The following is a 143,851-nucleotide window of genomic DNA, read 5'->3' as shown; positions in this document are numbered from 1 at the left end:
TTCTCTTTTGGAGACATAGCAATCCATAGGTTTTAAGATACTTACTAGTCAGGTACATTCTTAGGCGTTTAATATGCGGTGTTGAGTCCATTTCGTTGAGCAAGGAGTAGCTCTTGTCTATTCCATATTTGGCTTAAGGAACTTTATCTGTGCTCATTTCAATCTCTGGTTTTATGCAGCACCCCAACTCACCTTTCCCCTTAAGCAAGCATAAGTTGGTTTTCTAAATTTGAGACCCTGTTCTGTTCTGGAATTCAGTTCCTGTGTAGCCAAGTTTACATTCCGTGTATTACTGATATCTTATGATGTTTCTTTTTCTGTGTGACTTATTTCAGTGAGAATCATCATACCTGAATCCACTCATTGTGCTGCTAAGGGCCTGATGACATAGATTTCATTGCTGAGTGATATTGCTTTGTAAGTAAATACCACAACTTCTTTATCCATTTTTCACTTTCTGTGATATTGAACTTGTACTGTAAACGAGGTTGTTGTAAACAGAGCCATTCCAAACATTGGGGTGGCTGTGTCTTTTTGATTTTAATTTCCCTAAGCTATAGGACCATAAGTGGAAGTGCCCTAGGCTCTGTTGCTTTGTTTTTTAGATGTTTCAGGAAACACCATACACTTCTCCCGAGTGTCTGTTGGCAATTTCCATCCCGCCCAACAGCATAACAAGGCTCCCAGTTCTCCATGGCCTGTCCTGCCTTTCTGGATTTTACACTTTTTTCAGATGGCCCTTTTGACCAGGGGGAAGTGAGACTTCATTGTTGTGCAGATTTCCTTTGCAAGCTTGCTTGGTTGGCGAAAAACAGCGTATGCGTTTTTTCCTAAATATATTCAGGAAAAAACGCATACGCCCTTTTTGACCAGTGCATCATTGTGGACGTTCTGCCTCTTTTCCTATGCTTGAAATGCAATTCCAGTCTACCTCCTGAAATCGGTTTCCTGCAATTCTGCCCCGCTTTCAAGTCCTCTTGGCAACCTTACTTCAGTATATTTTTGGACGATAGCTGTCATTTATAACTCTGCAGGTTTGTGAATTACAGTGCCCCTGAGCTCCTTTCTTCAACTCGTTTTCTTGTGACCTGGCCGCAACACCGCAGTATGGCTTTAGGTCCTAATCTGGTTCCGGCACGGCACGCTGAGCCTTTGGTTATTTCCTCTTCCTGGTGGGAAATGAGAGTTAAATTTGCCCGTCCAGACACCTCCAGCTACTCTCTCATTGGTTCTCGCTATTCCTGTTCATCTTCCGCAGAAATTGCAAACTGGGCCAAACAGGAGGTTAAAGGGACTGACTCTCCAAGTCGGGAGATGGTTAGTAAAGCGTCTGGAATGTTGCACCCGAGTAACAGGGGAAGAAAACTGAGACATATTTGAACACGTCTCCCGTTCACACGGTTGATCATACTCTGGGTTCCACATGCATGTTTTAGCTGAAGGAAGAATACCTTAAAACTGGAGAGTTGAGACCCGTGGAATGGATACCATGCAATATGACTTCAAAGGGTCTTCATTTGCTCACCGAACCTCTCCAATCCTATCACTGCCTCGTTTATGCCCCTGTACACATGCTTGTTTCTCTTTTGGAGACATAGCAATCCATAGGTTTTAAGATACTTACTAGTCAGGTACATTCTTAGGCGTTTAATATGGGGTGTTGAGTCCATTTCGTTGAGCAAGGAGTAGCTCTTGTCTATTCCATATTTGGCTTAAGGAACTTTATCTGTGCTCATTTCAATCTCTGGTTTTATGCAGCACCCCAACTCACCTTTCCCCTTAAGCAAGCATAAGTTGGTTTTCTAAATTTGAGACCCTGTTCTCTTCTGTAATTCAGTTCCTGTGTAGCCAAGTTTACATTCCGTGTATTACTGATATCTTATGATGTTTCTTTTTCTGTGTGACTTATTTCAGTTAGAATCATCATACCTGAACCCACTTATTGTGCTGCTAAGGGCCTGATGACATAGATTTCATTGCTGAGTGATATTGCTTTGTTAGTAAATACCACAACTTCTTTATCCATTTTTCACTTTCTGCGATGTGAACTTATACTGTAAACGAGGTTCTTGTAAACAGAGGCGTCCCAAACGTTGGGGTGGCTGTGTCTTTTTGATTTTAATTTCCCTAAGCTATAGGACCATAAGTGGAAGTTCCCTAGGCTCTGTTGCTTTGTTTTTTTGGATGTTTCAGGAAACACCATACACTTCTCCCGAGTGTCTGTTGGCAATTTACATCCTGCCCATCAGCATAACAAGGCTCCCAGTTCTCCATGGCCTGTCCTGCCTTTCTGGATTTTACACTTTTTTCAGATGGCCCTTTTGACCGGGGGGAAGTGAGACTTCATTGTAGTGCAGATTTCCTTTGCAAGCTTGCTTGTTTGGCCAAAAAGGGCGTATGCGTTTTTTCCTGAATATATTCAGGAAAAAACGCATACGCCCTTTTTGGCCAAGTGCATCATTGTGGACGTTCTGCCTCTTTTCCTATGCTTTCAATGCAATTCCAGTCTACCTCCTGAAATCGGTTTCCTGCAATTCTGCCCCGCTTTCAAGTCCTCTTGGCAGCCTTACTTCAGTATATTTTTGGACGATAGCTGTCATTTATAACTCTGCAGGTTTGTGAATTACAGTGCCCCTGAGCTCCTTTCTTCAACTCGCTTTCTTGTGACCTGGCCGCAACACCCCAGGATGGCTTCAGGCCCTAATCTTGTTCTGGCACGGCACGCTGAGCCTTTGGTTATTTCCCCTTCCTGGTGGGAAATGAGAGTTAAATTTGCCCGTCCAGACACCTCCAGCTAGTCTCTCATTGGTTCTCGCTATTCCTGTTCATCTTCCGCAGAAATTGCAAACTAGGCCAATCAGGAGGTTAAAAGCGCTGACTCTCCAAGTGGGGAGAGTGTTAGTAAAGCGTCTGGAATGTTGCACCCGAGTACCAGGGGAGGAAAACTGAGACATATTTGAACACGTCTCCCGTTCACACGGTTGATCATACTCTGGGTTCCACATGCATGTTTTAGCTGAAGGAAGAATACCTTAAACCTGGAGAGTTGAGACCCGTGGAATGGGTACCATGCAATATGACTTCAAAGGGTCTTCATTTGCTCACCGAACCTCTCCAATCCTATCACTGCTGCGTTTATGCCCCTGTACACACGCTTGATTCTCTTTCAGAGACATAGCAATCCATAGGTTTTAAGATACTTACTAGTCAGGTACATTCTTAGGCGTTTAATATGGGGTGTTGAGTCCATTTCGTTGAGCAAGGAGTAGCTCTTGTCTATTCCATATTTGGCTTAAGGAACTTTATCTGTGCTCATTTCAATCTCTGGTTTTATGCAGCACCCCATCTCACCTTTCCCCTTAACCAAGAATAAGTTGGTTTTCTAAATTTGAGACCCTGTTCTGTTTTGGAATTCAGTTCCTGTGTAGCCAAGTTTACATTCCGTGTATTACTGATATCTTATGATGTTTCATTTTCTGTGTGACTTATTTCAGTTAGAATCATTGTACCTGAATCCACTCATTAAGCTGTTACGGGCCTGATGACATAGATTTCATTGCTGAGTGATACTGCATTGTACGTAAGTACCACAAGTTCTTTATCCATTTTTCACTTTCTGTGATATTGAACTTGTACGGTAAACGAGGTTCTTGTAAACAGAGGCGTCCCAAACTTTGGGGTGGCTGTGTCTTTTTGATTTTAATTTCCCTAAGCTATAGGACCATAAGTGGAAGTGCCCTAGGCTCTGTTGCTTTGTTTTTTAGATGTTTCAGGAAACACCATACACTTCTCCCGAGTGTCTGTTGGCAATTTACATCCCGCCCATCAGCATAACAAGGCTCCCAGTTCTCCATGGCCTGTCCTGCCTTTCTGGATTTTACACTTTTTTCAGATGGCCCTTTTGACCGGGGGGAAGTGAGATTTCATTGTAGTGCAGATTTCCTTTGCAAGCTTGCTTGGTTGGCCAAAAAGAGCGTATGCGTTTTTTCCTGAATATATTCAGGAAAAAACGTATACGCCCTTTTTGGCCAAGTGCATCATTGTGGACGCTCTGCCTCTTTTCCTATGCTTTCAATGCAATTCCAGTCTACCTCCTGAAATCGGTTTCCTGCAATTCTGCCCCGCTTCCAAGTCCTCTTGGCAGCCTTACTTCAGTATATTTTTGGACGATAGCTGTCATTTATAACTCTGCAAGTTTGTGAATTACAGTGCCCCTGAGCTCCTTTCTTCAACTCGCTTTCTTGTGACCTGGCTGCAACACCGCAGGATGGCTTCAGGCCCTAATCTGGTTCCGGCACGGCACGCTGAGCCTTTGATTATTTCCTCTTCCTGGTGGGAAATGAGAGTTAAATTTGCCCGTCCAGACACCTCCAGCTAGTCTCTCATTCGTTCTCCCTATTCCTGTTCATGTTCTGCAGAATTTGCAAACTGGGCCAAACAGGAGGTTAAAGGGACTGACTCTCCTAGTCGGGAGAGTGTTAGTACAGCGCCTGGAATGTTGCACCTGAGTACCAGGGGAGGAAAACTGAGACATATATGAACACGACTCCCGATCACATGGTTGATCATACTCTAGGTTCCACATGCATATTTTAGCTGAAGGAAAAATACCTTAAACCTGGGTAGTTGAAACCCTTGGAATGGGTACCATGCAATATGACTTCAAAGGGTCTTCATTTGCTCACCGAACCTCTCCAATCCTATCACTGCTGCGTTTATGCCCCTGTACACACGCTTGATTCTCTTTCAGAGACATAGCAATCCATAGGTTTTAAGATACTTACTAGTCAGGTACATTCTTAGGCGTTTAATATGGGGTGTTGAGTCCATTTCGTTGAGCAAGGAGTAGCTCTTGTCTATTCCATATTTGGCTTAAGGAACTTTATCTGTGCTCATTTTAATCTCTGGTTTTATGCAGCACCCCAACTCACCTTTCCCCTTAAGCAAGCATAAGTTGGTTTTCTAAATTTGAGACCCTGTTCTGTTTTGGAATTCAGTTCCTGTGTAGCCAAGTTTACATTCCGTGTATTACTGATATCTTATGATGTTTCATTTTCTGTGTGACTTATTTCAGTTACAATCATTGTACATGAATCCACTCATTAAGCTGTGACGGGCCTGATGACATAGATTTCATTGCTGAGTGATACTGCATTGTACGTAAGTACCACAAGTTCTTTATCTATTTTTCACTTTCTGTGATATTGAACTTGTACTGTAAACGAGGTTCTTGTAAACAGAGGCGTCCCAAACTTTGGGGTGGCTGTGTCTTTTTGATTTTAATTTCCCTAAGCTATAGGACCATAAGTGGAAGTGCCCTAGGCTCTGTTGCTTTGTTTTTTAGATGTTTCAGGAAACACCATACACTTGACCCGAGTGGCTGTTGGCAATTTACATCCCGCCCATCACCATAACAAGGCTCCCAGTTCTCCATGGCCTGTCCTGCCTTTCTGGATTTTACACTTTTTTCAGATGGCCCGTTCGACCGGGGGGAAGTGAGACTTCATTGTAGTGCAGATTTCCTTTGCAAGCTTGCTTGGTTGGCCAAAAAGGGCGTATGCGTTTTTTCCTGAATATATTCAGGAAAAAACGCATACGCCCTTTTTGGCCAAGTGCATCATTGTGGACGCTCTGCCTCTTTTCCTATGCTTTCAATGCAATTCCAGTCTACCTCCTGAAATCGGTTTCCTGCAATTCTGCCCCGCTTCCAAGTCCTCTTGGCAGCCTTACTTCAGTATATTTTTGGACGATAGCTGTCATTTATAACTCTGCAGGTTTGTGAATTACAGTGCCCCTGAGCTTGTTTCTTCAACTCGCTTTCTTGTGACCTGGCCGCAACACCCCCGGATGGCTTCAGGCCCTAATCTGGTTCCATCACGGCACGCTGAGCCTTTGATTATTTCCTCTTCCTGGTGGGAAATGAGAGTTAAATTTGCCCGTCCAGACACCTCCAGCTAGTCTCTCATTGGTTCTCGCTATTCCTGTTCATCTTCCGCAGAAATTGCAAACTGGGCCAAACAGGAGGTTAAAGGGACTGACTCTCTAAGTCGGGAGAGTGTTAGTAAAGCGCCTGGAATGTTGCACCCGAATACCAGGGGAGGAAAACTGAGACATATTTGAACACGACTCCCGATCACATGGTTGATCATACTCTAGGTTCCACATGCGTATTTTAGCTGAAGGAAAAATACCTTAAACCTGGGTAGTTGAAACCCGTGGAATGGGTACCATGCAATATGACTACAAAGGGTCTTCATTTGCTCACCGAACCTCTCCAATCCTATCACTGCTGCGTTTATGCCCCTGTAAACATGCTTGATTCTCTTCTCGAGACATAGCAATCCATAGGATTTAAGATACTTACTAGTCAGGTACATTCTTAGGCGTTTAATATGGAGTGTTGAGTCCATTTCGTTGAGCAAGGAGTAGCTCTTGTCTATTCCATATTTGGCTTAAGGAACTTTATCTGTGCTCATTTCAGTCTCTGGTTTTATGCAGCACCCCAACTCACCTTTACCCTTAAGCAAGCAGAAGTTGGTTTTCTAAATTTGAGACCCTGTTCTGTTTTGGAATTCAGTTCATGTGTAGCCAAGTTTACATTCCGTGTATTAGTGATATCTTATGATGTTTCTTTTTCTGTGTGACTTATTTCAGTTAGAATCATCGTACCTGAATCCACTCATTATGCTGCTAAGGGCCTGATGACATAGATTTCATTGCTGAGTGATACTGCATTGTACGTAAGTACAACATGTTCTTTATCCATTTTTCACTTTCTGTGATATTGAACTTCTATGGTAAATGAGGTTCTTGTAAACAGAGGAGTCCCAAACTTTGGGGTGGCTGTGTCTTTTTGATTTTAATTTCGCTAAGCTATAGGACCATAAGTGGAAGTGCCCTAGGCTCTGTTGCTTTGTTTTTTAGATGTTTCAGGAAACACCATACACTTCTCCCGAGTGTCTGTTGGCAATTTACATCCCGCCCATCAGCATAACAAGGCTCCCAGTTCTCCATGGCCTGTCCTGCCTCTCTGGATTTTACACTTTTTTCAGATGGCCCTTTTGACCGGGGGGAAGTGGGACTTCATTGTAGTGCAGATTTCCTTTGCAAGTTTTCTTGGTTGGCCAAAAAGGGCGTATGCGTTTTTTCCTGAATATATTCAGGAAAAAACGCATACGCCCTTTTTGGCCAAGTGCATCATTGTGGACGTTCTGCCTCTTTTCCTATGCTTTCAATGCAATTCCAGTCTACCTCCTGAAATCGGTTTCCTGCAATTCTGCCCCGCTTTCAAGTCCTCTTGGCAGCCTTACTTCAGTATATTTTTGGACGATAGCTGTCATTTATAACTCTGCAGGTTTGTGAATTACAGTGCCCCTGAGCTCCTTTCTTCAACTCGCTTTCTTTTGAGCTGGCCACAACACCGCAGGATGGTTTCAGGCCCTAATCTGGTTCCGGCACGGCACGCTGAGCCTTTGGTTAATTCCTCTTCCTGGTGGGAAATGAGAGTTAAATTTGTCCGTCCAGACACCTCCAGCTAGTCTCTCATTGGTTCTCCCTATTCCTGTTCATCTTCCGCAGAAATTGCAAACTGGGCCAAACAGGAGGTTAAAGGCGCTGACTCTCCAAGTGGAGAGAGTGTTAGTAAAGCGTCTGGAATGTTGCACCCGAGTACCGGGGGACGAAAACTGAGACATATTTGAACACGTCTCCCGTTCACATGGTTGATCATACTCTGGGTTCCACATGCATGTTTTAGCTGAAGGAAGAATACCTTAAACCTGGAGAGTTGAGACCCATGTAATGGGTACCATGCAATATGACTTCAAAGGGTCTTCATTTGCTCACCGAACCTCTCTAATCCTATCACTGCTGCGTTTATGCCCCTGTACACACGCTTGATTCTCTTTTGGAGACATAGCAATCCATAGGTTTTAAGATACTTACTAGTCAGGTACATTCTTAGGCGTTTAATATGGGGTGTTGAGTCCATTTCGTAGACCAAGGAGTAGCTCTTGTCGATTCCATATTTGGCTTAAGGAACTTTATCTGTGCTCATTTCAATCTCTGGTTTTAGGCAGCACCCCAACTCACCTTTCCCCTTAAGCAAGCATAAGTTGGTTTTCTAAATTTGAGACCCTGTTCTGTTTTGGAATTCAGTTCCTGTGTAGCCAAGTTTACATTCCGTGTATTACTGATATCTTATGATGTTTCTTTTTCTGTGTGACTTATTTCAGTTAGAATCATCGTACCTGAATCCACTCATTATGCTGCTACGTGCCTGATGACATAGATTCCACTGCTGAGTGATACTGCATTGTACGAAAGTACCACAAGATCTTTATCCATTTTTCACTTTCTGTGATATTGAACTTCAATGGTAAACGAGGTTCTTGTAAACAGAGGCGTCCCAAACATTGGGGTGGCTGTATCTTTTTGATTTTAATTTCCCTAAGCTATACGACCATAAGTGGAAGTGCCCTAGGCTCTGTTGCTTTGTTTTTTAGATGTTTCAGGAAATACCATACACTTCTCCCAAGTTTCTGTTGGCAATTTACATCCCGCCCGTCAGCATAACAAGGCTCCCAGTTCTCCATGGCCTGTACTGCCTTTCTGGATTTTACACTTTTTTCAGATGGCCCTTTTGACCGGGGGGAAGTGAGACTTCATTGTAGTGCAGATTTCCTTTGCAAGCTTGCTTGGTTGGCCAAAAAGGGCGTATGCGTTTTTTCCTGAATATATTCAGGAAAAAACGCATACGCCCTTTTTGGCCAAGTGCATCATTGTGGACGGTCTGCCTCTTTTCCTATGCTTTCAATGCAATTCCAGTCTACCTCCTGAAATCGGTTTCCTGCAATTCTGCCCCGCTTTCAAGTCCTCTTGGCAGCCTTACTTCAATATATTTTTGGACGATAGCTGTCATTTATAACTCTGCAGGTTTGTGAATTACAGTGCCCCTGAGCTCCTTTCTTCAACTCGCTTTCTTGTGAGCTGGCCGCAACACCGCAGGATGGCTTCAGGCCCTAATCTGGTTCCGGCCCGGCATGCTGAGCCTTTGGTTATTTCCTCTTCCTGGTGGGGAATGAGAGTTAAATTTGCCCGTCCAGACACCTCCAGCTAGTCTCTCATTGGTTCTCGCTATTCCTTATCATCTTCCGCAGAAATTGCAAACTGGGCCAAACAGGAGGTTAAAGGAGTGACTCTCCAAGTCGGGGGAGTGTTAGTAAAGCGTCTGGAATGTTGCACCCGAGTACCAGGGTACGAAAACTGAGACATATTTGAACACGTCTCCCGATCACATGGTTGATCATACTCTAGGTTCCACATACATGTTTTAGCTGAAGGAAGAATACCTTAAACCTGGGTAGTTGAAACCCGTGGAATGGGTACCATGCAATATGACTTCAAAGGGCCTTCATTTGCTCACCAAACCTCTCCAATCCTATCACTGCTGCGTTTATGCCCCTGTACACATGCTTGATTCTCTTTCGGAGACATAGCAATCCATAGGTTTTCAGATACTTACTAGTCAGGTATATTCTTAGGCGTTTAATATGCGGTGTTGAGTCCATTTCGTTGAGCAAGGAGTAGCTCTTGTCTATTCCATATTTGGCTTAAGGAACTTTATCTGTGCTCATTTCAATCTCTGGTTTTATGCAGCACCCCAACTCACCTTTCTCCTTAAGCAAGCATAAGTTGGTTTTCTAAATTTGAGACCCTGTTCTTTTCTGTAATTCAGTTCCTGTGTAGCCAAGTTTACATTCCGTGTATTACTGATATCTTATGATGTTTCTTTTTCTGTGTGACTCATTTCAGTTAGAATCATCATACCTGAATCCACTCATTGTGCTGCTAAGGGCCTGATGACATAGATTTCATTGTTGAGTGATATTGCTTTGTAAGTAAATACCACAACTTCTTTATCCATTTTTCACTTTCTGCGATGTTGAATTTGTACTGTAAAGGAGGTTCTTGTAAACAGAGCCCTTCCAAACTTTGGGGTGGCTGTGTCTTTTTGATTTTAATTTCCCTAAGCTATAGGACCATAAGTGGAAGTGCCCTAGGCTCTGTTGCTTTGTTTTTTAGATGTTTCAGGAAACACCATACACTTCTCCCGAGTGTCTGTTGGCAATTTACATCCCGCCCATCAGCATAACAAGGCTCCCAGTTCTCCATGGCCTGTCCTGCCTTTCTGGATTTTACACTTTTTTCAGATGGCCCTTTTGACTGGGGGGAAGTGAGACTTCATTGTAGTGCAGATTTCCTTTGCAAGCTTGCTTGGTTGGCCAAAAAGGGCGTATGCGTTTTTTCCTGAATATATTCAGGAAAAAACGCATACGCCCTTTTTGGCCAAGTGCATCATTGTGGACGTTCTGCCTCTTTTCCTATGCTTTCAATGCAATTCCAGTCTACCTCCTGAAATCGGTTTCCTGCAATTCTGCCCTGCTTTCAAGTCCTCTTGGCAGCCTTACTTCAGTATGTCTTTGGACGATAGCTGTCATTTATAACTCTGCAGGTTTGTGAATTACAGTGCCCCTGAGCTCCTTTCTTCAACTCGCTTTCTTGTGAGCTGGCCGCAACACCGCAGGATGGCTTCAGGCCCTAATCTGGTTCCGGCACGGCACGCTGAGCCTTTGGTTAATTCCTCTTCCTGGTGGGAAATGAGAGTTAAATTTGCCCGTCCAGACACCTCCAGCTAGTCTCTCATTGGTTCTCGCTATTCCTTATCATCTTCCGCAGAAATTGCAAACTGGGCCAAACAGGAGGTTAAAGGGACTGACTCTCCAAGTCGGGAAAGTGTTAGTAAAGCGTCTGGAATGTTGCACCCGAGTACCAGGGTACGAAAACTGAGACATATTTGAACACGTCTCCCGATCACATGGTTGATCATACCCTAGGTTCCACATGCATGTTTTAGCTGAAGGAAGAATACCTTAAACCTGGGTAGTTGAAACCCGTGGAATGGGTACCATGCAATATGATTTCAAAGGGCCTTCATTTGCTCACCAAACCTCTCCAATCCTATCACTGCTGCGTTTATGCCCCTGTACACATGCTTGATTCTCTTTCGGAGACATAGCAATCCATAGGTTTTAAGATACTTACTAGTCAGGTACATTCTTAGGCGTTTAATATGGGGTGTTGAGTCCATTTCGTTGAGCAAGGAGTAGCTCTTGTCTATTCCATATTTGGCTTAAGGAACTTTATCTGTGCTCATTTCAATCTCTGGTTTTATGCAGCACCCCAACTCACCTTTCTCCTTAAGCAAGCATAAGTTGGTTTTCTAAATTTGAGACCCTGTTCTTTTCTGTAATTCAGTTCCTGTGTAGCCAAGTTTACATTCCGTGTATTACTGATATCTTATGATGTTTCTTTTTCTGTGTGACTCATTTCAGTTAGAATCATCATACCTGAATCCACTCATTGTGCTGCTAAGGGCCTGATGACATAGATTTCATTGCTGAGTGATATTGCTTTGTAAGTAAATACCACAACTTCTTTATCCATTTTTCACTTTCTGCGATGTTGAATTTGTACTGTAAAGGAGGTTCTTGTAAACAGAGCCCTTCCAAACTTTGGGGTGGCTGTGTCTTTTTGATTTTAATTTCCCTAAGCTATAGGACCATAAGTGGAAGTGCCCTAGGCTCTGTTGCTTTGTTTTTTAGATGTTTCAGGAAACACCATACACTTCTCCCCAGTGGCTGTTGGCAATTTACATCCCGCCCATCAGCATAACAAGGCTCCCAGTTCTCCATGGCCTGTCCTGCCTTTCTGGATTTTACACTTTTTTCAGATGGCCCTTTTGACTGGGGGGAAGTGAGACTTCATTGTAGTGCAGATTTCCTTTGCAAGCTTGCTTGGTTGGCCAAAAAGGGCGTATGCGTTTTTTCCTGAATATATTCAGGAAAAAACGCATACGCCCTTTTTGGCCAAGTGCATCATTGTGGACGTTCTGCCTCTTTTCCTATGCTTTCAATGCAATTCCAGTCTACCTCCTGAAATCGGTTTCCTGCAATTCTGCCCTGCTTTCAAGTCCTCTTGGCAGCCTTACTTCAGTATGTCTTTGGACGATAGCTGTCATTTATAACTCTGCAGGTTTGTGAATTACAGTGCCCCTGAGCTCCTTTCTTCAACTCGCTTTCTTGTGACCTGGCCGCAACACCCCAGGATGGCTTCAGGCCCTAATCTGGTTCCGGCACGGCACGCTGAGCCTTTGGTTAATTCCTCTTCCTGGTGGGAAATGAGAGTTAAATTTGCCCGTCCAAACACCTCCAGCTAGTCTCTCATTGGTTCTCGCTATTCCTTATCATCTTCCGCAGAAATTGCAAACTGGGCCAAACAGGAGGTTAAAGGGACTGACTCTCCAAGTCGGGAAAGTGTTAGTAAAGCGTCTGGAATGTTGCACCCGAGTACCAGGGTACGAAAACTGAGACATATTTGAACACGTCTCCCGATCACATGGTTGATCATACCCTAGGTTCCACATGCATGTTTTAGCTGAAGGAAGAATACCTTAAACCTGGGTAGTTGAAACCCGTGGAATGGGTACCATGCAATATGATTTCAAAGGGCCTTCATTTGCTCACCAAACCTCTCCAATCCTATCACTGCTGCGTTTATGCCCCTGTACACATGCTTGATTCTCTTTCGGAGACATAGCAATCCATAGGTTTTAAGATACTTACTAGTCAGGTACATTCTTAGGCGTTTAATATGCGGTGTTGAGTCCATTTCGTTGAGCAAGGAGTAGCTCTTGTCTATTCCATATTTGGCTTAAGGAACTTTATCTGTGCTCATTTCAATCTCTGGTTTTAGGCAGCACCCCAACTCACCTTTCCCCTTAAGCAAGCATAAGTTGGTTTTCTAAATTTGAGACCCTGTTCTGTTTTGGAATTCAGTTCCTGTGTAGCCAAGTTTACATTCCGTGTATTACTGATATCTTATGATGTTTCTTTTTCTGTGTGACTTATTTCAGTTAGAATCATCGTACCTGAATCCACTCATTATGCTGCTACGGGCCTGATGACATAGATTTCATTGCTGAGTGATACAGCATTGTTCGTAAGTACCACAAGTTCTTTATCCATTTTTCACTTTCTGTGATATAGAACGTGTATGGTAAACGAGGTTCTTGTAAACAGAGGCGTCCCAAACTTTGGGGTGGCTGTGTCTTTTTGATTTTAATTTCCCTAAGCTATAGGACCATAAGTGGAAGTGCCCTAGGCTCTGTTGCATGGTTTTTTAGATGTTTCAGGAAACACCATACACTTCTCCCGAGTGTCTGTTGGCAATTTACATCCCGCCCATCAGCATAACAAGGCTCCCAGTTCTCCATGGCCTGTCCTGCCTTTCTGGATTTTACACTTTTTTCAGATGGCCCGTTTGACCGCGGTGAAGTGAGACTTCATTGTAGTGCAGATTTCCTTTGCAAGTTTGCTTGGTTGGCCAAAAAGGGCGTATGCGTTTTTTCCTGAATATATTCAGGAAAAAACGCATACGCCCTTTTTGGCCAAGTGCATCATTGTGGACGCTCTGCCTCTTTTCGTATGCTTTCAATGCAATTCCAGTCTACCTCCTGAAATCGGTTTCCTGCAATTCTGCCCCGCGTTCAAGTCCTCTTGGCAACCTTACTTTAGTATATTTTTGGAAGATAGCTGTCATTTATAACTCTGCAGGTTTGTGAATTACAGTGCCCCTGAGCTCCTTTCTTCAACTCGCTTTCTTGTGACCTGGCCGCAACACCGCAGGATGGCTTCAGGCCCTAATCTGGTTCCGGCACGGCACGCTGAGCCTTTGGTTAATTCCTCTTCCTGGTGGGAAATGAGAGTTAAATTTGCCCGTCCAGACACCTCCAGCTAGTCTCTCATTGGTTCTCGCTATTCCTGTTCATCTTCCGCAGAAATTGCAAACTGGGCCAAACAGGAGGTTAAAGGCGCTGACTCTCCAAGTGGGGAGAGTGTTAGTAAAGCGTCTGGAATGTTGCACCCGAGTACCACGGTATGAAAACTGAGACATATTTGAACACGTCTCCCGATCACATGGTTGATCTTACTTTGGGTTCCACATGCAAGTTTTAGCTGAAGAAAGAATCCCTTAAACCTGGAGAGTTGAGACCCGTGGAATGGGTACCATGCAATATGACTTCAAAGGGTCTTCATTTGCTCACCGAACCACTCCAATCCTATCACTGCTGCGTTTATGCCCCCGTACACATGCTTGATTCTCTTTCGGAGACATAGCAATCCATAGGTTTTAAGATACTTACTAGTCAGGTACATTCTTAGGTGTTTAATATGGGGTGTTGAGTGCATTTCGTTGAGCAAGGAGTAGCTCTTGTCTATTCCATATTTGGCTTAAGGAACTTTATCTGTGCTCATTTCAATCTCTGGTTTTATGCAGCACCCCAACTCACCTTTACCCTTAAGCAAGCATAAGTTGGTTTTCTAAATTTGAGACCCTGTTCTGTTCTGTAATTCAGTTCCTGTGTAGCCAAGTTTACATTCCGTGTATTAGTGATATCTTATGATGTTTCTTTTTCTGTGTGACTTATTTCAGTTATAATCATCATACCTGAATCCACTGATTATGCTGCTACGGGCCTGATGACATAGATTTCATTTCTGAGTGATACTGCATTGTACGTAAGTACCACAAGTTCTTTATCCATTTTTCACTTTCTGTGATATTGAACTTGTATGGTAAACGAGGCTCTTGTAAACAGAGGCGTCCCAAACTTTGTGGCGGCTGTGTCTTTTTTATTTTAATTTCCCTAAGCTATAGGACCATAAGTGGAAGTGCCCTAGGCTCTGTTGCTTTGTTTTTTAGATGTTTCAGGAAACACCATACACTTCTCCCGAGTGTCTGTTGGCAATTTACATCCCGCCCATCAGCATAACAAGGTTCTCAGTTCTCCATGGCCTGTCCTGCCTTTCTGGATTTTACACTTTTTTCAGATGGCCCTTTTGACCGGGGGGAAGTGAGACTTCATTGTAGTGCAGATTTCCTTTGCAAGCTTGCTTGGTTGACCAAAAAGGGCGTATGCGTTTTTTCCTGAATATATTCAGGAAAAAACCCATATGTCCTTTTTGGCCAAGTGCATCATTGTGGTCGTTCTGCCTCTTTTCCTCTGCTTTAAATGCAATTCCAGTCTACCTCCTGAAATCAGTTTCCTGCAATTCTGCCCCGCTTTCAAGTCCTCTTGGCAGCCTTACCTCAGTATATTTTTGGACGATAGCTGTCATTTATAAGTCTGCAGGTTTGTGAATTACTGTGCCCCTGAGCTCCTTTCTTCAACTCGCTTTCTTGTGAGCTGGCCGCAACACCGCAGGATTGCTTAAGGCTCTAATCTGGTTCCAGCACGGCACGCTGAGCCTTTGGTTAATTCCTCTTCCTGGTGGGAAATGAGAGTTCAATTTGCCCGTCCAGACACCTCCAGCTAGTCTCTCATTGGTTCTCCCTAATCCTGTTCATCTTCCGCAGAAATTGCAAACTGGGCCAAATAGGAGTTTAAAGGCACTGACACTCCAAGTGGGGAGAGTGTTAGTAAAGCGTCTGGAATGTTGCACCCGAGTACCAGGGGACGAAAACTGAGACATATTTGAACACGTCTCCCGATCACATGGTTGATCATACTTTGGGTTCCACATGCAAGTTTTAGCTGAAGAAAGAATCCCTTAAACCTGGAGAGTTGAGACCCGTGGAATGGGTACCATGCAATATGACTTCAAAGGGCCTTCATTTGCTCACCGAACCTCTCCAGAGCTATCACTGCTGCATGTGCCCCTGTACACAAGCTGGATTCACTTTCAGAGACATAGCAATCCATAGGTTTCCATATACTTACTAGTCAGGTACATTCTTATGCGTTTAGTATGGGGAGTTGAGACCATTTCGTTGAGCAAGGAGTAGGTCTTGTCTATTACATATTTGGCTAAGGAACTTTATCTGTGCTCATTTCAATCTCTGGTTTTATGCAGCACCCCAACTCTCCTTTCCCCTTAAGCAAGCATATGTTGGTTTTCTACATATGAGACCCTGTTCTGTTTTTAATTCTGTTCCTGTGTAGCCAAGTTTACATTCCGTGTATTAGTGATATCTTATGATGTTTCTTTTTCTGTGTGATTTATTTCACTTAGAATCATCGTACCTGAATCCCCTCATTATGCTGCTACGGGCCTGATGACATAGATTTCATTGCTGAGTGATATTGCATTGTACGTAAGTATCACAACTTCTTTATCCATTTTTTGCCCTGTGTGATATTGAACTTGTACAGTAAACGAGGTTCTTGTAAACAGAGACGTCCCAAATTTTGGGGTGGCTGTGTCTTTTCGATTTTAATTTCCCTAAGCTATAGGACCGTAAGTGGAACTGCCCTAATCTCTGTTGCTTTGTTTTTTAGATGTTTCAGGAAACACCATACACTTCTCCAGAGTGGCTGTTGGCAATTTTCATCCCCTCCATCAGCATAATAAAGCTCCCAGTTCGCCATGGTCTGCCTGCCTTTCTGGATTTTACACTTTTTTCAGATGGCCCTTTTGACCTCGGGGCAGTGAGACTTCATTGTAGTGCAGATTTCCTTTGCAAGCTTGCTTGGTTGGCCAGAAAGGGTGTATGGGTTTCTTCCTTAATATATTCAGGAAAAAACGCATACGCCCTTTTTGGCCAAGTGCATGATTGTTGATGTTCTGAGTCTTTTCATATGTTTTCGATGCAATTCCAGTCTACCTCCTGAAATCGGTTTCCTGCAATTCTGCCTTGCTGTCAGTGCCTCTTCGTAGCCTTACCTCAATATACTTTTGGAAAATAGTTGTCGTTTATAACTCTGCAGGTTTTTGAATTGCAGTTGCCCGTAGTTCCATTTTTCAGGTCTTATTTTTGTGATCTTGCCTCATATCCACAGGATTTCTTCAGGCCCTATTCTTCTTCTGGGGCACCTTGCTGTGCCTTTGGTTAATTCTTCTTCCTATGTGAAATTAGAGTGACATGTGGCCATTGAAACCGCTACAGCTATTTTCTCACTGGTTCCCCCTATTCCCATTCATCCTCCACACTAACTGCAGACTGTGCGATACCGGAACTTAAAGGCATTCACTCTCCATGTGGGGATGTTGTTAGTAAAGTGGCTGGAATGTTGATCCGGAGCCCCAGGAGAGGAAAATGAGGTGCGTTTTAGAAACCTTTCCCGATCATATTGTATACCATCTGCTGGATTTCCCATGCAAGGTTTAGCTGTAGGAAGATTCCCTTCAACCTGGAGTGTTGGGACCCTTGGAATGAATAGCATGAAGTATTGCATTAAACTTTCGGCAGTTGCTCACCAAAGCTCACCAATCCTCTCAACCCCAAGTGTCCAGTCTTATGTCTTATCCAGCTATGGGTTTATATGTGGTCATTCCAGGTTGCATCACAGCCCCTGAGCGAATTTTGTAAGAATTTTTCTCTCTTTCATTGTTTCTGCGTTTTGGTTTTAAAATTTATTTCTGTAATGGGGTTTAGCTCATTTTCACTGCTGTGTTTGTGCCGTTTTGCACACACTTGATTCCCTTATGGAGATATATCAATACATGGGTTTTAAGATTCTTATTACTCAGATATATTTCTCTGCGGTGTATAGGGTGTGTTGAGGCCAGTTCATTGAGCAAGGTGTAGATCTTGTCTAATACCTATTTGGTTTATTGAACGGTATCTGTGCTAATTTCAAACTCTGGTTTTATGCATCACCCCACCTCTCCTTTCCCCTTAAGCTGACATAAGTGTGTTTTCTAAATGTGAGACACTGTTCTGTTTTGTAATTCATTTTTAGTGCAGCCATATTTATCCTCCCTCTATAAGTGATATCTTATGATATGTTTCTTTTTCTGTTTGACTTATTTCAAGTAGTATTATTGGACCTAATTCCACTCTTTATCCTTCTACTAGCCTTATTACATTGATTTCATGGTGAAGAGATATTCCATTGTACATAAGTACCACATCTTCTTTATCCATTGTTCTCTTTCCTGGGATATTTAAGGTGTACTGAAGTTGAGGTTCTTGTAAACAGAGTAGCCCTAAACTGTGGTGTGCTTGTGTCTTGTTGATTTTTAGACTTCCCTAGATATACTCCCGTGATTGGAAGTGCCCTATGCTCTGTAGCTCTGTTTTTTAGATGATTTAGGAACCACCATACACTTCTCCAGAGTGGCTCCCGGCAGTTCACACACTGTCCATCAGCGTATAAAGGCTCCCTGTTCTCCATGGCCTGTCCTGCATTTCTGGTTTTTACAATTTTTTCAGGTGGCCCTTTTGACCGGTGGGAAATGAGACTTCTTTGTTGTGCACATTTGCATTGCTTGCTTGCTTCGTTGCCCATAAAGTGCGTATGCGTTTTTTCCTGGATATATTCAGGAAAAAACGCATACTCCCTTTTGGGCCAACTGCATCATTGTTGAAATTCTGCCGCTTTTCATGTGCTTTAAAGACGAGTCCAATCTATCTCTTGAAATCTGTTTCTTGCAATTCTGTCTTGCATTCAGATCCTCTTCTTTGCCTTACCTCAACATATTTTTGGACGTTAGTTTTCATTTATAACTCTGCAGGTTTGTGAATTGCAGTGACCCTGAGCTCCATTTTTTAAGTTGCTCTTTTGTGAGCTGACCTCAAAGCCGCAGGATTGCTTCAGGCCCTATTTTGGCTCCGGCGAGGCAGGCTGAGCCTTTTTTTAATTCTTATTCTCAATGGGATATTAGAGTGACATGTGCCCGTCCAAACCCCTACAACTATTCTCTCATTGGTTCCCCCTCTTCCCGTTCATCCTCCTCACAATTTGCAAAATGTGTGAAACAGAAGTTTAAATGTGCTGATTCTCTAAGTGGGGAGATTCTACGTAACGTGGCTGGAATGATGAACAGGAGCACCAGGAGAGGATAAATGAGCTGCATTTTAGACACATCTCCCGATCACATGGTGTACAGTCCTCTGGGTTTTCCATGCATGTTTTAGCTGTAGGAAGATTCCTTGAACCTGCAGATTTGGGACCCATTGAATGGGTACCAGGTAGTATTACTTTAAAGGGTGTGCATTTCCTCACCCAACCTCACATTTCTCTTAGCGTGAACAGTTTCCAACCTTATGTCTGATCCTGCTGTGGGTCTAGATGTGTTCAATCCATGTTGCATCACCGTCCCTGAGGAAAAGTTGTAAGAGGTTTTCTCTGTCTCTCTGTCGTTTATTTTTTTCAATTTATTACTATATTGGTTACAGCTGATTTTCAAAGCTCTGTTTCTTGCTGCTGTACATCCACTTGATTCACGTACAGAGAAACATCAATAAATTCTTTTTCAGATCCTTACCAGTCATAGATATTCTTTTGCGGTGACTTGAGTGTGCTGAGTGCAGTTCTTTTAGCTACCGTGTAGGCCTTGTTGATTATCAGTTTGGTATTTGGAATGGTATCTTTGCTAATTTCAACCTCTTGGATGATGCCTCACCCCTCCCCACCTTTCCGTTTAGCAGCCTTATGCGTGTTTTCTACATATTTGACTATGTTTTTGTTTTGTAATTTATTTCATGTGTAGCCATTTTGGATTCCACCTTTAAGTGATATCTTATGATATGTGTCTTTTTCTTTTTGAATTCTGTCACTTAGAAAGATCATACGTAACTCCTCCGGAGTTGTTACAACTGGCCATATTTCATTGATTTCCAGGCTGAGTAATATTCCACTCTACATAAGTACCACATCTCTATCCATTTTTTCCCTCCAGAGACATTTAAGTTATATCCTAGTCGAGGATCTTTTAAACAGAGAGGCAGTAAACATTGGGGTGCCTGTGTCCTCTCGATTTTTGTTTTTCCCAAGATATACGCCCATGAGTGCAAGTGCCCTATGCTCTGTAGCTCATTTTTTAGATGCTTTAGTAAACACAATACACTTCTCCAGAATGGCTGTTGGCAATATACATTTCCACTATAAGCCTCACAGGGCTCCCTCTTCTCCTTGCCCTGTCCTGCATTTCTGGTGTTTACACTTTATGAGGATGGCTCTTCTGACTGATGCGAAGTGATATCTTTTGTAGTATTGATTTCCAGTGCCCACCTGTTTGGTTGGCTAAAAAAGTGTATGCCCTTTTCTTGAATATATACAGAAAAAAACGCATACAGCCTTTTTGGCCAACTGCAATGTTGGCAATGTTCAGCCCCTTTTCTTGTGCTTAATGGCGAGTCCTTTCTACCTCCTCAAATCCCTTTCCTGCCATTCTCCCTTGCTTACCAATCCTTTTCTCTGACTTTCCTCAAGACATTTTTCAGCGATAGATATTTTCAACTCTGCAGTTTCGTGAATTTTACTGCCCCTGAGTTCCATTGTTCAACTTGTGTTTATGGGAACTGGCCACAAAGCAGTGGGATTTCCTCAAGCCCCATACTGTTTCCATGGGCAACCCTAGCCTTTGGTCAATTCATCTTCCTGATTGGAAATTAGAGTGACATGTGCCTGTCTGAACACCTAGGACTTGTCTCTCATTGTTCCTCATCCTTCCGCTTCATCCTCTGGACAAATTCCAAACTGTACGCAACAGGATGTTGACAGTGCTGACATCTCCAAGTGGGGAGACTGTTAGTAAAGACGCTGGAGGGGTGAACCCGAGCACCAGGAGATGAGGAGATGAGATGCCTTTTCCAAACTCTTCCCGATCAGACGGTATACCATCCTCTGGGTGTGACAGACATGTTTTAGCAGTAAGAAGAGTCCCATTCATGTAAGGAGAACACCAGGGCTTTTTCAAAATCAGTGTCTCCCCGAAACCCAAACTGGGGAATTTTTTAAGCTACGGCTACACATATGTTCATTAAGGGCCTTGGGAAGTAGGCAGAGTCCAAACTTTAGATGATTGAAGTCTTCAGGGTCAGAAGCACTCACCACCGGCTTCCCTTAGGTTACACTTTAACTGTCATTGATAGATGATGTCAATAAAAATATCTATTCTTTTTCCGATTATTTCCCCTTATAGGTTATTGCAAAATATTGAGTGTAGTTCCCTGTGCTATACAGTAGTTCCTTGTTGATGATCTATTTTATACATAGCAGTGTGTATGTGTTAATTCCAAACTGTTAATTTATCCCTCCTCCCACCTTTCCCCTTTGGTAATAATAAATTATAAGATTTTATACTTCTCAGAAATGGGGGAGCTGAAAGAGAGGTATCATTTTCAATGGAAAAGCATTTAAAACAAGATTGAAGCTTTAACCAAGATTATTAGATGTACATCCTTGGAAAGAAATCACTTCATTTCTCTAATATTGACCTGACAAATAAGACAAACCTTTTCACTGAACTTGCTTATAATAAAGTGATGGAAATATCAAATGGAAGTGTTAGAAACATCTTATTTTACCCGAGCCTTATACACTGTTCTATGTTAACTACAGTTTGGCTCACACATCTGTTCATTGAAGTTACAATAGTCTCAATTTCTGTTACTGATCCTCCAGAGTGGACCCCAACAAGTGTCCCCCTGCCCAGTGTCATTGGGGCCAACAGATCGAGACTGAGTTTGTTCACAAGCAAAGGAAACTTTATATTTTGATCAGAGAATGGAGAGGTGAGAGCATGCACTACCCCGTGGGCTGTGGGCTGGGCTGCTGTGTAGAGATCCTGTGAGAGTCAGTGGGAGGGAGGGGGCGGAGCTCTCGAGGGCCGGGTTGGCTGCAGCTCAGGCTCTATATCGTGGAGTCTGCACTGGGCCCCAGGAGCTGAGGTGTCGACCCAGCCATTCTGCACTAGGAAATCTGGTCTGAAGTGCCGGGTGTGGAACCTCTGCATGCGGGACCCTAGGAGCACGTGAAATTAGACAAAGCACAAAGGATAAAAAAGGTCAGACTTGACTTTATTGCCCAGATTCTATTTTTATCTCCCAGGGATTTTTAATGGGCTTTGCTGGGGACAAACCCCTCCTCTGCCTTTTGTCCCGTTCCTCATTCTTGGAGTGCTGAGGGTGCAGACCCTTCTTCTGTAACTGCTGAGTGCTGAGTTGGGAGCCCTCATACCAGGGGACGAGGGTCAGAACTTCTCCCCAGCAGCCTCCAGGTGACGTTGATTGGCCCCAGGACCCCTGCCTCCCTGCTCGTCCGCCTGAGCACCAGCATTGGAAGTGTTAGAGATTCTAATGACCTTTAAGGGTCCAGGAAAGAGATGTGCAGAGACGCTGTGGGGGCCGGTTTCACCCCGCCCCACATTTGTTCGGCCACCTTAGGCTGACCGTTTCTGCCAGCCTAGATGCTCTGGCCAGTAGTCTGCGCTTTCTTCAATTAGGCCCCTGAATTAACGTACAAACAGCACCAGGTGTCAGAGCCCTGCCTGCTCAACTCCCAGACAGTCCAGGGTCAGTGGTGATCAAGGACCATGATGGCCACTGAGTCAACAGCCTTTTGAAGTAAACAGGAGTCCAGCCGGTCTTATTGGCCACCATCATCACGGTGTCTGTAGGCTTTTCTATGGTGACAGTGTGATATACGGTTCCCCCGCCAAGATTATTAGCTCCCCTCTGGGTGCAGTAAGTCCTGCAAGCAGTAGTCTACTCCTTCGGGACACACTATTGTTGTTTTATGAGAGAAACTCCAGGTCAAGTGATGTTCACACGAGTCGTCATGGTGCCCTGTTGCCCCTGGTTATCTCTCTGGATGTTGGAGTTGGAGGGCCTCCTCACTCGAGGTCGGTGTGCCCACGGAGCAAACCCTGCAACTTCAGGGCATGGTTGGTGAGTAGGATCACCACGTGGGGTCCTTTTCCCTTAGGAGGGAGGTGGCCTTTTGGGCTGCTGATTTCCAGGTTTTTAGATACCGCCAGTATCTTGGCCAGATGTGGCAGTGGGCCAAGCCCCTTGGTGACTCTAGTTTATCCTACCTGGATGGCATTCTTGCATTGTTCCATTTCAAGTGGTCCCAGTTTTTTCACTAATTCTCCAATGGCGATTCACCTTTCACCGGGAATGTAAAGGTCAAAGGGTTTAGCTCAATTAGAGAGTTCCAGGGCAAGGGTCTGAATTGACTGCTCTTTCCATTCTTGAAAGGCCACTTCTGGATTCTGTTCAAAAGGATCATCATCTTTTCCTTTCAGTGTTTCATATAGAGGCTCAGCTAGTAGACTGTAGTTAGGGATCCAGAAGCAGCAAACCCTGGCCTCCCCAGGAACCCCTAAGCTGTCTTCTAGTTTTAGAAAGGGGTAAGGCTGAAAATGGTTTCTTCCCTTTCCTGGGATGGGCTTCTCTGACCTTCTGTGAGAATGAAGCCCAGGCAGGTCACTGCAGTCTGTGATATTTGAGCTTTTTCTTGGACAACTTCTATCCTTTATTGGCTTGGTAGTTCAGAGGCCTCCTTAGTAGGGCTGGCGATCAGAATGTCATCTGCATATTGAAGGAGGGTTTCCTTTTCCAGAGGTAGAACTTTTCAGTCTTTAGCTAAGCTTTCCCCAAAGATGGTGTGGGAATTTTTGCACCCTTGGGGCCAGACGGCCCGGAAGTATTGTTTTAGTTGTATGTTGAGTCCTGCCACTCACAAGCCAAAATTTCTTGTGACTCTGGGACTAATGGAATACAAAAGAAGACATCATTGAAGACTAATACAGAATACCATGTCCTGGTGGTTGGTAGAATGACCAGCAGGGTGTAGGAATCAGGAGCAACTGGAGGTATATCCTCGGTGGCTTCACTGACTGTCCTGACATCCTTTACCAGGTCCCCAGCAGCCCATGGGGCTCTCGTGGTCAGGCCAATCCCAGGATATGGAGCTCTCCTCGGCAGGTACCCCACCCCCAACCCAGCCCACGGGGCTCTCATGGTCAGGCCCCTCCCAGGATACAGAGCTACCCTTGCAGGTACCGTGGCAGGGCTGGGCACACAGGAACCGTGCACATAGCCCTCATTGAAGAGCACCCCCAGCTCACCTGTTGCTCAGAGCTGACACAGAGCACCCCAGAGCAGGACTTGAACTAACAAACAGCAGCTCCGACAGGTCTGTGACCCTGGGCATCACTCTGTGTGGCCTCCCTCCACCTGGTCTTCCAGAGACTTCCACTGCACCCAGGGCACCAGGCCTCTGTCTCCAACCACCACCCACCCCTCCTCTCCGTGACTCCTGGGTTCCTCTCATTAGGAGAGGGTTTTCTTGAAGTTGTCTCCCACTCATGGGCCAGATAAAATGATTAGAAAACAAGCCAAAGCTGCAGCCCCTTGTCTATCCTGACTCTCAGGAGCCCACACCTGTTCCTTGGACCTGGCCGGTTCAGCAAGTTCCATTTTCTGCAACTGTGAGCCCCTGAGGGGTGATGATTGGCTGACCTGGGCAGCCTTACCATGCCGGCCAGCCCTCCCCAGGTGTGCCTGGGTTGAGATCAATATAAATACCACTCCAGGCAGCAAGAGCCCCTGCAACTGTGCCTGACGCCATTTTCTCTGCCCTGTCAGCAGTCTCGGGGCTGGGCTGGTGGGAGGGAGTGAGAGGCCACGGCTTTGTGGGTGGCCCAGTGTGAGTGGGGCTCTGCTGGACTTTCTGCTGCAGTTGCCAGGCTGCCACCTGCTAAAGAAGAGGATGTGTCACCCATACCTGCTGCTGGAATTTCTCCCTGGGCAGAAGTGAGGAAGGAAAAAAGCAGTGGGGGCAGGGACAGGACGGGTATCTCAGGCAGGGAAATGGAAATCTTCCAGAAGAGCACCCAGGGCCAGGACCATCCTGGCTGGCCTGCAGGCACCAAGTCAGCTGGCATCCTGTCACTCGTGTGGCTCCATGGCCCTTCCTCTAGGCTTTCAAGTCCTTGTATATATTGAGGTGTTTTACCTGGGAAGGGTGGGAACAGTTCAGCAGCAACTGGCCTGGGGCTCAGCTCACGTTTACTCACAGATGCCTCGGCACGGTGCCCCAGCTTTGCAATGAGGACGCTTGTTGTGTGGGGGCTGCTGGCTGAATGGGAGACGATTCCCCACCACTGACCAACTTCAGAATTGTTTACAACTGGAGTAAGTGCCCTGATACGGTTTTCCTCTGAGTAACTGGTGGGTTCTGTTTTTTTTTTCTCTTTTTCCTTTTTGGTTCAAGGTAGATTTTATTCCTCTTTTTTGTATTTACAGATATAAGCATGGAAATAATTTATTCATATAAATACATGTATGTGAAGGGAATAATTGTTTTTTCTGTTTTATTTTTTAAATTTTATTTCTTTTTAATTTTGAATTTTATTTTATATTTTTATACAGCAGGTTCTTATTGGTTATCTATTTTATACATATAAATGTTTACATGCCAATCCCAATCTCTCAAATCCTCCCACCACCACCCTCCCAAGAGCTTTCCCCCCTTGTTGTCCATACGATTGTTGTCTACATCTGTTGCTCTATTTATGCCTTGCAAAACGGTTAATCTGTACAGTTTTTCTAGGTTCCACATATATGCATGAATATACAAGATTTGTTTTTCTCTTTCTGACTTACTTCACTCTGTATGACAGTCTCTAGATCCATCGACGTCTCTACAAATGACCCAATTTCATTCCTTTCATGGCTTAGTAATATTCCATTTTATATATGTACCACATCTTTATGCATTCGTCTGTCTGTGGGCATTTAGGTTGCTTCCATTACCTCGATATTGTAAATAGTGATGCAATGAACATTGCGGTGAATGTCTCTTTTTGATTTCTGGTTTTGTCTGGGTATATGTCCAGTACTGGGATTGCTGTATCATATGGTAATTCTATTATTAGTTTCTTAAGAAACTCCATATTGTTCTCCATAGTGACTGTATCAATTTATATTCCCAACAATAGTGGAAGAGGCTTCCTTTTCTCCACACCCTTTCCAGCATTTGTTGTTTGTAGATTTTCAGATGATGCCCATTCTAACAGGTGTGAGGTGATACCTCATTGTTGAGTCCATTTCGTTGAGCAAGGGGTAGGTCTTGTCTATTACATATTTGGCTTATGGAACGGTATCTGTGCTAATTTCAAACTCTGGTTTTATGCAGCACCCCAACTCACCTTTCCCCTTAAGCAAGCATAAGTTGGTTTTCTAAACTTGAGACCCTGTTCTGTTTTGTAATTCAGTCCATGTGTAGCCAAGTTTACATTCCGTGCATTAGTGATACCTTATGATGTTTCTTTTTCTGTGTGACTTATTTCACTTAGAATCATCATGCCTCAATCCACTCATTATGCTGGTACAGGCATGGTGACACAGATTTCATTGCTGAGTGATATTCTGTTGTACGTAAGTACCGCAACTTCTTTATCAATTATTTGTTCTCTGGGATATTTAACGTGTATTGTAGAAGAGGTTCCTGTAAACAGATCCGTCCCAAATTTTGGGGTGGCTGTGTTTTTGATTTTAATTTCCCTAAGCTATAGGACCATAAGTGGAAATACCCTAGACTCTGTTGCTTTGTTTTTCAGATGTATCAGGAAACACCATACACTTCTCCAGAGTGGCTGTTGGCAATTTACATCCTGCCCATCAGCATAACAAGGCTCCTTTTTCCCCATGGCTTGTCTTGCCTTTCTGGATTTTACACTTTTTTCAGATGGCTCTTTAGACCGGGGGGAAGTGACACTTCATAGTAGTTCGGATTTCCATTGCAAGCTTGCTTGGTTTGCCAAAACGGGCGTATGCGTTTTTTCCTGAATACATTCAGGAACAAACTCATACGTCCTTTTTTGCCAAGTGCGTCATTGTCGATGTTCTGCCTCTTTTCCTATGCTTTAAATGCAAATCCAGTCTACCTCCTGAAATCGGTTTCCTGAAATTCTGCCCTGCTTTGAAGTCCTCTTCGCAGCCTTACTTCAATATATTTTTGGACGTTATCTGTCATTTATAACTCTGCAGGTTTGTGAATTACAGGGCCCCTGAGCTCCTTTCTTCAACTCGCTTTCTTGTGAGCTGGCCGCAAACCCGCAAGACTGCTTCAGGCCCTAATCTGCTTCTGGCAGGGCATGCTGAGCCTTTGGTTAATTCCTCTTCCTGGTGGGAAATGAGTGTTAAAAATGCCCGTCCAGACACCTACCTCACTCTCAACCCCTTGGTGATGTGGGTCCTCTGGTTTGTGGCCACCTTTGCTGGGTTCCTCACCTTTCGATGATGTGGCCCCACTAGTGTGAGGACACTCCTGCCTGGTTCCTATCCACGTGGTTAGGTGGACCCCCTGGTGAGAGTCTGTTCCTGGCTGTGTTCCTCACCCTTCTGTGAGGGAGACCCTTTGCTGATAGGTCACTCCTGCATGGCTGGCACACATTGCCTTGGTGAAATCAGCCGTGTGGTGGCAGTTGGAGCATGCTGGGAATCTCCTCCCCCCGGTGATGAGGGCCCTCTTGCGTCAGGCCCTAACTGCTGGGCTCACCAACTTTTCTTAGTGAGCCCAGTGATGCTTTGGCACTCCTCTTAGGATCCCATCTCCATGGGGATGTGGGCCTTCTGCTCTGAGGTCCCAACGGCCGGGTTGTTCACATTTTCATGATGTGGGCTCTCTGGTGTTAGTTCACAGAGGCCTGGATCCCATAGCCTCTGTGCTCTTGGCCGCCTGCTGGGAGGTTCCAGCTGCTGGATTCCTCACTTTTTTAATTTTTGGGGCCCTCTGTTGTGAGGATCCTCCTGTCTGCCTCACTCCCAGCCCCTTCGTGATGTGTGTCGTCTGGTTTGAGGCCACATGTGCTGGGTTCCTCACCTTTCGATGATGTGGGACCAATGGTCTTAGGAGACTCCTGCCTGGTTCACATCCCCTTGGTGATGTGGGCCCTCTGTTGAGAGTCTGATCCTGGCTGGGTTCCTCACCCATCTGTGAGGTGGGCCGTCTGCTGTGAGGTCACTCCTGCCTGGCTTGCTCACCTCGCCTTGTGGACATGAGCCCTCTGGTGGCACTTGGAGCCTGCTGGGAGCCTCCTTCCCTCGGTGATGAGGGCCCTCTGGCGTCAGGCCCTAACTGCTGGGCTCCCCACATTTTGTGATGTGCGCCCAGTGGTGCGAGGACACTCCAGCCAGGTTCACATCCCCATTGGGATGTGGGCCTTCTGCTCTGAGGTCCCAACGCCTGGGTTGCTCACAGTTTCATGATGTGGGTTCTCTGCTGTTAGTTCACTCCTGCCTGCATCCCATAGCTTCTGTGCTCTCGGCCGCCTGCTGGGAGGTTCCACCTGCTGGATTCCTCCCCTTTCTTATTCTTTGGGCCCTCTGTTTTTAGGCTACTCCTGCCTGCCTCACTCCCATTCCCTTTGTGATATGTGTCCTCTGATTTGAGGCCACATGTGCTGGGTTCCGCACCTTTCGATGATGTGGCCCCACTGGAGGGAAGACAGTCCTGACTGGTTCCCATCCCCTTGCTGATGTGGGCCCTCAGGTGAGAGTATGATCCTGGCTGGGTTCCTCACCCTTCTGTGAGGTGGGCCCTCTGCTGTGAGGTCAATCATGCCTGTCTGGCACACGTCACCTTGGCGACGTGGGCCCTCTGGTGGCAGTTGGAGTGTGCTGGGATCCTCCTCCCCTCGGTGATGAGGGCCCTCTTGCCTTAGGCCATAACTGCTGGGCTCCCCACATTTTCTGATGTGCGCCAAGTGAGTGAGGACACTCTTGCCAGGTTCCCATCCCCATGGGGATATGGGCCTTCTGCTCTGAGGTCAAAACGGCTGGCTTGCTCACAGTACCATGATGTGGGCCCTCTGCTGTGAGTTCACTCCGGCAAGGATCCCTTATCATCGGTGCTCTGAGCCGCCTGCTGGGAGGTTCCAACTGCTGGATTCCTCAACTTCTTTATTCTATGTGCCCTCTGTTGTGAGGCTCCTCCTGCCTGCCTCACTGCCAGCCCCTTGGTGATGGCTGTCCTATGGCTTGAGGCCACATGTGCTGCATTCCTCACCTTTCGATGATGTGGCCCCACTCGTGTGAGGACACTCCTGCCTGGTTCCCATCCCCTTGGTGAGGTGGGTCCTCTGGCGAGAGTCTAATCCTGGCTGGGTTCCTCAACGTTCTGTGAGGTGGGCCCTCTGCTGTGAGGTCACTCCTGCCTGGCTGGCACACGTCACCTTGGAGACGTGAGCTCTCTGGTGGCAGTTGGAGCGTGCAGGGTGCCTCCTCCTCTCGGTGATGACGGCCCTCTGGCGTCAGGCCCTAAATGGTGGGCTCCCCACATTTTCTGATGTGCGCCCAGTGGTGCGAGGACACTCCAGCCAGGTTCCCATTCCCATGGGGATGTGGGCCTTCTGTGCTGAGGTTCCAACGCCTGGGTTGCTCACAGTTTTATGATGTGGGCCCTCTGCTGTGAGTTCACTGTGGCCTGGATCCCATAGCCTTGGTGTTCTGGGCCGCCTGCTGGAAGGTCTAAATGCTGGAATCCTCACGTTTTTTATATTATGTGCCCTGTGTTGTGAGGCTACTCCTGCCTGCCTCACTCCAAGGCCCTTGGTGATGTGGGTCCTCTGGTTTGAGGACACATGTGCTGGGTTCCTCACCTTAAGATGATGAGGCCCCACTGGTGTGAGGATAATCCTGACTGGTTCCCATCCCCTTTGTGATGTGGGCCCTCTGGTAAGAGTCTGATCCTGGCTGGGTTCCTCACCCATCTGTGAGGTGCGCCCTCTACTATCAGGTAACTCTTGCCTGGCTTGCTCACCTCGCCTTGTTGACATGAGCCCTCTGGTGGCACTTGGACCCTGCTGGGAGCCTCCTCACCTCTGTGATGAGGGCCCTCTGACGTCAGGCCCTAACTGCTGGGCTCCCCAACTTTTCTTAGTGAGCCCAGTGATGCTCGGGCACTCCTCTTAGGTTCCCATCTCCATGGGGATGTGGGCCTTCTGCTCTGAGGTTCCAACGGCTGGGTTGATCACAATTTCATGATGTGGGCTCTCTGGTCTTAGTTCACTGTGGCCTGGATCCCATAGCCTCTGTGCTCTTGGCTGCCTGCTGGGAGGTTCCAACTGCTCGATTCCTCAACTTTTGTATTCTATGGACCCTGTGTTGTGATGCTCCTCTTGCCTGCCTCACTCGCAACCCCTTCGTGATGTGGGACTTCTGGTTTGAGGCCACATGTGCTGGGTTCTGTAACTTTCAATGATGTGGCCCCACTGGTGTGAGGACACTCCTGCCTGGTTCCCATCCCCTTGGTGATGTGGGCCTTCTGGTGACAGTCTTATCCTGGCTGGGTTCCTCACTCTTCTGTGAGGTAGGCCCTCTGCTGTGAGGTCAATCCTGCCTGACTTGCACACATCACCTTGGCAACGTGGGCCCTGTGTTGGCACATGGAACCTGCTGGGAGCCTCCTCCCCTCGGTGATGACGGCCCTCTAGCATCAGGCCCTAACTGCTGGGCTCCCCACGTTTTCTGATGTGAGCCCAGTGTTGCCAGGACACTCCTGTCAGGTTCCCATCCCCATGGGGATGTGGGCTTTCTGCTCTGAGGTCCCAACGCCTGGGTTGCTCACAGTTTCATGATGTGGGCTCTCTGGTGTTAGTTCACTCCTGCCTGCATCCCATAGCTTCTGTGCTCTCGGCCGCCTGCTGGGAGGTTCCAAATGCTGGATTCCTCACCTTTTTTATTCTTTGGGCCCTCTGTTTTTAGGCTACTCCTACCTGCCTCACTCCCATCCCCTTTGTGATGTATGTCCTCTGATATGAGGCCACATGTGCTGGGTTCCTCACCTTTCGATGATGTGGCCCCACTGGTGGGAGGACAGTCCTGACTGGTTCCCATCCCCTTGGTGTTGTGGGCCCTCTGGTGAGAGTCTCATCCTGCCTCGGTTCCTCACCCTTCTGTGAGATAGGCCCTCTGCTGTGAGGTCACTACTGCCTGGCTGGCGCATGCCACCTTGTAGACGTGGGCCCTCTGTTGGCAGTTGAAACCTGCTGGGAGTCTCCTCCCCTCAGTTATGAGGACCCCCTGGCGTCAGGCCCTAACTGCCGGGCTCCTAACATTTTCTGATATGTGCTAAGTGGTGCGAAGCCACTCCTGCCAGGTTCCCATCCCAATGGGGATGTGGGCCTTCTGTTCTGAGGTCCCAACGGCTGGGCTGCTCACAGGTTCATGATGTGGGCCCTCTGCTGTGAGTTCACTGTGGCCTGGATCCCATAGCCTCGGTGCTCTGGGCCACTTGCTGGGAGGTTCCAACTGCTGGATTCCTCAACTTTTATATTCTATGGACCCTGTGTTGTGAGGCCGGTCCTGCCAGCCTCATTCCGAACCCCTTGGTGATGTGGTTCCTCTGGTTTGAGGCTACATGTGCTGGGATCCTCAGCTTTCGATGATGTTGTCCCACTGGTGTGGGGACACTCCTGCCTGGTTCCCATCCCCTTGGTGATGTGGGCCCTCTGGTGAGAGTCTGATCCTGGCTGTGTTCCTCACCCTTCTGTGAGGTGGGCCCTCTGCTGTGAGGTCACTCCTGCCGGGCTGGCACACATCGCCTTGGCGACGTTGGCCCTCTGTTGGCAGCTGGAGCCTGCTGGGAGCCTCCTCCTCTCAGTGATGAGTGCCCTCTAGCGTCAGGCCCTAACTTCTGAGCACCCCACGTTTTCTGATGTGAGCCCAGTGATGCCAGGACACTCCTGTCATGTTCCCATCACCATGGGGATGTGGGCCTTCTGCTCTGAGGTCCCAATGTCTGGGTTGCTCACAGTTTCATGATGTGGGCTGTCTGGTGTTAGTTCACTCCGGCCTGGATCCCATAGCCTCTGAGCTCTGGGCCGCCTGCTGGGAGGTTCCAAATGCTGGATTCCTCACCTTTCTTATTTTTGGGCCCTCTGTTATGAGGCTCCTCCTGCCTGCCTCACTCCCAGCCCCTTGGTGATGGGTGTCCTATGGTTTGAAGCCACATGTTCTGGGTTCCTCACCTTTAGATGATGTGGCCCTACTCATGTGAGGACACTCCTGCCTGGTTCCAATCCATTTGGTGATGTGGGCCCTCTGGTGCGAGTCTGATCCTGACTGGGTTCGTCACACTTCTCTGAGGTGGGCCCTCTGCTGTGAGGTCATTCGTGCCTGGTTGGCACACATCACCTTGGTGACGTCAGCCCTCTGGTGGCAGTTGGAGCCTGCTGGGAGCCTCCTTCCCTTGGTGATGAGGGTCCTCTGGCATCAGGCCCTAACTGCTGGTCTCCCAAAATTTTCTGATACGTTCTCAGTGGTGCGAGGACACTCCTACCAGATTTCCATCCCCATGGGGATGTGGGCCTCCTGCTCTGAGGTCCCAATGGCTGGGTTGCTCAGTTTCATGACATGGGCCCTCTTCTGTGAGTTCACTGTGGCCTGGATCCCATAGCCTCGGTGCTCTGGGCCGCCTGCTGGGAGGTTCCAACTGCTGGATTCCTCACTTTTTTATTCTATGGGCCCAGTGTTGTGAGGCTACTCCTGCCTGCCTCACTCCGAGGCCCTTGGTGATGTGGGTCCTCTGGTTTGAGGACACATGTGCTGAGTACCTCACCTTTAGATGATGCGGCCCCACTGGTGTGAAGACACTCCTGCCTGGTTACCATCCCCTTCGTGATGTGGGCCCTCTGGTGAGAGTCTGATGTTGGCTGGGTTTCTAACCCTTCTATAAGGTGGGACCTCTTCTGTGAGGTAACTCTTGCCTGGCTTGCTCACGTTGCCTTGGCAATGTGAGCCCTCAGGTGGCAGTTAAACCTGCTGGGAATCTCCTCCCCTCAGTTATCAGAGCTCTGGATAAAACACATATGCCCTTTTTTGCCAAGTCCATTATTTTCCAAGTTCTATCTCTTTCCTATGCTTTAAGAGCGACTCCCGTGTACCTTCTGAAATCGGTTTCCAGCAATTCTGCCCCGCATTCAAGTCCTCTTCGCAGCCTTACTTCAGTATAATTTTGGATGATAGCTGTCATTTATAACTCCGCAGGTTTGTGAATTACAGTGTCCCTGAGCTCCTTTCTTCAACTCGATTTCTTGTGAGCTGGCCGCAAAACTGCAGGATCTCTTCAGGCCCTAATCTAGTTCCAGCACGGCATGCGGAGCCTTTGGTTCATTCGTCTTCCTGGTGGGAAATGAGAGTTAAATTTGCCCGTCCAGACACCTCCAGATAGTCTCTCATTGGTTCTCCCTATTCCTGTTCAATTTCCGCAGAAATTGTACACTGGGCCAAACAGGAGGTTAAAGGCACTGACTCTCCAAGTGGGAAGAGTGTTAGTAAAGTGTCTGGAATGTTGCACCCGAGTACCAGGGGACAAAAACTGAGACGCATTTGAACACGTTTCCAGATCACATGTTGGATCATACTCTGGGTTGCACATGCATGGTTTAGCTGAAGGAAGAATCCCTTAAACCTGGAGAGTTGAGACCCATGGAATGGGTACCATGCAATATGACTTCAAAGGGTCTGCATTTGCTCACCGAACCTCACCAATCCTATCACTGCTGCATTTATGCCACTGTACACACGCTTGATTCTCTTTTGGAGACATATAAATCGATAGGTTTTAAGATTCTTACTAGTCAGGTATATACTTAGGTGTTTAATATGGGGTGTTGAGTCCACTTAGTTGAACAAGGATGAGCTCTTGTTATTACATATTTGGCTTATGCAACGTTATCTGTGCTCATTTCAATCTCTCGTTTTATGCAGCACCCCAACTCACCTTTACCCTTAAGCAAGCAAAAGTTGGTTTTCTAAATTTGGGACCCTGTTCTGTTTTGGAATTCAGTTCCTGTGTAGCCAAGTTTACATTCCGTGTATTAGTGATACCTTATGATGTTTCTTTTTCTGTGTGACTTATTTCAGGTAGAATCATCGTACCTGAATCCACTCATTATGCTGCTATGGGCCTGATGACATAGATTTCATTGCTGAGTGATACTGCATTGTACGTAAGTACCACAAGTTCTTTATCCATTTTTCACTTTCTGCGATATTGAACTTGTACGGTAAACGAGGTTCTTGTAAACAGAGGCGTCCCAAACTTTGGGGTGGCTGTGTCTTTTTTATTTTAATTTCCCTAAGCTATAGGACCATAAGTGGAAGTGCCCTAGGCTCTGTTGCTTTGTTTTTTAGATGTTTCAGGAAACACCATACACTTCTCCCCAGTGGCTGTTGGCAATTTACATCCCGCCCATCAGCATAACAAGGCTCCCAGTTCTCCATGGCCTGTCCTGCCTTTCTGGATTTTACACTTTTTTCAGATGGCCCTTTTGACCGGAGGGAAGTGAGACTTCATTGTAGTGCAGATTTCCTTTGCAAGTTTGCTTAGTTGGCCAAAAAGGGCGTATGCGCTTTTTCCTGAATATATTCAGGAAAAAACGCATATGCACTTTTTGGCCAAGTCCATCATTGTGGACGTTCTGCCTCTTTTCCTATGCTTTCAATGCAATTCCAGTCTACCTCCTGAAATCGGTTTCCTGCAATTCTGCCCTGCTTTCAAGTCCTCTTGGCAGCCTTACTTCAGTATATTTTTGGACGATAGCTGTCATTTATAACTCTGCAGGTTTGTGAATTACAGTGCCCCTGAGCTCCTTTCTTCAACTCGCTTTCTTGTGAGCTGGCCGCAACACCGCAGGATGGCTTCAGGCCCTAATCTGGTTCCGGCACAGCACGCTGAGCCTTTGGTTAATTCCTCTTCCTGGTGGGAAATGAGAGTTCAATTTGCCCGTCCAGACACCTCCAGCTAGTCTCTCATTGGTTCTCACTATTCCTGTTCATGTTCCGCAGAAATTGCAAACTGGGCCAAAAAGGAGGTTAAAGGGACTGACTCTCCAAGTGGGGAGAGTGTTAGTAAAGCGTCTGGAATGTTGCACCCGAGTACCAGGGTACGAAACCTGAGACATATTTGAACACGTCTCCAGATCAAATGGTTGATCATACTCTGGGTTCCACATGCATGTTTTAGCTGAAGGAAGAATACCTTAAACCTGGAGAGTTGAGACCCGTGGAATGGGTACCATGCAATATGACTTCAAAGGGTCTTCATTTGCTCACCGATCCTCTCCAATCCTATCACTGCTGCGTTTATGCCCCTGTACACACGCTTGATTCTCTTTTGGAAACATAGCAATCTATAGGTTTTAAGATACTTACTAGTCAGGTACATTCTTAGGCGTTTAATATGGGGTGTTGAGTCCATTTCGCTGAGCAAGGAGTAGCTCTTGTCTATTCCATATTTGGCTTAAGGAACTTTATCTGTGCTCATTTCAATCTCTGGTTTTATGCAGCACCCCAACTCACCTTTCCCCTTAAGCAAGCATAAGTTGGTTTTCTAAATTTGAGACACTGTTCTGTTCTGGAATTCAGTTCCTGTGTAGCCAAGTTTACATTCCGTGTATTACTGATATCTTATGATGTTTCTTTTTCTGTGTGACTTATTTCAGTTAGAATCATCGTACCTGAATCCACTCATTATGCTGCTACGGGCCTGATGACATAGATTTCATTGCTGAGTGATACTGCATTGTACGTAAGTACCACAAGTTCTTTATCCATTTTTCACCTTCTGTGATATTGAACTTGTACGGTAAACGAGGCTCTTGTAAACAGAGGCGTCCCAAACTTTGGGGTGGCTGTGTCTTTTTGATTTTAATTTCCCTAAGCTATAGGACCATAAGTGGAAGTGCCCTAGGCTCTGTTGCTTTGTTTTTTAGATGTTTCAGGAAACACCATACACTTCTCCCGAGTGTCTGTTGGCAATTTACATCCCGCCCATCAGCATAACAAGGCTCCCAGTTCTCCATGGCCTGTCCTGCCTTTCTGGATTTTACACTTTTTTCAGATGGCCCTTTTGACAGGGGGGAAGTGAGACTTCATTGTAGTGCAGATTTCCTTTGCAAGCTTGCTTGGTTGGCCAAAAAGGGCGTATGCGTTTTTTCCTGAATATATTCAGGAAAAAACGCATACGCCCTTTTTGGCCAAGTGCATCATTGTGGACGTTCTGCCTCTTTTCCTATGCTTTCAATGCAATTCCAGTCTACCTCCTGAAATCGGTTTCCTGCAATTCTGCCCCGCTTTCAAGTCCTCTTGGCAGCCTTACTTCAGTATATTTTTGGACGATAGCTGTCATTTATAAGTCTGCAGGTTTGTGAATTACAGTGCCCCTGAGCTCCTTTCTTCAACTCGCTTTCTTGTGAGCTGGCCGCAACACCGCAGGATGGCTTCAGGCCCTAATCTGGTTCCGGCACGGCACGCTGAGCCTTTGGTAATTCCTCTTCCTGGTGGGAAATGAGAGTTAAATTTGCCCGTCCAGACACCTCGAGCTAGTCTCTCATTGGTTCTCGCTATTCCTGTTCATCTTCCGCAGAAATTGCCAACTGCGCCAAACAGGAGGTTAAAGGGACTGACTCTCCAAGTCGGGAGAGTGTTAGTAAAGTGTCTGGAATGTTGCACCCGAGTACCAGGGTACGAAAACTGAGACATATTTGAACACGTCTCCCGATCACATGGTTGATCATACTCTAGGTTCCACATGCATATTTTAGCTGAAGGAAGAATACCTTAAACCTGGGTAGTTGAAACCCGTGGAATGGGTACCATGCAATATGACTTCAAAGGGTCTTCATTTGCTCACCGAACCTCTCCAATCCTATCACTGCTGTGTTTATGCCCCTGTACACATGCTTGATTCTCTTTCGGAGACATAGCAATCCATAGGTTTTAAGATACTTACTAGTCAGGTACATTCTTAGGCGTTTAATATGCGGTGTTGAGTCCATTTCGTTGAGCAAGGAGTAGCTCTTGTCTATTCCATATTTGGTTTAAGGAACTTTATCTGTGCTCATTGCAATCTCTGGTTTTATGCAGCACCCCAACTCACCTTTCCCCTTAAGCAAGCATAAGTTGGTTTTCTAAATTTGAGACCCTGTTCTGTTCTGTAATTCAGTTCCTGTGTAGCCAAGTTTACATTCCGTGTGTTACTGATATCTTATGATGTTTCTTTTTCTGTGTGACTTATTTCAGTTAGAATCATCATACCTGAATCCACTCATTGTGCTGCTAAGGGCCTGATGACATAGATTTCATTGCTGAGTGATAATGCTTTGTAAGTAAATAACACAACTTCTTTATCCATTTTTCACCTTCTGTGATATTGAACTTGTACGGTAAACGAGGTTCTTGTAAACAGAGGCGTCCCAAACTTTGGGGTGGCTGTGTCTTTTTGATTTTAATTTCCCTAAGCTATAGGACCATAAGTGGAAGTGCCCTAGGCTCTGTTGCTTTGTTTTTTAGATGTTTCAGGAAACACCATACACTTCTCCAGAGTGTCTGTTGGCAATTTACATCCCGCCCATCAGCATAACAAGGCTCCCAGTTCTCCATGGCCTGTCCTGCCTTTCTGGATTTTACACTTTTTTCAGATGGCCCTTTTGACCGGGGGGAAGTGAGACTTCATTGTAGTGCAGATTTCCTTTGCAAGCTTGCTTGGTTGGCCAAAAAGGGCGTATGCGTTTTTTCCTGAATATATTCAGGAAAAAACGCATACGCCCTTTTTGGCCAAGTGCATCATTGTGGACGTTCTGCCTCTTTTCCTATGCTTTCAATGCAATTCCAGTCTACCTCCTGAAATCGGTTTCCTGCAATTCTGCCCCGCTTTCAAGTCCTCTTGGCAGCCTTACTTCAGTATATTTTTGGACGATAGCTGTCATTTATAACTCTGCAGGTTTGTGAATTACAGTGCCCCTGAGCTCCTTTCTTCAACTCGCTTTCTTGTGAGCTGGCCGCAACACCGCAGGATGGCTTCAGGCCCTAATCTGGTTCCGGCACGGCACGCTGAGCCTTTGGTTAATTCCTCTTCCTGGTGGGAAATGAGAGTTAAATTTGGCCGTCCAGACACCTCCAGCTAGTCTCTCATTGGTTCTCGCTATTCCTGTTCATCTTCCGCAGAAATTGCAAACTGGGCCAAACAGGAGGTTAAAGGGACTGACTCTCCAAGTCGGGAGAGTGTTAGTAAACTGTCTGGAATGTTGCACCCAAGTACCAGGGTACGAAAACTGAGACATATTTGAACACGTCTCCCGATCACATGGTTGATCATACTCTAGGTTCCACATGCATGTTTTAGCTGAAGGAAGAATACCTTAAACCTGGGTAGTTGAAACCCGTGGAATGGGTACCATGCAATATGACTTCAAAGGGTCTTCATTTGCTCACCGAACCTCTCCAATCCTATCACTGCTGTGTTTATGCCCCTGTACACATGCTTGATTCTCTTTCGGAGACATAGCAATCCATAGGTTTTAAGATACTTACTAGTCAGGTACATTCTTAGGCGTTTAATATGCGGTGTTGAGTCCATTTCGTTGAGCAAGGAGTAGCTCTTGTCTATTCCATATTTGGCTTAAGGAACTTTATCTGTGCTCATTTCAATCTCTGGTTTTATGCAGCACCCCAACTCACCTTTCCCCTTAAGCAAGCATAAGTTGGTTTTCTAAATTTGAGACCCTGTTCTGTTCTGTAATTCAGTTCCTGTGTAGCCAAGTTTACATTCCGTGTGTTACTGATATCTTATGATGTTTCTTTTTCTGTGTGACTTATTTCAGTTAGAATCATCATACCTGAATCCACTCATTGTGCTGCTAAGGGCCTGATGACATAGATTTCATTGCTGAGTGATAATGCTTTGTAAGTAAATAACACAACTTCTTTATCCATTTTTCACCTTCTGTGATATTGAACTTGTACGGTAAACGAGGTTCTTGTAAACAGAGGCGTCCCAAACTTTGGGGTGGCTGTGTCTTTTTGATTTTAATTTCCCTAAGCTATAGGACCATAAGTGGAAGTGCCCTAGGCTCTGTTGCTTTGTTTTTTAGATGTTTCAGGAAACACCATACACTTCTCCAGAGTGTCTGTTGGCAATTTACATCCCGCCCATCAGCATAACAAGGCTCCCAGTTCTCCATGGCCTGTCCTGCCTTTCTGGATTTTACACTTTTTTCAGATGGCCCTTTTGACCGGGGGGAATTGAGACTTCATTGTAGTGCAGATTTCCTTTGCAAGCTTGCTTGGTTGGCCAAAAAGGGCGTATGCGTCTTTTCCTGAATATATTCAGGAAAAAACGCATACGCCCTTTTTGGCCAAGTGCATCATTGTGGACGTTCTGCCTCTTTTCCTATGCTTTCAATGCAATTCCAGTCTACCTCCTGAAATCGGTTTCCTGCAATTCTGCCCCGCTTTCAAGTCCTCTTGGCAGCCTTACTTCAGTATATTTTTGGACGATAGCTGTCATTTATAACTCTGCAGGTTTGTGAATTACAGTGCCCCTGAGCTCCTTTCTTCAACTCGCTTTCTTGTGAGCTGGCCGCAACACCGCAGGATGGCTTCAGGCCCTAATCTGGTTCCGGCACGGCACGCTGAGCCTTTGGTTAATTCCTCTTCCTGGTGGGAAATGAGAGTTAAATTTGCCCGTCCAGACACCTCCAGCTAGTCTCTCATTGGTTCTCGCTATTCCTGTTCATCTTCCGCAGAAATTGCAAACTGGGCCAAACAGGAGGTTAAAGGGACTGACTCTCCAAGTCGGGAGAGTGTTAGTAAAGCGTCTGGAATGTTGCACCCGAGTACAAGGGTACGAAAACTGAGACATATTTGAACACGTCTCCCGATCACATGGTTGATCATACTCTAGGTTCCACATGCATGTTTTAGCTGAAGGAAGAATACCTTAAACCTGGGTAGTTGAAACCCGTGGAATGGGTACCATGCAATATGACTTCAAAGGGTCTTTATTTGCTCACCAAACCTCTCCAATCCTATCACTGCGGCGTTTATGCCCCTGTACACATGCTTGATTCTCTTTCGGAGATATAGCAATCCATAGGTTTTAAGATACTTACTAGTCAGGTACATTCTTAGGCGTTTAATATGGGGTGTTGAGTCCATTTCGTTGAGCAAGGAGTAGCTCTTGTCTATTCCATATTTGGCTTAAGGAACTTTATCTGTGCTCATTTCAATCTCTGGTTTTATGCAGCACCCCAACTCACCTTTACCCTTAAGCAAGCATAAGTTGGTTTTCTAAATTTGAGACCCTGTTCTGTTCTGTAATTCAGTTCCTGTGTAGCCAAGTTTACATTCCGTGTATTACTGATATCTTATGATGTTTCTTTTTCTGTGTGACTTATTTCAGTTAGAATCATCAAACCTGAATCCACTCATTTTCCTGCTAAGGGCCTGATGACATAGATTTCGTTGCTGAGTTATATTGCTTTATAAATAAATAGCACAACTTCTTATCCATTTTTCACTTTCTGCGATTTTGAACTTGTACTGTAAACGAGGTGCTTGTAAACAGAGGCGTCCCAAACTTTGGGGTGGCTGTGTCTTTTTGATTTTAATTTCCCTAAGCTATAGGACCATAAGTGGAAGTGCCCTAGGCTCTGTTGCTTTGTTTTATAGATGTTTCAGGAAACACCATACACTTCTCCGGAGTTTCTGTTGGCAATTTACATCCCGCCCATCAGCATAACAAGGCTCCCAGTTCTCCATGGCCTGTCCTGCCTTTCTGGATTTTACACTTTTTTCAGATGACCCTTTTGACCGGGGGGAATTGAGACTTCATTGTAGTGCAGATTTCCTTTGCAAGCTTGCTTGGTTGCCCAAAAAGGACATATGCGTTTTTTCCTGAATATATTCAGGAAAAAACGCATACGCCCTTTTGGGCCAAGTGCATCATTGTGGACGTTCTGCCTCTTTTCCTATGCTTTCAATGCAATTCCAGTCTACCTCCTGAAATCGGTTTCCTGCAATTCTGCCCCGCTTTCAAGTCCTCTTGGCAGCCTTACTTCAGTATATTTTTGGACGATAGCTGTCATTTATAACTCTGCAGGTTTGTGAATTACAGTGCCCCTGAGCTCCTTTCTTCAACTCGCTTTCTTGTGAGCTGGCCGCAACACCGCAGGATGGCTTCAGGCCCTAATCTGGTTCCGGCACGGCACGCTGAGCCTTTGGTTATTTCCCCTTCCTGGTGGGAAATGAGAGTTAAATTTGGCCGTCCAGACACCTCCAGCTAGTCTCTCATTGGTTCTCGCTATTCCTGTTCATCTTCCGCAGAAATTGCAAACTGGGCCAAACAGGAGGTTAAAGGCGCTGACTCTCCATGTGAGGAGATGGTTAGTAAAGCGTCTGGAATGTTGCACCCGAGTACCAGGGGAGGAAAACTGAGACATATTTGAACACGTCTCCCGTTCACACGGTTGATCATACTCTGGGTTCCACATGCATGTTTTAGCTGAAGAAAGAATACCTTAAACCTGGAGAGTTGAGACTCGTGGAATGGGTGCCATGCAATATGACTACAAAGGGTCTTCATTTGCTCACCGAACCTCTCCAATCCTATCAGTGCTGCGTTTATGCCCCTGTACACACGATAGATTCTCTTTTGGAGACATAGCAATCCATAGGTTTTAAGATACTTTCTAGTCAGGTACATTCTTAGGCGTTTAATATGGGGTGTTGAGTCCATTTCGTTGAGCAAGGAGTAGCTCTTGTCTATTCCATATATGGCTTAAGGAACTTTATCTGTGCTCATTTCAATCTCTGGTTTTATGCAGCACCCCAACTCACCTTTCCCCTTAAGCAAGCATAAGTTGGTTTTCTAAATTTGAGACCCTGTTCTGTTTTGGAATTCAGTTCCTGTGTAGCCAAGTTTACATTCCGTGTATTAGTGATATCTTATGATGCTTCTTTTTCTGTGTGACTTATTTCAGTTAGAATCATCGTACCTGAATCCACTCATTATGCTGCTACGGGCCTGATGACATAGATTTCATTGCTGAGTAATACTGCATTGTACGTAAGTACCACAAGTTCTTTACCCATTTTTCACTTTCTGTGATATTGAACTTGTACTGTAAACGAGGTTCTTGTAAACAGAGGTGTCCCAAACTTTGGGGTGGCTGTGTCTTTTTGATTTTAATTTCCCTAAGCTATAGGACCATAAGTGGAAGTGCCCTAGGCTCTGTTGCTTTGTTTTTTAGATGTTTCAGGAAACACCATACACTACTCCCCAGTGGCTGTTGGCAATTTACATCCCGCCCATCAGCATAACAAGGCTCCCAGTTCTCCATGGCCTGTCCTGCCTTTCTGGATTTTACACTTTTTTCAGATGGCCCTTTTGACTGGGGGGAAGTGAGAGTTCATTGTAGTGCAGATTTCCTTTGCAAGTTTCCTTGGTTGGCCAAAAATTGCGTATGCGTTTTTTCCTGAATATATTCAGGAAAAAACACATACGCCCTTTTTGGCCAAGTGCATCATTGTGGACGTTCTGCCTCTTTTCCTATGCTCTCAATGCAATTCCAATCTACCTCCTGAAATCGGTTCCCTGCAATTCTGCCCCGCTTTCAAGTCCTCTTGGCAGCCTTACTTCAGTATATTTTTGGATGATAGCTGTCATTTATAACTCTGCATGTTTGTGAATTACAGTGCCCCTGAGCTCCTTTCTTCAACTCGCTTTCTTGTGACCTGGCCGCAACACCACAGGATGGCTTCAGGCCCTAATCTGGTTCCGGCACGGCACACTGAGCCTTTGGTTATTTCCTCTTCCTGGTGGGAAATGAGAGTTAAATTTGCCCGTCCAGACACCTCCAGCTAGTCTCTCATTGGTTCTCGCTATTCCTGTTCATCTTCCGCAGAAATTGCAAACTGGGCCAAACAGGAGGTTAAAGGGACTGACTCTCCAAGTCGGGAGAGTGTTAGTAAAGCGACTGGAATGTTGCACCCGAGTACCAGGGTATGAAAACTGAAACATATTTGAACACGTCTCCCGATCACATGGTTGATCATACTCTAGGTTCTATATGCATGTTTTAGCTGAAGGAAGAATACCTTAAACCTGGAGAGTTGAGACCCGTAGAATGGGTACCATGCAATATGACTTCAAAGGGTCTTCATTTGCTCACCGAACCTCTCCACTCCTATCACTGCTGTGTTTATGCCCCTGTACACATGCTTGATTCTCTTTCGGAGACATAGCAATCCATAGGTTTTAAGATACTTACTAGTCAGGTACATTCTTAGGCGTTTAATATGGGGTGTTGAGTCCATTTCGTTGAGCAAGGAGCAGCTCTTGTCTATTCCATATTTGGCTTAAGGAACTTTATCTGTGCTCATTTCAATCTCTGGTTTTATGCAACACCCCAACTCACCTTTCCCCCTAAGCAAGCATAAGTTGGTATTCTAAATTTGAGACCCTGTTCTGTTCTGTAATTCAGTTCCTGTGTAGCCAAGTTTACATTCCGTGTATTACTGATATCTTATGATGTTTCTTTTTCTGTGTGACTTATTTCAGTTAGAATCATCATACCTGAATCCACTCATTGTGCTGCTATGGGCCGGATGACATAGATTTCATTGCTGAGTGATATTGCTTTGTAAGTAAATTCCGCAACTTCTTTATCCATTTTTCACTTTCTGCGATGTTGAACTTGTACTGTAAACGAGGTTCTTGTAAACAGAGGCGTCCCAAACTTTGGGGTGGCTGTGTCTTTTTGATTTTAATTTCCCTAAGCTATAGGACCATAAGTGGAAATGCCCTAGGCTCTGTTGCTTTGTTTTTTAGATGTTTCAGGAAACACCATACACTTCTCCCGAGTGTCTGTTGGCAATTTACATCCCGCCCATCAGCATAACAAGGCTCTCCGTTCTCCATGGCCTGTCCTGCCTTTCTGGATTTTACACTTTTTACAGATGGCCCTTTTGACCGGGGGGAATTGAGACTTCATTGTAGTGCAGATTTCCTTTGCAAGCTTGCTTGGTTGGCCAAAAAGGGCGTATGCGTCTTTTCCTGAATATATTCAGGAAAAAACGCATACGCCCTTTTTGGCCAAGTGCATCATTGTGGACGTTCTGCCTCTTTTCCTATGCTTTCAATGCAATTCCAGTCTACCTCCTGAAATCGGTTTCCTGCAATTCTGCCCCGCTTTCAAGTCCTCTTGTCAGCCTTACTTCAGTATATTTTTGGACGATAGCTGTCATTTATAACTCTGCAGGATTGTGAATTACAGTGCCCCTGAGCTCCTTTCTTCAACTCACTTTCTTTTGAGCTGGCCGCAACACCGCAGGATGGCTTCAGGCCCTAATCTGGTTCCGGCACGGCATGCTGACCCTTTGGTTATTTCCTCTTCCTGGTGGGAAATGAGAGTTAAATTTGGCCGTCCAGACACCTCCAGCTAGTCTCTCATTGGTTCTCGCTATTCCTGTTCATCTTCCACAGAAATTGCAAACTGGGCCAAACAGGAGGTTAAAGGCACTGACTCTCCACGTGGGGAGATGGTTAGTAAAGCGTCTGGAATGTTGCACCCGAGTACCAGGGGAGGAAAACTGAGACATATTTGAACACGTCTCCCGTTCACATGGTTGATCATACTCTGGGTTCCACATGCATGTTTTAGCTGAAGGAAGAATACCTTAAAGCTGGAGAGTTGAGACCCGTGGAATGGGTGCCATGCAATATGACTACAAAGGGTCTTCATTTGCTCACCGAACCTCTCCAATCCTATCACTGCTGCGTTTATGCCCCTGTACACACGCTTGATTCTCTTTTGGAGACATAGCAATCCATAGGTTTTAAGATACTTACTAGTCAGGTACATTCTTAGGCGTTTAATATGGGGTGTTGAGTCCATTTCGTTGAGCAAGGAGTAGCTCTTGTCTATTCCATATTTGGCTTAAGGAACTTTATCTGTGCTCATTTCAATCTCTGGTTTTATGCAGCACCCCAACTCACCTTTCCCCTTAAGCAAGCATAAGTTGGTTTTCTAAATTTGAGACCCTGTTCTGTTTTGGAATTCAGTTCCTGTGTAGCCAAGTTTACATTCCGTGTATTAGTGATATCTTATGATGTTTCTTTTTCTGTGTGACTTATTTCAGTTAGAATCATCGTACCTGAATCCACTCATTATGCTGCTACGGGCCTGATGACATAGTTTTCATTGCTGAGTGATACTGCATTGTACGTAAGTACCACAAGTTCTTTATCCATTTTCCACTTTCTGTGATATTGAACTTGAACGGTAAACGAGGTTCTTGTAAACAGAGGCGTCCCAAACTTTGGGGTGGCTGTGTCTTTTTGATTTTAATTTCCCTAAGCTATAGGACCATAAATGGAAGTGCCCTAGGCTCTGTTGCTTTGTTTTTTAGATGTTTCAGGAAACACCATACACTTCTCCCCAGTGTCTGTTGGCAATTTACATCCCGCCCATCAGCATAACAAGGCTCCCAGTTCTCCATGGCCTGTCCTGCCTTTCTGGATTTTACACTTTTTTCAGATGGCCCTTTTGACCGGGGGGAAGTGAGACTTCATTGTAGTGCAGATTTCCTTTGCAAGCTTGCTTGGTTGGCCAAAAAGGGCGTATGCGTTTTTTCCTGAATATATTCAGGAAAAAACGCATACGCCCTTTTTGGCCAAGTGCATCATTGTGGACGTTCTGCCTCTTTTCCTATGCTTTCAATGCAATTCCAGTCTACCTCCTGAAATCGGTTTCCTGCAATTCTGCCCCGGTTTCAAATCCTCTTGGCAGCCTTACTTTAGTATATTTTTGGACGATAGCTGTCATTTATAACTCTGCAGGTTTGTGAATTTCAGTGCCCCTGAGCTCCTTTCTTCAACTCGCTTTCTTTTGAGCTGGCCGCAACACCGCAGGATGGCTTCAGGCCCTAATCTGGTTCGGGCACGGCACGCTGAGCCTTTGGTTAATTCCTCTTCCTGGTGGGAAATGAGAGTTAAATTTGCCCGTCCAGACACTTCCAGCTAGTCTCTCATTGGTTCTCGCTATTCCTGTTCATCTTCCGCAGAAATTGCAAACTGGGGCAAACAGGAGGTTAAAGGGACTGACTCTCCAAGTCGGGAGAGTGTTAGTAAACTGTCTGGAATGTTGCACCCGAGTACCAGGGTACGAAAACTGAGACATATTTGAACACGTCTCCCGATCACATGGTTGATCATACTCTAGGTTCCACATGCATGTTTTAGCTGAAGGAAGAATATCTTAAACCTGGGTAGTTGAAACCCGTGGAATGGGTACCATGCAATATGACTTCAAAGGGTCTTCATTTGCTCACCGAACCTCTCCAATCCTATCACTGCTGTGTTTATGCCCCTGTACACATGCTTGATTCTCTTTCGGAGACATAGCAATCCATAGGTTTTAAGATACTTACTAGTCAGGTACATTCTTAGGCGTTTAATATGCGGTGTTGAGTCCATTTCGTTGAGCAAGGAGTAGCTCTTGTCTATTCCATATTTGGCTTAAGGAACTTTATCTGTGCTCATTTCAATCTCTGGTTTTATGCAGCACCCCAACTCACCTTTCCCCTTAAGCAAGCATAAGTTGGTTTTCTAAATTTGAGACCCTGTTCTGTTCTGTAATTCAGTTCCTGTGTAGCCAAGTTTACATTCCGTGTGTTACTGATATCTTATGATGTTTCTTTTTCTGTGTGACTTATTTCAGTTAGAATCATCATACCTGAATCCACTCATTGTGCTGCTAAGGGCCTGATGACATAGATTTCATTGCTGAGTGATAATGCTTTGTAAGTAAATAACACAACTTCTTTATCCATTTTTCACCTTCTGTGATATTGAACTTGTACGGTAAACGAGGTTCTTGTAAACAGAGGCGTCCCAAACTTTGGGGTGGCTGTGTCTTTTTGATTTTAATTTCCCTAAGCTATAGGACCATAAGTGGAAGTGCCCTAGGCTCTGTTGCTTTGTTTTTTAGATGTTTCAGGAAACACCATACACTTCTCCAGAGTGTCTGTTGGCAATTTACATCCCGCCCATCAGCATAACAAGGCTCCCAGTTCTCCATGGCCTGTCCTGCCTTTCTGGATTTTACACTTTTTTCAGATGGCCCTTTTGACCGGGGGGAAGTGAGACTTCATTGTAGTGCAGATTTCCTTTGCAAGCTTGCTTGGTTGGCCAAAAAGTGCGTATGCGTTTTTTCCTGAATATATTCAGGAAAAAACGCATACGCCCTTTTTGGCCAAGTGCATCATTGTGGACGTTCTGCCTCTTTTCCTATGCTTTCAATGCAATTCCAGTCTACCTCCTGAAATCGGTTTCCTGCAATTCTGCCCCGCTTTCAAGTTCTCTTGGCAGCCTTACTTCAGTATATTTTTGGACGATAGCTGTCATTTATAACTCTGCAGGTTTGTGAATTACAGTGCCCCTGAGCTCCTTTCTTCAACTCGCTTTCTTGTGAGCTGGCCGCAACACCGCAGGATGGCTTCAGGCCCTAATCTGGTTCCGGCACGGCACGCTGAGCCTTTGGTTAATTCCTCTTCCTGGTGGGAAATGAGAGTTAAATTTGCCCGTCCAGACACCTCCAGCTAGTCTCTCATTGGTTCTCGCTATTCCTGTTCATCTTCCGCAGAAATTGCAAACTGGGCCAAACAGGAGGTTAAAGGGACTGACTCTCCAATTCGGGAGAGTGTTAGTAAAGCGTCTGGAATGTTGCACCCGAGTACCAGGGTACGAAAACTGAGACATATTTGAACACGTCTCCCGATCACATGGTTGATCATACTCTAGGTTCCACATGCATGTTTTAGCTGAAGGAAGAATACCTTAAACCTGGGTAGTTGAAACCCGTGGAATGGGTACCATGCAATATGACTTCAAAGAGTCTTCATTTGCTCACCGAACCTCTCCAATCCTATCACTGCTGCGTTTATGCCGCTGTACAAACGCTTGATTCTCTTTTGGAGACATAGCAATCCATAGGTTTTAAGATAGTTACTACTCAGGTATATTCTTAGGCGTTTAATATGGGGTGTTGAGTCCATTTCGTTGAGCAAGGAGTAGCTCTTGTCTATTCCATATTTGGCTTAAGGAACTTTATCTGTGCTCATTTCAATCTCTGGTTTTATACATTACCCCAACTCACCTTTCCCCTTAAGCAAGCATAAGTTGGTTTACTAAATTTGAGACCCTGTTCTGTTTTGGAATTCAGTTCCTGTGTAGCCAAGTTTACATTCCGTGTATTAGTGATATCTAATGATGTTTCTTTTTCTGTGTGACTTATTTCAGTTAGAATCATCGTACCTGAATCCACTCATTATGCTGCTACGGGCCTGATGACATAGATTTCGTTGCTGAGTGATACTGCATTGTACGTAAGTACCACAAGTTCTTTATCCATTTTTCACTTTCTGTGATATTGAACTTGTACCGTAAACGAGGTTCTTGTAAACAGAGGCGTCCCAAATATTGGGGTGGCTGTGTCTTTTTGATTTTAATTTCCCTAATCTATAGGACCATAAGTGGAAGTGCCCTAGGCTCTGTTGCTTTGTTTTTTAGATGTTTCAGGAAACACCATACACTTCTCCCCAGTGTCTGTTGGCAATTTACATCCCGCTCATCAGCATAACAAGGCTCCCAGTTCTCCATGGCCTGTCCTGCCTTTCTGGATTTTACACTTTTTTCAGATGGCCCTTTTGACCGGGGGGAAGTGAGACTTCATTGTAGTGCAGATTTCCTTTGCAAGCTTGCTTGGTTGGCCAAAAATAGCGTATGCGTTTTTTCCTCAATATATTCAGGAAAAAACGTATACACCCTTTTTGGCCAAGTGCATCATTCTGGACGTTCTGCCTCTTTTCCTATGCGTTCAATGCAATTCCAGTCTACCTCCTGAAATCGGTTTCCTGCAATTCTGCCCCGCTTCCAAGTCCTCTTGGCAGCCTTACTTCAGTATATTTTTGGACGATAGCTGTCATTTATAACTCTGCAGGTTTGTGAATTACAGTGCCCCTGAGCTCCTTTCTTCAACTCGCTTTCTTTTGAGCTGGCCGCAACACCGCAGGATGGCTTCAGGCCCTAATCTGGTTCCGGCACGGCACGCTGAGTCTTTGGTTATTTCCTCTTCCTGGTGGGAAATGAGAGTTAAATTTGCCCGTCCAGACACCTCCAGCTAGTCTCTCATTGGTTCTCCCTATTCCTGTTCATCTTCCGCAGAAATTGTAAACTGGGAAAAACATGAGGTTAAAGGCGCTGACTCTCCAAGTGGGGAGAGTGTTAGTAAAGCGTCTGGAATGTTGCACCCGAGTACCAGGGGAGGTAAACTGAGACATATTTGAACACGTCTCCCGTTCACACGGTTGATGATACTCTGGGTTCCACATGCATGTTTTAGCTGAAGGAAGAATACTTTAACCTGGAGAGTTGAGACCAGTGGAATGGGTACCATGCAATATGACTTCAAAGGGTCTTCATTTGCTCACCGAACCTCTCCAATCCTATCACTGCTGCGTTTATGCCCCTGTACACACGCTTGATTCTCTTTTGGAGACATAGCAATCCATAGGTTTTAAGATACTTACTAGTCAGGTACATTCTTAGGCGTTTAATATGCGGTTTTGAGTCCATTTCGTTGATCAAGGACTGGCTCTTGTCTATTCCACATTTGGCTTAAAGAACTTTATCTGTGCTCATTTCAATCTCTGGTTTTATGCAGCACCCCAACTCACCTTTACCCTTAAGCAAGCATAAGTTGGTTTTCTAAATTTGAGACCCTGTTCTGTTTTGGAATTCAGTTCCTGTGTAGCCAAGTTTACATTCCTTGTATTACTGATATCTTATGATGTTTCTTTTTCTGTGTGACTTATTTCAGTTAGAATCATCATACCTGAATCCACTCATTGTGCTGCTAAGGGCCTGATGACATAGATTTCATTGCTGAGTGATATTGCTTTGTAAGTAAATACCACAACTTCTTTATCCATTTTTCACTTTCTGCGATGTTGAACTTGTACTGTAAACGAGGTTCTTGTAAACAGAGGCGTCCCAAAGTTTGGGGTGGCTGTGCCGTTTTGATTTTAATTTCCCTAAGCTATAGGACCATAAGTGGACTTGCCCTAGGCTCTGTTGCTTTGTTTTTTAGATGTTTCAGGAAACACCATACACTTCTCCCGAGTGTCTGTTGGCAATTTACATCCCGCCCATCAGCATAACAAGGCTCCCAGCTCTCCATGGCCTGTCCTGCCTTTCTGGATTTTACACTATTTTCAGATGGCCCTTTTGACCGGGGGGAAGTGAGACTTCATTGTAGTGCAGATTTCCTTTGCAAGCTTGCTTGGTTGGCCAAAAAGGGCGTATGCGTTTTTTCCTGAATATATTCAGGAAAAAACGCATACGCCCTTTTTGGCCAAGTGCATCATTGTGGACGTTCTGCCTCTTTTCCTATGCTTTCAATGCAATTCCAGTCTACCTCCTGAAATCAGTTTCCTGCAATTCTGCCCCGCTTTCAAGTCCTCTTGGCAGCCTTACTTCAGTATATTTTTGGACGATAGCTGTCATTTATAACTCTGCAGGTTTGTGAATTACAGTGCCCCTGAGCTCCTTTCTTCAACTCGCTTTCTTTTGAGCTGGCCGCAACACCGCAGGATGGCTTCAGGCCCTAATCTGGTTCTGGCAAGGCACGCTGAGCCTTTGGTTATTTCCTCTTCCTGGTGGGAAATGAGAGTTAAATTTGCCCATCCAGACACCTCCAGCTAGTCTCTCATTGGTTCTCCCTATTCCTGTTCATCTTCCGCAGAAATTGCAAACTGGGCCAAACAGGAAGTTAAAGGCGCTGACTCTCCAAGTGGAGAGAGTGTTAGTAAAGCGTCTGGAGTGTTGCACCCGAGTACCAGGGGAGGAAAACTGAGACATATTTGAACACGTCTCCCGTTCACACGATTGATCATACTCTGGGTTCCACATGCATGTTTTAGCTGAAGGAAGAATACCTTAAACCTTGGTAGTTGAAACCCGTGGAATGGGTACCATGCAATATGACTTCAAAGGGTCTTCATTTGCTCACCGAACCTCTCCAATCCTATCACTGCTGCGTTTATGCCCCTGTACACATGCTTGATTCTCTTTTGGAGACATAGCAATCCATAGGTTTTAAGATACTTACTAGTCAGGTACATTCTTAGGTGTTTAATATGGGGTGTTGAGTCCATTTCGTTGAGCAAGGGGTAGCTCTTGTCTATTCCATATTTGGCTTAAGGAACTTTATCTGTGCTCATTTCAATCTCTGGTTTTATGCAGCACCCCAACTCACCTTTCCCCTTAAGCAAGCATAAGTTGGTTTTCTAAATTTGAGACCCTGTTCTGTTCTGTAATTCAGTTCCTGTGTAGCCAAGTTTACATTCCGTGTGTTACTGATATCTTATGATGTTTCTTTTTCTGTGTGACTTATTTCAGTTAGAATCATCATACCTGAATCCACTCATTGTGCTGCTAAGGGCCTGATGACATAGATTTCATTGCTGAGTGATATTGCTTTGTAAGTAAATAACACAACTTCTTTATCCATTTTTCACCTTCTGTGATATTGAACTTGTACGGTAAACGAGGTTCTTGTAAACAGAGGCGTCCCAAACATTGGGGTGGCTGTGTCTTTTTGATTTTAATTTCCCTAATCTATAGGACCATAAGTGGAAGTGCCCTAGGCTCTGTTGCTTTGTGTTTTAGATGTTTCAGGAAACACCATACACTTCTCCCGAGTGTCTGTTGGCAATTTACATCCCGCTCATCAGCATAACAAGGCTCCCAGTTCTCCATGGCCTGTCCTGCCTTTCTGGATTTTACACTTTTTTCAGATGGCCCTTTTGACCGGGGGGAAGTGAGACTTCATTGTAGTGCAGATTTCCTTTGCAAGCTTGCTTGGTTGGCCAAAAAGGGCGTATGCGTTTTTTCCTGAATATATTCAGGAAAAAACGCATACGCCCTTTTTGGCCAAGTGCATCATTGTGGACGTTCTGCCTCTTTTCCTATGCTTTCAATGCAATTCCAGTCTACCTCCTGAAATGGGTTTCCTGCAATTCTGCCCCGCTTTCAAGTCCTCTTGTCAGCCTTACTTCAGTATATTTTTGGACGATAGCTGTCATTTATAACTCTGCAGGTTTGTGAATTACAGTGCCCCTGAGCTCCTTTCTTCAACTCGCTTTCTTTTGAGCTGGCCGCAACACTGCATGATGGCTTCAGGCCCTAATCTGGTTCTGGCACGGCACGCTGTGCCTTTGGTTATTTCCTCTTCCTGGTGGGAAATGAGAGTTAAATTTGCCCATCCAGACACCTCCAGCTAGTCTCTCATTGGTTCTCCCTATTCCTGTTCATCTTCCGCAGAAATTGCAAACTGGGCCAAACAGGAGGTTAAAGGCGCTGACTCTCCAAGTGGGGAGAGTGTTAGTAAAGCATCTGGAATGTTGCACCCGAGTACCAGGGGAGGAAAACTGAGACATATTTGAACACGTCTCCCGTTCACACGGTTGATCATACTCTGGGTTCCACATGCATGTTTTAGCTGAAGGAAGAATACCTTAAACCCGGGTAGTTGAAACCCGTGGAATGGGTACCATGCAATATGACTTCAAAGGGTCTTCATTTGCTCACCGAACCTCTCCACTCCTATCACTGCTGCGTTTATGCCCCTGTACACATGCTTGATTCTCTTTCGGAGACATAGCAATCCATAGGTTTTAAGATACTTACTAGTCAGGTACATTCTTAGGCGTTTAATATGGGGTGTTGAGTCCATTTCGTTGAGCAAGGGGTAGCTCTTGTCTATTCCATATTTGGCTTAAGGAACTTTATCTGTGCTCATTTCAATCTCTGGTTTTATGCAGCACCCCAACTCACCTTTCCCCTTAAGAAAGCATAAGTTGGTTTTCTAAATTTGAGACCCTGTTCTGTTCTGTAATTCAGTTCCTGTGTAGCCAAGTTTACATTCCGTGTGTTACTGATATCTTATGATGTTTCTTTTTCTGTGTGACTTATTTCAGTTAGAATCATCATACCTGAATCCACTCATTGTGCTGCTAAGGGCCTGATGACATAGATTTCATTGCTGAGTGATATTGCTTTGTAAGTAAATAGCACAACTTCTTTATCCATTTTTCACTTTCTGCGATGTTGAACTTGTACTGTAAACGAGGTTCTTGTAAACAGAGGCGTCCCAAACTTTGGGGTGGCTGTGTCTTTTTGATTTTAATTTCCCTAAGCTATAGGACCATAAGTGGAAGTGCCCTAGGCTCTGTTGCTTTGTTTTTTAGATGTTTCAGGAAACACCATACACTTGTCCAGAGTGTCTCTTGGCAATTTACATCCCGCCCATCAGCATAACAAGGCTCCCAGTTCTCCATGGCCTGTCCTGCCTTTCTGGATTTTACACTTTTTTCAGATGGCCCTTTTGACCGGGGGGAAGTGAGACTTCATTGTAGTGCAGATTTCCTTTGCAAGTTTGCTTGGTTGGCCAAAAAGTGCGTATGCGTTTTTTCCTGAATATATTCAGGAAAAAACGCAAACGCCCTTTTTGGCCAAGTGCATCATTGTGGACGTTCTGCCTCTTTTCCTATGCTTTCAATGCAATTCCAGTCTACCTCCTGAAATCGGTTTCCTGCAATTCTGCCCCGCTTTCAAGTCCTCTTGTCAGCCTTACTTCAGTATATTTTTGGACGATAGCTGTCATTTATAACTCTGCAGGTTTGTGAATTACAGTGCCCCTGAGCTCCTTTCTTCAACTCGCTTTCTTGTGACCTGGCCGCAACACCGCAGGATGGCTTCAGGCCCTAATCTGGTTCTGGCATGGCACACTGTGCCTTTGGTTATTTCCTCTTCCTGGTGGGAAATGAGAGTTAAATTTGCCCATCCAGACACCTCCTGCTAGTCTCTCATTGGTTCTCCCTATTCCTGTTCATCTTCCGCAGAAATTGCAAACTGGGCCAAACAGGAGGTTAAAGGCGCTGACTCTCCAAGTGGGGAGAGTGTTAGTAAAGCATCTGGAATGTTGCACCCCAATACCAGGGGAGGAAAACTGAAACATATTTGAACACGTCTCCCATTCACATGGTTGATCATACTCTGGGTTCCACATGCATGTTTTAGCTGAAGGAAGAATACCTTAAACCTGGGTAGTTGAAACCCGTGGAATGGGTACCATGCAATATGACTTCAAAGGGTCTTCATTTGCTCCCCGAACCTCTCCAATCCTATCACTGCTGCGTTTATGCCCCTGTACACATGCTTGATTCTCTTTCGGAGACATAGCAATCCATAGGTTTTAAGATACTTACTAGTCAGGTACATTCTTAGGCGTTTAATATGGGGTGTTGAGTCCATTTCGTTGAGCAAGGGGTAGCTCTTGTCTATTCCATATTTGGCTTAAGGAACTTTATCTGTGCTCATTTCAATCTCTGGTTTTATGCAGCACCCCAACTCACCTTTCCCCTTAAGCAAGCATAAGATGGTTTTCTAAATTTGAGACCCTGTTCTGTTCTGTAATTCAGTTCCTGTGTAGCCAAGTTTACATTCTGTGTGTTACTGATATCTTATGATGTTTCTTTTTCTGTGTGACTTATTTCAGTTAGAATCATCATACCTGAATCCACTCATTGTGCTGCTAAGGGCTTGATGACATAGATTTCATTGCTGAGTGATATTGCTTTGTAAGTAAATAGCACAACTTCTTTATCCATTTTTCACTTTCTGCGATGTTGAACTTGTACTGTAAACGAGGTTCTTGTAAACAGAGGCGTCCCAAACTTTGGGGTGGCTGTGTCTTTTTGATTTTAATTTCCCTAAACTATAGAACCATAAGTGGAAGTGCCCTAGGCTCTGTTGCTTTGTTTTTTAGATGTTTCAGGAAACACCATACACTTGTCCAGAGTGTCTGTTGGCAATTTACATCCCGCCCATCAGCATAACAAGGTTCCCAGTTCTCCATGGCCTGTCCTGCCTTTCTGGATTTTACACTTTTTTCAGATGGCCCTTTTGACCGGGGGGAAGTGAGACTTCATTGTAGTGCAGATTTCCTTTGCAAGCTTGCTTGGTTGGCCAAAAAGGGCGTATGCGTTTTTTCCTGAATATATTCAGGAAAAAACGCAAACGCCCTTTTTGGCCAAGTGCATCATTGTGGACGTTCTGCCTCTTTTCCTATGCTTTCAATGCAATTCCAGTCTACCTCCTGAAATCGGTTTCCTGCAATTCTGCCCCGCTTTCAAGTCCTCTTGTCAGCCTTACTTCAGTATATTTTTGGACGATAGCTGTCATTTATAACTCTGCAGGTTTGTGAATTACAGTGCCCCTGAGCTCCTTTCTTCAACTCGCTTTCTTGTGACCTGGCCGCAACACCGCAGGATGGCTTCAGGCCCTAATCTGGTTCTGGCATGGCACACTGTGCCTTTGGTTATTTCCTCTTCCTGGTGGGAAATGAGAGTTAAATTTGCCCATCCAGACACCTCCTGCTAGTCTCTCATTGTTTCTCCCTATTCCTGTTCATCTTCCGCAGAAATTGCAAACTGGGCCAAACAGGAGGTTAAAGGCGCTGACTCTCCAATTGGGGAGAGTGTTAGTAAAGCATCTGGAATGTTTCACCCGAATACCAGGGGAGGAAAACTGAAACATATTTGAACACGTCTCCCATTCACATGGTTGATCATACTCTGGGTTCCACATGCATGTTTTAGCTGAAGGAAGAATACCTTAAACCGGGGTAGTTGAAACCCGTGGAATGGGTACCATGCAATATGACTTCAAAGGGTCTTCATTTGCTCACCGAACCTCTCCAATCCTATCACTGCTGCGTTTATGCCCCTGTACACATGCTTGATTCTCTTTCGGAGACATAGCAATCCATAGGTTTTAAGATACTTACTAGTCAGGTACATTCTTAGGCGTTTAATATGGGGTGTTGAGTCCATTTCGTTGAGCAAGGGGTAGCTCTTGTCTATTCCATATTTGGCTTAAGGAACTTTATCTGTGCTCATTTCAATCTCTGGTTTTATGCAGCACCCCAACTCACCTTTCCCCTTAAGCAAGCATAAGTTGGTTTTCTAAATTTGAGACCCTGTTCTGTTCTGTAATTCAGTTCCTGTGTAGCCAAGTTTACATTCCGTGTGTTACTGATATCTTATGATGTTTCTTTTTCTGTGTGACTTATTTCAGTTAGAATCATCATACCTGAATCCACTCATTGTGCTGCTAAGGGCCTGATGACATAGATTTCATTGCTGAGTGATATTGCTTTGTAAGTAAATAGCACAACTTCTTTATCCATTTTTCACTTTCTGCGATGTTGAACTTGTACTGTAAACGAGGTTCTTGTAAACAGAGGCGTCCCAAACTTTGGGGTGGCTGTGTCTTTTTGATTTTAATTTCCCTAAGCTATAGGACCATAAGTGGAAGTGCCCTAGGCTCTGTTGCTTTGTTTTTTAGATGTTTCAGGAAACACCATACACTTGTCCAGAGTGTCTGTGGGCAATTTACATCCCGCCCATCAGCATAACAAGGCTCCCAGTTCTCCATGGCCTGTCCTGCCTTTCTGGATTTTACACTTTTTTCAGATGGCCCTTTTGACCGGGGGGAAGTGAGACTTCATTGTAGTGCAGATTTCCTTTGCAAGCTTGCTTGGTTGGCCAAAAAGGGCGTATGCGTTTTTTCCTGAATATATTCAGGAAAAAACGCAAACGCCCTTTTTGGCCAAGTGCATCATTGTGGACGTTCTGCCTCTTTTCCTATTCTTTCAATGCAATTCCAGTCTACCTCCTGAAATCGGTTTCTTGCAATTCTGCCCCGCTTTCAAGTCCTCTTGGCAGCCTTACTTCAGTATATTTTTGGACGATAGCTGTCATTTATAACTCTGCAGGTTTGTGAATTACAGTGCCCCTGAGCTCCTTTCTTCAACTCGCTTTCTTGTGAGCTGGCCGCAACACCGCAGGATGGCTTCAGGCCCTAATCTGGTTCCGGCACGGCACGCTGAGCCTTTGGTTAATTCCTCTTCCTGGTGGGAAATGAGAGTTAAATTTGCCCGTCCAGACACCTCCAGCTAGTCTCTCTTTGGTTCTCGCTATTCCTGTTCATCTTCTGCAGAAATTGCAAACTGAGCCAAACAGGAGGTTAAAGGGACTGACTCTCCAAGTTGGGAGAGTGTTAGGAAAGCGTCTGGAATGTTGCACCCGAGTACCAGGGTACGAAAACTGAGACATATTTGAACACGTCTACCGATCACATGGTTGATCATACTCTAGGTTCCACATGCATGTTTTAACTGAAGGAAGAATACCTTAAACCTGAGTAGTTGAAACCCGTGGAATGGGTACCATGAAATATGACTTCAAAGGGTCTTCATTTGCTCACCGAACCTCTCCAATCCCTGTACACATGCTTGATTCTCTTTCAGAGACATAGCAATACATAGGTTTTAAGATACTTACTAGTCAGGTACATTCTTAGGCGTTTAATATGCGGTGTTGAGTCCATTTCGTTGAGCAAGGAGTAGCTCTTGTCTATTCCATATTTGGCTTAAGGAAGTTTATCTGTGCTCAATTCAATCTCTGGTTTTATGCAGCTCCCCAACTCACCTTTACCCTTAAGCAAACATAAGTTTGTTTTCTAAATTTGAGACCCTGTTCTGTTCTGTAATTCAGTTCCTGTGTAGCCAAGTTTACATTCCGTGTATTACTGATATCTTATGATGTTTCTTTTTCTGTGTGACTTATTTCAGTTAGAATCATCATACCTGAATCCACTCATTGTGCTGCTAAGGGCCTGATGACATAGATTTCATTGCTGAGTGATATTGCTTTGTAAGTAAATACCACAAGTTCTTTATCCATTTTTCACTTTCTGCGATGTTGAACTTGTACTGTAAACGAGGTTCTTGTAAACAGAGCCGTCCCAAACTTTGGGGTGGCTGTGTCTTTTTGATTTTAATTTCCCTAAGCTATAGGACCATACGTGGAAGTGCCCTAGGCTCTGTTGCTTTGTTTTTTAGATGTTTCAGGAAACACCATACACTTCTCCCGAGTGTCTGTTGGCAATTTATATCCCGCCCATCAGCATAACAAGGCTCCCAGTTCTCCATGGCCTGTCCTGCCTTTCTGGATTTTACACTTTTTTCAGATGGCCCTTTTGACCGGGGGGAAGTGAGACTTCATTGTAGTGCAGATTTCCTTTGCAAGCTTGTTTGGTTGGCCAAAAAGGGCGTATGCGTTCTTTCCTGAATATATTCAGGAAAAAACACATACGCCCTTTTTGGCCAAGTGCATCATTGTGGACGTTCTGCCTCTTTTCCTATGCTTTCAATGCAATTCCAGTCTACCTCCTGAAATCGGTTTCCTGCAATTCTGCCCCACTTTCCAGTCCTCTTGGCAGCCTTCCTTCAGTATATTTTTGGACGATAGCTGTCATTTATAACTCTGCAGGTTTGTGAATTACAGTGCCCCTTAGCTCCTTTCTTCAACTCGCTTTCTTTTGAGCTGGCCGCAACACTGCAGGATGGCTTCAGGCCCTAATCTGGTTCCGGCACGGCACGCTGAGCCTTTGGTTATTTCCTATTCCTGGTGGGAAATGAGAGTTAAATTTGCCCATCCAGACACCTCCAGCTAGTCTCTCATTGGTTCTCGCTATTCCTGTTCATCTTCCGCAGAAATTGCAAACTGAGCCAAACAGGAGGTTAAAGGGACTGACTCTCCAAGTCGGGAGAGTGTTAGTAATGTGTCTGGAATGTTGCACCCGAGTACCGGGGTACGAAAACTGAGACATATTTGAACATGTCTCCCGATCACATGGTTGATCATACTCTAGGTTCCACATGCATGTTTTAGCTGAAGGAAGAATACCTTAAACCTTGGTAGTTGAAACCCGTGGAATGGGTACCATGCAATATGACTTCAAAGGGTCTTCATTTGCTCACCGAACCTCTCCAATCCTATCACTGCTGCGTTTATGCCCCTGTACACATGCTTGATTCTCTTTCGGAGACATAGCAATCCATAGGTTTTAAGATACTTACCAGTCAGGTACATTCTTAGGCGTTTAATATGCGGTGTTGAGTCCATTTCATTGAGCAAGGAGTAGCTCTTGTCTATTCCATATTTGGCTTAAGGAACTTTATCTGTGCTCATTTCAATCTCTGGTTTCATGCAGCACCCCAACTCACCTTTCCCCTTAAGCAAGCATAAGTTGGTTTTCTAAATTTGAGACCCTGTTCTGTTTTGGAATTCAGTTCCTGTGTAGCCAAGTTTACATTCCGTGTATTAGTGATATCTTATGATGTTTCTTTTTCTGTGACTTATTTCAGTTAGAATCATCGTACCTGAATCCACTCATTATGTTGCTACGGGCCTGATGACATAGATTTCATTGCTGAGTGATACTGCATTGTACGTAAGTACCACAAGTTCTTTATCCATTTTTCACTTTCTGCGATGTTGAACTTGTACTGTAAACGAGGTTCTTGTAAACAGAGCCGTTCCAAACATTGGGGTGGCTGTGTCTTTTTGATTTTAATTTCCCTAAGCTATAGGACCATAAGTGGAAGTGCCCTAGGCTCTGTTGCTTTGTTTCTTAGATGTTTCAGGAAACACCATACACTTCTCCCGAGTGTCTGTTGGCAATTTACATCCCGCCCATCAGCATAACAAGGCTCCCAGTTCTCCATGGCCTGTCCTGCCTGTCTGAATTTTACACTTTTTTCAGATGGCCCTTTTGACCGGTGGGAAGTGAGACTTCATTGTAGTGCAGATTTCCTTTAAAACTTGCTTGGTTGGCCAAAAAGGGCGTATGCGTTTTTTCCTGAATATATTCAGGAAAAAACGCATACGCCCTTTTTGGCCAAGTGCATCATTGTGGACGTTCTGCCTCTTTTCCTATGCTTTCAATGCAATTCCAGTCTACCTCCTGAAATCGGTTTCCTGCAATTCTGCCCCGCTTTCAAGTCCTCTTGGCAGCCTTACTTCAGTATATTTTTGGACGGTAGCTGTCATTTATAACTCTGCAGGTTTGTGAATTACAGTGCCCCTGAGCTCCTTTCTTCAACTCGCTTTCTTGTGACCTGGCCGCAACACTGCAGGATGGCTTCAGGCCCTAATCTGGTTCAGGCACGGCACACTGAGACTTTGGTTAATTCCTCTTCCTGGTGGGAAATGAGAGTTAAATTTGCCCGTCCAGACACCTCCAGCTAGTCTCTCATTGGTTCTCGCTATTCCTGTTCATCTTCCGCAGAAATTGCAAACTGGGCCAAACAGGAGGTTAAAGGGACTGACTCTCCAAGTCGGGAGAGTGTTAGTAAAGCGTCTGGAATGTTGCACCCGAGTACCAGGGTACGAAAACTGAGACATATTTGAACACGTCTCCCGATCACATGGTTGATCATACTCTAGGTTCCACATGCATGTTTTAGCTGAAGGAAGAATACCTTAAACCTGGGTAGTTGAAACCCGTGGAATGGGTACCATGCAATATGACTTCAAAGGTCTTCATTTGCTCACCGAACCTCTTCAATCCTATCACTGCTGCATTTATGCCCCTGTACACATGCTTGATTCTCTTTCGGAGACATAGCAATCCATAGGTTTTAAGATACTTACTAGTCAGGTACATTCTTAGGCGTTTAATATGCGGTGTTCAGTCCATTTCATTGAGCAAGGAGTAGCTCTTGTCTATTCCATATTTGGCTTAAGGAACTTTATCTGTGCTCATTTCAATCTCTGGTTTTATGCATCACCCCAACTTACCTTTACCCTTAAGAAAGCATAAGTTGGTTTTCTAAATTTGAGACCCTGTTCTGTTCTGTAATTCAGTTCCTGTGTAGCCAAGTTTAAATTCCGTGTATTACTGATATCTTATGATGTTTCTTTTTCTATGTGACTTATTTCAGTTAGAATCATCATACCTGAATCCACTCATTGTGCTGCTAAGGGCCTGATGACATAGATTTCATTGCTGAGTGATATTGCTTTGTAAGTAAATACCACAACTTCTTTATCCATTTTTCACTTTCTGCGATGTTGAACTTGTACTGTAAACGAGGTTCTTGTAAACAGAGCCGTTCCATACTTTGGGGTGGCTGTTTCTTTTTGATTGTAATTTCCCTAAGCTATAGGACCATAAGTGGAAGTGCCCTAGGCTATGTTGCTTTGTTTTTTAGATGTTTCAGGAAACACCATACACTTCTCCAGAGTGTCTGTTGGCAATTTACATCCCGCCCATCAGCATAACAAGGCTCCCAGTTCTCCATGGCCTGTCCTGCCTTTCTGGATTTTACACTTTTTTCAGATGGCCCTTTTGACCGGGGGGAAGTGAGACTTCATTGTAGTGCAGATTTCCTTTGCAAGCTTGCTTGGTTGGCCAAAAAGGGCGTATGCGTTTTTTCCTGAATATATTCAGGAAAAAACGCATACACCCTTTTTGGCCAAGTGCATCATTGTGGACGTTCTGCCTCTTTTCCTATGCTTTCAATGCAATTCCAGTCTACCTCCTGAAATCGGTTTCCTGCAATTCTGCCCCGCTTTCAAGTCCTCTTGGCAGCCTTACTTCAGTATATTTTTGGACGATAGCTGTCATTTATAACTCTGCAGGTTTGTGAATTACAGTGCCCCTGAGCTCCTTTCTTCAACTCGCTTTCTTTTGAGCTGGCCGCAACACCGCAGGATGGCTTCAGGCCCTAATCTGTTTCCGGCATGGCACGCTGAGCCTTTGGTTATTTCCTCTTCCTGGTGGGAAATGAGAGTTAAATTTGCCCGTCCAGACACCTCCAGCTAGTCTCTCATTGGTTCTCCCTATTCCTGTTCATCTTCCGCAGAAATTGCAAACTGGGCCAAACAGGAGGTTAAAGACGCTGACTCTCCAAGTGGGGAGAGTGTTAGTAAAGTGTCCGGAATGTTGCACCCGAGTACCAGGTACGAAAACTGAGACATATTTGAACACGTCTCCCGTTCACACGGTTGATCATACTCTGGGTTCCACATGCATGTTTTAGCTGAAGGAAGAATACTTTAACCTGGAGAGTTGAGACGAGTGGAATGGGTACCATGCAATATGACTTCAAAGGGTCTTCATTTGCTCACCGAACCTCTCCAATCCTATCACTGCTGCGTTTATGCCCCTGTACACACGCTTGATTCTCTTTTGGAGACATAGCAATCCATAGGTTTTAAGATACTTACTAGTCAGGTACATTCTTAGGCGTTTAATATGGGGTTTTGAGTCCATTTCGTTGATCAAGGACTGGCTCTTGTCTATTCCACATTTGGCTTAAAGAACTTTATCTGTGCTCATTTCAATCTCTGGTTTTATGCAGCACCCCAACTCACCTTTACCCTTAAGCAAGCATAAATTGGTTTTCTAAATTTGAGACCCTGTTCTGTTTTGGAATTCAGTTCCTGTGTAGCCAAGTTTACATTCCGTGTATTACTGATATCTTATGATGTTTCTTTTTCTGTGTGACTTATTTCAGTTAGAATCATCGTACCTGAATCCACTCATTGTGCTGCTAAGGGCCTGATGACATAGATTTCATTGCTGAGTGATATTGCTTTGTAAGTAAATACCACAAGTTCTTTATCCATTTTTCACTTTCTGCCATGTTGAACTTGTACTGTAAACGAGGTTCTTGTAAACAGAGGCGTCCCAAACTTTGGGGTGGCTGTGCCGTTTTGATTTTAATTTCCCTAAGCTATAGGACCATAAGTGGACTTGCCCTAGGCTCTGTTGCTTTGTTTTTTAGATGTTTCAGGAAACACCATACACTTCTCCCGAGTGTCTGTTGGCAATTTACATCCCGCCCATCAGCATAGCAAGGCTCCCAGTTCTCCATGGCCTGTCCTGCCTTTCTGGATTTTACACTATTTTCAGATGGCCCTTTTGACCGGGGGGAAGTGAGACTTCATTGTAGTGCAGATTTCCTTTGCAAGCTTGCTTGGTTGGCCAAAAAGGGCATATGCGTTTTTTCCTGAATATATTCAGGAAAAAACGCATACGCCCTTTTTGCCCAAGTGCATCATTGTGGACGTTCTGCCTCTTTTCCTATGCTTTCAATGCAATTCCAGTCTACCTCCTGAAATCAGTTTCCTGCAATTCTGCCCCGCTTTCAAGTCCTCTTGGCAGCCTTACTTCAGTATATTTTTGGACGATAGCTGTCATTTATAACTCTGCAGGTTTGTGAATTACAGTGCCCCTGAGCTCCTTTCTTCAACTTGCTTTCTTTTGAGCTGGCCGCAACACCGCAGGATGGCTTCAGGCCCTAATCTGGTTCTGGCATGGCACGCTGAGCCTTTGGTTATTTCCTCTTCCTGGTGGGAAATGAGAGTTAAATTTGCCCGTCCAGACACCTCCAGCTAGTCTCTCATTGGTTCTCCCTATTCCTGTTCATCTTCCGCAGAAATTGCAAACTGGGCCAAACAGGAAGTTTAAAGGCGCTGACTCTCCAAGTGGGGAGAGTGTTAGTAAAGCGTCTGGAATGTTGCACCCGAGTACCAGGGGAGGAAAACTGTGACATATTTGAACACGTCTCCCGCTCACACGATTGATCATACTCTGGGTTCCACATGCATGTTTTAGCTGAAGGAAGAATACCTTAAACCTGGAGAGTTGAGACCCGTGGAATGGGTACCATGCAATATGACTTCAAAGGGTCTTCATTTGCTCACCGAACCTCTCCAATCCTATCACTGCTGCGTTTATGCCGCTGTACACACGCTTGATTCTCTTTTGGAGACACAGCAATCCATAGGTTTTAAGATACTTACTACTCAGGTATATTCTTAGGCGTTTAATATGGGGTGTTGAGTCCATTTCGTTGAGCAAGGAGTAGCTCTTGTCTATTCCATATTTGGCTTAAGGAACTTTATCTGTGCTCATTTCAATCTCTGGTTTTATGCAGCACCCCAACTCACCTTTACCCTTAAGCAAGCATAAGTTGGTTTTCTAAATTTGAGACCCTGTTCTGTTTTGGAATTCAGTTCCTGTGTAGCCAAGTTTACATTCCGTGTATTAGTGATATCTTATGATGTTTCTTTTTCTGTGTGACTTATTTCAGTTAGAATCATCGTACCTGAATCCACTCATTATGCTGCTACGGGCCTGATGACATAGATTTCATTGCTGAGTGATACTGCATTGTACGTAAGTACCACAAGTTCTTTATCCATTTTTCACTTTCTGTGATATTGAACTTGTATGGTAAACGAGGTTCTTGTAAACAGAGGCGTCCCAAACATTGGGGTGGCTGTGTCTTTTTGATTTTAATTTCCCTAATCTATAGGACCATAAGTGGAAGTGCCCTAGGCTCTGTTGCTTTGTTTTTTAGATGTTTCAGGAAACACCATACACTTGTCCAGAGTGTCTGTTGGCAATTTACATCCCGCCCATCAGCATAACAAGTCTCCCAGTTCTCCATGGCCTGTCCTGCCTTTCTGGATTTTACACTTTTTTCAGATGGCCCTTTTGACCGGGGGGAAGTGAGACTTCATTGTAGTGCAGATTTCCTTTGCAAGCTTGCTTGGTTGGCCAAAAAGGGCGTATGCGTTTTTTCCTGAATATATTCAGGAAAAAACGCAAATGCCCTTTTTGGCCAAGTGCATCATTGTGGACGTTCTGCCTCTTTTCCTATTCTTTCAATGCAATTCCAGTCTACCTCCTGAAATCGGTTTCCTGCAATTCTGCCCCGCTTTCAAGTCCTCTTGGCAGCCTTACTTCAGTATATTTTTGGACGATAGCTGTCATTTATAACTCTGCAGGTTTGTGAATTACAGTGCCCCTGAGCTCCTTTCTTCAACTCGCTTTCTTGTGACCTGGGCGCAACACCGCAGGATGGCTTCAGGCCCTAATCTGGTTCTGGCATGGCACGCTGTGCCTTTGGTTATTTCCTCTTCCTGGTGGGAAATGAGAGTTAAATTTGCCCATCCAGACACCTCCAGCTAGTCTCTCATTGGTTCTCCCTATTCCTGTTCATCTTCCGCAGAAATTGCAAACTGGGCCAAACAGGAGGTTAAAGGCGCTGACTCTCCAAGTGGGGAGAGTGTTAGTAAAGCATCTGGAATGTTGCACCCGAGTACCAGGGGATTAAAACTGAGACATATTTGAACACGTCTCCCCTTCACATGGTTGATCATACTCTGGGTTCCACATGCATGTTTTAGCTGAAGGAAGAATACCTTAAACCTGGGTAGTTGAAACCCGTGGAATGGGTACCATGCAATATGACTTCAAAGGGTCTTCATTTGCTCACCGAACCTCTCCAATCCTATCACTGCTGCGTTTATGCCCCTGTACACATGCTTGATTCTCTTTCGGAGACATAGCAATCCATAGGTTTTAAGATACTTACTAGTCAGGTACATTCTTAGGCGTTTAATATGGGGTGTTGAGTCCATTTCGTTGAGCAAGGGGTAGCTCTTGTCTATTCCATATTTGGCTTAAGGAACTTTATCTGTGCTCATTTCAATCTCTGGTTTTATGCAGCACCCCAACTCACCTTTCCCCTTAAGCAAGCATAAGTTGGTTTTCTAAATTTGAGACCCTGTTCTGTTCTGTAATTCAGTTCCTGTGTAGCCAAGTTTACGTTCCGTGTGTTACTGATATCTTATGATGTTTCTTTTTCTGTGTGACTTATTTCAGTTAGAATCATCATACCTGAATCCACTCATTGTGCTGCTAAAGGCCTGATGACATAGATTACATTGCTGAGTGATATTGCTTTGTAAGTAAAGAGCACAACTTCTTTATCCATTTTTCACTTTCTGCGATGTTGAACTTGTACTGTAAACGAGGTTCTTGTAAACAGAGGCGTCCCAAACTTTGGGGTGGCTGTGTCTTTTTGATTTTAATTTCCCTAAGCTATAGGACCATAAGTGGAAGTGCCCTAGGCTCTGTTGCTTTGTTTTTTAGATGTTTCAGGAAACACCATACACTTGTCCAGAGTGTCTGTTGGCAATTTACATCCCGCCCATCAGCATAACAAGGCTCCCAGTTCTCCATGGCCTGTCCTGCCTTTCTGGATTTTACACTTTTTTCAGATGGCCCTTTTGACCGGGGGGAAGTGAGACTTCATTGTAGTGCAGATTTCCTTTGCAAGCTTGCTTGGTTGGCCAAAAAGGGCGTATGCGTTTTTTCCTGAATATATTCAGGAAAAAACGCAAACGCCCTTTTTGGCCAAGTGCATCATTGTGGACGTTCTGCCTCTTTTCCTATTCTTTCAATGCAATTCCAGTCTACCTCCTGAAATCGGTTTCCTGCAATTCTGCCCCGCTTTCAAGTCCTCTTGGCAGCCTTACTTCAGTATATTTTTGGACGATAGCTGTCATTTATAACTCTGCAGGTTTGTGAATTACAGTGCCCCTGAGCTCCTTTCTTCAACTCGCTTTCTTGTGAGCTGGCCGCAACACCGCAGGATGGCTTCAGGCCCTAATCTGGTTCCGGCACGGCACGCTGAGCCTTTGGTTAATTCCTTTTCCTGGTGGGAAATGAGAGTTAAATTTGCCCGTCCAGACACCTCCAGCTAGTCTCTCATTGGTTCTCGCTATTCCTGTTCATCTTCTGCAGAAATTGCAAACTGAGCCAAACAGGAGGTTAAAGGGACTGACTCTCCAAGTTGGGAGAGTGTTAGGAAAGCGTCTGGAATGTTGCACCCGAGTACCAGGGTACGAAAACTGAGATATATTTGAACACGTCTCCCGATCACATGGTTGATCATACTCTAGGTTCCACATGCATGTTTTAGCTGAAGGAAGAATACCTTAAACCTGGGTAGTTGAAACCCGTGGAATGGGTACCATGCAATATGACTTCAAAGGGTCTTCATTTGCTCACCGAACCTCTCCAATCCTATCACTGCTGCGTTTATGCCCCTGTACACATGCTTGATTCTCTTTCGGAGACATAGCAATCCATAGGTTTTAAGATAATTACTAGTCAGGTACATTCTTAGGCGTTTAATATGCGGTGTTGAGTCCATTTCGTTGAGCAAGGAGTAGCTCTTGTCTATTCCATATTTGGCTTAAGGAACTTTATCTGTGCTCATTTCAATCTCTGGTTTTATGCAGCACCCCAACTCACCTTTCCCCTTAAGCAAGCATAAATTGGTTTTCTAAATTTGAGACCCTGTTCTGTTCTGTAATTCAGTTCCTGTGTAGCCAAGTTTACATTCTTTGTATTACTGATACCTTATGATGTTTCTTTTTCTGTGTGACTTATTTCAGTTAGAATCATCATACCTGAATCCACTCATTGTGCTGCTAAGTGCCTGATGACATAGATTTCATTGCTGAGTGATATTGCTTTGTAAGTAAATACCACAACTTCTTTATCCATTTTTCACTTTCTGCGATGTTGAACTTGTACTGTAAACGAGGTTCTTGTAAACAGAGGCGTCCCAAACTTTGGGGTGGCTGTGTCTTTTTGATTTTAATTTCCCTAAGCTATAGGACCATAAGTTGAAGTGCCCTAGGCTCTGTTGCTTTGTTTTTTAGATGTTTCAGGAAACACCATACACTTGTCCAGAGTGTCTGTTGGCAATTTACATCCCGCCCATCAGCATAACAAGGCTCCCAGTTCTCCATGGCCTGTCCTGCCTTTCTGGATTTTACACTTTTTTCAGATGGCCCTTTTGACCGGGGGGAAGTGAGACTTCATTGTAGTGCAGATTTCCTTTGCAAGCTTGCTTGGTTGGCCAAAAAGGGCGTATGCGTTTTTTCCTGAATATATTCAGGAAAAAACGCAAACGCCCTTTTTGGCCAAGTGCATCATTGTGGACGTTCTGCCTCTTTTCCTATGCTTTCAATGCAATTCCAGTCTACCTCCTGAAATCGGTTTCCTGCAATTCTGCCCCGCTTACAAGTCCTCTTGGCAGGCTTACTTCAGTATATTTTTGGACGATAGCTGTCATTTATAACTCTGCAGGTTTGTGAATTACAGTGCCCCTGAGCTCCTTTCTTCAACTCGCTTTCTTGTGACCTGGCCGCAACACCGCACGATGGTTTCAGGCCCTAATCTGGTTCTGGCATGGCACGCTGTGCCTTTGGTTATTTCCTCTTCCTGGTGGGAAATGAGAGTTAAATTTGCCCATCCAGACACCTCCAGCTAGTCTCTCATTGGTTCTCCCTATTCCTGTTCATCTTCCGCAGAAATTGCAAACTGGGCCAAACAGGAGGTTAAAGGCGCTGACTCTCCAAGTAGGGAGAGTGTTAGGAAAGCATCTGGAATGTTGCACCCGAGTACCAGGGGAGGAAAACTGAGACATATTTGAACACGTCTCCCGTTCACATGGTTGATCATACTCTGGGTTCCACATGCATGTTTTAGCTGAAGGAAGAATACCTTAAACCTGGGGAGTTGAAACCCGTGGAATGGGTACCATGCAATATGACTTCAAAGGGTCTTCATTTGCTCACCGAACCTCTCCAATCCTATCACTGCTGCGTTTATGCCCCTGTACATATGCTTGATTCTCTTTCAGAGACATAGCAATCCATAGGTTTTAAGATACTTACTAGTCAGGTACATTCTTAGGCGTTTAATATGGGGTGTTGAGTCCATTTCGTTGAGCAAGGGGTAGCTCTTGTCTATTCCATATTTGGCTTAAGGAACTTTATCTGTGCTCATTTCAATCTCTGGTTTTATGCAGCACCCCAACTCACCTTTCCCCTTAAGCAAACATAAGTTGGTTTTCTAAATTTGAGACCCTGTTCTGTTCTGTAATTCAGTTCCTGTGTAGCCAAGTTTACATTCCGTGTGTTACTGATATCTTATGATGTTTCTTTTTCTGTGTGACTTATTTCAGTTAGAATCATCATACCTGAATCCACTCATTGTGCTGCTAAGGGCCTGATGACATAGATTTCATTGCTGAGTGATATTGCTTTGTAAGTAAATAGCACAACTTCTTTATCCATTTTTCACTTTCTGCGATGTTGAACTTGTACTGTAAACGAGGTTCTTGTAAACAGAGGCGTCCCAAACTTTGGGGTGGCTGTGTCTTTTTGATTTTAATTTCCCTAAGCTATAGGACCATAAGTGGAAGTGCCCTAGGCTCTGTTGCTTTGTTTTTTAGATGTTTCAGGAAACACCATACACTTGTCCAGAGTGTCTGTTGGCAATTTACATCCCGCCCATCAGCATAACAAGGCTCCCAGTTCTCCATGGCCTGTCCTGCCTTTCTGGATTTTACACTTTTTTCAGATGGCCCTTTTGACCGGGGGGAAGTGAGACTTCATTGTAGTGCAGATTTCCTTTGCAAGCTTGCTTGGTTGGCCAAAAAGGGCGTATGCGTTTTTTCCTGAATATATTCAGGAAAAAACGCAAACGCCCTTTTTGGCCAAGTGCATCATTGTGGACGTTCTGCCTCTTTTCCTATGCTTTCAATGCAATTCCAGTCTACCTCCTGAAATCGGTTTCCTGCAATTCTGCCCCGCTTACAAGTCCTCTTGGCAGGCTTACTTCAGTATATTTTTGGACGATAGCTGTCATTTATAACTCTGCAGGTTTGTGAATTACAGTGCCCCTGAGCTCCTTTCTTCAACTCTCTTTCTTGTGACCTGGCCGCAACACCGCAGGATGGCTTCAGGCCCTAATCTGGTTCTGTCACGGCACACTGTGCCTTTGGTTATTTCCTCTTCCTGGTGGGAAATGAGAGTTAAATTTGCCCATCCAGACACCTCCAGCTAGTCTCTCATTGGTTCTCCCTATTCCTGTTCATCTTCCGCAGAAATTGCAAACTGGGCCAAACAGGAGGTTAAAGGCGCTGACTCTCCAAGTAGGGAGAGTGTTAGGAAAGCATCTGGAATGTTGCACCCGAGTACCAGGGGAGGAAAACTGAGACATATTTGAACACGTCTCCCGTTCACATGGTTGATCATACTCTGGGTTCCACATGCATCTTTTAGCTGAAGGAAGAATACCTTAAACCTGGGGAGTTGAAACCCGTGGAATGGGTACCATGCAATATGACTTCAAAGGGTCTTCATTTGCTCACCGAACCTCTCCAATCCTATCACTGCTGCGTTTATGCCCCTGTACATATGCTTGATTCTCTTTCGGAGACATAGCAATCCATAGGTTTTAAGATACTTACTAGTCAGGTACATTCTTAGGCGTTTAATATGGGGTGTTGAGTCCATTTCGTTGAGCAAGGGGTAGCTCTTGTCTATTCCATATTTGGCTTAAGGAACTTTATCTGTGCTCATTTCAATCTCTGGTTTTATGCAGCACCCCAACTCACCTTTCCCCTTAAGCAAACATAAGTTGGTTTTCTAAATTTGAGACCCTGTTCTGTTCTGTAATTCAGTTCCTGTGTAGCCAAGTTTACATTCCGTGTGTTACTGATATCTTATGATGTTTCTTTTTCTGTGTGACTTATTTCAGTTAGAATCATCATACCTGAATCCACTCATTGTGCTGCTAAGGGCCTGATGACATAGATTTCATTGCTGAGTGATATTGCTTTGTAAGTAAATAGCACAACTTCTTTATCCATTTTTCACTTTCTGCGATGTTGAACTTGTACTGTAAACGAGGTTCTTGTAAACAGAGGCGTCCCAAACTTTGGGGTGGCTGTGTCTTTTTGATTTTAATTTCCCTAAGCTATAGGACCATAAGTGGAAGTGCCCTAGGCTCTGTTGCTTTGTTTTTTAGATGTTTCAGGAAACACCATACACTTGTCCAGAGTGTCTGTTGGCAATTTACATCCCGCCCATCAGCATAACAAGGCTCCCAGTTCTCCATGGCCTGTCCTGCCTTTCTGGATTTTACACTTTTTTCAGATGGCCCTTTTGACCGGGGGGAAGTGAGACTTCATTGTAGTGCAGATTTCCTTTGCAAGCTTGCTTGGTTGGCCAAAAAGGGCGTATGCGTTTTTTCCTGAATATATTCAGGAAAAAACGCAAACGCCCTTTTTGGCCAAGTGCATCATTGTGGACGTTCTGCCTCTTTTCCTATGCTTTCAATGCAATTCCAGTCTACCTCCTGAAATCGGTTTCCTTCAATTCTGCCCCGCTTACAAGTCCTCTTGGCAGGCTTACTTCAGTATATTTTTGGACGATAGCTGTCATTTATAACTCTGCAGGTTTGTGAATTACAGTGCCCCTGAGCTCCTTTCTTCAACTCTCTTTCTTGTGACCTGGCCGCAACACCGCAGGATGGCTTCAGGCCCTAATCTGGTTCTGTCACGGCACGCTGTGCCTTTGGTTATTTCCTCTTCCTGGTGGGAAATGAGAGTTAAATTTGCCCATCCAGACACCTCCAGCTAGTCTCTCATTGGTTCTCCCTATTCCTGTTCATCTTCCGCAGAAATTGCAAACTGGGCCAAACAGGAGGTTAAAGGCGCTGACTCTCCAAGTGGGGAGAGTGTTAGTAAAGCATCTGGAATGTTGCACCCGAGTACCAGGGGAGGAAAACTGAGACATATTTGAACACGTCTCCCGTTCACATGGTTGACCATACTCTGGGTTCCACATGCATCTTTTAGCTGAAGGAAGAATACCTTAAACCTGGGTAGTTGAAAACCGTGGAATGGGTACCATGCAATATGACTTCAAAGGGTCTTCATTTGCTCACCGAACCTCTCCAATCCTATCACTGCTGCGTTTATGCCCCTGTACACATGCTTGATTCTCTTTCGGAGACATAGCAATCCATAGGTTTTAAGATACTTACTAGTCAGGTACATTCTTAGGCGTTTAATATGGGGTGTTGAGTCCATTTCGTTGAGCAAGGAGTAGCTCTTGTCTATTCCATATTTGGCTTAAGGAACTTTATCTGTGCTCATTTCAATCTCTGGTTTTATGCAGCACCCCAACTCACCTTTACCCTTAAGCAAGCAGAAGTTGGTTTTCTAAATTTGAGACCCTGTTCTGTTCTGTAATTCAGTTCCTGTGTAGCCAAGTTTACATTCCGTGTATTACTGATATCTTATGATGTTTCATTTTCTGTGTGACTTATTTCAGTTAGAATCATCGTACCTGAATCCACTCATTATGCTGCTAGGGGCCTGATGACATAGATTTCATTGCTGAGTGATACTGCATTGTACGTAAGTACAACAAGTTCTTTATCCGTTTTTCACTTTCTGTGATATTGAACTTGTACGGTAAATGAGGTTCTTGTAAACAGAGGCGTCCCAAACTTTGGGGTGGCTGTGTCTTTTTGATTTTAATTTCCCTAAGCTATAGGACCATAAGTGGAAGTGCCCTAGGCTCTGTTGCTTTGTTTTTTAGATGTTTCAGGAAACACCATACACTTCTCCCGAGTGTCTGTTGGCAATTTACATCCCGCCCATCAGCATAACAAGGCTCCCAGTTCTCCATGTCCTGTCCTGCCTTTCTGGATTTTACACTTTTTTCAGATGACCCTTTTGACCAGGAGGAAGTGAGACTTCATTGTAGTGCAGATTTCCTTTGCAAGTTTGCTTGGTTGGCCAAAAAGGGCGTATGCGTTTTTTCCTGAATATATTCAGGAAAAAACGTATACGCACTTTTTAGCAAAGTGCATCATTGTGGACGTTCTGCCTCTTTTCCTATGCTTTCAATGCAATTCCAGTCTACCTCCTGAAATCGGTTTCCTGCAATTCTGCCCCGCTTTCAAGTCCTCTTGGCAGCCTTACTTCAGTATATTTTTGGACGATAGCTGTCATTTATAACTGTGCAGGTTTGTGATTTACAGTGCCCCTGAGCTCCTTTCTTCAACTCGCTTTCTTTTGGGCTGGCCGAAACAATGCAGGATGGCTTCAGGCACTAATCTGGTTCCAGCACGGCACGCTGAGCCTTTGGTTATTTCCTCTTCCTGGTGGGAAATGAGAGTTAAATTTGCCCGTCCAGACACCTCCAGCTAGTCTCTCATTGGTTCTCCCTATTCCTGTTCATCTTCCGCAGAAATTGCAAACTGGGCCAAACAGGAGGTTAAAGGTGCTGACTCTCCAAGTGGGGAGAGTGTTAGTAAAGCGTCTGGAATGTTGCACCCGAGTACCAGGGGAGGAAAACTGAGACATATTTGAACACGTCTCCCGTTCACACGGATAATCATACTCTGGGTTCCACATGCATGTTTTAGCTGAAGGAAGAATACCTTAAACCTTGAGAGTTGAGACCCGTGTAATGGGTACCATGCAATATGACTTCAAAGGGTCTTCATTTGCTCACCGAACCTCTCCAATCCTATCACTGCTGCATTTATGCCCCTGTACACACGCTTGATTCTCTTTCGGAGACATAGCAATCCATAGGATTTAAGATACTTACTAGTCAGGTACATTCTTAGGCGTTTAATATGGGGTGTTGAGTCCATTTCATTGAGCAAGGAGTAGCTCTTGTCTATTCCATATTCGGCTTAAGGAACTTTATCTGTGCTCATTTCAATCTCTGGTTTTATGCAGCACCCCAACTCACCTTTCCCCTTAAGCAAGCATAAGTTGGTTTTCTAAATTTGAGACCCTGTTCTGTTTTGGAATTCAGTTCCTGTGTAGCCAAGTTTACATTCCATGTATTACTGATATCTTATGATGTTTCTTTTTCTGTGCGACTTATTTCAGTTAGAATCATCATACATGAATCCACTCATTATGCTGCTACGGGCCTGATGACATAGATTTCATTGCTGAGTGATACTGCATTGTACGTAAGTACCACAAGTTCTTTATCCATTTTTCACTTTCTGCGATGTTGAACTTGTACTGTAAACGAGGTTCTTGTAAACAGAGGCGTTCCAAACTTTGGGGTGGCTGTGTCTTTTTGATTTTAATTTCCCTAAGCTATAGGACCATAAGTGGAAGTGCCCTAGGCTCTGTTGCTTTGTTTTTTTTGATGTTTCAGGAAACACCATACACTTCTCCTGAGTGTCTGTTGGCAATTTACATCCTGCCCATCAGCATAACAAGGCTCCCAGTTCTCCATGGCCTGTCCTGCCTTTCTGGATTTTACACTTTTTTCAGATGGCCCTTTTGACCGGGGGGAAGTGAGACTTCATTGTAGTGCAGATTTCCTTTGCAAGCTTGCTTGGTTGGCCAAAAAGGGCGTATGCGTTTTTTCCTGAATATATTCAGGAAAAAACGCATATGCCCTTTTTGGCCAAGTGCATCATTGTGGACGTTCTGCCTCTTTTCCTATGCTTTCAATGCAATTCCAGTCTACCTCCTGAAATCGGTTTCCTGCAATTCTGCCCCGCTTTCAAGTCCGCTTGGTAGCCTTACTTCAGTCTATTTTTGGACGATAGCTGTCATTTATAACTCTGCAGGTTTGTGAATTACAGTGCCCCTGAGCTCCTTTCTTCAACTCGCTTTCTTGTGTCCTGGCCGCAACACCGCAGCATGGCTTCAGGCCCTAATCTGGTTCCGGCACGGCACGCTGAGCCTTTGGTTAATTCCTCTTCATTGTGGGAAATGAGAGATAAATTTGCCCGTCCAGACACCTCCAGCTAGTCTCTCATTGGTTCTCCCTATTCCTGTTCATCTTCCGCAGAAATTGCAAACTGGGCCAAACAGGAGGTTAAAGGCGCTGACTCTCCAAGTGGGGAGAGTGTTAGTAAAGCGTCTGGAATGTTGCACCCGAGTACCAGGGGAGGAAAACTGAGACATATTTGAACACGTCTCCCATTCACACGGTTGATCATACTCTGGGTTCCACATGCATGTTTTAGCTGAAGGAAGAATACCTTAAACCTGGGTAGTTGTAAACCGTGGAATGGGTACCATGCAATATGACTTCAAAGGGTCTTCATTTGCTCACCGAACCTCTCCAATCCTATCACTGCTGCGTTTATGCCCCTGTACACATGCTTGATTCTCTTTCAGAGACATAGAAATCCATAGGTTTTAAGATACTTACTAGTCAGGTACATTCTTAGGCGTTTAATATGCGGTGTTGTGTCCATTTCGTTGAGCAAGGAGTAGCTCTTTTCTATTCCATATTTGGCTTAAGGAACTTTATCTGTGCTCATTTCAATCTCTGGTTTTATGCAGCACCCCAACTCACCTTGCCCCTTAAGCAAGCATAAGTTGGTTTTCTAAATTTGAGACCCTGTTCTGTTCTGTAATTCAGTTCCTGTGTAGCCAAGGTTACATTCCGTGTATTACTGATATCTTATGATGTTTCTTTTTCTGTGTGACTTATTTCAGTTAGAATCATCATACCTGAATCCACTCATTGTGCTGCTAAGGACCTGATGACATAGATTTCATTGCTGATTGATATTGCTTTGTAAGTAAATACCACAACTTCTTTATCCATTTTTCACTTTCTGTGATATTGAACTTGTACGGTAAACGAGGTTCTTGTATACAGAGGCGTCCCAAACTTTGGGGTGGCTGTGTCTTTTTGATTTTCATTTCCCTAAGCTATAGGACCATAAGTGGAAGTGCCCTAGGCTCTGTTGCTTGGTTTTTTAGATGTTTCAGGAAACACCATACACTTGTCCCAGTGTCTGTTGGCAATTTACATCCAGCCCATCAGCATAACAAGGCTCCCAGTTCTCCATGGCCTGTCCTGCCTTTCCGGATTTTACACTTTTTGCAGATGGCCCTTTTGACCGGGGGGAAGTGAGACTTCATTGTAGTGCAGATTTCCTTTGCAAGCTTGCTTGGTTGGCCAAAAAGGGCGTATGCGTTTTTTTCCTGAATATATTCAGGAAAAAATGCATACGCCCTTTTTGGCCAAGTGCATCATTGTGGACGTTCTGCCTCTTTTCCTATGCTTTCAATGCAATTCCAGTCTACCTCCTGAAATCGGTTTCCTGCCATTCTGCCCCGCTTTCAAGTCCTCTTGGCAGCCTTACTTCAGTATATTTTTGGACGATAGCTGTCATTTATAACTCTGCAGGTTTGTGAATTACAGTGCCCCTGAGCTCCTTTCTTCAACTCGCTTTCTTGTGACCTGGCCGCAACACTGCAGGATGGCTTCAGGACCTAATCTGGTTCCGGCACGGCACGCTGAGCGTTTCGATATTTCTTCTTCCTGGTGGGAAATGAGAGTTAAATTTGCCCGTCCAGACAGCCCCAGCTAGTCTCTCATTGGTTCTCCCTATTCCTGTTCATCTTCCGCAGAAATTGCAATCTGGGCCAAACAGGAGGTTACAGGCGCTGACTCTCCAAGTGGGGAGAGTGTTAGTAAAGCATCTGAAATGTTGCACCCGAGTACCAGGGGAGGAAAACTGAGACATATTTGAACACGTCTCCCGTTCACACGGTTGATCATACTCTGGGTTTCACATGCATGTTTTAGCTGAAGGAAGAATACCTTAAATCTGGGGAGTTGAGACCCGTGTAATGGGTACCATGCAATATGACTTCAAAGGGTCTTCATTTGCTCACCGAACCTCTCCAATCCTATCACTGCTGCGTTTATGCCCCTGTACACACGCTTGATTCTCTTTTGGAGACATAGCAATCCATAGGTTTTAAGATACTTACTAGTCAGGTACAATCTTAGGCGTTTAATATGGGGTGTTGAGTCCATTTCGTTGAGCAAGGAGTAGCTCTTGTCTATTCCATATTTGGCTTAAGGAACTTTATCTGTGCTCATTTCAATCTCTGGTTTTATGCAGCACCCCAACTCACCTTTACCCTTAAGCAAGCATAAGTTGGTCTTCTAAATTTGAGACCCTGTTCTGTTTTGGAATTCAGTTCCTGTGTAGCCAAGTTTACATTCCGTATATTAGTGATATCTTATGATATTTCTCTTTCTGTGTGAGTTATTCCAGTTAGAATCATCGTACCTGAATCCACTCATTATGCTGCTACGGGCCTGATGACATAGATTTCATTGCTGAGTGATACTACATTGTGCGTAAGTACCACAAGTTCTTTATCCATTTTTCACTTTCTGTGATATTGAACTTGTACTGTAAACGAGGTTGTTGTAAACAGAGGCGTCCCAGACATTGGGGTGGCTGTATCTTTTTGATTTTAATTTCCCTAAGCTATAGGACCATAAGTGGAAGTGCCCTAGGCTCTGTTGCTTTGTTTTTTAGATGTTTCAGGAAACACCATACACTTCTCCCAAGTGTCTGTTGGCAATTTACATCCCGCCCATCAGCGTAACAACGCTCCCAGTTCTCCATGGCCTGTCCTGCCTTTCTGGATTTTACACTTTTTTCAGATGGCCCGTTTGACCGGGGGGAAGTGAGACTTCATTGTAGTGCAGATTTCCTTTGCAAGCTTGCTTGGTTGGCCAAAAAGGGCGTATGCGTTTTTTCCTGAATATATTCAGGAAAAAACGCATACGCCCTTTTTGGCCAAGTGCATCATTGTGGACGTTCTGCCTCTTTTCCTATGCTTTCAATGCAATTCCAGTCTACCTCCTGAAATCGGTTTCCTGCAATTCTGCCCCGCTTTCAAGTCCTCTTGGCACCCTTACTTCAATATATTTTTGGACGATAGCTGTCATTTATAACTCTGCAGGTTTGTGAATTATAGTGCCCCTGAGCTCCTTTCTTCAACTCGCTTTCTTGTGAGCTGGCCGCAACACCGCAGGATGGCTTCAGGCCCAATCTGGTTCCGGCACGGCACGCTGAGCCTTTGGTTATTTCCTCTTCCTGGTAGGAAATGAGAGTTAAATTTTCCCGCCAGACACCTCCAGCTAGTCTCTCATTGGTTCTCCCTATTCCTGTTCATCTTCCGCAGAAATTGCAAACTGGGCCAAACAGGAGGTTAAAGGCGCTGACTCTCCAAGTGGGGAGAGTGTTAGTAAAGCGTCTGGAATGTTGCACCGCAGTACCAGGGGAGGAAAACTGAGACATATTTGAACACGTCTCCCGTTCACACGGTTGATCATACTCTGGGTTCCACATGCATGTTTTAGCTGAAGGAAGAATACCTTAAACCTTGGTAGTTGAAACCCGTGGAATGGGTACCATACAATATGACTTTAAAGGGTCTTCATTTCTCACCGAACCTCTCCAATCCTATCACTGCTGCGTTCATGCCCCTGTACACACGCTTGATTCTCTTTCGGAGACATAGCAATCCATAGGTTTTAAGATACTTACTAGTCAGGTACATTCTTAGGCGTTTAATATGCGGTGTTGAGTCCATTTCGTTGAGCAAGGAGTAGCTCTTGTCTATTCCATATTTGGCTTAAGGAACTTATCTGTGCTCATTTCAATCTCTGGTTTTATGCAGCACCCAAACTCACCTTTACCCTTAAGCAAGCAGAAGTTGGTTTTCTAAATTTGAGACACTGTTCTGTTCTGTAATTCAGTTCCTGTGTAGCCAAGTTTACATTCCGTGTATTACTGATATCTTATGATGTTTCTTTTTCTGTGTGACTTATTTCAGTTAGAATCATCATACCTGAATCCACTCATTGTGCTGCTAAGGACCTGATGACATAGATTTCATTGCTGAGTGATATTGCTTTGTAAGTAAATACCACAACTTCTTTATCCATTTTTCACTTTCTGCGATGTTGAACTTGTACTGTAAACGAGGTTTTGATAAACAGAGCCGTTCCAAACTCTGGGGTGGCTGTGTCTTTTTGATTTTAATTTCCCTAAGCTATAGGACCATAAGTGGAAGTGCCCTAGGCTCTGTTGCTTTGTTTTTTTGGATGTTTCAGGAAACACCATACACTTCTCCCGAGTGTCTGTTGGCAATTTACATCCCGCCCATCAGCATAACAAGGCTCCCAGTTCTCCATGGCCTGTCCTGCCTTTCTGGATTTTACACTTTTTTCAGATGGCCCTTTTGACCGGGGGGAAGTGAGACTTCATTGTAGTGCAGATTTCCTTTGCAAGCTTGCTTGGTTGGCCAAAAAGGGCGTATGCGTTTTTTCCTGAATATATTCAGGAAAAAACGCATACGCCCTTTTTGGCCAAGTGCATCATTGTGGACGTTCTGCCTCTTTTCCTATGCTTTCAATGCAATTACAGTCTACCTCCTGAAATCGGTTTCCTGCAATTCTGCCCCGCTTTCAAGTCCTCTTGGCAGCCTGACTTCAGTATATTTTTGGACGATAGCTGTCATTTATAGCTCTGCAGGTTTGTGAATTACAGTGCCCCTGAGCTCCTTTCTTCAACTCGCTTTCTTGTGACCTGGCCGCAACACCGCAGGATGGCTTCAGACCCTAATCTCGTTCCGGCACGGCACGCTGAGCCTTTGGTTATTTCCTCTTCCTGGTGGGAAATGAGAGTTAAATTTGCCCGTCCAGACACCTCCAGCTAGTCTCTCATTGGTTCTCGCTATTCCTGTTCATCTTCCGCAGAAATTGCAAACTGGGCCAAACAGGAGGTTAAAGGCGCTGACTCTCCAAGTGGGGAAAGTGTTAGTAAAGCATCTGGAATGTTGCACCCGAGTACCAGGGGAGGAAAACTGAGACATATTTGAACACGTCTCCCATTCACACGGTTGATCATACTCTGGGTTTCACATGCATGTTTTAGCTGAAGGAAGAATACCTTAAATCTGGGGAGTTGAGACCCGTGTAATGGGTACCATGCAATATGACTTCAAAGGGTCTTCATTTGCTCACCGAACCTCTCCAATCCTATCACTGCTGCGTTTATGCCCCTGTACACACGCTTGATTCTCTTTTGGAGACATAGTAATCCATAGGTTTTAAGATACTTACTAGTCAGGTACATTCTTAGGCGTTTAATATGCGGTGTTGAGTCCATTTCGTTGAGCAAGGAGTAGCTCTTGTCTATTCCATATTTGGCTTAAGGAACTTTATCTGTGCTCATTTCAATCTCTGGTTTTATGCAGCACCCCAACTCACCTTTACCCTTAAGCAAGCATAAGTTAGTCTTCTAAATTTGAGACCCTGTTCTGTTTTGGAATTCAGTTCCTGTGTAGCCAAGTTTACATTCCGTGTATTAGTGATATCTTATGATGTTTCTTTTTCTGTGTGACTTATTCCAGTTAGAATCATCGTACCTGAATCCACTCATTATGCTGCTACAGGCCTGATGACATAGATTTCATTGCTGAGTGATACTGCATTGTATGTAAGTACCACAAGTTCTTTATCCATTTTTCACTTTCTGTGATATTGAACTTGTACGGTAAATGAGGTTCTTGTAAACAGAGGCGTCCCAAACTTTGGGGTGGCTGTGTCTTTTTTATTTTAATTTCCCTAAGCTATAGGACCATAAGTGGAAGTGCCCTAGGCTCTGTTGCTTTGTTTTTTAGAAGTTTCAGGAAACACCATACACTTGTCCCAGTGTCTGTTGGCAATTTACATCCCGCCCATCAGCATAACAAGGCTCCCAGTTCTCCATGGCCTGTCCTGCCTTTCTGGATTTTACACTTTTTTCAGATGGCCCTTTTGACCGGGGGGAAGTGAGACTTCATTGTAGTGCAGATTTCCTTTGCAAGCATGCTTGGTTGGCCAAAAAGGGCGTATGCGTTTTTTCCTGAATATATTCAGGAAAAAACGCATACGCCCTTTTTGGCCAAGTGCATCATTGTGGACGTTCTGCCTCTTTTCCTATGCTTTCAATGCAATTCCAGTCTACCTCCTGAAATCGGTTTCCTGCAATTCTGCCCCGCTTTCAAGTCCTCTTGGCAGCCTTACTTCAGTATATTTTTGGACGATAGCTGTCATTTATAACTCTGCAGGTTTGTGAATTACAGTGCCCCTGAGCTCCTTTCTTCAACTCGCTTTCTTGTGACCTGGCCGCAACACCGCAGGATGGCTTCAGGCCCTAATCTGGTTCTGGAACGGCACACTGATCCTTTGGTTAATTCGTCTTCCTGTTGGGAAATGAGAGTTAAATTTGCCCGTCCAGAGACCTCCAGCTAGTCTCTCATTGGTTCTCCCTATTCCTGTTCATCTTCCGCAGAAATTGCAAACTGGGCCAAACAGGAGGTTAAAGGGACTGACTCTCCAAGTCGGGAGAGTGTTAGTAAAGCGTCTGGAATGTTGCACCCGAGTACCAGGGTACGAAAACTGAGACATATTTGAACACGTCTCCCGGTCACATGGTTGATCATACTCTAGGTTCCACATGCATGTTTTAGCTGAAGGAAGAATACCTTAAATCTGGGTAGTTGAAACCCGTGGAATGGGTACCATGCAATATGACTTCAAAGGGTCTTCATTTGCTCACCGAACCTCTCCAATCCTATCACTGCTGCGTTTATGCCCCTGTACACATGCTTGATTCTCTTTCGGAGACATAGCAATCCATAGGTTTTGAGATACTTACTAGCCAGGTACATTCTTAGGCGTTTAATATGGGGTGTTGAGTCCATTTCGTTGAGCAAGGAGTAGCTCTTGTCTATTCCATATTTGGCTTAAGGAACTTTATCTGTGCTCATTTCAATATCTGGTTTTATGCAGCACCCCAACTCACCTTTCCCCTTAAGCAAGCATAAGTTGGTTTTCTAAATTTGAGACCCTGTTCTGTTTTGGCATTCAGTTCCTGTTAGCCAAGTTTACATTCCGTGTATTACTGATATCTTATGATGTTTCTTTTTCTGTGTGACTTATTTCAGTTAGAATCGTCGTACCTGAATCCACTCATTATGCTGCTACGGGCCTGATGACATAGATTTCATTGCTGAGTGATACTGCATTGTACGTAAGTACCACAAGTTCTTTATCCATTTTTCACTTTCTGTGATATTGAACTTGTACGGTAAACGAGGTTCTTGTAAACAGAGGCGTCCCAAACTTTGGGGTGGTTGTGTCTTTTTGATTTTAATTTCCCTAAGCTATCGGACCATAAGTGGAACTGCCCTAGGCTCTGTTGCTTTGTTTTTTAGATGTTTCAGGAAACACCATACACTTCTCCCGAGTGTCTGTTGCCAATTTACATCCCGCCCATCAGCATAACAAGGCTCCCAGTTCTCCATGGCCTGTCCTGCCTTTCCGGATTTTACACTTTTTGCAGATGGCCCTTTTGACCGGGGGGCAGTGAGACTTCATTGTAGTGCAGATTTCCTTTGCAAGCTTGCTTGGTTGGCCAAATAGGGCGTATGCGTTTTTTCCTGAATATATTCAGGAAAAAACGCATACGCCCTTTTTGGCCAAGTGCATCATTGTGGACGTTCTGCCTCTTTTCCTATGCTTTCAATGCAATTCCAGTCTACCTCCTGAAATCGGTTTCCTGCAATTCTGCCCCGCTTTAAGTCCTCTTGGCAGCCTTACTTCAGTATATTTTTGGACGATAGCTGTCATTTATAACTCTGCAGGTTTGTGAATTACAGTGACCCTGAGCTCCTTTCTTCAACTCGCTTTCTTTTCACCTGGCCGCAACACCGCAGGATGGCTTCAGGCCCTAATCTGGTTCCAGCACGGCACGCTGAGCCTTTGGTTATTTCCTCTTCCTGGTGGGAAATGAGAGTTAAATTTGCCCGTCCAGACACCTCCAGCTAGTCTCTCATTGCTTCTCGCTATTCCTGTTCATCTTCCGCAGAAATTGCAAACTGGGCCAAACAGAAGGTTAAAGGGGCTGACTCTCCAAGTTGGGAGAGTGTTAGTAAAGCGTCTGGAATGTTGCACCCGAGTACCAGGGTACGAAAACTGAGACATATTTGAGCATGTCTCCCGTTCACACGGTTGGTCATACTCTGGGTTCCACATGCATGTTTTAGCTGAAGGAAGAATACCTTAAACATGGAGATTGGAGACCCGTGGATGGATACCATGCAATATGACTTCAAAGGGTCTTCATTTGCTCACCGAACCTCTCCAATCCTATCACTGCTGTGTTTATGCCCCTGTACACACGCTTGATTCTCTTTCGGAGACATAGCAATCCATAGGTTTTAAGATACTTACTAGTCAGGTACATTCTTAGGCGTTTAATATGCGGTGTTGAGTCCATTTCGTTGAGCAAGGAGTAGCTCTTGTCTATTCCATATTTGGCTTAAGGAACTTTATCTGTGCTCATTTCAATCTCTGGTTTTATGCAGCACCCCAACTCACCTTTCCCCTTAAGCAAGCATAAGTTGATTTTCTAAATTTGAGACCCTGTTCTGTTTTGGAATTCAGTTCCTGTGTAGCCAAGTTTATATTCCGTGTATTACTGATATCTTATGATGTTTCTTTTTCTGTGTGACTTATTTCAGTTAGAATCATCGTACCTGAATCCACTCATTGTGCTGCTACGGGCCTGATGACATAGATTTCATTGCTGAGTGATACTGAATTGTACGTAAGTACCACAAGTTCTTTATCCATTTTTCACTTTCTGTGATATTGAACTTGTACTGTAAATGAGGTTCTTGTAAACAGAGGTGTCCCAAACTTTGGGGTGGCTCTGTCTTTTTGATTTTAATTTGCCTAAGCTATAGGACCATAAGTGGAAATGCCCTAGGCTCTGTTGCTTTGTTTTTTAGATGTTTCAGGAAACACCATACACTTCTCCCGAGTGTCTGTTGGCAATTTCCATCCCGCCCATCAGCATAACAAGGCTCCCAGTTCTCCATGGCCTGTCCTGCCTTTCCGGATTTTACACTTTATTCAGATGGCCCTTTTGACCGGGGGGAAGTGAGACTTCATTGTAGTGCAGATTTCCTTTGCAAGCTTGCTTGGTTGGCCAAAAAGTGTGTATGCGTTTTTTCCTGAATATATTCAGGAAAAAACGCATACGCCCTTTTTGGCCAAGTGCATCATTGTGGACGTTCTGCCTCTTTTCCTATGCTTTCAATGCAATTCCAGTCTACCTCCTGAAATCGGTTTCCTGCAATTCTGCCCCGCTTTCAAGTCCTCTTGGCAGCCTTACTTCAGTATATTTTTGGACGATAGCTGTCATTTATAACTCTGCAGGTTTGTGAATTACAGTGCCCCTGAGCTCCTTTCTTCAACTCCCTTTCTTTTGAGCTGGCCGCAACACCACAGGGTGGCTTCAGGCCCTAATCTGGTTCCGGCACGGCACGCTGAGCCTTTGGTTATTTCCTCTTCCTGGTGAGAAATGAGAGTTAAATTTGCCCGTCCAGACACCTCCAGCTAGTCTCTCATTGGTTCTCCCTATTCCTGTTCATCTTCCGCAGAAATTGCAAACTGGGCCAAACAGGAGGTTAAAGGGACTGACTCTCCAAGTCGGGAGAGTGTTAGTAAAGCGTCTGGAATGTTGCACCCGCGTACCAGGGTACGAAAACTGAGACATATTTGAACACGTCTCCCAATCACAGGGTTGATCATACTCTAGGTTCCACATGCATGTTTTAGCTGAAGGAAGAATACCTTAAACCTGGAGAGTTGAGATTAGTGTTAGCGTACGGGATAGGATTAGGGGATGGGTGAGGGTCAGGCTTCGGGGAAGGGTTAGGGTTAGGATTCGGGCTAGGTTTAGGGTTAGGGGACGGGGACGGTTTAGGGTCCAGGGGAGGGTACGACAACGCTTTAGGGGGAGCGTACATGTGAGGGCGCGGGTTAGTGTTAGCGTACGAGTTAGGATTAGGGGACGGGTGAGGGTCAGGCTTCGGGGAAGTATTAGGTTTAGGGTTCGGGCTAGGGTTAGAGTTAGGGGACGGGGACGGTTTAGGGTCCAGGGGAGGGTACGACAACGCTTTAGGGGTTGCGTACGTGTGAGGGCGCGTGTTAGTGTTAGCGTACGGGTTAGGATTAGGGGATGCGTGAGGGTCAGGCTTCGGGGAAGTGTTAGGGTTAGGGTTCGAGCTAGGGTTAGGGTTAGGGGACGGGGACGGTTTAGGGTCCAGGGGAGGGTACGACAACGCTTTAGGGGGAGCGTAGGTGTGAGGGCGCGGGTTAGTGTCAGCGTACCGGTTAGGATTAGGGGACGGGTGAGGGTCAGGCTTCGGGGAAGGGTTAGGGTTAGGATTCGGGCTAGGGTTAGGGTTAGGGGACGGGGACGGTTCATGGTCCAGGTGAGGGTACGACAACGCTTTAGGGGGAGCGTAGGTGTGAGGGCGCGGGTTAATGTTAGCGTACGGGTTAGGATTAGGGGACGGGTGAGGGTCAGGCTTCGGGGAAGGGTAAGGGTTAGGGTTCGGCTAGGGTTAAGGTTAGGGGACGGGGACGGTTCAGGGTCCAGGTGAGGGTACGACAACGCTTTAGGGGGAGCGTACGTGTGAGAGCACGGGTTAGTGTTAGCGTACGGGTTAGGATTAGGGGACGGGTGAGGGTCAGGCTTCGGGGAAGATTTAGGGTTAGGGTTCGGGCTAGGGTTAGGGTTAGGGGACGGGGACCATTTAGGGTCCAGGTGAGGGTACGACAACGCTTTAGGGGGAGCGTACGTGTGAGGGCGCGGGTTAGTGTTAGCGTACGGGTTAGGATTACGGGACGGGTGAGGGTCAGGCTTCGAGGAAGGGTTAGGGTTAGGGTTCGGGCTAGGGTTAGGGTTAGGGGACGGGGACGGTTTAGGGTCCAGGAGAGGGTACGACAACGCTTTAGGGGGAGCGTATGTGTGAGGGTGCGGGTTAGTGTTAGCGTTCGGGTTAGGAATAGGGGACGGGTGAGGGCCAGGCTTCGGGGGAGGGTTAGGTTTAGGGTTCGGGCTAGGGTTAGGGTTAGGTGACGGGGACGGTTTAGGGTCCAGGGGAGGGTACGACAACGCTTTAGGGGGAGCGTACATGTGAGGGCGCGGGTTAGTGTTAGCGTACGGGTTAGGATTAGGGGACGGGTGAGTGTCAGGCTTCGTGGCAGTATTAGGTTTAGAGTTCTGGCTAGGGTTAGGGTTAGGGGACGGGGACGGTTTAGGGTCCAGGGGAGGGTATGACAACGCTTTAGGGGGTGCGTACATGTGAGGGCGCGTGTTAGTGTTAGCGTACGGGTTAGGATTAGGGGATGCGTGAGGGTCAGGCTTCGGGGAAGGGTTAAGGTTAGGGTTCGAGCTAGTGTTAGGGTTAGGGGACGGGGAAGGTTTAGAGTCTAGGGGAGGGTACGACAATGCTTTAGGGGGAGCGTAGGTGTGAGGGCGTGGGTTAGTGTTAGCGTACGGGTTAGGATTAGGGGACGGGTGAGGGTCAGGCTTCGGGGAAGGGTTAGGGTTAGGGTTCGGGCTAGGGTTAGGGTTAGGGGACGGGGACGGTTTAGGGTCCAGGAGAGGGTACGACAACGCTTTAGGGGGAGCGTAGGTGTGAGGGCGCGGGTTAGTGTTAGCGTACGGGTTAGGATTACGGGACGGATGAGGGTCAGGCTTCGAGGAAGGGTTAGGGTTAGGGTTCGGGCTAGGGTTAGGGTTAGGGGACGGGGACGGTTTAGGGTCCAGGTGAGGGTACGACAACGCTTTAGGGGGATCGTATGTGTGAGGGTGTGGGTTAGTGTTAGCGTTCGGGTTAGGATTAGGGGACGGGTGAGGGTCAGGCTTCGGGGAAGTGTTAGGGTTAGGGTTCGGGCTAGGATTAGGGTTAGGGGACGGGGACGGTTTAGGGTCCAGGTGAGGGTACGACAACGCTTTAGGGGGAGCGTATGTGTGAGGGTGCGGGTTAGTGTTAGCGTTCGGGTTAGGATTAGGGGACGGGTGAGGGTCAGGCTTCGGGGAAGGGTTAGGGTTAGGGTTCGGGCTAGGGTTATGGTTAGTGGACGGCGACGGTTTAGGGACCAGGGGAGGGTACGACAACGCTTTAGGGGGAGCGTACGTGTGAGGGCAGGGGTTAGTGTTAGCGTACGGGTTAGGATTAGGGGACGGGTGAGAGTCAGGCTTTGTGGAAGGTTTAGGGTTAGGGTTCGGGCTAGGGTTAGGGTTAGGGGACGGGGACCATTTAGGGTCCAGGTGAGGGTATGACAACACTTTAGGGGGAGCGTACGTGTGAGGGCGTGGGTTAGTGTTAGCGTACGGGTTAAAATTAGGGGCCGGGTGAGGGTCAGGCTTCGGGGAAGGGTTAGGGTTAGGGTTCGGGCTAGGGTTAGGGTTAGGGGACGGGGACGGTTTAGGGTCCAGGTGAGGGTACGACAACGCTTTAGGGAGAGCGTACGTGTGAGGGCGTGGGATAGTGTTAGCGTACCGGTTAGGATTGGGGGACGGGTGAGGTTCAGGCTTCGGGGAAGGGTAAGGGTTAGGGTTAGGGCTAGGGTTAGGGTTAGGAGACGGGGCCGGTTTTGGGTCCAGGGGAGCGTACGACAATGCTTTTGGGGGAGCGTATGTGTGAGGGCGCGGGTTAGTGTTAGCGTACGGCTTAGGATTATGGGACGGGTGAGGGTCAGGCTTCGGGGAATTGTTAGGGTTAGGGTTCGGTCTAGGGTTAGTGTTAGGGGACGGGGATGGTTTAGGGTCCAGGGGAGGGTACGACAACGCTTTAGGGGTATCGTACGTGTGAGGGCGCGGGTTAGTGTTAGCGTAAGGGTTAGGATTAGGGGACGGTTGAGGGTCAGGCTTCGGGTAGGGTAAGGGTTAGGGTTCGGGCTAGGGTTAGGGTTAGGGGACGGGGACGGTTTAGGGTCCAGGGGAGGGTAGGACAACTCTTTAGGGGGAGTGTACGTGTGAGGGGGCGGGTTAGTGTTAGCGTACGGGTTAGGATTAGGGGACGGGTGAGTGTCAGGCTTCGGGGAAGGGTTAGGGTTAGGGTTCGGCCTAGGGTTAGGGTTAGGGGACGGGGACGGTTTAGGGTCCAGGTGAGGGTACGACAAAGCTTTAGGGGGAGCGTACGTGTGAGGGCGCGGGTTAGTGTTAGCGTACGGGTTAGGATTAGGGGACGGGTTAGGGTCAGGCTTCGGGGAAGGGATACGGTTAGGGTTCGGGCTAAGGTTAGGGTTAGGGGACGGGGACGGTTTAGGGTCCAGGGGAGGGTACGACAAAGGTTTAGGGGGAGCGTAAGTGTAAGGGCGCGGGTTAGTGTTAGCGTACGGGTTAGGATTAGGGGACGGGTGAGGGTCAGGCTTCGGGGAAGGCTTAGGGTTAGGGTTCGGGCTAGGGTTAGGGTTAGGGGACGGGGACGGTTTAGGGTGCAAGGGAGGGTACGACAACGCTTTAGGGGGAGCGTACATCTGAGGACGCGCGTTAGTGTTAGCGTACGGGTTAGGATTAGGGGACGGGTGAGGGTCAGGCTTCGGGGAAGTGTTAGGGTTAGGGTTCGGGCTAGGGTTAGGGTTAGGGGACGGGGACGGTTTATTGTCCAGGGGAGGGTACGACAACGCTTTAGGGGGAGCGTAAGTGTAAGTGCGCGGGTTAGTGTTAGCGTACGTGTTAGGTTTAGGGGACGGGTGAGGGTCAGGCTTCGGGGAAGGGTTAGGGTTAGGGTTCGGGTTAGGGTTAGGGTTATGGGACGGGGACGGTTTAGGGTCCAGGGGAGGGTACGACAACGCTTCAGGGGGAGCGTACGTGAGAGGGCGCGGGTTAGTGTTAGCGTACGGGTTAGGATTAGGGGACGGGTGAGGGTCAGGCTTCGGGGAAGTGTTTGGGTTAGGGTTCGGGGACGGGGACGGTTTATTGTCCAGGGGAGGGTACGCCAACGCTTTAGGGGGAGCGTACGTGTGAGGGCGCGGGTTAGTGTTAGCGTACGGGTTAGGATTAGGGGACGGGTGAGGGTCAGGCTTCGGGGAAGGCTTAGGGTTAGGGTTCGGCCTAGGGTTAGGGTTAGGGGACGGGGATGGTTTAGGGTCCAGGGGAGGGTACGACAACGCTTTAGGGGGAGCGTAGGTGTGAGGGCGCGGGTTAGTGTCAGCGTACCGGTTAGGATTAGGGGACGGGTGAGGGTCAGGCTTCGGGGAAGGGTTAGGGTTAGGATTCGGGCTAGGGTTAGGGTTAGGGGACGGGGACGGTTCATGGTCCAGGTGAGGGTACGACAACGCTTTAGGGGGAGCGTAGGTGTGAGGGCGCGGGTTAATGTTAGCGTACGGGTTAGGATTAGGGGACGGGTGAGGGTCAGGCTTCGGGGAAGGGTAAGGGTTAGGGTTCGGCTAGGGTTATGGTTAGGGGACGGGGACGGTTTAGGGTCCAGGAGAGGGTACGACAACACTTTAGGGGGAGCGTAGGTGTGAGGGCGCGGGTTAGTGTTAGCGTACGGGTTAGGATTAGGGGACGGGTGAGGGTCAGGCTTCGGGGAAGGGTTAGGGTTAGGGTTCGGGCTAGGGTTAGGGTTAGGGGACGGGGACGGTTTAGGGTCCAGGAGAGGGTACGACAACGCTTTAGGGGGAGCGTAGGTGTGAGGGCGCGGGTTAGTGTTAGCGTACGGGTTAGGATTACGGGACGGATGAGGGTCAGGCTTCGAGGAAGGGTTAGGGTTAGGGTTCGGGCTAGGGTTAGGGTTAGGGGACGGGGACGGTTTAGGGTCCAGGTGAGGGTACGACAACGCTTTAGGGGGATCGTATGTGTGAGGGTGCGGGTTAGTGTTAGCGTTCGGGTTAGGATTAGGGGACGGGTGAGGGTCAGGCTTCGGGGAAGGGTTAGGGTTAGGGTTCGGGCTAGGATTAGGGTTAGGGGACGGGGACGGTTTAGGGTCCAGGTGAGGGTACGACAACGCTTTAGGGGGAGCGTATGTGTGAGGGTGCGGGTTAGTGTTAGCGTTCGGGTTAGGATTAGGGGACGGGTGAGGGTCAGGCTTCGGGGAAGGGTTAGGGTTAGGGTTCGGGCTAGGGTTAGGGTTAGTGGACGGCGACGGTTTAGGGACCAGGGGAGGGTACGACAACGCTTTAGGGGGAGCGTACGTGTGAGGGCAGGGGTTAGTGTTAGCGTACGGGTTAGGATTAGGGGACGGGTGAGAGTCAGGCTTTGTGGAAGGTTTAGGGTTGGGGTTCGGGCTAGGGTTAGGGTTAGGGGACGGGGACCATTTAGGGTCCAGGTGAGGGTATGACAACACTTTAGGGGGAGCGTACGTGTGAGGGCGCGGGTTAGTGTTAGCGTACGGGTTAAGATTAGGGGCCGGGTGAGGGTCAGGCTTCGGGGAAGGGTTAGGGTTAGGGTTCGGGCTAGGGTTAGGGTTAGGGGACGGGGACGGTTTAGGGTCCAGGTGAGGGTACGACAACGCTTTAGGGAGAGCGTACGTGTGAGGGCGTGGGATAGTGTTAGCGTACCGGTTAGGATTGGGGGACGGGTGAGGTTCAGGCTTCGGGGAAGGGTAAGGGTTAGGGTTAGGGCTAGGGTTAGGGTTAGGAGACGGGGCCGGTTTTGGGTCCAGGGGAGCGTACGACAATGCTTTTGGGGGAGCGTAGGTGTGAGGGCGCGGGTTAGTGTTAGCGTACGGGTTAGGATTAGGGGACGGGTGAGGGTCAGGCTTCGGGGAATTGTTAGGGTTAGGGTTCGGTCTAGGGTTAGTGTTAGGGGACGGGGATGGTTTAGGGTCCAGGGGAGGGTACGACAACGCTTTAGGGGTATCGTACGTGTGAGGGCGCGGGTTAGTGTTAGCGTAAGGGTTAGGATTAGGGGACGGGTGAGGGTCAGGCTTCGGGTAGGGTAAGGGTTAGGGTTCGGGCTAGGGTTAGGGTTAGGGGACGGGGACGGTTTAGGGTCCAGGGGAGGGTAGGACAACTCTTTAGGGGGAGTGTACGTGTGAGGGGGCGGGTTAGTGTTAGCGTACGGGTTAGGATTAGGGGACGGGTGAGTGTCAGGCTTCGGGGAAGGGTTAGGGTTAGGGTTCGGCCTAGGGTTAGGGTTAGGGTACGGGGACGGTTTAGGGTCCAGGTGAGGGTACGACAAAGCTTTAGGGGGAGCGTACGTGTGAGGGCGCGGGTTAGTGTTAGCGTACGGGTTAGGATTAGGGGACGGGTTAGGGTCAGGCTTCGGGGAAGGGATACGGTTAGGGTTCGGGCTAAGGTTAGGGTTAGGGGACGGGGACGGTTTAGGGTCCAGGGGAGGGTACGACAAAGGTTTAGGGGGAGCGTAAGTGTAAGGGCGCGGGTTAGTGTTAGCGTACGGGTTAGGATTAGGGGACGGGTGAGGGTCAGGCTTCGGGGAAGGCTTAGGGTTAGGGTTCGGGCTAGGGTTAGGGTTAGGGGACGGGGACGGTTTAGGGTGCAAGGGAGGGTACGACAACGCTTTAGGGGGAGCGTACATCTGAGGACGCGCGTTAGTGTTAGCGTACGGGTTAGGATTAGGGGACGGGTGAGGGTCAGGCTTCGGGGAAGTGTTAGGGTTAGGGTTCGGGCTAGGGTTAGGGTTAGGGGACGGGGACGGTTTATTGTCCAGGGGAGGGTACGACAACGCTTTAGGGGGAGCGTAAGTGTAAGTGCGCGGGTTAGTGTTAGCGTACGTGTTAGGTTTAGGGGACGGGTGAGGGTCAGGCTTCGGGGAAGGGTTAGGGTTAGGGTTCGGGTTAGGGTTAGGGTTATGGGACGGGGACGGTTTAGGGTCCAGGGGAGGGTACGACAACGCTTCAGGGGGAGCGTACGTGAGAGGGCGCGGGTTAGTGTTAGCGTACGGGTTAGGATTAGGGGACGGGTGAGGGTCAGGCTTCGGGGAAGTGTTTGGGTTAGGGTTCGGGGACGGGGACGGTTTATTGTCCAGGGGAGGGTACGCCAACGCTTTAGGGGGAGCGTACGTGTGAGGGCGCGGGTTAGTGTTAGCGTACGGGTTAGGATTAGGGGACGGGTGAGGGTCAGGCTTCGGGGAAGGCTTAGGGTTAGGGTTCGGCCTAGGGTTAGGGTTAGGGGACGGGGATGGTTTAGGGTCCAGGGGAGGGTACGACAACGCTTTACGGGGAGCTTACGTGTGAGGGCGTGGTTTAGTGTTAGAATACGGGTTAGGATTAGGGGACGGGTGAGGGTCAGGCTTCGGGGAAGTGTTAGGGTTAGGGTTCGGGCTAGGATTAGGGTTAGGGGACGGGGACGGTTTAGGGTCCAGGGGAGTGTAGGACAACGCTTTAGGGGGAGCGTACGTGTGAGGGCGTGGGTTAGTGTTAGCGTACGGGTTAGGATTAGGGGACGGGTGAGTGTCAGGCTTCGGGGAAGGGATACTGTTAGGGTTCGGGCTAGGGTTAGGTTTAGGGGACAAGGACGGTTTAAGGTCCAGGGGATGGTACGACAACGCTTTAGGGGGATCGTACGTGTGAGGGCGCGGGTTAGTGTTAGCGTACGGGTTAGGATTAGGGGACGGGTGAGGGTCAGGCTTCGGGGAAGGCTTAGGGTTAGGGTTCGGGCTAGGGTTAGGATTAGGGGACTGGGAAGGTTTAGGGTCCAGGGGAGGGTACGACAACGCTTTAGGGGGAGTGTACATGTGAGGGCGTGGGTTAGTGTTAGTGTACGGGTTAGGATTAGGGGACGGGTGAGGGTCAGGCTTCGGGGAAGTGTTAGGGTTAGGGTTCGGGCTAGGGTTAGGGTTAGGGGACGGGGACGGTTTAGGGTCCAGGGGAGGGTACGACAATGCTTTAGGAGGATTGCAGGTGTGAGGGCGCCAGTTATTGTTAGCGTACGGGATAGGATTAGGGGAAGCGTGAGGGTCAGGCTTCGGGGAAGTGTTAGGGTTAGGGTTCGGTCTAGGGTTAGGGTTAGGGGACGGGGAAGGTTTAGGGTCCAGGGGAGGGTACGACAACGCTTTAGGGGGAGCGTACGTGTGAGGGCGCGGGTTAGTGTTAGCGTACGGGTTAGGATTAGGGGACGGGTGAGGGTCAGACTTCGGGGAAGGGTTAGGGTTAGGGTTCGGGCTAGGGTTAGGGTTAGGGGACAGGGATGGTTTAGGGTCCAGGTGAGGGTACGACAACGCTTTAGGGGGAGCGTACGTGTGAGGGCGCGGGTTAGTGTTAGCGTACGGGTTAGGATTAGGGGACGGGTGAGCGTCAGGCTTCGGGAAAGGGTTAGGGTTAGGGTTCGGGCTAGGGTTAGGGGACGGGGACGGTTTAGGGTCCAGGGGAGGGTACGACAACGCTTTAGGGCGAGCGTACGTGTGAGGGCGCGGGTTAGTGTTAGCGTACGTGTTAGGATTAGGGGACGGGTGAGGGTCAGGCTTCGGGGAAGGGTTAGGGTTAGGGTTCGGGCTAGGGTTAGGGTTAGGGGACGGGAACGGTTTAGGGTCCAGGGGAGGGTACGACAACGCTTTAGGGGGAGCTTACGTGTGAGGGCGCGGGTTAGTGTTAGCGTACGGGTTAGGATTAGGGGACGGGTGAGGGTCAGGCTTCGGGGAAGGGTTAGGGTTAGGGTTCAGGCTAGGATTAGGGTTAGGGAACGGGGACGGTTTAGGGTCCAGGGGAGGGTACGACAACGCTTTTGGGGGAGCGTACGTGTGAGGGCGTGGGTTAGTGTTAGCGTACGGGTTTGGATTAGGGGACGGGTGTGGGTCAGGCTTCGGGGAAGGGTTAGGGTTAGGGTTCGGGCTAGGGTTAGGGTTAGGGGACGAGGACGGTTTAGGGTCCAGGTGAGGGTACGACAACGCTTTAGGGGGATTGCAGGTGTGAGGGCGTCGGTTAGTGTTAGCGTACGGGTTAGGATTAGGGGATGGGTGAGGGTCAGGCTTCGGGGAAGGGTTAGGGTTAGGGTTCGGGCTAGGGTTAGGGTTAGGGGACGGGGACGGTTTAGGGTCCAGGGGAGGGTACGACAACGCTTTAGGTGGAGCGTACGTGTTAGGGCGCGGGTTAGTGTTAGCGTACGGGTTAGGATTAGGGGACGGGTGAGGGTCAGGCGTCGGGGAAGGGTTAGGTTTATGGTTCGGGTTAGGGTTAGGGTTAGGGTACGGGGACGGTTTAGGGTCCAGGGGAGGGTACGACAACGCTTTAGAGGTAACGTACGTGTGAGGGTGCGGGTTAGTGTTAGCGTACGGGTTACGATTAGGGGACGGGTGAGGGTCAGGCTTCGGGGAAGGCTTAGGGTTAGGGTTCGGGCTAGGGATAGGGTTAGGAGTCGGTGACGGTTTAGGGTCCAGGGGAGGGTACGACAACGCTTTAGGGGGAGCGTAAGTGTGAGGGCGCTGGTTAGTGTTAGCGTACGTATCAGGATTAGGGGATGGGTGAGGGGCAGGCATCGGGGAAGGGTTAGGGTTAGGGTTCGGGCTAGGGTTAGGGTTAGGAGACGGGGACGGTTTAGGGTCCAGGTGAGGGTACGACAACGCTTTAGGGGGAGCGTAGGTGTGAGGGTGCGGGTTACTGTTAGCGTACGGGTTAGGATTAGGGGACGGGTGAGGGTCAGGCTTCGGGGAAGGGTAAGGGTTAGGTTTCGGCTAGGGTTAAGGTTAGGGGACGGGGACGGTTTAGGGTCCAGTTGAGGGTACCACAACGCTTTAGGGGGAGCGTACGTGTGAGGGCACGGGTTAGTGTTAGCGTACGGGTTTGGATTAGGGGACGGGTGAGGGTCAGGCTTCGGGGAAGGTTTAGGGTTAGGGTTCGGGCTAGGGTTAGGGTTAGGGGACGGGGACCATTTAGGGTCCATGTGAGTGTACGACAACGCTTTAGGGGGAGCCTACGTGTGAGGGCGCGGGTTAGTGTTAGAGTACGGGTTAGGATTAGGGGACGGGTGAGGGTCAGGCTTCGGGGAAGGGTTAGGGTTAGGGTTCGGGCTAGGGTTAGGGTTAGGGGACGGGGACGGTTTAGGGTCCAGGAGAGGGTACGACAACGCTTTAGGGGGAGCGTACATGTGAGGGCGCGGGTTAGTGTTAGCGTACGGGTTAGGATTAGGGGACGGGTGAGGGTCAGGCTTCGGGGAAGGGTTAGGGTTAGGGTTCGGGCTAGGGTTAGGGTTAGGGGACGGGGACGGTTTAGGGTCCAGGGGAGGGTACGACAACGCTTTAGGGGTAGCGTACGTGTGAGGGCGCGGGTTAGTGTTAGCGTACGGGTTAGGATTAGGGGACACGTGAGGGTCAGGCTTCGGGGAAGGGTAAGGGTTAGGGTTCGGCTAGGGTTAGGGTTAGGGGACGGGGACGGTTTAGGGTCCAGGTGAGGGTACGACAACGCTTTAGGGGGAGCTTACTTGTGAGGGCGCGGGTTAGTGTTAGCGTACGGGTTAGGATTAGGGGACGGGTGAGTGTCAGGCTTCGGGGAAGGTTTAGGGTTAGGGTTCGGGCTAGGGTTAGGATTCGGGGACGGGGACCATTTAGGGTCCAGGTGAGGGTACGACAAGGCTTTAGGGGGAGCGTACGTGTGAGGGCGCGGGTTAGTGTTAGCGTACGGGTTAGGATTAGGGGAAGGGTGAGGGTCAGGCTTCGGAGAAGGGTTAGGGTTAGGGTTCGGGCTAGGGTTTGGGTTAGGGGACGGGGACGGTTTAGAGTCCAGGGGAGGGTACGACAATGCTTTAGGGGGAGCGTAGGTGTGAGGGATCGGGATAGTGTTAGCGTACGGGTTAGGATTAGGGGACGGGTGAGGGTCAGGCTTCGGGGAAGGGTTAGGTTTAGGGTTCGGGCTAGGGTTAGGGTTAGGTGACGGGGACGGTTTAGGGTCCAGGGGAGGGTACGACAACGCTTTAGGGGGAGCGTACATGTGAGGGCGCGGGTTAGTGTTAGCGTACGGGTTAGGATTAGGGGACGGGTGAGGGTCAGGCTTCGGGGAAGGGTTAGGGTTAGGGTTCGGGCTAGGGTTAGGGTTAGTGGACGGCGAAGGTTTAGGGACCAGGGGAGGGTACGACAACACTTTAGGGGGAGCGTACGTGTGAGAGCATGGGTTAGCGTTAGCGTACGGGTTAGGATTAGGGGACGGGTGAGGGTCAGGCTTCGAGGAAGGGTTAGGTTTAGGGTTCCGGCTAGGGTTAGGGTTATGGGACGAGGACGGTTTAGGGTCCAGGGGAGGGTACGACAACGCTTTAGGGGGAGCGTACGTGTGAGGGCGCGGGTTAGTGTTATCATATGGGTTAGGATTAGGGGACGGGTGAGGGTCAGGCTAAGGGGAAGGGGTAGGGTTAGGGTTCGGGCTAGGGTTAGGGTTAGGGGACGGGGACGGTTTAGGGTCCAGGGGAGGGTACGACAACGCTTTAGGGGGAGCGTACGTGTGAGGGCGCGTGTTAGTGTTAACGTACGGGTTAGGATTAGGGGAATGGTGAGGGTCAGGCTTCGGGGAAGGGTTAGGGTTAGGGTTCGGGCTAGGGTTAGGGTTAGGGGACGGGGACGGTTTATGGTCCAGGGGAGGGTACGACAACGCTTTAGGGGGAGCGTACGTGTGAGGGCGCGGGTTAGAGTTAGCGTACGGGTTAGGATTAGGAGACGGGTGAGGGTCAGGCTTCGGGGAAGGGTTAGGGTTAGGGTTCGGGCTAGGGTTAGGGTTAGGGGACGGGGACGGTTTAGGGTCCAGGGGAGGGTACGACAACGCTTTAGGGGTATCGTACGTGTGAGGGCGCGGGTTAGTGTTAGCGTAAGGGTTAGGATTAGGGGACAGGTGAGGGTCAGGCTTCGGGTAGGGTAAGGGTTAGTGTTCGGGCTAGGGTTAAGGTTAGGGGACGGGGACGGTTTAGGGTTCAGGGGAGGGTAGGACAACTCTTTAGGGGGAGCGTACGTGTGAGGGCGCGGGTTAGTGTTAGCGTACGGGTTAGGATTAGGGGACGGGTGAGGGTCAGGCTTCGAGGAAGGGTAAGGGGTAGGGTTCGGCTAAGGTTAGGGTTAGGGGACGGGGACGGTTTAGGGTCCAGGTGAGGGTACGACAACGCTTTAGGGGGAGCGTACGTGTGAGGGCACGGGTTAGTGTTAGCGTACGGGTTAGGATTAGGGGACGGGTGAGAGTCAGGCTTCGGGGAAGGTTTAGGGTTAGGGTTCGGGCTAGGGTTAGGGTTAGGGGACGGGGACGGTTTAGGGTCCAGGAGAGCGTACGACAACGCTTTAGGGGGAGCGTACGTGTGAGGGCGTGGGTTAGTGTTAGCGTACGGGTTAGGATTAGGGGACGGGTGAGGGTCAGTCTTCGGGGAAGGGTTAGGGTTAGGGTTCGGGCTAGGGTTAGGGTTAGGGGACGGGGACGGTTTAGGGTCCAGGGGAGGGTACGACAACGCTTTAGGGGTAGCGTACCTGTGAGGGCGTGGGTTAGTGTTAGCGTACGGGTTAGGATTAGGGGACAGGTGAGGGTCAGGCTTCGGGGAAGGGTAAGGGTTAGGGTTCGGGCTAGGGTTAGGGTTAGGGGCCGGGGACGGTTTAGGGTCCAGGGGAGGGTACGACAACTCTTTAGGGGGAGCGTACGTGTGAGGGCGCGGGTTAGTGTTAGCGTATGGGTTAGGATTAGGGGACGGGTGAGGGTCAGGCTTCGGGGAAGGGTTAGGGTTAGGGTTCATTCTAGGGTTTGGGTTAGGGGACGGGGATGGTTTAGAGTCCAGGGGAGGATACGACAACGCTTTAGGGGGAGTGTAGGTGTGAGGGCGTGGGTTAGTGTTAGCGTACGGGTTAGGATTAGGGGCCGGGTGACGGTCAGGCTTCGGGGAAGGGTTAGGGTTAGGGTTTGGGCTGGGGTTAGGGTTAGGGGACGGGGACGGTTTAGGGTCCAGGTGAGGGTACGACAACGCTTTAGGGAGAGCGTACGTGTGAGGGCGCAGGTTAGTGTTAGCGTACGGGTTAGGATTAGGGGACGGGTGAGGGTCAGGTTTCGGGGAAGGGTTACGGTTAGGGTTCGGGCTAGGGTTAGGGTTAGGGGACGGGGACGGTTTAGGGTCCAGGTGAGGTTACGACAACGCTTTAGGGGGAGCGTACATGTGAGGGCGCTGGTTAGTGTTAGCGTACGGGTTAGGATTAGGGGACGGGTGAGGGTCAGGCTTCAGGGAAGGGTTAGGGTTAGGGTTCGGGCTAGGGTTAAGGTTAGGGGTCGGGGACGGTTTAGGGTCCAGGGGAGGGTACGACAACGCTTTAGGGGAAGCGTACGTGTGAGCGCGCGGGTTAATGTTAGCGTACGTGTTAGGATTAGGGGACGGGTGAGGGTCAGGCTTCGGGGAAGGGTTAGGGTAACGGTTCTGGGTAGGGTTAGCGTTAGGGGACAGGGACGGTATAGGGTCCAGGGGAGGGTACGACAACGCTTTAGGGGGAGCGTACGTGTGAGGGCGCGGGTTAGTGTTAGCGTACGGGTTAGTATTAGGGGATGGGTGAGGGTCAGGCTTCGGAGAAGGTTTAGGGTTAGGGTTCGGGCTAGGGTTAGGGTTAGGGGACGGGGACGGTTTAGGGTCCAGGTGAGGGTACGACAATGCTTTAGGGGGAGCGTACGTGTGAGGGCGCGGGTTAGTGTTAGCGTACGGGTTAGGATTAGGGGACGGGTGAGGGTCTGGCTTCGGGGAAGGGTTAGGGTTACGGTTCGGGCTAGGGTTAGGGTTAGGGGACGGGGACGGTTTAGGGTCCAGGGGAGGGTACGACAACGCTTTAGGGGGAGCGTACGTGTGAGGGTGCGCGTTAGTGTTAGCGTTCGGGTTAGGATTAGGGGACGGGTGAGGGTCAGGCTTCGGGGAAGGGTTAGGGTTAGGGTTCGGGCTAGGGTTAGGGTTAGGGGACGGGGACGGTTTAGCGTCCAGGGGAGGGTACGACAACGCTTTAGGGGTATCGTACGTGTGAGGGCGTGGGTTAGTGTTAGCGTATGGGTTAGGATTAGTGGACGGTTGAGGTTCAGGCTTCGGGGAAGGGTTATGGTTAGGGTTCGGGCTAGGGTTAGGGTTAGGGGGCGGGGACGGTTTAGGGTCCAGGGGAGGGTACGACAACGCTTTAGGGGGAGGGTACGTGTGAGGGCGCGGGTTAGTGTTAGCGTACGGGTTAGGATTAGGGGACGGGTGAGGGTCAGGCTTCGGGGAAGTGTTAGGGTTAGGGTTCGGGCTGGGGTTAGGGTTAGGGGACGGGGACGGTTTAGGGTCCATGGGAGGGTACGACAACGCTTTAGGGGGAGCGTACGTGTGAGGGCGCGGGTTAGTGTTAGCGTACGGGTTAGGATTAGGGGACAGGTGAGGTTCAGGCTTCGGGGAAGGGTTAGGGTTAGGGTTCGGGCTAGGTTTAGCGTTAGGGGACGAGGACGGTTTAGGGTCCAGTGGAGGGTACGACAACGCTTTACGGGGAGCGTACATGTGAGGGCGTGGGTTAGTGTTAGCGTACGGGTTAGGATTAGGGGACGGGTGAGGGTCAGGCTTCGGGGAAGCGTTAGGGTTAGGGATCGGGCTAGGGTTAGGGTTAGGGGACGGGGACGGTTTAGGGTCCAGGGGAGGGTACGACAACGCTTTAGGGGGAGCGTATGTGTGAGGGCCCTGGTTAGTGTTAGCGTACGGGTTAGGATTAGGGGACGTGTGAGGGTGAGGTTCTGGGGAAGTGTTAGGGTTAGGGTTCGGGCTAGGGTTAGGGTTAGGGGACAGGGACGGTTTAGGGTCCAGGGGAGAGTACGACAACGCTTTAGGGGGAGCGTATGTGTGAGGGCGCGAGTTAGTGTTAGCGTACGGGTTAGGATTAGGGGACGGGTGAGGGTTAGGCTTCGGGGAAGGGTTAGGGTTAGGGTTCGGGCTAGGGTTAGGGTCTGGGGACGGGGACGGTTTAGGGTCCAGTGGAGGGTACGACAACGCTTTAGGGGGAGCGTAGGTGTGAGGGCGCGGGTTAGTGTTAGCGTACGGGTTAGGATTAGGGGACGGGTAAGGGTCAGGCTTCGGGGAAGGGTTAGGGTTAGGGTTCGGGCTACGGTTAGGGATAGGGGACGGGGACGGTTTAGGGTCCAGTGGAGGGTACGACAACGCTTTACGGGGAGCGTACGTGTGAGGGCGCGGGTTAGTGTTAGCGTACGGTTTAGGATTAGGGGACGGGTGAGGGTCAGGCTTCGGGGAAGGGTTAGGGTTACGGTTCGTGCTAGGGTTAGCGTTAGGGGACGGGGACGGTTTAGGGTCCAGGGGAGGTTACGACAACGCTTTAGTGGGTGCGTACGTGTGAGGGTGCGGGTTAGTGTTAGCGTACAGGTTAGGATTAGGGGACGGGTGAGGGTCAGGCTTCGGGGAAGTGTTAGGGTTCGGGCTAGGGTTAGGGTTAGGGGACGGGGACGGTTTAGGGTCCAGGGGAGGGTACGACAACGCTTTAGAGGGAGCGTACGTGTGAGGGCGCGGGTTAGTGTTAGCGTAGGGGTTAGGATTAGGGGACGGGTGAGTGTCAGACTTCGGGGAAGTGTTAGGGTTAGGGTTCGGGCTAGGTTTAGGGTTAGGGGACGGGGACGGTTTAGGGTCCAGGGGAGTATACTACAACGCTTTAGAGGGAGCGTACGTGTGAGGGCGCGGGTTAGTGTTAGCGTACGGATTAGGATTACGGGACGGGTGAGGGTCAGGCTTCGGGGAAGGGTTAGGGTTAGGGTTCGGGCTAGGGTTAGGGTTAGGGGACGGGGACGGTTTAGGGTCCAGGGTAGGGTAGGACAACGCTTTAGGGGGTCTGCAGGTGTAAGGCCGCCGGTTAGTGTTAGCGTACTTGTTAGGATTAGGGGACGGGTGAGGGTCAGGATTCGGGGAAGGGTTAGGGTTAGGGTTCGGGCTAGGGTTAGGGTTAGGGGACGGGGACGGTTTAGGGTCCATGGGAGGGTACGACAACGCTTTAGGCGGAGCGTAGGTGTGAGGGCGCGGGTTAGTGTTAGCGTACGGGTTAGGATTAGGGGACGGGTGAGTGTCAGACTTGGGGAAGGGTTAGGGTTAGGGTTCGGGCTAGGTTTAGGGTTAGGGGATGGGGACGGTTTAGGGTCTATGGGAGGGTATGACAACGCTTTAGGGGGAGCGTACGTGTGAGGGCGCGGGTTAGTGTTAGCGTACGGGTTAGGATTAGGGGACGGGTGAGGGTCAGGCTTCGGGGAACGGTTAGGGTTAGAGTTCGGGCTAGTGTTAGGGTTAGGGGACGGGGACGGTTTAGGGTCCAGGGGAGGGTACTACAACGCTTTAGGGGGAGCGTACGTGTGAGGACACGGGTTAGTGTTAGCGTATGGATTAGGATTAGGGGACGGGTGAGGGTCAGGCTTCGGGGAAGGGTTAGGGTTAGGGTTCGGGCTAGGGTTAGGGTTAGGTAACGGGGACGGTTTAAGGTCCAGGGTAGGGTAGGACAACGCTTTAGGGGGTTTGCAGGTGTGAGGCCGCCGGTTAGTGTTAGCGTACGGGTTAGGAGTAGGGGACGTGTGAGGGTCAGGCTTCGGGGAAGGGTTAGGGTTAGGGTTCAGGCTACGGTTAGGATTAGGGGACGGGGACGGTTTAGGGTCCAGGGGAGGGTACGACAATGCTTTAGGGGGAGCGTACGTGTGAGGGCGCGGGTTAGAGTTAGCGTACGGGTTAGGATTAGGGGACGGGTGAGGGTCAGGCTTCGGGGAAGGGTTAGGGTTAGGGTTCTGGCTAGGTTTAGCGTTAGGGGACAGGGACGGTTTAGGGTACAGTGGAGGGTACGACAACGCTTTACGGGGAGCATACATGGGAGGGCGCGGGTTAGTGTTAGCGTACGGGTTAGGATTAGGGGACGGGTGAGGGTCAGGCTCGGGGAAGGGTTAGGGTTAGGGTTCGGGCTAGGGTTAGGGTTAGGGGACGGGGACGGTTTAGGGTCCAGGGGAGGGTAGGACAACGCTTTAGGGGGTTTGCAGGTGTGAGGCCGCCGGTTAGTGTTAGCGTACGGGTTAGGATTAGGGGACGGGTGAGGGTCAGGCTTCGGGGAAGGGTTAGGGTTAGGGTTCGGTCTAGGGTTAGGGTTAGGGGACGGGGACGGTTTAGGGTCCAGGGGAGGGTACGACAACGCTTTAGGGGGAGCGTACGTGTGAGGGCGCGGGTTAGTGTTAGCGTACGGGTTAGGATTAGCGGACGGGTGAGGGTCAGGCTTCGGGGAAGGGTTAGGGTTAGGGTTCGGGCTAGGGTTAGGGTTAGGGGACGGGGACGGTTTAGGGTCCATGGGAGGGTACTACAACGCTTTAGAGGGAGCGTACGTGTTAGGGCGTGGGTTAGTGTTAGCGTACGGGTTAGGATTAGGGGACGGGTGAGGGTCAGGCTTCGGGGAAGGGTTAGGGTTAGGGTTCGGGTTAGGGTTAGGGTTAGGGGACGGGGGCGGTTTAGGGTCCAGGGGAGGGTACGACAACGTTTTAGGGGGAGCGTACGTGTGAGGGCGCGGGTTAGTGTTAGCGTACGGATTAGGATTACGGGACGGGTGAGGGTCAGGCTTCGGGGAAGGGTTAGGGTTAGGTTTCGGGCTAGGGTTAGGGTTAGGGGACGGGGACGGTTTAGGGTCCAGGGTAGGGTAGGACAACGCTTTAGGGGGAGCGTACGTGTGAGGGCGCGGGTTAGTGTTAGCGTACGGGTTAGGATTAAGGGACGGGTGAGGGTCAGGCTTCGGGGAAGTGTTAGGGTTAGGGTTCTGGCTAGGGTTAGGGTTAGGGGATGGGGACGGTTTAGGGTCCAGGGGAGGGTACTACAACACTTTAGGGGGAGCGTACGTGTGAGGGGGCGGGTTAGTGTTAGCGTACGGATTAGGATTAGTTGACGGGTGAGGGTCAGCCTTCGGGGAAGGGTTAGGGTTAGGGTTCGGGCTAGGGTTAGGGTTAGGGGACGGGGACGGTTTAGGGTCCAGGGTAGGGTAGGACAACGCTTTAGGGGGTTTGCAGGTGTGAGGCCGCCGGATAGTGTTAGCATACGGGTTAGGATTAGGGGACGGGTGAGGGTCAGGCTTCGGGGAAGGGTTAGGGTTAGGGTTCAGGCTAGGGTTAGGGTTAGGGGACGGGGACGGTTTAGGGTCCATGGGAGGGTACGACAACGCTTTAGGGGGAGCGTACGTGTGAGGGCGCGGGTTAGTGTTAGCGTACGGATTAGGATTAGGGGACGGGTGAGGGTCAGCCTTCGGGGAAGGGTTAGGGTTAGGGTTCGGGCTAGGGTTAGGGTTAGGGGACGGGGACGGTTTAGGGTCCAGGGGAGGGTACGACAACGCTTTAGGGGGAGCGTACGTGTGAGGGCGCGGGTTAGTGTTAGCATACGGGTTAGGATTAGGGGATGGGTGAGGGTCAGGCATCGGGGAAGGGTTAGGGTTAGGGTTCGGGCTAGGGTTAGGGTTAGGAGACGGGGACGGTTTAGAGTCCAGGTGAGGGTACGACAACGCTTTAGGGGGAGCGTACGTGTGAGGGCGCGAGTTAGTGTTAGCGTACGGGTTAGGATTAGGGGACGGGTGAGTGTCAGACTTCGGGGAAGGGTTAGGGTAAGGGTTCGGGCTAGGTTTAGGGTTAGAGGACGGGGACGGTTTAGGGTCCATGGGAGGGTATGACAACGCTTTAGGGGGAGCGTACGTGTGAGGGCGCGGGTTAGTGTTAGCGTACGGGTTAGGATTAAGGGACGGGTGAGGGTCAGGCTTCGGGGAAGTGTTAGGGTTAGGGTTCTGGCTAGGGTTAGGGTTAGGGGATGGGGACGGTTTAGGGTCCAGGGGAGGGTACTACAACACTTTAGGGGGAGCGTACGTGTGAGGGGGCGGGTTAGTGTTAGCGTACGGATTAGGATTAGTTGACGGGTGAGGGTCAGCCTTCGGGGAAGGGTTAGGGTTAGGGTTCGGGCTAGGGTTAGGGTTAGGGGACGGGGACGGTTTAGGGTCCAGGGTAGGGTAGGACAACGCTTTAGGGGGTTTGCAGGTGTGAGGCCGCCGGATAGTGTTAGCATACGGGTTAGGATTAGGGGACGGGTGAGGGTCAGGCTTCGGGGAAGGGTTAGGGTTAGGGTTCAGGCTAGGGTTAGGGTTAGGGGACGGGGACGGTTTAGGGTCCAGGGGAGGGTACGACAACACTTTAGGGGGAGCGTACGTGTGAGGGCGCGGGTTAGTGTTAGCGTACGGGTTAGGATTAGGGGATGGGTGAGGGTCAGGCTTCGGGGAAGGGTTAGGGTTAGGGTTCGGGGTAGGGTTAGTGTTAGGGGACAGGGACGGTTTAGGGTCCAGGGGAGGGGACGACAACGTTTTAGGGGGAGCGTACATGTGAGGGCACGAGTTAGTGTTAGCGTACGGGTTAGGATTAGGGGACGGGTGAGGGTCAGGCTTCAGGGAAGGGTTAGGGTTAGGGTTCGGGCTAGGGTTAGGGTTAGGGGATGGGGACGGTTTAGGGTCCAGGGGAGGGTACGACAACGCTTTAGGTTGTTTGCAGGTGTGAGGCCGCCGGTTAGTGTTAGCGTACGGGTTAGGATTAGGGGACGGGTGAGGGTCAGGCTTCGGGGAAGGGTTAGGGTTAGAGTTCGGGCTAGGGTTAGGGTTAGGGGACGGGGACGGTTTAGGGTCCAGGGGAGGGTACGACAACGCTTTAGGGGGAGCGTACGTGTGAGGGCGCGGGTGAGTGTTAGCGTACGGGTTAGGATTAGGGGACGGGTGAGGGTCAGGCTTCGGGGAAGGGTTAGGGTTAGGGTTCGGGCTAGGGTTAGTGTTAGGGGACGGGGACGGTTTAGGGTCTAGGGGAGGGTCCGACAACGCTTTAGGGGGAGCGTACGTGTGAGGGCGCGGGTTAGAGTTAGCGTACGGGTTAGGATTAGGGGATGGGTGAGGGTCAGGCTTCGGGGAAGTGTTAAGGTTAGGGTTCGGGCTAGGGTTAGGGTTAGGGGACGGGGACGGTTTAGGGTCCAGGGGAGTGTACTACAACGCTTTAGGGGGAGCGTACATGTGAGGGCGCGGGTTAGTGTTAGCATACGGGTTAGGATTAGGGGACGGGTGAGGGTCAGGCTTCGGGGAAGGGGAAGGGTTAGGGTTCGGGCTAGGGTTAGGGTTAGTTGACGGGGACAGTTTAGGGTCCAGGGGAGGGTACGACAACTCTTTAGGGGGAGCGTACGTGTGAGGGCGCAGGTTAGTGTTAGTGTACGGGTTAGGATTAGGGGACGGGTGAGGGTCAGGCTTCGGGGAAGGGTTAGGGTTAGGGTTCGGGCTAGGGTTAGGTTTAGGGGACGGGGACGGTTTAGGGTCCAGGAGAGGGTACGACAATGCTTTAGGGGGAGCGTACGTGTGAGGGCGTGGGTTAGTGTTAGCGTACGGGTTAGGATTAGGGGACGGGTGAGGGTCAGGCTTCGGGTAAGTGTTAGGGTTAGGGTTCGGGCTAGGGTTAGGGTTAGGGGACGGGGACGGTTTAGGGTCCAGGGGAGGGTACGACAACGCTTTAGGGGGAGTGTACGTGTGAGGGCGCGCGTTAGTGTTAGCGTACGGGTTAGGATTAGGGGACGGGTGAGGGTCAGGCTTCGGGGAAGTGTTAGGTTTAGGGTTCGGGCTAGGGTTAGGGTTAGGGGACGGGGACGATTTAGGGTCCAGGTGAGGGTACGACAACGCTTTAGGGGGAGCGTAGGTTTGAGGGCGCACTTTATTGTTAGCGTACGGGTTAGGATTAGTGGACGTGTGAGGGTCAGGCTTCGGGGAAGGGTTAGGGTTAGGGTTCAGGCTAGGGTTAGGGTTAGGGGACGGGGACGGTTTAGGGTCCAGGGGAGGGTACAACAACGCTTTAGGGGGAGCGTACGTGTGAGGGCGCGGAATAGTGTTAGCGTACGAGTTAGGATTAGGGGATGGGTGAGGGTCAGGCTTCGGGGAAGGGTTAGATTTAGGGTTCGGGCTAGGGTTAGGGTTAGTGGACGGGGACGTTTTAGGGTCCAGGGGAGGGTACGACAACGCTTTAGGTGGATTGCAGGTGTGAGGGCGCCGGTTAGTGTTAGCGTACGGGTTAGGATTGGGGGACGGGTGAGGGTCAGGCTTCGGGGAAGGGTTAGGGTTAGGGTTCGGGCTAGGGTTAGGGTTAGGGGACGGGGACGGTTTAGGGTCCAGGGGAGGGTACGACAACGCTTTAGGGGGAGCGTACGTGTGAGGGCGCGGGTTAGTGTTAGCGTACGGGTTAGGATTAGGGGATGGGTGTGGGTCAGGCTTCGGGGAAGGGTTAAGGTTAGGGTTTGGGCTAGGGTTAGGGTTAGGGACGGGGACGGTTTAGGGTCCAGGGGAGGGTACTACAACGCTTTAGGGGGAGAGTACGTGTGAGGGCGCGGGTTAGTGTTAGCATACGGGTTAGGATTAGGGGACGGGTGAGGGTCAGGCTTCGGGGAAGGGTTAGGGTTAGGGTTCGGGCTAGGGTTAGGGTTAGGGGACGGGGACGTTTTAGGGTCCAGGGGAGGGTACGACAACGTTTTAGGTGGATTGTAGGTGTGAGGGCGCCGGTTAGAGTTAGCGTACGTTTTAGGATTAGGGGACGGGTGAGGGTCAGGCTTCGGGGAAGGGTTAGGGTTACGATTCGGGCTAGGGTTAGCGTTAGGGGACGGGGACGGTTTAGGGTCCAGGGTAGGGTAGGACAACGCTTTAGGGGTCTGCAGGTGTGAGGCCGCCGGTTAGTGTTAGCGTACTTGTTAGGATTAGGGGACGGGTGAGGGTCAGGATTCGGGGAAGGGTTAGGGTTAGGGTTCTGGCTAGGGTTAGGGTTAGGGGACGGGGACGGTTTAGGGTCCATGGGAGGGTACGACAACGCTTTAGGGGGAGCGTACGTGTGAGGGCGCGGGTTAGTGTTAGCGTACGGATTAGGATTAGGGGACGGGTGAGGGTCAGCCTTCGGGGAAGGGTTAGGGTTAGGGTTCGGGCTAGGGTTAGGGTTAGGGGACGGGGACGGTTTAGGGTCCAGGGGAGGGTACGACAACGCTTTAGGGGGAGCGTACGTGTGAGGGCGCGGGTTAGTGTTAGCATACGGGTTAGGATTAGGGGACGGGTGAGGGTCAGGCTTCGGGGAAGGGGAAGGGTTAGGGTTCGGGCTAGGGTTAGGGTTAGTTGACGGGGACAGTTTAGGGTCCAGGGGAGGGTACGACAACTCTTTAGGGGGAGCGTACGTGTGAGGGCGCAGGTTAGTGTTAGTGTACGGGTTAGGATTAGGGGACGGGTGAGGGTCAGGCTTCGGGGAAGGGTTAGGGTTAGGGTTCGGGCTAGGGTTAGGTTTAGGGGACGGGGACGGTTTAGGGTCCAGGAGAGGGTACGACAATGCTTTAGGGGGAGCGTACGTGTGAGGGCGTGGGTTAGTGTTAGCGTACGGGTTAGGATTAGGGGACGGGTGAGGGTCAGGCTTCGGGGAAGTGTTAGGGTTAGGGTTCGGGCTAGGGTTAGGGTTAGGGGACGGGGACGGTTTAGGGTCCAGGGGAGGGTACAACAACGCTTTAGGGGGAGCGTACGTGTGAGGGCGCGAAATAGTGTTAGCGTACGAGTTAGGATTAGGGGATGGGTGAGGGTCAGGCTTCGGGGAAGGGTTAGATTTAGGGTTCGGGCTAGAGTTAGGGTTAGTGGACGGGGACGTTTTAGGGTCCAGGGGAGGGTACAACAACGCTTTAGGTGGATTGCAGGTGTGAGGGCGCCGGTTAGTGTTAGCGTACGGGTTAGGATTGGGGGACGGGTGAGGGTCAGGCTTCGGGGAAGGGTTAGGGTTAGGGTTCGGGCTAGGGTTAGGGTTAGGGGACGGGGACGGTTTAGGGTCCAGGGGAGGGTACGACAACGCTTTGGGGGAGCGTACGTGTGAGGGCGCGGGTTAGTGTTAGCGTACGGGTTAGGATTAGGGGATGGGTGTGGGTCAGGCTTCGGGGAAGGGTTAAGGTTAGGGTTTGGGCTAGGGTTAGGGTTAGGGACGGGGACGGTTTAGGGTCCAGGGGAGGGTACTACAACGCTTTAGGGGGAGAGTACGTGTGAGGGCGCGGGTTAGTGTTAGCATACGGGTTAGGATTAGGGGACGGGTGAGGGTCAGGCTTCGGGGAAGGGTTAGGGTTAGGGTTCGGGCTAGGGTTAGGGTTAGGGGACGGGGACGTTTTAGGGTCCAGGGGAGGGTACGACAACGTTTTAGGTGGATTGTAGGTGTGAGGGCGCCGGTTAGAGTTAGCGTACGTTTTAGGATTAGGGGACGGGTGAGGGTCAGGCTTCGGGGAAGGGTTAGGGTTACGATTCGGGCTAGGGTTAGCGTTAGGGGACGGGGACGGTTTAGGGTCCAGGGGAGGGTACGACAACGCTTTAGGGGGAGCGTACGTGTGAGGGCGCGGGTTAATGTTAGCGTACGGGTTAGGATTAGTGGACGGGTGAGGGTCAGGCTTCGGAGAAGGGTTAGGGTTAGGGTTCGGGCTAGGGATAGGGTTAGGGGACGGGGACGGTTTAGGGTCCAGGGGAGGGTACGACAACGCTTTAGGGGGAGCTTACGTGTGAGAGGGCTGGGTAGTGTTAGCGTATGGGTTAGGATTAGGGGACGGGTGAGGGTCAGGCTTCGGAGAAGTGTTAGGGTTAGGGTTCGGGCTAGGGTTAGGGTTAGGGGACGGGGACGGTTTAGGGTCCAGGTGAGGGTACGACAATGCTTTAGGGGGAGCGTAGGTGTGAGAGCGCGGGTTAGTGTTAGCGTACGGGTTAGGATTATGGGACCGGTGAGGGTCAGGCTTCGAGGAAGGGTTAGGGTTATGGTTCGGGCTAGGGTTATGGTTAGGGGACGGGGACAGTTTAGGGTACAGGTAAGGGTACGACAACGCTTTAGGGGGAGCGTACATGTGAGAGCATGGGTTAGTGTTAGCGTACGGGTTAGGATTAGGGGACGGGTGAGGGTCAGGCTTCGGGGAAGGGTTAGGGTTAGTGTTCGGGCTAGGGTTAGGGTTAGGGGACGGGGACGGTTTAGTGTCCAGAGGAGGGTACGACAACGCTTTAGGGGGAGCTTATGTGTGACGGCGCGGGTTAGTGTTAGCGTACGGGTTAGGATTAGGGGACGGGTGACAGTCAGGCTTCGGAGAAGTGTTAGGGTTAGGGTTCGGGCTAGGGTTAGGGTTAGGGGACGGGGACGGTTTAGGGTCCAGGAGAGGGTACGTCAATGCTTTAGGGGGAGCGTAGGTGTGAGAGCACTGGTTAGTGTTAGCGTACGGGTTAGGATTAGGGGACTGGTGAGGGTCAGGCTTCGGGGAATTGTCAGGGTTCGGGCTAGGGTTAGGGTTAGGGGACGGGGACGGTTTATTGTCCAGGGGAGTGTACGACAACTCTTTAGGGGGAGCGTACGTGTGAGGGTGCGGGTTAGTGTTAGCGTACGGGTTAGGATTAGGGGACGGGTGAGGGTCAGACTTCGGGGAAGGGTTAGGTTTAGGGTTCGGGCTAGGGTTAGGGTTAGGTGACGGGGACGGTTTAGGGTCCAGGTGAGGGTACGACAACGCTTTAGGGGGAGCGTACGTGTGAGGGCGCGGGTTAGTGTTAGCGTACGAGTTAGGATTAGGGGACGGGTGAGGGTCAGGCTTCGGGGAAGTGTTAGTGTTCGGGCTAGGGTTAGGGTTAGGGGACGGGGACGGTTTAGGGTCCAGGGGAGGGTACGACAACGCTTTAGGGGGAGCTTACGTGTGAGGGCGCGGGTTAGTGTTAGCGTACGGGTTAGGATTACGGGACGGGTGAGGGTCAGGCTTCGGGGAAGGTTTAGGGTTAGGGTTCGGGCTAGGGTTAGGGTTAGGTGACGGGGACGGTTTAGGGTCCAGGTGAGGGTACGACAACGCTTTAGGGGGAGCGTACGTGTGAGGGCGCGGGTTAGTGTTAGCGTACGGGTTAGGATTAGGGGACGGGTGAGGGTCAGGCTTCGGGGAAGGGTAAGGGTTAGTGTTTGGCTAGGGTTAGGGTTAGGGGACGGGGACGGTTTAGGGTCCAGGTGAGGGTACGACAATGCTTTAGGGGGAGCGTAGGTGTGAGGGCGCGGGTTAGTGTTAGCGTACGGGTTAGGATTAGGGGACGGGTGAGGGTCAGGCTTCGGGGAAGGGTCAGGGTTCGGGCTAGGGTTAGTGTTAGGGGACGGGGACGGTTTAGGGTCCAGGGGAGGGTACGACAACTCTTTAGGAGGAGCGTACGTGTGAGGGCGCGGGTTAGTGTTAGCGTACGGGTTAGGATTAGGGGACGGGTGAGGGTCAGACTTCGGGGAAGGGTTAGGTTTAGGGTTCGGGCTAGGGTTAGGGTTAGGTGACGGGGACGGTTTAGGGTCCAGGTGAGGGTACGACAACGCCTTAGGGGGAGCGTACGTGTGGGGGCGCTGGTTAGTGGTAGCGTACGGGTTAGGATTAGGGGACGGGTGAGGGTCAGGCTTCGGGGAAGGGTAAGGGTTAGGGTTCGGCTAGGGTTAGGGTTAGGGGACGGGGACGGTTTAGGGTCCAGGTGAGGGTACAACAACGCTTTAGGGGGAGCGTACGTGTGAGGGCAAGGGTTAGTGTTAGCGTACGGGTTAGGATTAGGGGACGGGTGAGGGTCAGGCTTCGGGGAAGTGTTAGGGTTCGGGCTAGGGTTAGGGTTAGGGGACGGGGACGGTTTAGGGTCCAGGTGAGGGTACGACAACGCTTTAGGGGGAGCGTACGTGTGAGGGCACGGGTTAGTGTTAGCGTACGGGTAGGATTAGGGGACGGGTGAGGGTCAGGCTTCGGCGAAGGGTTAGGGTTAGGGTTCGGGCTAGGGTTAGGGTTAGGGGACGGGGACTGTTTAGGGTCCAGGGGAGGGTACGACAACGCTTTAGGGGGAGCGTACGTGTGAGGGCGCGGAATAGTGTTAGCGTACGGGTTAGGATTAGGGGACGGGTGAGGGTCAGGCTTCGGGGAAGGGTTAGGGTTAGTGTTCGGGCTAGGGTTAGGGTTAGGGGATGGGGACGGTTTAGGGTCCAGAGGAGGGTACGACATCGCTTTAGGGGGAGCTTACGTGTGAGGGCGCGGGTTAGTGTTAGCGTACGGGTTAGGATTAGGGGACGGGTGAGGGTCAGGCTTCGGGGAAGTGTTAGGGTTAGGGTTCGGGCTAGGGTTAGGGTTAGGTGACGGGGACTGTTTAGGGTCCAGGGGAGGGTACGACAACGCTTTAGGGGGAGCGTACATGTGAGGGCGCCGAATAGTGTTAGCGTACGGGTTAGGATTAGGGGACGGGTGAGGGTCAGGCTTCGGGGAAGGGTTAGGGTTAGGGTTCGGGCTAGGGTTAGGGTTAGGGGACGGGGACGGTTTAGGGTCCAGGGGAGGGTACGACAACGCTTTAGGGGGAGCGTACGTGTGAGGGCGCGGGTTAGTGTTAGCGTACGGGTTAGGATTAGGGGACGGGTGAGGGTCAGGCTTAGGGGACGGTTTAGGGTTAGGGTTCGGGCTAGGGTTAGGGTTAGGGGACAGGCACGGTTTAGGGTCCAGGTGAGGGTACGACAACGCTTTAGTGGGAGCGTACATGTGAGGGCGCGGGTTAGTGTTAGCGTACGGGTTAGGATTAGGGGATGGGTGCGGGTCAGGCTTCGGGGAAGGGTTAGGGTTAGGGTTCTGGCTAGGGTTAGGGTTATGGGATGGGGACAGTTTATGGTCCAGGGAAGTGTACGACAACGCTTTAGGGGGAGCGTACGTGTGAGGGCGCGGGTTAGTGTTAGCGTATGGGTTAGGATTAGGGGACGGGTGAGGGTCAGGCTTCGGGGATGTGTTAGGGTTCGGGCTAGGGTTAGGGTTAGGGGACGGGGACGGTTTAGGGTCCAGGGGAGGGTACGATAACGCTTTAGGGGGAGCGTAGGTGTGAGGGCGGGGGTTAGTGTTAGCGTACGGGTTAGGATTAGGGGACGGGTGAGGGTCAGGCTTTGGGGAAGGGTTAGGGGTAGGGTTCGGGCTAGGGTTAGGGTTACGGGACGGGGACGGTTTAGGGTCCACGTGAGGGTACGACAACGCTTTAGGGGAAGCGTACGTGTGAGGGCGCGGGTTAGTGTTAGCGTACGGGTTAGGATTAGGGGACGGGTGAGGGTCAGGCTTCGGGGAAGGGTTAGGGTTAGGGTTCGGGCTAGGGTTACGGTTAGGGTTAGGGGTCGGTATAGGGTCCAGGAGAGGGTACGACAACGGTTTAGGGGGAGCGTACTTTTGAGGGCCCAGTTTAATGTTAGCGTACGGCTTAAGAGTAGGGGAAGTGTGAGGGGAAGGCTTCGGGGAGGAGTTAGGGTTAGGGATCGGGCTAGAGTTAGGGTTAGGGGCCGGGGACGGTTTAAGGTCCAGGTGAGGGTACGACAACGATTTAGGGGGAGCGTACGTGTGAGGGCACGGGTTAGTGTTACCATACGGGTTAGGATTAGGGGAAGGGTGAGGGGAAGGTTGAGGGGAAGTGTTAGGGTTAGGGTTCAGGCTAGGGTTAGGGTTAGGGGACGGGGACGGTTTAGTGTCCAGGTGAGGGTACGAAAACGGTTTAGGGTGAGCGTACGTGTGAGGGCATGGGTTAGTGTTAGCGTACGGTTTAGGACTTGGGAATGGTTTAGGGTAAGGCTTCGGGGAAGGGTTAGGGTGGATCATACTCTGGGTTCCACATGCATGTTTTAGCTGAAGGAAGAATACCTTAAACCTGGAGAGTTGAGACCCTTGGAATGGGTACCATGCAATATGACTTCAAAGGGTCTTCATTTGCTCACCGAACCTCTCCAATCCTATCACTGCTGCGTTTATGCCCCTGTACACACGCTTGATTCTCTTTCAGAGACATAGCAATCCATAGGTTTTAAGATACTTACTAGTCAGGTACATTCTTAGGCGTTTAATATGGGGTGTTGAGTCCATTTCGTGTAGCAAGGAGTAGCTCTTGTCTATTCCATATTTGGCTTAAGGAACTTTATCTGTGCTCATTTCAATCTCTGGTTTTATGCAGCACCCCAACTCACCTTTCCCCTTAAGCAAGCATAAGTTGGTTTTCTAAATTTGAGACCCTGTTCTCTTTTGTAATCCAGTTCCTGTGTAGCCAAGTTTACATTCCGTGTATTAGTGATATCTTATGATGTTTCTTTTTCTGTGGGACTTATTTCAGTTAGAATCATCATACCTGAATCCACTCATTATCCTGCTCCGGGCCTGATGACATAGATTTCATTGCTGAGTGATATTGCATTGTACGTAAGTACCACAACTTCTTTATCCATTTTTTGCTTACTGCGATATTGAACTTGTACCGTAAACGAGGTTCTTGTAAACAGAGGCGTCCCAAACTTTGGGGTGGCTGTGTCTTTTTGATTTTAATTTCCCTAAGCTATAGGACCATAAGTGGAAGTGCCCTATGCTCTGTTGCTTTGTTTTTTAGATGTTTCAGGAAACACCATACACTTCTCCCGAGTGTCTGTTGGCAATTTACACCCCGCCCATCAGCATAAGAAGGCTCCCAGTTCTCCATGGCCTCTTGTGCCTTTATGGATTTTACACTCTTTTCAGATGGCCCTTTTGACCGGGGGGAAGTGAGACTTCATTGTAGTGCAGATTTCCTTTGCAATCTTGCTTGGTTGGACTAAAAGGGCGTATGCGTTTTTCCCTGAATATATTCAGGAAAAAACGCATACGCCCTTTTTGGCCAATTGCATCATTGTCGAGGTTCTGACTTTCTTCATATGTTTTCAGTGCAATTCCAGTCTACCTCCTGAAATTGGTTTCCTGCAATTCTGCCTTGATTTTATTGCTGCTTCATAGCCTTACCTCAATATATTTTTTGAAAATAGTTGGCCTTTATAACTTTGCAGGTTTTTGACTTGCAGTGGCCCTTAGCTCCATTTTTCAGCTCTTATTTTTGTGATCTTGCCTCATAACCACAGGATTCCTTCAGGCTCTATTCTTCTTCTGGGGCACCTTGCTGTGCCTTCTGGTTAATTCTTCTTACTGATGTGAAATTAGAGTGACATGTGCCCATTGAAACCGCTACAGATACTTTCTCACTGGTTCCCCCTATTCCCATTCATTCTCCGCACTAACTGCAGACTGTGCGATACCAGAACTTAAAGGCATTGACTCTCCATGTGGGGATGTTGTTAGTAAAGCGGCTGGAATGTCGATCCGGAGCCCCAGGAGAGGAAAAATGAGGTGTGTTTTAGAAACCTTTCCCGATCATATGGTATACCAGTCGCTGGGTTTCCCAAGCATGGTTTAGCTGTAGGAAGATTCCCTTCAACCTGGAGTGTTGGGACCCTTGGAATGAGTAGCATGAAGTATTGCATTAAACTTTCGGCAGTTGCTCACCAAAGCTCACCAATCCTCTCAGCCCCAAGTGTCCAGCCTTATGTCTTATCCAGCTGTGGGTTTATATGTGGTCAATCCAGGTTGCATCACAGCCCCTGAGCGAATTTTGTAAGAATTTTTCTCTCTTTCATTGTTTCAGCGTTTTGTTTTTAAAATTTACTTCTATAATGGGGTTTAGCTCATTTTCACTGCTGTGTTTGTGCCGCTCTGCACACACTTGATTCCCTTATGGAGATATATCAATACATGGGTTTTAAGATTCTTATTACTCAGATATATTTCTCTGCGGTGTATAGGGTGTGTTGAGGCCAGTTCATTGAGCAAGGTGTAGATCTTGTCTAATACCTATTTGGTTTATTGAACGGTATCTGTGCTAATTTCAAACTCTGGTTTTATGCATCACCCCACCTCTCCTTTCCCCTTAAGCTGACATAAGTGGGTTTTCTAAATGTGAGACACTGTTCTGTTCTGTAATTCATTTCTTGTGCAGCCATATTTACCCTCCCTCTATAAGTGATATCTTATGATATGTTTCTTTTTCTGTTTGACTTATTTCAAGTAGTATTATCGGACCTAAATCCACTCTTTATCCTTCTACTAGCCTTATTACATTGATTTCATGGTGAAGAGATATTCCATTGTACATAAGTACCACATCTTCTTTATCCATTGTTCTCTTTCCTGGGATATTTAAGGTGTACTGAAGTTGAGGTTCTTGTAAACAGAGTAGCCCTAAACTGTGGTGTGCTTGTGTCTTGTTGATTTTTAGACTTCCCTAGATATACTCCCATGATTGGAAGTGTCCTATGCTCTGTAGCTCTGTTTTTTAGATGATTTAGGAACCACCATACACTTCTCCAGAGTGGCTCTCGGCAGTTCACACACTGCCCATCAGCGTATAAAGGCTCCCTGTTCTCCATGGCCTGTCCTGCATTTCTGGTTTTTACAATTTTTTAGGATGGCCCTTTTGACCGGTGGGAAGTGAGACTTCTTTGTTGTGCACATTTGCATTGCTTGCTTGCTTCGTTGCCCATAAAGTGCGTATGCGTTTTTTCCTGGATATAATCAGGAAAAAACGCATACGCCCTTTTGGGCCAACTGCATCATTGTCGAAGTTCTGCCGCTTTTCATGTGCGTTAAAGACGAGTCCAATCTATCTCTTGAAATCTGTTTCTTGCAATTCTGTCTTGCATTCAGATCCTCTTCTTTGCCTTACCTCAACATATTTTTGGACGGTAGTTTTCATTTATAACTCTGCAGGTTTGTGAATTGCAGTGACCCTGAGCTCCATTTTTTAAGTTGTTCTTTTGTGAGCTGGCCTCAAACCCGCAGGATTGCTTCAGGCCCTATTTTGGCTCCGGCGAGGCAGGCTGAGCCTTTCTTTAATTCTTATTCTTAATGGGAAATTAGAGTGATATGTGCCCGTCCAAACCCCTACAACTATTCTCTCATTGGTTCCCCCTCTTCCCGTTCATCCTCCTCACAATTTGCAAAATGTGTGAAACAGAAGTTGAAATGTGTTGATTCTCCAAGTGGGGAGATTCTAAGTAGCGTGGCTGGAATGGTGAACAGGAGCACCAGGAGAGGATAAATGAGGTGCATTTTAGACACATCTCCCGATCACATGGTGTACAGTCCTCTGGGTTTTCCATGCATGTTTTAGCTATAGGAAGATCCCTTGAACCTGCAGATTTGGGACCCATTGAATGGGTACCAGGTAGTATTACTTTAAAGGGTGTGCATTTCCTCACCCAACCTCACATTTCTCTTAGCGCAAACAGTTTCCAGCCTTATGTCTCATCCTGCTGTGGGTCTAGATGTGTTCAATCCATGTTGCATCACCGTCCCTGAGGAAAAGTTGTAAGAGGTTTTCTCTGTCTCTCTGTCGTTTATTTTTTTCAATTTATTACTATATTGGTTACAGCTGATTTTCAAAGCTCTGTTTCTTGCTGCTGTACATCCACTTGATTCACGTACAGAGAGACATCAATAAATTCTTTTTCAGATTCTTACCAGTCGTATATATTCTTTTCCGGTGACTTGAGTGTGCTGAGTGCAGTTCTTTTAGCTACCGTGTAGGCCTTGTTGATTATCAGTTTGGTATTTGGAATGGTATCTTTGCTAATTTCAACCTCCTGGATGATGCCTCACCCCTCCCCACCTTTCCCGTTTAGCAGCCTTATGCGTGTTTTCTACATATTTGACTATGTTTTTGTTTTGTAATTTATTTCATGTGTAGCCATTTTGGATTCCACCTTTAAGTGATATCTTATGATATGTGTCTTTTTCTTTTTGAATTCTGTCACTTAGAATGATCATACGTAACTCCTCCGGAGTTGTTACAACTGGCCATATTTCATTGATTTCCAGGCTGAATAATATTCCACTCTACCTAAGTACCACATCTCTATCCATTTTTTCCCTCCAGAGACATTTAAGTTATATCCTAGTCGAGGATCTTTTAAACAGAGAGGGGGTAAACATTGGGGTGCCTGTGTCCTCTCGATTTTTGTTTTTCCCAAGATATACGCCCATGAGTGCAAGTGCCCTATGCTCTGTAGCTCATTTTTTAGATGCTTTAGTAAACACAATACACTTCTCCAGAATGGCCGTTGGCAATATACATTTCCACTATAAGTCTCACAGGGCTCCCTCTTCTCATTGCCCTGTCCTGCATTTCTGTTGTTTACGCTTTATGAGGATGGCTCTTCTGACTGATGCGAAGTGATATCTTTTGTAGTATTGACTTCCAGTGCCCACCTGTTTGGTTGGCTAAAAAAGTGTATGCCCTTTTCTTGAATATATACAGAAAAAAACGCATACACCCTTTTTGGCCAACTGCAATGTTGGCAATGTTCAGCTCCTTTTCTTGTGCTTAATGGCGAGTCCTTTCTACCTCCTCAAATCCCTTTCCTGCCATTCTCCCTTGCTTACAAGTCCTTTTCTCTGACTTTCCTCAAGACATTTTTCAGTGATGGATATTTTCAACTCTGCAGTTTTGTGAATTTTACTGCCCCTGAGTTCCATTGTTCAACTTGTGTTTATGGGAACTGGCCACAAAGCAGCGGGATTTCCTCAAGCCCTATACTGTTTCCATGGGCAACCCTGGCCTTTGGTCAATTCGTCTTCCTGATTGGAAATTAGAGTGACATGTGCCTGTCTGAACACCTAGGACTTGTCTCTCATTGTTCCTCATCCTTCCGCTTCATCCTCTGGACAAATTCCAAACTGTACGCAACAGGATGTTGACAGTGCTGACATCTCCAAGTGGGGAGACTGTTAGTAAAGACGCTGGAGGGGTGAACCCGAGCACCAGGAGATGAGGAGATGAGATGCCTTTTCCAAACTCTTCCCGATCAGACGGTATACCATCCTCTGGGTGTGACAGACATGTTTTAGCAGTAGGAAGAGTCCCATTCATGTAAGGAGAACACCAGGGCTTTTTCAAAATCAGTGTCTCCCCGAAACCCAAACTGGGGAAGTTTTTAAGCTACGGCTACACATATGTTCATTAAGGGCCTTGGGAAGTAGGCAGAGTCCAAACTTTAGATGATTGAAGTCTTCAGGGTCAGAAGCACTCACCACCAGCTTCCCTTAGGCTACACTTTAACTGTCATTGATAGATGATGTCAATAAAAATATCTATTCTTTTTCAGATTATTTCCCCTTATAGGTTATTGCAAAATGTTGAGTGTAGTTCCCTGTGCTATACAGTAGTTCCTTGTTGATGATCTATTTTATACATAGCAGTGTGTATGTGTTAATCCCAAACTGTTAATTTATCCCTCCTCCCACCTTTCCCCTTTGGTAATAATAAATTATAAGATTTTATACTTCTCAGAAATGGGGGAGCTGAAAGAGTGGTATCATTTTCAATGGAAAAGCATTTAAAACAAGATTGAAGCTTTAACCAAGATTATTAGATGTACATCCTTGGAAAGAAATCACTTCATTTCTCTAATATTGACCTGACAAATAAGACAAACCTTTTCACTGAACTTGCTTATAAAAAGTGATGGAAATATCAAATGGAAGTGTTAGAAACATCTTATTTTACACGAGCCTTATACACTGTTCTATGTTAACTACAGTTTGGCTCACACATCTGTTCATTGAGGTTACAATAGTCTCAATTTCTGTTACTGATCCTCCAGAGTGGACCCCAACAAGTGTCCCCCTGCCCAGTGTCATTGGGGCCAACAGATCGAGACTGAGTTTGGTTCACAAGCAAAGGAAACTTTATATTTTGATCAGAGAATGGAGAGGTGAGAGCATGCACTACCCCGTGGGCTGTGGGCTGGGCTGCTGTGTAGAGATCCTGTGAGAGTCAGTGGGAGGGAGGGGGCGGAGCTCTCGAGGGCCGGGTTGGCTGTAGCTCAGGCTCTATATCGTGGAGTCTGCACTGGGCCCCAGGAGCTGAGGTGTCGACCCAGCCATTCTGCACTAGGAAATCTGGTCTGAAGTGCCGGGTGTGGAACCTCTGCATGCGGGACCCTAGGAGCACGTGAAATTAGACAAAGCACAAAGGATAAAAAAGGTTAGACTTGACTTTATTGCCCAGATTCTATTTTTATCTCCCAGGGATTTTTAATGGGCTTTGCTGGGGACAAACCCCTCCTCTGCCTTTTGTCCCGTTCCTCATTCTTGGAGTGCTGAGGGTGCAGACCCTTCTTCTGTAACTGCTGAGTGCTGAGTTGGGAGCCCTCATACCCTGGGGTGAGGGTCAGAGCTTCTCCCCAGCAGCCTCCCGGTGACGTTGATTGTCCCCAGGACCCCTGCCTCCCTGCTCGTCCACCTGAGCACCAGCATTGGAAGTGTTATAGATTCTAATGACCTTTAAGGGTCCAGGAAAGAGATGTGCAGAGACGCTGTGGGGGCCGGTTTCACCCCGCCCCACATTTGTTCGGCCACCTTAGGCTGACCGTTTCTGCCAGCCTAGATGCTCTGACCAGTAGTCTGCACTTTCTTCAATTAGGCCCCTGAATTAACGTACAAACAGCACCAGGTGTCAGAGCCCTGCCCGCTCAACTCCCAGACAGTCCAGGGTCAGTGGTGATCAAGGACCATGATGGCCACTGAGTCAACAGCCTTTTGAAGTAAACAGGAGTCCAGCCGGTCTTATTGGCCACCATCATCACGGTGTCTGTAGGCTTTTCTATGGTGACAGTGTGATATACGGTTCCCCCGCCAAGATTATTAGCTCCCCTCTGGGTGCAGTAAGTCCTGCAAGCAGTAGTCTACTCTTTTGGGACACACTCTTGTTGTTTTATGAGAGAAACTCCAGGTCAAGTGATGTTCACACGAGTCGTCATGGTGCCCTGTTGCCCCCGGTTATCTCTCTGGATGTTGGAGTTGGAGGGCCTCCTCACTCGAGGTCGGTGTGCCCATGGAGCGAACCCTGCAACTTCAGGGCATGGTTGGTGGTTAGGATCACCACGTGGGGTCCTTTTCCCTTAGGAGTGAGGTGGCCTTTTGGGCTGCTGATTTCCAGGTTTTTAGATACCGCCAGTATATTGGCCAGATGTGGCAGTGGGCCAAGCCCCTTGGTGACCGTAGTTTATCCTACCTGGATGGCATTCTTGCATTGTTCCATTTCAAGTGGTCCCAGTTTTTGCACTAATTCTCCAATGGCGATTCACCTTTCACCGGGAATGTAAAGGTCAAAGGGTTTAGCTAAATTAGGGAGTTCCAGGGCAAGGGTCTGAATTGACTGCTCTTTCCATTCTTGAAAGGCCACTTCTGGATTCTATTCAAAAGGATCATCATCTTTTCCTTTCAGTGTTTCATATAGAGGCCCAGCTAGTAGACTGTAGTTAGGGATCCAGAAGCAGCAAACCCTGGCCTCCCCAGGAACCCCTAAGCTGTCTTCTAGTTTTAGAAAGGGGTAAGGCTGAAAATGGTTTCTTCCCTTTCCTGGGATGGGCTTCTCTGACCTTCTGTGAGAATGAAGCCCAGGCAGGTCACTGCAGTCTGTGATATTTGAGCTTTTTCTTGGACAACTTCTATCCTTTATTGGCTTGGTAGTTCAGAGGCCTCCTTAGTAGGGCTGGCGATCAGAATGTCGTCTGCATATTGAAGGAGGGTTTCCTTTTCCAGAGGTAGAACTTTTAGGTCTTTAGATAAGCTTTCCCCAAAGATGGTGTGGGAATTTTTGCACCCTTGGGGCCGAACGGCCCGGAAGTATTGTTTTAGTTGTATGTTGAGTCCTGCCACTCACAAGCCAAAATTTCTTGTGACTCTGGGACTAATGGAATACAAAAGAAGGCATCATTGAAGACTAATACAGAATACCATGTCCTGGTGGTTGGTAGAATGACCAGCAGGGTGTAGGAATTAGGAGCAACTGGAGGTATATCCTCGGTGGCTTCACTGACTGTCCTGACATCCTTTACCAGGTCCCCAGCAGCCCATGGGGCTCTCGTGGTCAGACCAATCGCAGAATATGGAGCTCACCTGGGCAGGTACCCCACCCCCACCCCAGCCCACGGGGCTCTCGTGGTCAGGCCCCTCCCAGGATACAGAGCTACCCTTGCAGGTACCGTGGCAGGGCTGGGCACACAGGAACCGTGCACATAGCCCTCATTGCAGAGCACCCCCAGCTCACCTGTCGCTCAGAGCTGACACAGAGCACCTCAGAGCAGGACTTGAACTAAAAAACAGCAGCTGCGACAGATCTGTGACCCTGGACATCACTCCGTGAGGCCTCCCTCCACCTGGTCTTCCAGAGACTTCCACTGCACCCGGGGCACCAGGCCTCTGTCTCCAACCACCACCCACCCCTCCTCTTCCTGACTCCTGGGTTCCTCTCATTAGGAGAGGGTTTTCTTGAAGTTGTCTCCCACTCATGGGCCAGATAAAATGATTAGAAAACAAGCCAAAGCTGCAGCCCCTTGTCTATCCTGACTCTCAGGAGCCCACACCTGTTCCTTGGACCTGGCCGGTTCAGCAAGTTCCAATTTCTGCAACTGTGAGCCCCTGAGGGGTGATGATTGGCTGACCTGGGCAGCCTTACCGTGCCGGCCAGCCCTCCCCAGGTGTGCCTGGGTTGAGATCAATATAAATACCACTCCAGGCAGCAAGAGCCCCTGCAGCCGTGCCTGACGCCATTTTCTCTGCCCTGTCAGCAGTCTCGGGGCTGGGCTGGTGGGAGGGAGTGAGAGGCCACGGCTTTGTGGGTGGCCCAGTGTGAGTGGGGCTCTGCTGGACTTTCTGCTGCAGTTGCCAGGCTGCCACCTGCTAAAGAAGAGGATGCGTCACCCATACCTGCTGCTGGAATTTCTCCCTGGGCAGAGGTGAGGAAGGAAAAAAGCAGTGGGGGCAGGGACAGGACGGGTATCTCAGGCAGGGAAATGGAAATCTTCCAGAAGAGCACCCAGGGCCAGGACCATCCTGGCTGGCCTGCAGGCACCAAGTCGGCCGGCATGCTGTCACTCGTGTGGCTCTATGGCCCTTCCTCTAGGCTTTCAAGTCCTTGTATATATTCAGGTGTTTTACCTGGGACGGGTGGGAATAGTTCAGCAGCAACTGGCCTGGGGCTCAGCTCACGTTTACACACAGATGCCTCGGCACGGTGCCCCAGCTTTGCAATGAGGACGCTTGTTGCGTGGGGGCTGCTGGCTGAATGGGAGACGATTCCCCACCACTGACCAACTTCAGAATTGTTTACAACTGGAGCAAGTGCCCTGATACGGTTTTCCTCTGTGTAACTGGTGGGTTCTGTGTTTTTTTTCTCTTTTTCGTTTTTGGTTCAAGGTAGATTTTATTCCTCTTTTTTGTATTTACAGATATAAGCATGGAAATAATTTATTCATATAAATACATGTATGTGCAGGGAATAATTGTTTTTTCTGTTTTATTTTTTAAATTTTATTTCTTTTTAATTTTGAATTTTATTTTATATTTTTATACAGCAGGTTCTTATTGGTTATCTATTTTATACATATAAATGTATACATGCCAATCCCAGTCTCTCAACTCCTCCCACCACCACCCCCCCAACAGCTTTCCCCCCTTGTTGTCCATACGTTTGTTGTCTACATCTGTTGCTCTATTTATGCCTTGCAAAATGGTTAATCTGTACAGTTTTTCTAGGTTCCACATATATGCATGAATATACAAGGTTTGTTTTTCTCTTTCTGACTTACTTCACTCTGTATGACAGTCTCTAGATCCATCGACGTCTCTACAAATGACCCAATTTCATTCCTTTTCATGGCTTAGTAATATTCCATTTTATATATGTACCACAGCTTTATGCATTCGTCTGTCTGTGGGCATTTAGGTTGCTTCCATTACCTCGATATTGTAAATAGTGATGCAATGAACATTGCGGTGAATGACTCTTTTTGATTTATGGTTTTGTCTGGGTATATGTCCAGTACTGGGATTGCTGTATCATATGGTAATTCTATTCTTAGTTTCTTAAGAAATTCCATATTGTTCTCCATAATGACTGTATCAATTTATATTCCCAACACTAGTGGAAGAGGGTTCCTTTTCTCCACACCCTTTCAAGCATTTTTTGTTTGTAGATTTTCTATGATGCCTATTCTACCAGGGGTGAGGTGATACCTCATTGTTGAATCCATTTCGTTGAGCAAGGGGTAGGTCTTGTCTATTACATATTTGGCTTATGGAACGGTATCTGTGCTAATTTCAAACTCTGCTTTTATGCAGCACCCCAACTCACCTTCCCCCTTAAGCAGGCATAAGTTGGTTTTCTAAACATGAGACCCCGTTCTGTTTTGTAATTCAGTTCATGTGTAGCCAAGTTCACATTCCGTGTATTAGTGATACCTTATGATGTTTCTTTTTCTGTGTGACTTATTTCACTTAGAATCATCGTGCCTCAATCCACTCATTATGCTGGTACGGGCCTGGTGACATAGATTTCATTGCTGAGTGGTATTCTGTTGTACATAAGTACCGCAACTTCTTTATCCATTATTTGCTCTCGGGGTATTTAACTTGTGCCTTAGAAGAGATTTCTGTAAAAACAGCCGTCCCAAATTTTGGGGTGGCTGTGTCTTTTTGATTTTAATTTCCCTAAGCTATAGGACCATAAGTGGAAGTGCCCTTGGCTCTGTTGCTTTGTTTTTTAGATGTTTCAGGAAACACCATACACTTCTGCCGAGTGTCTGTTTGCAATGTACATCCCGCCCATCAGCATAAAAAGGCTCCCAGTTCTCCATGGCCTGTCCTGCCTTTCTGGATTTTACACTTTTTCAGGTGGCCCTTTTGACCAGAGGGAAGTGAGACTTCATTGTAGTGCAGATTTCCTTTGTAAGCTTGCTTGGTTGGCCAAAAAGGGCGTATGCGTTTTTTCCTGAATATATTCAGGAAAAAACGCATACGCCCTATTTGGCCAAGTGCATCATTGTGGACGTTCTGCCTCTTTTCCTATGCTTTCAATGCAATTCCAGTCTACCTCCTGAAATCGGTTTCCTGCAATTCTGCCCCGCTTTCAAGTCCTCTTGGCAGCCTTACTTCAGTCTATTTTTGGACGATAGCTGTCATTTATAACTCTGCAGGTTTGTGAATTACAGTGCCCCTGAGCTCCTTTCTTCAACTCGCTTTCTTGTGAGCTGGCCGCAACACCGCAGGATGTCTTCAGGCCCTAATCTGGTTCCGGCACGGCACGCTGAGCCTTTGGTTAATTCCTCTTCCTGGTGGAAAATTAAAGTTAAATTTGCCCGTCCAGACACCTCCAGCTAGTCTCTCATTGGTTCTCCCTATTCCTGTTCATCTTCGGCAGAAATTGCAAACTGGGCCAAACAGGAGGTTAAAGGCACTGACTCTCCAAGTCGGGAGAGTGTTAGTATAGCATCTGGAATGTTGCACCCGAGTACCAGGGGACCGAAACTGAGACATATTTGAACATGTCTCCCGATCACACGGTTGATCATACTCTGGGTTCCACATGCATGTTTTAGCTGAAGGAAGAATACCTTAAACCTGGGTAGTTGAAACCCGTGGAATGGGTACCATGCAATATAACTTAAAAGGGTCTTCATTTGCTCACCGAACCTCTCCAATCCTATCACTGCTGCGTTTATGACCCTGTACACACGATTGATTCTCTTTCGGAGACTTAGCAATCCATAGGTTTTAAGATACTTACTAGTCAGGTACATTCTTAGGTGTTTAATATGCATTGTTGACTCCATTTCGTTGAGCAAGGAGTAGCTCTTGTCTATTCCATATTTGGCTTAAGGAACTTTATCTGTGCTCATTTCAATCTCTGGTTTTATGTAGCACCCCAACTCACCTTTACCCTTAAGCAAGCATAAGTTGGTTTTCTAAATTTGAGACCCTGTTCTGTTGTGTAATTCAGTTCCTGTGTAGCCAAGTTTACATTCCATGTATTACTGATATCTTATGATGTTTCTTTTTCTGTGTGACTTATTTCAGTTAGAATCACCATACCTGAATCCACTCATTGTGCTGCTAAGGGCCTGATGACATAGATTTCATTGCTGAGTGATATTACTTTGTAAGTAAATACCACAACTTCTTTATCCATTTTTCACATTCTGCGATGTTGAACTTGTACTGTAAACGAGGTTCTTGTAAACAGAGGCGTCCCAAACTTTGGGGTGGCTGTGTCTTTTTGATTTTAATTTCCCTAAGCGATAGGACCATAAGTGGAAGTGCCCTAGGCTCTGTTGCTTTGTTTTTTAGATGTTTCAGGAAACACCATACACTTGTCCCGAGTGTCTGTTGGCAATTTACATCCCGCCCATCAGCATAACAAGGCTCCCAGTTCTCCATGGCCTGTCCTGCCTTTCTGGATTTTACACTTTTTTCAGATGGCCCTTTTGACCGGGGGGAAGTGAGACTTCATTGTAGTGCAGATTTCCTTTGCAAGCTTGCTTGGTTGGCCAAAAAGGGCGTATGCGTTTTTTCCTGAATATATTCTTGAAAAAACGCATACGCTCTTTTTGGCCAAGTGCATCATTGTGGACGTTCTGCCTCTTTTCCTATGCTTTCAATGCAATTCCAGTCTACCTCCTGAAATCGGTTTCCTGCAATTCTGCCCCGCTTTCAAGTCCTCTTGGCAGCCTTACTTCAGTATATTTTTGGACGATAGCTGTCATTTATAACTCTGCAGGTTTGTGAATTACAGTGCCCCTGAGCTCCTTTCTTCAACTCGCTTTCTTGTGACCGGGCCGCAACACCGCAGGATGGCTTCAGGCCCTAATCTGGTTCCGGCACGGCACGCTGAGCCTTTGGTTAATTCCTCTTCCTGGTGGGAAATGAGAGTTAAATTTGCCCGTCCATACACCTACAGCTAGTCTCTCATTGGTTCTCGCTATTCCTGTTCATCTTCCGCAGAAATTGCCAACTGGGCCAAACAGGAGGTTAAAGGGACTGACTCTCCAAGTCGGGAGAGTGTTAGTAAAGCGTCTGGAATGTTGCACCCGAGTACCAGGGTACGAAAACTGAGACATATTTGAACACGTCTCCCGATCACATGGTTGATCATACTCTAGGTTCCACATGCATGTTTTAGCTGAAGGAAGAATACCTTAAACCTGGGTAGTTGAAACCCGTGGAATGGGTACCATGCAATATGACTTCAAAGGGTCTTCATTTGCTCACCGAACCTCTCCAATCCTATCACTGCTGCGTTTATGCCCCTGTACACATGCTTGATTCTGTTTCGGAGACATAGCAATCCATAGGTTTTAAGATACTTACTAGTCAGGTACATTCTTAGGCATTTAATATTGGGTGTTGAGTCCATTTCGTTGAGCAAGGAGTAGCTCTTTTCTATTCCATATTTGGCTAAAGGAACTTTATCTGTGCTCATTTCAATCTCTGGTTTCATGCAGCACCCCAACTCACCTTTACCCTTAAGCAAGCATAAGTTGGTTTTCTAAATTTGAGACCCTGTTCTGTTCTGTAATTCAGTTCCTGTGTAGCCAAGTTTACATTCCGTGTATTACTGATATCTTATGATGTTTCTTTTTCTGTGTGACTTATTTCAGTTAGAATCATCATACCTGAATCCACTCATTATGCTGCTACGGGCCTGATGACATAGATTTCATTGCTGAGTGATACTGCATTGTACGTGAGTACCACAAGTTCTTTATCCATTTTTCACTTTCTGTGATATTGAACTTGTACGGTAAACGAGGTTCTTGTAAACAGAGGCGTCCCAAACTTTGGGGTGGCTTTGTCTTTTTGATTTTAATTTCCCTAAGCTATAGGACCATAAGAGGAAGTGCCCTAGGCTCTGTTGCTTTGTTTTTTAGATGTTTCAGGAAACACCATACATTTCTCCGGAGTGTCTGTTGACAATTTACATCCCGCCCATCAGCATAACAAGGCTCCCAGTTCTCCATGGCCTGTCCTGCCTTTCTGGATTTTACACTTTTTTCAGATGGCCCTTTTGACCGGGGGGAAGTGAGACTTCATTGTAGTGCAGATTTCCTTTGCAAGCTTGCTTGGTTGGCCAAAAAGGGCGTATGCGTTTTTTCCTGAATATATTCAGGAAAAAACGCATACGCCCTTTTTGGCCAAGTGCATCATTGTGGACGTTTTGCCTCTTTTCCTATATTTTCAATGCAATTCCAGTCTACCTCCTGAAATCGGTTTCCGGCAATTCTGCCCCGCTTTCAAGTCCTCTTGGCAGCCTGACTTCAGTATATTTTTGGACGATAGCTGTCATTTATAACTCTGCATGTTTGTGAATTACAGTGCCCCTGAGCTCCTTTCTTCAACTCGCTTTCTTGTGACCCGGCCGCAACACCGCAGGATGGCTTCAGGCCCTAATCTGGTTCCGGCACGGCACGCTGAGCCTTTGGTTAATTCCTCTTCCTGGTGGGAAATGAGAGTTAAATTTGCCCGTCCAGACACCTCCAGCTAGTCTCTCATTGGTTCTCACTATTCCTGTTCATCTTCCGCAGAAATTTCAAACTGGGCCAAACAGGAGGTTAAAGGGACTGACCCTCCAAGTCGGGAGAGTGTTAGTAAAGCGTCTGGAATGTTGCACCCGAGTACCAGGGTACGAAAACTGAGACATATTTGAACACGTCTCCCGATCACATGGTTGATCATACTCTGGGTTCCACATGCATGTTTTCGCTGAAGGAAGAATACCTTAAACCTGAGTAGTTGAAACCCGTGGAATGGGTACCATGCAATATGACTTCAAAGGGTCTTCATTTGCTAACCGAACCTCTCCAATCCTATCACTGCTGCGTTTATGTCCCTGTACACATGCTTGATTCTCTTTCGGAGACATAGCAATCCATAGGTTTTAAGATACTTACTAGTCAGGTACATTCTTAGGCGTTTAATATGCGGTGTTGAGTCCATTTTGTTGAGCAAGGAGTAGCTCTTGTCTATTCCATATTTCGCTAAAGGAACTTTATCTGTGCTCATTTCAATCTCTAGTTTCATGCAGCACCCCAACTCACCTTTACCCTTAAGCAAGCATAAGTTGGTTTTCTAAATTTGAGACCCTGTTCTGTTCTGTAAATCAGTTCCTGTGTAGCCAAGTTTACATTCCGTGTATTACTGATATCTTATGATGTTTCTTTTTCTGTGTGACTTATTTCAGTTAGAATCATCGTACATGAATCCACTCATTATGCTGCTACGGGCCTGATGACATAGATTTCATTGCTGAGTGATACTGCATTGTACATAAGTACCACAAGTTCTTTATCCATTTTTCAATTTCTGTGATATTGAACTTGTATGGTAAACGAGGTTCTTGTAAACAGAGGCGTCCCAAACTTTGGGGTGGCTTTGTCTTTTTGATTTTAATTTCCCTAAGCTATAGGACCATAAGTGGAAGTGCCCTAGGCTCTGTTGCTTTGTTTTTTAGATGTTTCAGGAAACACCATACACTTCTCCAGAGTGTCTGTTGGCAATTTACATCCCACCCATCAGCATAACAAGGCTCCCAGTTCTTCATGGCCTGTCCTGCCTTTCTGGAATTTACACTTTTTTCAGATGGCCCTTTTGACCGGGGGGAAGTGAGACTTCATTGTAGTGCAGATTTCCTTTGTAAGCTTGCTTGGTTGGCCAAAAAGGGCATATGCGTTTTTTCCTGAATATATTCAGGAAAAAACGCATACGCCCTTTTTGGCCAAGAGCAGCATTGTGGACGTTCTGCCTCTTTTCCTATGCTTTCAATGCAATTCCAGTCTACCTCCTGAAATCGGTTTCCTGCAATTCTGCCCCGCTTTCAAGTCCTCTTGGCAGCCTTACTTCAGTATATTTTTGGACGATAGCTGTCATTTATAACTCTGCAGGTTTGTGAATTACAGTGCCCCTGAGCTCCTTTCTTCAACTCGCTTTCTTGTGAGCTGGCCGCAACACGGCAGTATGGCTTCAGGCCCTAATCTGGTTCCGGCACGGCACGCTGAGCCTTTGGTTAATTCCTCTTCCTGGTGGGAAATGAGAGTTAAATTTGCCCGTCCAGACACCTCCAGCTAGTCTCTCATTGGTTCTCGCTATTCCTGTTCGTCTTCCGCAGAAATTGCAATCTGGGCCAAACAGGAGGTTAAAGGCGCTGACTCTCCAAGTCGGGAGAGTGTTAGTAAAGCGTCTGGAATGTTGCACCCGAGTACCAGGGGAGGAAAACTGAGACATATTTGAACACGTCTCCCGTTCACACGGTTGATCATACTCTGGCTTCCACATGCATGTTTTAGCTGAAGGAAGAATACCTTAATCCTGGGTAGTTGAAACCCGTGGAATGGGTACCATGCAATATGACTTCAAAGGGTCTTCATTTGCTCACCGAACCTCTCCAATCCTATCACTGCTGCGTTTATGCCCCTGTACACACGCTTGATTCTCTTTTGGAGACATAGCAATCCATAGGTTTTAAGATACTTACTAGTCAGGTACATTCTTAGGCGTTTAATATGGGGTGTTTAGTCCATTTCACTGAGCAAGGAGTAGCTCTTGTCTATTCCATATTTGGCTTAAGGAACATTATCTGTGCTCATTTCAATCTCTGGTTTTATGCAGCACCCCAACTCACCTTTCCCCTTAAGCAAGCATAAGTTGGTTTTCTAAATTTGAGACCCTGTTCTGTTCTGTAATTCAGTTCTTGTGTAGCCAAGTTTACATTCCGTGTATTACTGATACCTTATGATGTTTCTTTTTCTGTGTGACTTATTTCAGTTAGAATCATCATACCTGAATCCACTCATTGTGCTGCTAAGGGCCTGATGACATAGATTTCATTGCTGAGTGATATTGCTTTGTTAGTAAATACCACAACTTCTTTATCCATTTTTCACTTTCTGTGATGTTGAACTTGTATGGTAAACGAGGTTCTTGTAAACAGAGGCGTCCCAAACTTTGGGGTGGCTGTGTCTTTTTGATTTTAATTTCCCTAAGCTATAGGACCATAAGTGGAAGTGCCCTAGGCTCTGTTGCTTTGTTTTTTAGATGTTTCAGGAAACACCATACACTTCTCCCGAGTGGCTGTTGGCAATTTACATCCCGCCCATCAGCATAACAAGGCTCCCATTTCTCCATGGCCTGTCCGGGATTTCTGGATTTTACACTTTTTTCAGATGGCCGTTTTGACCGGGGGGAAGTGAGACTTCATTGTAGTGCAGATTTCCTTTGTAAGCTTGCTTGGTTGGCCAAAAAGGGCGTATGCGTTTTTTCCTGAATATATTCAGGAAAAAACGCATACGCCCTTTTTGGCCAAGTGCATCATTGTGGACGTTTTGCCTCTTTTCCTATATTTTCAATGCAATTCCAGTCTACCTCCTGAAATCGGTTTCCGGCAATTCTGCCCCGCTTTCAAGTCCTCTTGGCAGCCTGACTTCAGTATATTTTTGGACGATAGCTGTCATTTATAACTCTGCATGTTTGTGAATTACAGTGCCCCTGAGCTCCTTTCTTCAACTCGCTTTCTTGTGACCCGGCCGCAACACCGCAGGATGGCTTCAGGCCCTAATCTGGTTCCGGCACGGCACGCTGAGCCTTTGGTTAATTCCTCTTCCTGGTGGGAAATGAGAGTTAAATTTGCCCGTCCAGACACCTCCAGCTAGTCTCTCATTGGTTCTCACTATTCCTGTTCATCTTCCGCAGAAATTTCAAACTGGGCCAAACAGGAGGTTAAAGGGACTGACTCTCCAAGTCGGGAGAGTGTTAGTAAAGCGTCTGGAATGTTGCACCCGAGTACCAGGGTACGAAAACTGAGACATATTTGAACACGTCTCCCGATCACATGGTTGATCATACTCTGGGTTCCACATGCATGTTTTCGCTGAAGGAAGAATACCTTAAACCTGAGTAGTTGAAACCCGTGGAATGGGTACCATGCAATATGACTTCAAAGGGTCTCCATTTGCTAACCGAACCTCTCCAATCCTATCACTGCTGCGTTTATGTCCCTGTACACATGCTTGATTCTCTTTCGGAGACATAGCAATCCATAGGTTTTAAGATACTTACTAGTCAGGTACATTCTTAGGCGTTTAATATGCGGTGTTGAGTCCATTTTGTTGAGCAAGGAGTAGCTCTTGTCTATTCCATATTTCGCTAAAGGAACTTTATCTGTGCTCATTTCAATCTCTAGTTTCATGCAGCATCCCAACTCACCTTTACCCTTAAGCAAGCATAAGTTGGTTTTCTAAATTTGAGACCCTGTTCTGTTCTGTAAATCAGTTCCTGTGTAGCCAAGTTTACATTCCGTGTATTACTGATATCTTATGATGTTTCTTTTTCTGTGTGACTTATTTCAGTTAGAATCATCGTACATGAATCCACTCATTATGCTGCTACGGGCCTGATGACATAGATTTCATTGCTGAGTGATACTGCATTGTACATAAGTACCACAAGTTCTTTATCCATTTTTCAATTTCTGTGATATTGAACTTGTATGGTAAACGAGGTTCTTGTAAACAGAGGCGTCCCAAACTTTGGGGTGGCTTTGTCTTTTTGATTTTAATTTCCCTAAGCTATAGGACCATAAGTGGAAGTGCCCTAGGCTCTGTTGCTTTGTTTTTTAGATGTTTCAGGAAACACCATACACTTCTCCCGAGTGTCTGTTGGCAATTTACATCCCACCCATCAGCATAACAAGGCTCCCAGTTCTTCATGGCCTGTCCTGCCTTTCTGGATTTTACACTTTTTTCAGATGGCCCTTTTGACCGGGGGGAAGTGAGACTTCATTGTAGTGCAGATTTCCTTTGTAAGCTTGCTTGGTTGGCCAAAAAGGGCATATGCGTTTTTTCCTGAATATATTCAGGAAAAAACGCATACGCCCTTTTTGGCCAAGAGCAGCATTGTGGACGTTCTGCCTCTTTTCCTATGCTTTCAATGCAATTCCAGTCTACCTCCTGAAATCGGTTTCCTGCAATTCTGCCCCGCTTTCAAGTCCTCTTGGCAGCCTTACTTCAGTATATTTTTGGACGATAGCTGTCATTTATAACTCTGCAGGTTTGTGAATTACAGTGCCCCTGAGCTCCTTTCTTCAACTCGCTTTCTTGTGAGCTGGCCGCAACACGGCAGTATGGCTTCAGGCCCTAATCTGGTTCCGGCACGGCACGCTGAGCCTTTGGTTAATTCCTCTTCCTGGTGGGAAATGAGAGTTAAATTTGCCCGTCCAGACACCTCCAGCTAGTCTCTCATTGGTTCTCGCTATTCCTGTTCGTCTTCCGCAGAAATTGCAATCTGGGCCAAACAGGAGGTTAAAGGCGCTGACTCTCCAAGTCGGGAGAGTGTTAGTAAAGCGTCTGGAATGTTGCACCCGAGTACCAGGGGAGGAAAACTGAGACATATTTGAACACGTCTCCCGTTCACACGGTTGGTCATACTCTGGATTCCACATGCATGTTTTAGCTGAAGGAAGAATACCTTAATCCTGGGTAGTTGAAACCCGTGGAATGGGTACCATGCAATATGACTTCAAAGGGTCTTCATTTGCTCACCGAACCTCTCCAATCCTATCACTGCTGCGTTTATGCCCCTGTACACACGCTTGATTCTCTTTTGGAGACATAGCAATCCATAGGTTTTAAGATACTTACTAGTCAGGTACATTCTTAGGCGTTTAATATGGGGTGTTTAGTCCATTTCACTGAGCAAGGAGTAGCTCTTGTCTATTCCATATTTGGCTTAAGGAACATTATCTGTGCTCATTTCAATCTCTGGTTTTATGCAGCACCCCAACTCACCTTTCCCCTTAAGCAAGCATAAGTTGGTTTTCTAAATTTGAGACCCTGTTCTGTTCTGTAATTCAGTTCTTGTGTAGCCAAGTTTACATTCCGTGTATTACTGATACCTTATGATGTTTCTTTTTCTGTGTGACTTATTTCAGTTAGAATCATCATACCTGAATCCACTCATTGTGCTGCTAAGGGCCTGATGACATAGATTTCATTGCTGAGTGATATTGCTTTGTTAGTAAATACCACAACTTCTTTATCCATTTTTCACTTTCTGTGATGTTGAACTTGTACGGTAAACGAGGTTCTTGTAAACAGAGGCGTCCCAAACTTTGGGGTGGCTGTGTCTTTTTGATTTTAATTTCCCTAAGCTATAGGACCATAAGTGGAAGTGCCCTAGGCTCTGTTGCTTTGTTTTTTAGATGTTTCAGGAAACACCATACACTTCTCCCAAGTGGCTGTTGGCAATTTACATCCCGCCCATCAGCATAACAAGGCTACCATTTCTCCATGGCCTGTCCGGGATTTCTGGATTTTACACTTTTTTCAGATGGCCCTTTTGACCGGGGGGAAGTGAGACTTCATTGTAGTGCAGATTTCCTTTGTAAGCTTGCTTGGTTGGCCAAAAAGGGCGTATGCGTTTTTTCCTGAATATATTCAGGAAAAAACGCATACGCCCTTTTTGGCCAAGTGCATCATTGTGGACGTTCTGCCTCTTTTCCTATGCTTTCAATGCAATTCCAGTCTACCTCCTGAAATCGGTTTCCTGCAATTCTGCCCCGCTTTCAAGTCCTCTTGGCAGCCTTACTTCAGTATATTTTTGGACGATAGCTGTCATTTATAACTCTGCAGGTTTGTAAATTACAGTGCCCCTGAGCTCCTTTCTTCAACTCGCTTTCTTTTGACCTGGCCGCAACACCACAGGATGGCTTCAGGCCCTAATCTGGTTCCGGCACGGCACGCTGAGCCTTTGGTTATTTCCTCTTCCTGGTGGGAAATGAGAGTTAAATTTGCCCGTCCAGACACCTCCAGCTAGTCTCTCATTGGTTCTCGCTATTCCTGTTCATCTTCCGCAGAAATTGCAAACTGGGCCAAACAGGAGGTTAAAGGGACTGACTCTCCAAGTCGGGAGAGTGTTAGTAAAGCGTCTGGAATGTTGCACCCGAGTACCAGGGTACGAAAACTGAGACATATTTGAACACGTCTCCCGATCACATGGTTGATCATACTCTAGGTTCCACATGCATGTTTTAGCTGAAGGAAGAATACCTTAAACCTAGGTAGTAGAAACCCGTGGAATGGGTACCATGCAATATGACTTCAAAGGGTCTTCATTTGCTCACCGAACCTCTCCAATCCTATCACTGCTGCGTTTATGCCCCTGTACACAAGCTTGATTCTCTTTCGGAGACATAGCAATCCATAGGTTTTAAGATACTTACTAGTCAGGTACATTCTTAGGCGTTTAATATGCGGTGTTGAGTCCATTTTGTTGAGCAAGGAGTAGCTCTTGTCTATTCCATATTTGGCTAAAGGAACTTTATCTGTGCTCATTTCAATCTCTGGTTTTATGCAGCACCCCAACTCACCTTTCCCCTTAAGCAAGCATAAGTTGGTTTTCTAAATTTGAGACCCTGTTCTGTTCTGTAATTCAGTTCCTGTGTAGCCAATTTTCCATTCCGTGTATTACTGATATCTTATGATGTTTCTTTTTCTGTGTGACTTATTTCAGATAGAATCATCATACCTGAATCCACTCACTGTGCTGCTAAGGGCCTGATGACATAGATTTCATTGCTGAGTGATATTGCTTTGTTAGTAAATACCACAACTTCTTTATCCATTTTTCACTTTCTACGATGTTGAACTTGTACTGTAAACGAGGTTCTTGTAAACAGAGGCGTCCCAAACGCTGGGGTGGCTGTGTCTTTTTGATTTTAATTTCCCTAAGCTATAGGACCATAAGTGGAAGTGCCCTAGGCTCTGTTGCTTTGCTTTTTAGATGTTTCAGGAAACACCATACACTTCTCCCGAGTGGCTGTTGGCTATTTACATCCCGCCCATCAGCATAAAAAGGCTCCCAGTTCTCCATGGCCTGTCCTGCCTTTCTGGATTTTACACTTTTTTCAGATGGCCCTTTTGACCAGGGGGAAGTGAGACTTCATTGTAGTGCAGATTTCCTTTGCAAGCTTGCTTGGTTGGCCAAAAAGTGCGTATGCGTTTTTTCCTGAATATACTCAGGAAAACACTCATACGCCCTTTTTGGCCAAGTGCATCATTGTGGACGTTCTGCCTCTTTTCCTATGCTTTCAATGCAATTCCAGTCTACCTCCTGAAACGGTTTCCTGCAATTCTGCCCTGCTTTCAAGTCCTCTTGGCACCCTTACTTCAGTATATTTTTGGACGATAGCTGTCATTTATAACTCTGCAGGTTTGTGAATTACAGTGCCCTTGAGCTCCTTTCTTCAACTCGCTTTCATGTGACCTGGCCGCAACACCCCAGGATGGCTTCAGGCCCTAATCTGGTTCCGGCACGGCACGCTGAGCCTTTGGTTATTTCCTCTTCCTGGTGGGAAATGAGAGTTAAATTTGCCCGTCCAGACACCTCCAGCTAGTCTCTCATTGGTTCTCGCTATTCCTGTTCATCTTCCGCAGAAATTGCAAACTGGGCCAAACAGGAGGTTAAAGGGACTGACTCTCCAAGTCGGGAGAGTGTTAGTAAAGCGTCTGGAATGTTGCACCCGAGTACCAGGGTACGAAAACTGAGACATATTTGAACATGTCTCCCGGTCACATGGTTGATCATACTCTAGGTTCCACATGCATGTTTTAGCTGAAGGAAGAATACCTTAAACCTAGGTAGTAGAAACCCGTGGAATGGGTACCATGCAATATGACTTCAAAGGGTCTTCATTTGCTCACCGAACCTCTCCAATCCTATCACTGCTGCGTTTATGCCCCTGTACACACGCTTGATTCTCTTTTGGAGACATAGCAATCCATAGGTTTTAAGATACTTACTAGTCAGGTACATTCTTATGCGTTTAATATGGGGTGTTTAGTCCATTTCACTGAGCAAGGAGTAGCTCTTGTCTATTCCATATTTGGCTTAAGGAACATTATCTGTGCTCATTTCAATCTCTGGTTTTATGCAGCACCCCAACTCACCTTTCCCCTTAAGCAAGCATAAGTTGGTTTTCTAAATTTGAGACCCTGTTCTGTTCTGTAATTCAGTTCTTGTGTAGCCAAGTTTACATTCCGTGTATTACTGATACCTTATGATGTTTCTTTTTCTGTGTGACTTATTTCAGTTAGAATCATCATACCTGAATCCACTCATTGTGCTGCTAAGGGCCTGATGACATAGATTTCATTGCTGAGTGATATTGCTTTGTTAGTAAATACCACAACTTCTTTATCCATTTTTCACTTTCTGTGATGTTGAACTTGTACGGTAAACGAGGTTCTTGTAAACAGAGGCGTCCCAAACTTTGGGGTGGCTGTGTCTTTTTGATTTTAATTTCCCTAAGCTATAGGACCATAAGTGGAAGTGCCCTAGGCTCTGTTGCTTTGTTTTTTAGATGTTTCAGGAAACACCATACACTTCTCCCGAGTGTCTGTTGGCAATTTACATCCCGCCCATCAGCATAACAAGGCTCCCAGTTCTCCATGGCCTGTCCTGTCTTTCTGGATTTTACACTTTTTTCAGATGGCCCTTTTGACCGGGGGGAAGTGAGACTTCATTGTAGTGCAGATTTCCTTTGCAAGCTTGCTTGGTTGGCCAAAAAGTGCATATGCGTTTTTTACTGAATATATTCAGGAAAAAACGCATACGCCCTTTTTGGCCAAGTGCATCATTGTGGACGTTCTGCCTCTTTTCCTATGCTTTGAATGCAATTCCAGTCTACCTCCTGAAATCGGTTTCCTGCAATTCTGCCCCGCTTTCAAGTCCTCTTGGCAGCCTGACTTCAGTATATATTTGGACGATAGCTGTCATTTATAACTCTGCAGGTTTGTGAATTACAGTGCCCCTGAGCTCCTTTCTTCAACTCGCTTTCTTGTGACCTGGCCGCAACACAGCAGGATGGCTTCAGGCCCTAATCTGGTTCCGGCACTGCACGCTGAGCCTTTGGTTAATTCCTCTTCCTGGTGGGAAATGAGAGTTAAATTTGCCCGTCCAGACACCTCCAGCTAGTCTCTCATTGGTTCTCGCTATTCCTGTTCATCTTCCGCAGAAATTGCAAACTGGGCCAAACAGGAGGTTAAAGGGACTGACTCTCCAAGTCGGGAGAGTGTTAGTAAAGTGTCTGGAATGTTGCACCCGAGTACCAGGGGAGGAAAACTGAGACATATTTGAACACGTCTCCCGTTCACACGGTTGATCATACTCTGGGTTCCACATGCATGTTTTAGCTGAAGGAAGAATACCTTAAACCTGGAGAGTTGAGACCCGTGGAATGGGTACCATGCAATATGACTTCAAAGGGTCTTCATTTGCTCACCGAACCTCTCCAATCCTATCACTGCTGCGTTTATGCCCCTGTACACACGCTTGATTCTCTTTTGGAGACATAGCAATCCATAGGTTTTAAGATACTTACTAGTCAGGTACATTCTTATGCGTTTAATATGGGGTGTTTAGTCCATTTCACTGAGCAAGGAGTAGCTCTTGTCTATTCCATATTTGGCTTAAGGAACATTATCTGTGCTCATTTCAATCTCTGGTTTTATGCAGCACCCCAACTCACCTTTCTCCTTAAGCAAGCATAAGTTGGTTTTCTAAATTTGAGACCCTGTTCTGTTCTGTAATTCAGTTCTTGTGTAGCCAAGTTTACATTCCGTGTATTACTGATACCTTATGATGTTTCTTTTTCTGTGTGACTTATTTCAGTTAGAATCATCATACCTGAATCCACTCATTGTGCTGCTAAGGGCCTGATGACATAGATTTCATTGCTGAGTGATATTGCTTTGTTAGTAAATACCACAACTTCTTTATCCATTTTTCACTTTCTGTGATGTTGAACTTGTACGGTAAACGAGGTTCTTGTAAACAGAGGCGTCCCAAACTTTGGGGTGGCTGTGTCTTTTTGATTTTAATTTCCCTAAGCTATAGGACCATAAGTGGAAGTGCCCTAGGCTCTGTTGCTTTGTTTTTTAGATGTTTCAGGAAACACCATACACTTCTCCCGAGTGTCTGTTGGCAATTTACATCCCGCCCATCAGCATAACAAGGCTCCCAGTTCTCCATGGCCTGTCCTGTCTTTCTGGATTTTACACTTTTTTCAGATGGCCCTTTTGACCGGGGGGAAGTGAGACTTCATTGTAGTGCAGATTTCCTTTGCAAGCTTGCTTGGTTGGCCAAAAAGTGCATATGCGTTTTTTACTGAATATATTCAGGAAAAAACGCATACGCCCTTTTTGGCCAAGTGCATCATTGTGGACGTTCTGCCTCTTTTCCTATGCTTTGAATGCAATTCCAGTCTACCTCCTGAAATCGGTTTCCTGCAATTCTGCCCCGCTTTCAAGTCCTCTTGGCAGCCTGACTTCAGTATATATTTGGACGATAGCTGTCATTTATAACTCTGCAGGTTTGTGAATTACAGTGCCCCTGAGCTCCTTTCTTCAACTCGCTTTCTTGTGACCTGGCCGCAACACAGCAGGATGGCTTCAGGCCCTAATCTGGTTCCGGCACTGCACGCTGAGCCTTTGGTTAATTCCTCTTCCTGGTGGGAAATGAGAGTTAAATTTGCCCGTCCAGACACCTCCAGCTAGTCTCTCATTGGTTCTCGCTATTCCTGTTCATCTTCCGCAAAAATTGCAAACTGGGCCAAACAGGAGGTTAAAGGGACTGACTCTCCAAGTCGGGAGAGTGTTAGTAAAGTGTCTGGAATGTTGCACCCGAGTACCAGGGGAGGAAAACTGAGACATATTTGAACACGTCTCCCGTTCACACGGTTGATCATACTCTGGGTTCCACATGCATGTTTTAGCTGAAGGAAGAATACCTTAAACCTGGAGAGTTGAGACCCGTGGAATGGGTACCATGCAATATGACTTCAAAGGGTCTTCATTTGCTCACCGAACCTCTCCAATTCTATCATTGCTGCGTTTATGCCCCTGTACACACGCTTGATTCTCTTTTGGAGACATTGCAATCCATAGGTTTTAAGATACTTACTAGTCAGGTACATTCTTAGGCGTTGAATATGCGGTGTTGAGTCCATTTCGTTGAGCAAGGAGTAGCTCTTGTCTATTCCATATTTGGCTTAAGGAACTTTATCTGTGCTCATTTCAATCTCTGGTTTTATGCAGCACCCCAACTCACCTTTCCCCTTAAGCAAGCATAAGTTGCTTTCCTAAATTTGAGACCCTGTTCTGTTCTGTAATTCTGTTCCTGTCTAGCCAAATTTACATTCCGTGTATGACTGATATCTTATGATGTTTCTTTTTCTGTGTGACTTATTTCAGTTAGAATCATCATACCTGAATCCACTCATTGTGCTGCTAAGGGCCTGATGACATAGATTTCATTGCTGAGTGATATTGCTTTGTAAGTAAATACCACAACTTCTTTATCCATTTTTCACTTTCTGTGATATTGAACTTGTACCGTAAACGAGGTTCTTGTAAACAGAGGCGTCCCAAACTTTGGGGTGGCTGTGTCTTTTTGATTTTAATTTCCCTAAGCTCTATGACCATAAGTGGAAGTGCCCTAGGCTCTGTTGCTTTGTTTTTTAGATATTTCAGGAAACACCATACACTTCTCCCGAGTGTCTGTTGGCAATTTACATCCCGCCCATCAGCATAACAAGGCTCCCAGTTCTCCATGGCCTGTCCTGCCTTTCTGGATTTTACACTTTTTTCAGATGGCCCTTTTGACCGTGGGGAAGTGAGACTTAATTGTAGTGCAGATTTCCTTTGCAAGATGCTTGGTTGGCCAAAAAGGGTGTATGCGTTTTCTCCTGAATATATTCAGGAAAAAACGCATACGCCCTTTTTGGCCAAGTGCATCATTGTGGACGTTCTGCCTCTTTTCCTATGCTTTCAATGCAATTCCAGTCTACCTCCTGAAATCGGTTTCCTGCAATTCTGCCCCGCTTTAAATTCCTCTTGGCAGCCTTACTTCAGTATATTTTTGGACGATAGCTGTCATTTATAACTCTGCAGGTTTGTGAATTACAGTGGCCCTGAGCTCCTTTCTTCAACTCGCTTTCTTGTGAGCTGGCCGCAACTTCGCAAGATGGCTTCAGGCCCTAATCTGGTTCCTGCACGGCATGCTGAGCCTTTGGTTAATTCCTCTTCCTGGTGGGAAATGAGAGTTAAATTTGCCCGTCCAGACACCTCCAGCTAGTCTCTCATTGGTTCTCCCTATTCCTGTTCATCTTCCGCAGAAATTGCAAACTGGGCCAAACAGGAGGTTAAAGGCGCTGACTCTCCAAGTGGGGAGAGTGTTATTAAAGCGTCTGGAATGTTGCACCCGAGTACCAGGGGAGGAAAACTGAGACATATTTGAACACGTCTCCCGTTCACACGGTTGATCATACTCTGGGTTCCACATGCATGTTTTAGCTGAAGGAAGAATACCTTAAACCTGGAGAGTTGAGACCCGTGGAATGGGTACCATGCAATATGACTTCAAAGGGTCTTCATTTGCTCACCAAACCTCTCCAATCCTATCATTGCTGCGTTTATGCCCCTGTACACACGCTTGATTCTCTTTTGGAGACATAGCAATCCATAGGTTTTAAGATACTTACTAGTCAGGTACATTCTTAGGCGTTTAATATGGGGTGTTGAGTCCATTTCGTTGAGCAAGGAGTAGCTCTTGTCTATTCCATATTTGGCTTAAGGAACTTTATCTGTGCTCATTTCAATCTCTGGTTTTATGCAGCACCCCAACTCACCTTTCTCCTTAAGCAAGCATAAGTTGCTTTCCTAAATTTGAGACCCTGTTCTGTTCTGTAATTCTGTTCCTGTCTAGCCAAATTTACATTCCGTGTATGACTGATATCTTATGATGTTTCTTTTTCTGTGTGACTTATTTCAGTTAGAATCATCATACCTGAATCCACTCATTGTGCTGCTAAGGGCCTGATGACATAGATTTCATTGCTGAGTGATATTGCTTTGTAAGTAAATACCACAACTTCTTTATCCATTTTTCACTTTCTGCGATATTGAACTTGTACCGTAAACGAGGTTCTTGTAAACAGAGGCGTCCCAAACGTTGGGGTGGCTGTGTCTTTTTGATTTTAATTTCCCTAAGCTCTATGACCATAAGTGGAAGTGCCCTAGGCTCTGTTGCTTTGTTTTTTAGATGTTTCAGGAAACACCATACACTTCTCCCGAGTGTCTGTTGGCAATTTACATCCCGCCCATCAGCATAACAAGGCTCCCAGTACTCCATGGCCTGTCCTGCCTTTCTGGATTTTACACTTTATTCAGATGGCCCTTTTGACCGGGGGGAAGTGAGACTTCATTGTAGTGCAGATTTCCTTTGCAAGCTTGCTTGGTTGGCCAAAAAGGGCGTATGCGTTTTTACCTGAATATATTCAGGAAAAAACGCATACGCCCTTTTTGGCCAAGTGCATCATTGTGGACGTTCTGCCTCTTTTCCTATGCTTTCAATGCAATTCCAGTCTACCTCCTGAAATCGGTTTCCTGCAATTCTGCCCCGCTTCAAGTCCTCTTGGCAGCCTTACTTCAGTATATTTTTGGACGATAGCTGTCATTTATAACTCTGCAGGTTTGTGAATTACAGTGTCCCTGAGCTCCTTTCTTCAACTCGCTTTCTTTTGAGCTGGCCGCAACACCGCAAGATGGCTTCAGGCCCTAATCTGGTTCTGGCACGGCATGCTGAGCCTTTGGTTAATTCCTCTTCCTGGTGGGAAATGAGAGTTAAATTTGCCCGTCCAGACACCTCCAGCTAGTCTCTCATTGGTTCTCGCTATTCCTGTTCATCTTCCGCAGAAATTGCAAACTGGGCCAAACAGGAGGTTAAAGGCGCTGACTCTCCAAGTGGGGAGAGTGTTAGTAAAGTGTCTGGAATGTTGCACCCGAGTACCAGGGGAGGAAAACTGAGACATATTTGAACACGTCTCCCGTTCACACGGTTGATCATACTCTGGGTTCCACATGCATGTTTTAGCTGAAGGAAGAATACCTTAAACCTGGAGAGTTGAGACCCGTGTAGTGGGTACCATGCAATATGACTTCAAAGGGTCTTCATTTGCTCACCGAACCTCTCCAATCCTATCACTGCTGCGTTTAAGCCCCTGTACACACGCTTGATTCTCTTTTGGAGACATAGCAATCCATAGATTTTAAGATACTTACTAGTCAGGTACATTCTTAGGCGTTTAATATGGGGTGTTGAGTCCATTTCGTTGAGCAAGGAGTAGCTCTTGTCTATTCCATATTTGGCTTAAGGAACTTTATCTGTGCTCATTTCAATCTCTGGTTTTATGCAGCACCCCAACTCACCTTTACCCTTAAGCAAGCAGAAGTTGGTTTTCTAAATTTGAGACCCTGTTCTGTTGTGTAATTCAGTTCCTGTGTAGCCAAGTTTACATTCCGTGTATTACTGATATCTTATGATGTTTCTTTTTCTGTGTGACTTATTTCAGTTAGAATCACCATACCTGAATCCACTCATTGTGCTGCTAAGGGCCTGATGACATAGATTTCATAGCTGACTGATATTGCTTTGTAAGTAAATACCATAACTTCTTTATCCATTTTTCACTTTCTGCGATGTTGAACTTGTACGGTAAACGAGGTTCTTGTAAACAGAGGCGTCCCAAACTTTGGGGTGGTTGTGTCTTTTTGATTTTAATTTCCCTAAGCTCTAGGACCATAAGTGGAAGTGCCCTAGGCTCTGTTGCTTTGTTTTTTAGATGTTTCAGGAAACACCATACACTTCTCCAGAGTGTCTGTTGGCAATTTACATCCCGCCCATCAGCATAACAAGGCTCCCAGTTCTCCATGGCCTGTCCTGCCTTTCTGGATTTTACACTTTTTTCAGATGGCCGTTTTGACCGGGGGGAAGTGAGACTTCATTGTAGTGCAGATTTCCTTTGCAAGCTTGCTTGGTTGGCCAAAAAGGGCGTATGCGTTTTTTCCTGAATATATTCAGGAAAAAAACGCATACGCCCTTTTTGCCCAAGTGCATCATTGTGGACGTTCTGCCTCTTTTCCTATGCTTTCAATGCAATTCCAGTCTACCTCCTGAAATCGGTTTCCTGCAATTCTGCCCCGCTTTCAAGTCCTCTTGGCAGCCTTACTTCAGTATATTTTTGGACGATAGCTGTCATTTATAACTCTGCAGGTTTGTGAATTATAGTGCCCCTGAGCTCCTTTCTTCAACTCGCTTTCTTTTGAGCTGGCCGCAACACCGCAGGATGGCTTCAGGCCGTAATCTGGTTCCGGCACGGCACGCTGAGCCTTTGATTATTTCCTCTTCCTGGTGGGAAATGACAGTTAAATTTGCCCGTCCAGACACCTCCAGCTAGTCTCTCATTGGTTCTCCCTATTCCTGTTCATCTTCCGCAGAAATTGCAAACTGGGCCAAACAGGAGGTTAAAGGCGCTGACTCTCCAAGTGGGGAGAGTGTTAGTAAAGCGTCTGGAATGTTGCACCCGAGTACCAGGGGAGGAAAACTGAGACATATTTGAACACGTCTCCCGTTCACACGGTTGATCATACTCTGGGTTCCACATGCATGTTTTAGCTGAAGGAAGAATACCTTAAACCTGGAGAGTTGAGACCCGTGGAATGGGTACCATGCAATATGATTTCAAAGGGTCTTCATTTGCTCACCGAACCTCTCCAATCCTATCACTGCTGCATTTATGCCCCTGTACACACGCTTGATTCTCTTTTGGAGACATAGCAATCCATAGGTTTTAAGATACTTACTAGTCAGGTACATTCTTAGGCGTTTAATATATGGTGTTGAGTCCATTTCGTTGAGCAAGGAGTAGCTCTTGTCTATTCCATATTTGGCTTAAGGAACTTTATCTGTGCTCATTTCAATCTCTGGTTTTATGCAGCACCCCAACTCACCTTTACCCTTAAGCAAGCATAAGTTGGTTTTCTAAATTTGAGACCCTGTTCTGTTTTGGAATTCAGTTCCTGTGCAGCCAAGTTTACATTCCGTGTATTAGTGATATCTTATGATGTTTCTTTTTCTGTGTGACTTATTTCAGTTAGAATCATCATACCTGAATCCACTCATTATGCTGCTGCGGGCCTAATGACATAGATTTCATTGCTGAGTGATACTGCATTGTACGTAAGTACAACAAGTTCTTTATCCATTTTTCACTTTCTGTGATATTGAACTTGTACGGTAAATGCGGTTCTTGTAAACAGAGGCGTCCCAAACTTTGGGGTGGCTGTGTCTTTTTGATTTTAATTTCGCTAAGCTATAGGACCATAAGTGGAAGTGCCCTAGGCTCTGTTGCTTTGTTTTTTAGATGTTTCAGGAAACACCATACACTTCTCCCGAGTGTTTGTTGGCAATTTACATCCCGCCCTTCAGCATAACAAGGCTCCCAGTTCTCCATGGCCTGTCCTGCCTTTCTGGATTTTACACTTTTTTCAGATGGCCCTTTTGACCGTGGGGAAGTGAGACTTCATTGTAGTGCAGATTTCCTTTGCAAGCTTGCTTGGTTGGCCAAAAAGGGCGTATGAGTTTTTTCCTGAATATATTCAGGAAAAAACGCATACGCCCTTTTTGGCCAAGTGCATCATTGTGGACGTTCTGCCTCTTTTCCTATGCTTTCAATGCAATTCCAGTCTACCTCCTGAAATCGGTTTCCTGCAATTCTGCCCCGCTTTCAAGTCCTCTTGGCAGCCTTACTTCAGTATATTTTTGGACGATAGCTGTCATTTATAACTCTGCAGGTTTGTGAATTACAGTGCCCCTGAGCTCCTTTCTTCAACTCGCTTTCTTGTGAGCTGGCTGCAACACCGTAGGATTGCTTCAGGCCCTAATCTGGTTCTGGCACGGCACGCTGAGCCTTTGGTAATTTCCTCTTCCTGGTGGGAAATGAGAGTTAAATTTGCCCGTCCAGACACCTCCAGCTAGTCTCTCATTGGTTCTCCCTATTCCTGTTCATCTTCCGCAGAAATTGCAAACTGGGCCAAACAGGAGGTTAAAGGCGCTGACTCTCCAAGTGGGGAGAGTGTTATTAAAGCGTCTGGAATGTTGCAGCCGAGTACCAGGGGAGGAAAACTGAGACATATTTGAACACGTCTCCCGTTCACACGGTTGATCATACTCTGGGTTCCACATGCATGTTTTAGCTGAAGGAAGAATACCTTAAACCTGGAGAGTTGAGACCCGTGGAATGGGTACCATGCAATATGACTTCAAAGGGTCTTCATTTGCTCACCAAACCTCTCCAATCCTATCATTGCTGCGTTTATGCCCCTGTACACACGCTTGATTCTCTTTTGGAGACATAGCAATCCATAGGTTT

Source organism: Stenella coeruleoalba (genome assembly GCF_951394435.1).
Source record: "Stenella coeruleoalba genome assembly, contig: scaffold_67, whole genome shotgun sequence".
Classification (NCBI taxonomy): Eukaryota; Metazoa; Chordata; class Mammalia; order Artiodactyla; family Delphinidae; genus Stenella; species Stenella coeruleoalba.
Note: the sequence above shows the minus strand (reverse complement) of the source record.